Source organism: Lotus japonicus, chromosome 1, assembly GCF_012489685.1.
Source record: "Lotus japonicus ecotype B-129 chromosome 1, LjGifu_v1.2".
NCBI classification, from domain to species: domain Eukaryota; kingdom Viridiplantae; phylum Streptophyta; class Magnoliopsida; order Fabales; family Fabaceae; genus Lotus; species Lotus japonicus.
In genome coordinates this window covers 34730851-34875029 of record NC_080041.1, presented here as the reverse complement: position 1 = coordinate 34875029, position 144179 = coordinate 34730851, and the positions used below count along the sequence as shown (strand labels likewise).

Here is a 144179-nt window from a genome sequence, read left to right as displayed (position 1 = left end):
AGGATGAGCTGCAGTGATTCTGCTCTTCTTCAGAGTTTGTGAGTTAGAGGGACCAGCTTCTTCCTCTGGTTCATCTTCCTCTGGCTCAACTTCCTCTGGAGCTTTGCCTTTGTCAGAAACATTAATGCTTAAATCTGCAAACTTTTCAACTAGCTTTGACTGGTCAGAGTCAAGCTTATCATCAAATCTAACATGAATAGATTCTTCAATAGTCTTAGCATCAGTATTATAAAATCTAAAACCTTTAGATCTATCAGAATAACCAAGTAATAGACACTTAGAAGATTTAGCATCAAATTTATGCAATCTATCCTTAGTATTGAGAACATAACAAACACAGCCAAAAGGATGAAAATAAGAAATGTTGGGTTTTATGTTCTTCCACAATTCATAAGGAGTCTTTTTCAGAATTGGTCTCACAGAGATTCTGTTCTGAATGTAACATGCTGTATTTACTGCCTCTGCCCAAAAGTGCTTAGCCATGCCAGTTTCTTGGAGCATGGTTCTAGCCATCTCCTGAAGAGTTCTATTCTTCCTCTCAACAACACCATTTTGTTGAGGAGTTCTGGGACAAGAGAAATCATGTGTAATTCCATAGGAATCAAACAGACTCTCAAACTTGTCATTCTCAAACTCTCCACCATGGTCACTTCTGACACGCACAATTCTACAAGCCTTCTCGTTTTGCACTTGAGCAATGAAGGTAGAGAACACAGCATGAGACTCATCCTTGCGGGTTAGAAACTTTACCCATGTCCAGCGGCTATAGTCATCAACGATAACCATCCCATATCTCTTGCCACCTATAGACTCAGTTTTCACTGGTCCAAACAGGTCGATATGCAGAAGTTCTAACGGCCTTGAGGTTGAGACAACATTCTTTGCCTTGAAAGGGACTTTTGTGAATTTGCCTTTCTGACATGCTTCACAAAGAGCGTCTGAAGCGAACTTCAGATTGGGTAAGCCCCTGACAAGGTTTAGCTTGCTCAGCTGAGAAATCTTTCTCATACTGGCATGCCCTAACCGTCTATGCCATACCCACTGCTCTTCATTAACAGACAGAAGGCACTTCACATTCTGAGCCTCCAACTCAGATAATCTGATCTTATAAATGTTGTTCTTCCTCTTGCTGTTAAACAGAACAGAGCCATCGATCTGACTTACAGCCCGGCAGGACTTTTGATTGAATATAACATCATAACCCTTGTCAGCTAATTGACTTATAGACAATAAGTTATGTGTTAAGCCGTCTACCAATAAAACATTATCAATGCATGGACTACTATCTACACAAATAGTACCAGTACCAATAATTTTACCCTTTTCATTTCCTCCAAAGCCAACTTCGCCTCCAGGCTTAAGTTTCAGCTCTCGGAACATACGCTTTTCTCCCGTCATGTGACGCGAGCATCCACTGTCCAGATACCATGATTGGTGTTTCAGTGGAGCTATCAAGGATATCTGCAACATAGATAATCTTGTCCTTAGGTACCCACTTTCTGGGTCCTCTTTTGTTAGTTACCCCAAAGGTTCTGATCACCTTGGGTGTCTCAACATGATATTTTAAAGGAATATTTGCATGATATTTAGTCATAGAGAAAGATCCCTTTTTAAGAGGGTTTTTAGCAACTTCAGCAGGTACAGGATCAGGCAATATGGTACCAGAGGGAACAAAGCATTCATACAAGGATTTAGCTTTAGACACAGAAGGCTCATTTCTAATTGGTTTAGAATAGCCAATGCCATGCATTCCATTTCTGCTTACACCATAGATCATTGAAGCCATTAAGCTTCTATCTACGCTTTTAGCCAGGAATCTTTGAAAAGATTTTTCATACTTAGATTCATGCTTACTATCAGAGGCATCGCAGGCAATAACTTCTTCTAACTTAGCAATTTGATTCTTAAGCACAGAGTTAGAATTAACTAAAGCATGGTTATCATTTTTCAAATCAGATATGATTTTCTCATGTTCAGAAGGAGTTTTAGAAACAGCAGATAAGTTCTTTTTCAGCTTCTTATGCTTAGACAACAAGGAGTTATACTTATCCATGATATCAGACAAAGCATGTTTCAGTTCAGAGGTAGAGAAGGAAGCAAATACCTCATTTTCATCGTCAGAGTCTGGATCTCCTTCTGATTCTGAGTCAGAGTCAACAGCTTCCTTTGACTCTGTTCCTTTGTCTTTGACAATAGCCATGAGTCCTTGGACTTCACCATCAGAGTCAACATCCTCTGACTCTGATTCATCGAATGTCACCATCAGACTTTTCTTGGTCTTGAAGTGCTTCTTTGGCTTCTTGTCCTTCTTCAATTTTGGACAGTCACTTTTGTAGTGCCCTGATTCTTTGCACTCAAAGCAAGTGACTTCCTTGATTGATGACTTCTTCTGACCTGAGGATTCAGACTTTCCTCTTGCCTTTCCAGAGCCTTTGAACTTGCTCTGCCTGTGCTTCCAGATGCGGTTGAGTCTCTTGGAGATCAGAGTCAGCTCATCTTCATCAGAATCTTCTGATGCTTCTTCAGATTCTTCTTCTTCAGCTTGAAGAGCCTTTGACTTCTCAACCTTAGCCTTTTCAGATTTGGATTTCAAGGCTATGGACTTTTTCCTCAGATCTTGCATCTCTGAGCGCTTCAGCTCATGGCATTTCAAAATGCTGATGAGTTCTTCTAAACTCATATTCTCAACATCTCTCGTGAGCTCTATTGAAGTCACCAAAGGCATCCAACTTTCAGGAAGACACCTGATGACCCTTATGACGTGATCTTTTGTTGTGTAGCTCTTGTTGAGAGGACGTATGCCAGCTACAAGCAGTTGAAATCTGGAGAACATTTCTTCAATGGACTCATTTGGCTCCATGATGAAGGATTCATACTTTTGGATCAAAGACAATGCCTTTGATTCTTTGACTTTCTTGTTTCCTTCATGAGACATCTTCAGAGAATCAAAAATGCCTTTAGCAAACTCACGATCTGTAATCTTCTGGTACTCCTCATAGGAGATAGCACTTAGAAGAATTGCTCTTGCTTTATGATGTTGTGAGTACAGCTTCTTTTGATCTGCAGACATCTCTGACCTTGGGATCTTTTTGCCATCTGCATCAACTTGACGCTCATAGCCATCCACAATAATATCCCAGAGATCTGCATCGAAACCCAGAAAGAAACTTTCCAGTCTATCTTTCCAATATTCGAACCTTTGACCATCGAACATAGGAGGCTTTGCGTTGTAACCATCTCTTTGAGTTTCACTGGTGGTGGCAGCCATTGTTTTTCACACCGGCCCGGATCACTGAACACTGTTAGGTGTGGTAATCAGAACTTGCGCTCTGATACCAATTGAAGGTATGAAAAACGGTAGAAAGGGGGGGTTTGAATAACGTTTTCAGTACAAAAACTACCACCTTAAAGATTTTAACAAATCTTTTCGAGAACTAAGTGCAAAAGATAGAGATAGAAAAGCACACAAGGATTTTATCCTGGTTCACTTGATAAATCACTCAAGCTACTCCAGTCCACCCGTTAAGGTGATTTCTTCCTTCTTAGAATGAAGGCAATCCACTAATCAGGTAAGAGTTACAACTGCACTTGAAACCTACAAGTGACTAACAATTACACTGACTTAGCTCACACTAAGATTCACTCTCTTAGTCTTCTCTAGGATCCGATCAACCTTGATCTCCTAAAGGAAAATCAAACAACTGTTTGAGGTTGGTGTTTACAAGGGTTTGCTTCTGAATAAGCTGAGTGTAAACTAAAATAAATTACAAGATAAAAGAAAGCTTAGAATATGTCTTGCGCGTGTGTATTGCTTCTTGTATATTTTTTTTCTTCTTCTTTTCTCAAGCCGCTTCTTTCAATCTTCAGCCTCTATATATACTCCAAGGATTAGGGTTGAGCGTTGCATGGAAATGCTACCGTTGGAGGGCAGTTCTGGAAAATCCAGCTTCTGCTGTGGCTGAGAACGTTAGGTAGGTCGTCAGGAAGGTACACTTGCTTTTGTACTTGGATAGCGACTTGACCTTTTAACCTAGGAGACTTCTGATCAGAGGAATGCTTCGTATTGGAACTTGTGAAGCAGGTTGATCAGAGTCAGAGGGAAAGCACAGATCCTCTGACCATTGTATCTTCTGATTCTGAACTCAGAGGGAAGAACATGGCCTTCAGAGTTTCTTGCTTCTGGACTTCAGAGTTTCCACTATTCAGCTTCTGGATCTTCAGAGTCTTCTACACCATCGGAACATCTGAACCTTCAGTGTTTCTTGGTTGTCAGAACTTCTGGATCATCAGAGCTTCTAGCGACTGAGTCCTCATCAGAGTTTGTATACCTTCAGATCTTCTGAAGCTTTTCCACTGTTCATACTGAACATGGTGAATGCGAAAGCGTTGCTTGGGTTACCCTTTATACACAGTGCTTCTGATTTGTGTGAAATTGAGTCAGGGTCAGAGCCTGTAAATAGCACACTCAGAAAAACACGTTAGAGTACCACAATTGTTCATATCAAAAGGTTAACTTGTAATCATCAAAACATAGAGTTGTACTACTAGATCAAAACTTGATCTTACACGAGTCACCGGTTTTTTGACCGAACCGGCCGAGTCTATCCGGTTCAGGCCGAGTGGATTGCATGACCGATCCGTTGCTCGGTTCGAACCGAACACGGTTCAACCGGTCGAACCGGCCGGTTCGAGCCGAGTTTTATAACACTGGGTGAAATCCACATGAACGATAGAATTCCATGTGCCATTCACTCTGTATAAGAACGATGACCTAATGAAACACGATTTGTTTTTCTTTCCTTTTCCCCCTTTTAAATAAAAAATTAATTAACTTTAATAGAGAAAAGCAAATTGACAAAGAATAATGGTGAAAATACTACGCACGATAGTAGGTCATATGAGGCCAACTAAAAAAAGTTCGAGTATTCTGGAGGAAGACCAAAAATCTAAAGGCAAGTTAGCAAAGAGGACCAAATTCAAGGAATTTCATAGAAACTCAAATGCAGATAAAAAATCTAGATCAGGACATTAGCAAATATAATTGTCAAGTGTGCAGGTTTGAAGTTTTGTATTTATTTTTTCTCTTTATAGATATTAAACAGATAAATTCTATCAAAATTTGTCATTATTTTTTAAATAGACAAGCAAACATAAAATTTCAACATAGTAAAGTTATGTCACATTTCAACATGAATATCATTTAGAAAAAACATGAATATCAATTTGTTATGGAAAATAACAACACAATTTTTTTTTATAACGGAAGTAAAATATTACTGCACACGGGAGAGAGATTGGAAAAATTGTTATCAGAGGAAAAAAAAAATAAAGCACTAATATTTCTTTTTTTGATGCATCGGAAAATAAAGCACTAATATTTCTAAAATGAACATTTTTATTTTAGACAAATGCTATATGTTACGATAAATAATTTGACGAAACACAAGAATGCTTACATATCTTCTTACAATTTATTGTTTGACGGAATGCAAAGTCTAAATCGCTAATCATATTCTTTCATTTGGCCAATTATATTCTTTCATTTGGCTTCGTTTTCAATTGTTCTCGTAACAAGTATTTCCATTTTTTTTAAAGTAGGGACGAAAAAATAAACCACTAATTTTTTTGACTTTGAAAAATGTCATTACTTGCTCAAAAAACAGTGCATATCTCTTTCAACAAATATCTTTCTCGGTTTTGACTCTTGTGCATCGAAAAAACCCATATTCATGAAATCAAACTCTAGCACCTAAGGGTCTTCAAATCTAACAATATTGTTTGCCATGAAGATACTTGTACAAGACCAAAAAAGAAATGACCTCTTTCATGAAAAAAAAGAGAATTACAACAAAATTGATATTTACATTAAGGTTAGTAGTACATTGGAGCCTCTCAATGTATCCATGTCTCCATGATAGCCTCTCCTTATTCTTGGAGGACATCATTCCCACTAGCAACCAGAAAGAAAAAGCAATTCTTTCTGCTATGTCACATCAAGAGCTTTGAGTCAATAACATTAATGACCCGCTCTTGTTTTCACTTATAAACTCATGAAGCAAATCACTCTACCTGTGCTAACTGTCTGGTTGTCATTCCTTCACCTTGTATGCAGAGAATTTACAGGGTTTTTTCTGAAAGACAAACAAATTCACCAAGTTAGATTGAATAGACAATTCTAACATGTAGCCAAATGCAGAATGCCCAAAGAAAAGCAAAAGGAAACACATGAATAAAACAGTTGAGAAGGATCATGATCCTGTGAAGCTGTTTTTCAACTGCAAAGGATCCCAACCTTTGAATATTTTGTTTCCATGATTTAACAAATTAAAAACAAACATATCTAAAATCCTTTCATACATAGTTGGGAACTGCACATGGTGCAGTTGGATAATGGATAATCAACTGTAGAGGGTCCGTTTCCAGAAAAAAAAAATTAAGAAAAGAAATGTTTGAAGCAAGAGATTGTTGCTCTTGCTGTTCCGTTAGCCTACTAACATGGGTTGGCATTTCTTAACAGCCACATTCCACACAGTTATTATCAATTATTACTAGACAAAATGATCAACAATATCTAATCTTAAACCTACTATGGTTTTAACTTCATTCAATTTCACTTTTCATTCTAGATTCAAAGCCGATAAGAATAAGTACTAGTTAGATAGGTACCACTGGCATGTGACTACCACCAAATCAATTATCCAGTTTAAAACTAATTCCACAGGTCAAATGCTACTTTCTTTATCCCATAGTCTTCTTTTAACAATAATGTCTAACTCCAACGACTCAAACTAATTCTAACAAAACCTCGGTTTCAATACAATCCAGAAGTATGGAGAATATAGCAGCCAGCAGGGCATTCACACCTATCTTGGACCTGGATCTAACTTATTTCCAGGAGTTCTCTTACTCCTATTTTTATTTTATTTTTTCCAATAACATGATTGGAAACTGATAGACCCCATTACTTAAGAAAAAAAGAAAATATGTATAAAAAATCAGGATCTAGGTTGTAAATCATAGTCAGATAGTGATCAATATCATAGTTTTGGAGGTCAACGAGACCATAATCTGACCGCAATTGTGATTGCTCTAGCTGCTTTATCCAAAATCTTAGACCATACAAGCACAAATTAAAACCTTGATTCAGGTTAGTATTTGTACAATGTAATGTTCAGATATGAAGGATCTCATAAAAAATTGATTAAGGGACTAGAGAGATCCAAGAATATAAGAAAGAACTGCAGTTGTGCTTTATGATATTGGTTCCTCAATGAACAAATTTTTAGTTAGAGCTCATTATAGCTATGTTAATGTACGGGGTCAATAATTTGCATATCCAGTGCTTCTGTTGTCATTTTCTTTTACATTCATTAATGCTTACATTTACAAATAAAACCTTAAACTTGATAGAGATAAAAATCCCAGAGTTCAGATGTATACCTTGGCTCTGTAAGACTTGATGACTGCAGTCAGCAACTTGTCTCCTGCTATTTGTCTCACTTTCTGAATCAGTTCTTGCCGTGAAATCTTCCTTTCCTGTCAGAAACAGAGAAAGCGATCAACAAGGCGAAAAACGAGCAAAAGTCTAGCTCTCAAAACCCATATGCAGGTAATAAACACTTACTTGTTTAGCTTTGTGCAACCTGGATAACAGGGCAATATCAGGTTGAGGCAAAACCTTGGAAAGAGCAGAGATCAGAGTTGGAAACGGCATCCAAGGCGAAGACGGTCTTAAAGGTTCTTCTTCAGTCTTCACAATCTCTACAAAATAAAACAATTTTGTTTAAATTGATAGAACAACATCACAGAACTCTCAAAACATAGAAATATAACATCTTTCCAAAATTCAAACCTTTAACGGAAGGAACTCGAAAGCTTATAACATATGCAGGCAAGACGTGCGTGTTCATCCGGTTACTCCAAATAATGTACTTGTTAGGAGCTGAGAAACTATCCACCCCAGAATCATACTCCTCAGAACTCGGGTAGCATTGCTGACTGCCATCATGCACAAGCTCCGATCTCCCTAGAATAACACGGCACAGTAACATGTGCCTCACACCATCCTTGCCAACTACACAGTTTTTCACACTGCACAAAAAACAAACAACACAATCAATTTTCAAAATTTTCAATCAACAAAAAAATATATCCAATTATAAATTGGATGGTTTAAAGCACTGTCAAATGAAACTTTGTGTGAAACTTTGTTAACACAGACATTCAATTGATTTTTTGCCAAATCAAAAAATGTATAAATTTGCAAACAACCATCCACAATGGTTTCAAAATTGTAGTTGCTGTCTCAATCCGCAATTTGAGATACATAAAGAAATAATAGATAAATTCAGGTCACATAGCAGTAATTTCGAGTTACAACTTACAATTGCAGGTTGCTATCACAAATGTGCAAACTTTCAAGTTTCAAATGTGAATTTTAATTAGTGTTTGGATTATAGGATGTCTCACAATCACTTTATTTTTCACAGTAGTTAGCTTCTCACCAATCATGCTTTTTGCCTCAAATGTATAAAATTTCAAAACAATATTCGAAAAAAATTCTACAATTGATTTTAAATTCAAACTCGCAGAGAAAAACTACTAAAAATTTCAGAATCACTCAAAAAAAATTGATTCTGCAGGTAATGAAAAGTTGATTCAAACAAGCTATTAAAAATCATGATTAAGATCATTTAAGCAATGTGAGCAAACAAACCTTTGAAGAGGAGAATCATCTGGAGAGAGGCAGAGTGAAGGACCATGTTTATGACCAAAACCATGAGAAAGCACATCTCGAATCTCATTCTCGCCACCACGAGCTCCATACCAAGCATACTTCACATTGGCCTCGCCGCCGCGAAGCTCCGCCACCGCCTTAGCATGAACATGGAAGCACTGAAGCCTCGCTTGCGAAACGACGCCGGAGCACGCGTTTCGATGAATCGCAACGACCTCAGTTTTTGCACCGAGCAAACCCAAGCCTCGAACGAACCTTCGCTTTATGAGGTCTTGCACGACGTCGGTCTCTCCGAGTTTAACTAAAAACGACGACTCGGAAGCCTGCGTCGTTTTGGTGGTGCTTGAAACGACGACGCTTTCGCAATCGGAAACGACGGAGTTGTCGTCATCATCATGTTCCCACACCTCAGGGAACGTGTTTTGAGGGAAGGTTATTGGTTTCATAGTGAAGTGTGTGTAATATGAAGGGTTGATAAAACAAATTAGTATGTGAGTTTGTTGTGTTTATAATAGAGATGAAGATTGAGAACTTGGCGTGGAAGAAAAGAAGGTTGCAGAGGGTTAATATGTCACGTTGTCACTACAAGAAATTTGTCATATACCAACGGATATATGTGTTGTTGTGTTTATAGTAATAGATATGAAGATTGTGAACTTGGTGTGGAAGAAAAGAAGGTTGAAGAGGGTTAAATGGAGGGTGAAAACTGGGAACAGAAACAAGGGCCATAGGTGAATGCGATGGGCGGTGAAGAGGGTGGCGCTGCTTGTTTTGAACAAGACAACACTCACCAGCTAGTTGGTTTGCAATTTGGGAGAAAGAAAGAGAGAGAGAAAGGGAGTTTGGTTTGTGATTATTTTATCTTTCTTTATGTCCAAGTTACACACACATCATACATGTGTCCTCATCACGTGTCCTGTTTCCGTTTCCGATATGTATTATAGACCATAGTTATTAGTAGTAATCTACTTACTCTTTATGATGGAGACTGCAAGCACCTTGAAATTTGAATAGATATCTTTAACTAATATTTCGGATTTTGGATTAACCCACCAAATGATTCACACGTTCGGCCGTCCATAACCAATAAATTCTTTTATAATACACTTTCAGAGAGTCTGTTCGGTATATATTGTATAGTATAAAATTTGATAGTATTTAATAGTACTAGGTTTAATAGTATGAGAGTTAGAAAAAATTTAATACTATATAACGTTTGGTCGTGCGCCGTATAACTTATCATTTCATTTAAATTAATATAAACTTAAATTTCGTAAACTATTGAATAATAATCGATATTATATAAAAATGAGGATGGTGTTTGTGGTTGGTAAGGGTGACGGTGGTAGTGATGGAGGGTGGTAGTTGTAGAGGTGGCAAACTGGCAATGGTGATGTTGAAGGGTGACAATGGTGGATGTAAGATCAAGTTTTGATCTGGTAGTACAACTCTATGTTTTGATGATTACAAGTTAACCTTTTGATATGAACAATTGTGGTACTCTAACGTGTTTTTCTGAGTGTGCTATTTACAGACTCTGACCTCTATTCGATCTCACACAAATCAGAAGCACTGTGCATAAAGAGTGACCCAAGCAACGCTTTCGCAACATCTATGTTCACTATGAACAGTAGAAATGCTTCAGAAGATCTGAAGTCATACAAGCTCTGATATGGACTCAGCCACCAGAAGTTCTGAAGATCCAGAAGTTCTGACAACCAAGAAACACTGAAGGTTCAGATGTTCTGATGGTGTAGAAGACTCTGAAGATCCAGAAGCTGAATAGTGGAAACTCTGATGTCCATAAGCAAGAAACTCTGAAGACCATGTACTTCCCTCTGAGTTCAGAATCAGAAGATACAACGGTCAGAGGATCTGTGCTTTCCCTCTGACTCTGATCAACCGGCTTCACAAGTTCCAACATGAAGCATTCCCCTGATCAGAAGTCTCCTAGGTTTAAAAGGTCAAGTCGCTATCCAAGTACAAAAGCATATGTACCTTCCTGACGACCTACCTAACGTTCTCAGCCACAGCAGAAGCTGGAATTTCCAGAACTGCCCTCCAACGGTAGCATTTCCATGCAACGTTCAACCCTAATCCTTGGAGTATAAATTGTGACTAAAGATTGAAAGAAGCGGCTAGAAGCATTCACATACGCGCAAGAAATATTCAAATTTTTCTAAGCTTTCTTTCATCCTGAATTTCATTGTGTTTACTATAAGCTTTTTAGAAGCACTTTCTTTGTAAACAAGAACTTCATATACAGTTGTATAGTTTTCCTTTAGGAGATCAAGGTTGATCGGATCCTAGAGAAGACTAAGAGAGTGAATCTTAGTGTGAGCTAAGTCAGTGTATTGTTAGTCACTTGTAGGTTTCAAGTGCAGTTGTAACACATACCTGATTAGTGGATTGCCTTCATTCTAAGAAGGAAGAAATCACCTTAACGGGTGGACTGGAGTAGCTTGAGTGATTTATCAAGTGAACCAGGATAAAATCCTTGTGTGCTTTTCTATCTCTCATCTTTAGCACTTTGTTCTCGAAAAGATTTGGTAAAATCTTTAAGGTGGAAGTTTTATCTTGAAAACGTTATTCAAACCCCCCCCCCCTTTCTACCGTTTTTCATACCTTCAATTGGTATCAGAGCGCAAGTTCTGATTACCACACCTAACAGTGTTCAGTGATCCGGGCCGGTGTGAAAAACAATGGCTACCACCAGTGAAACACAGAAAGATGGATACAACGCAAAGCCTCCTATGTTCGACGGTCAAAGGTTCGAGTATTGGAAAGATAGACTCGAAAGTTTCTTTCTGGGTTTTGATGCAGATCTCTGGGATATTATTGTGGATGGCTATGAGCGTCCAGTCGATGCAGATGGCAAGAAGATTCCAAGGTCAGAGATGACTGCAGATCAAAAGAAGCTGTACTCACAACATCACAAAGCAAGAGCAATTCTTCTAAGTGCTATTTCTTATGAAGAGTACCAGAAGATTACAGATCGTGAGTTTGCAAAAGGCATTTTTGAATCTCTGAAGATGTCTCATGAAGGAAACAAGAAAGTTAAAGAATCAAATGCATTGTCTTTGATCCAAAAGTATGAATCCTTCATCATGGAGCCAAATGAGACCATTGAAGAAATGTTCTCCAGATTTCAGTTGCTTGTAGTTGGAATACGACCTCTCAACAAGAGCTACACAACAAAAGATCATGTCATAAGGGTCATCAGGTGTCTTCCTGAAAGCTGGATGCCTTTAGTGACATCAATTGAGCTCACAAGAGATGTTGAGCATATGAGTTTAGAAGAACTCATTAGCATTCTGAAATGCCACGAGCTGAAGCGTTCTGAGATGCAAGATCTGAGGAAAAAGTCTATAGCCTTGAAATCCAAATCTGAAAAGGCTAAGGCTGAGAAGTCAAAGGCTCTCCAAGCTGAAGCAGAAGAATCTGAAGAAGCATCAGAAGATTCTGATGAAGATGAGCTGACTCTGATCTCCAAGAGACTCAACCGCATCTGGAAGCACAGGCAGAGCAAGTACAAAGGCTCTGGAAAGGCAAAAGGAAAGTCTGAATCCTCAGGCCAGAAGAAGTCATCAATTAAGGAAGTCACATGCTTTGAGTGCAAAGAATCAGGGCACTGCAAAAGTGACTGTCCAAAGTTGAAGAAGGACAAGAAGCCAAAGAAGCACTTCAAGACAAAGAAGAGTCTGATGGTGACATTTGATGAATCAGAGTCAGAGGATGTTGACTCTGATGGTGAAGTCCAAGGACTCATGGCTATTGTCAAAAACAAAGGAGCAGAGTCAAAGGAAGCTGTTGACTCTGACTCAGAATCAGAAGGAGATCCTAACTCAGACGATGAAAATGAGGTATTCGCTTCTTTCTCTACCTCTGAACTGAAACATGCCTTGTCTGATATCATGGATAAGTATAACTCTTTATTGTCTAAGCATAAGAAGCTGAAAAAGAACTTATCTGCTGTTTCCAAGACTCCTTCTGAACATGAGAAAATTATTTCTGATTTGAAAAATGATAATCATGCTTTGATCAATTCTAACTCTGTGCTTAAGAACCAGATCGCTAAGTTAGAAGAAATAGTTGCTAGTGATGCCTCTGATTGTAGAAATGAATCTAAGTATGAAAAGTCTTTTCAAAGATTCCTGGCTAAAAGCGTAGACAGAAGCTTAATGGCTTCAATGATCTATGGCGTAAGCAGAAATGGAATGCATGGCATTGGGTATTCTAAACCAATTAGAAATGAGCCCTCTGTGTCTAAAGCTAAATCTTTGTATGAATGCTTTGTTCCCTCTGGTACCATATTGCCTGATCCTTTACCTGCTAAAGTTGTTAAAACCCCTCTGAAAAAGGGATCCTTCTCCATGTCTAAATATCATGCAAAAATTCATTTACATTATCATGTTGAGAAACCCAAGGTGACCAGAACCTCTGGGGTAACTAACAAGAGAGGACCTAGAAAATGGGTACCTAAGGACAAGATTATCTATGTTGCAGATATCCTTCATAGCTCCACTGAAACACCAATCATGGTATCTGGACAGTGGATGCTCGCGTCACATGACGGGAGAAAGGCGTATGTTCCAAGAGCTAAAACTTAAGCCTGGAGGCGAAGTTGGCTTTGGAGGAAATGAAAAGGGTAAAATTGTTGGTACTGGTACTATTTGTGTAGATAGTAGTCCATGCATTGATAATGTGTTATTGGTAGACGGCTTAACTCATAACTTATTGTCTATAAGTCAATTAGCTGACAAGGGTTATGATGTTATCTTTAATCAAAAGTCCTGTCGGGCTGTAAGTCAGATCGATGGCTCTGTTCTGTTTAACAGCAAGAGGAAGAACAACATTTATAAGATCAGATTATCTGAGTTGGAGGCTCAGAATGTGAAGTGCCTTCTTTCTGTTAATGAAGAGCAGTGGGTATGGCATAGACGGTTAGGGCATGCCAGTATGAGAAAGATTTCTCAGCTGAGCAAGCTAAACCTTGTCAGGGGCTTACCCAATCTGAAGTTCGCTTCAGACGCTCTTTGTGAAGCATGTCAGAAAGGCAAATTCACAAAAGTCCCTTTCAAGGCAAATAATGTTGTCTCAACCTCAAGGCCGTTGGAACTTCTGCATATCGACCTTTTTGGACCAGTGAAAACTGAGTCTATAGGTGGCAAGAGATATGGGATGGTCATCGTTGACGACTATAGCCGCTGGACATGGGTAAAGTTTCTAACCCGCAAGGATGAGTCTCATGCTGTGTTCTCTACCTTCATTGCCCAAGTGCAAAACGAGAAGGCTTGTAGGATTGTGCGTGTCAGAAGTGACCATGGTGGAGAGTTTGAAAATGACAAGTTTGAGAGTCTGTTTGATTCCTATGGAATTGCACATGATTTCTCTTGTCCCAGAACTCCTCAACAAAATGGTGTTGTTGAGAGGAAGAACAGAACTCTTCAGGAGATGGCTAGAACCATGCTCCAAGAAACTTGCATGGCTAAGCACTTTTGGGCAGAGGCAGTAAATACAGCATGTTACATTCAGAACAGAATCTCTGTGAGACCAATTCTGAATAAGACTCCCTATGAATTGTGGAAGAACATAAAACCCAACATTTCTTACTTTCATCCTTTTGGTTATGTTTGTTATGTTCTTAATACTAAGGATAGATTGCATAAATTTGATGCTAAGTCTTCTAAATGTTTATTACTTGGTTACTCTGATAGATCTAAAGGTTTTAGATTTTACAATACTGATGCTAAGACTATTGAAGAATCTATTCATGTTAGATTTGACGATAAGCTTGACTCTGACCAGTCAAAGCTAGTTGAGAAATTTGCAGATTTAAGTATAAATGTTTCTGACAAAGGCAAAGCTCCAGAGGAAGCTGAGCCAGAGGAAGATGAACCAGAAGAAGAAGCTGGTCCCTCTGATTCACAAACTCTGAAGAAGAGCAGAATCACTGCAGCTCACCCTAAGGAATTGATTCTGGGCAACAAAGACGAACCAGTCAGAACCAGATCAGCCTTCAGACCCTCTGAAGAGACCTTGCTTAGTCTGAAAGGATTGGTGTCCTTAATTGAACCCAAATCCATAGATGAAGCTCTTCAGGACAAGGATTGGATTCTGGCCATGGAAGAAGAATTGAATCAATTCTCCAAGAACGATGTTTGGAGCTTAGTGAAGAAGCCTGAAAGTGTCCATGTAATTGGAACGAAATGGGTGTTCAGAAACAAACTGAATGAGAAAGGAGATGTAGTCAGAAACAAGGCAAGGCTAGTTGCACAAGGCTACAGCCAGCAGGAAGGAATAGACTACACAGAAACGTTTGCTCCAGTAGCAAGACTAGAAGCAATCAGACTGTTGATCTCCTTCTCAGTGAATCACAACATAGTTCTTCATCAGATGGATGTGAAGAGTGCCTTCCTAAATGGTTATATTTCAGAGGAAGTCTACGTTCATCAACCTCCAGGTTTTGAAGATGAAAAGAAACCAGACCATGTGTTCAAATTGAATAAATCACTCTATGGTCTGAAGCAAGCTCCCAGAGCATGGTATGAGAGACTCAGCTCATTCCTCCTGGAGAATGAGTTTGTAAGGGGTAAAGTAGATACAACTCTCTTTTGCAAAACTTATAAAGATTATATTTGGTTCTGCTAATCAATCTCTATGCAAAGAATTTTCTGAGATGATGCAGGCTGAATTTGAGATGAGTATGATGGGAGAACTAAAGTACTTTCTGGGTATACAAGTTGATCAAACACCAGAAGGAACATATATCCATCAGAGCAAGTACACTAAAGAACTTCTGAAGAAGTTCAATATGCTGGAATCTACAGTGGCCAAGACTCCAATGCATCCTACATGCATTCTGGAGAAAGAAGATGCAAGTGGTAAAGTTTGTCAGAAGCTTTATCGTGGTATGATAGGATCTCTTCTATATTTAACTGCATCTAGGCCAGATATATTATTTAGTGTACACTTATGTGCTCGTTTCCAATCAGATCCAAGGGAAACCCACTTAACTGCTGTTAAGAGGATCCTAAGGTATCTGAAAAGCACCACTAACCTTGGCTTGATGTATAAGAAAACATCAGAGTATAAGCTTTCAGGTTATTGTGATGCTGATTATGCTGGAGATAGAACAGAGAGAAAAAGTACTTCTGGGAATTGTCAATTTCTGGGAAGTAATCTAGTCTCATGGGCAAGCAAAAGGCAATCAACCATTGCACTATCCATTGCAGAGGCAGAATATATCTTAGCAGCAATATGCAGCACTCAGATGCTCTGGATGAAACATCAGCTGGAGGACTATCAGATCCTTGAGAGCAATATCTCAATCTATTGTGATAACACTGCTGCAATATCATTGAGTAAGAATCCTATCTTACATTCACGGGCAAAGCACATTGAGGTAAAGTATCACTTTATTAGAGATTATGTACAGAAGGGCGTACTTCTTCTGAAGTTTGTTGATACTGACCATCAATGGGCAGATATCTTTACAAAGCCCTTAGCAGAGGATAGATTTAATTTTATTCTGAAAAATCTGAATATGGACTTTTGTCCAGAATGAAGATGGATCAGAACCTCTGACTATGATACTTCTTGATCAGAAGATGTCTAGTCCATAAGGTAACTCCATCAGAGTGTATGTACCCATTGGTGCGGACTCTGAAGCTGAGACAGTAACACGTGTGTCAGTATCTCTGATGCATAGTTCCTTGTGCCCCTGTGACAGTCTGTCATAATGTGTGTAGATGTGCTTCTCTCCTGTGTGTGATACGTGTATTTACTGTTACTATGATGTCTTTAATTCTTAACCGTTGATTTTAATTTGCTTTTTGAATCAACAACGGTTATTTGTCAAAACCCACTATACACACACGATCTCCTTCACTTTCGGTTTTTACTCTCTCTCTTCTGCATTTTCAAAAACCGCTTACCCACGATCTCTCTCTCGCTCCCTATTCATCTTTCAACTTCATCTTCTACCCCAAAACCTTCAACCGCTCCAACAATGGTGAGACAAACCAGAAACAAAGCTGCCGAAGCAACCAGGTTCCCTCACATGGTAGTGGGTCAAGCTACAGGCCAATTGGGTCCTGAAGCTCCTGCTCAAGGTCAAGGTCAAGAGCAAGTAATTCCGATTGCAGAACGGGGCTGTGCCGTTCATTGTGTGTACGCTCCTGAAGAACTTCAAGTTCTGGCAGAATGGAGATTCGACCTCGACAATCTTGCTGCAAATGGGTATGATCTTCGTCCTGAAGTCCGTGTTCAAGGCTGGGAAAATTACTTCAACAGGCTTCGAGGACCGGTGTACGACAAATTGGTCAAGGAATTCTGGAAGCACGCTGACTGCGATGACACTCAGGTGGTCTCCCACATTGCTGGTAGGAGGATCATAGTTACTGAGAAGTCTTTCGTGAATCTGCTGGGTGCAGAGACTGCACATGGGTATCGATTCCAACTCACTGAGTCGAAGGTGAAACCCAAAACGAAGGATGAGACCAACAAGGCCCTGTACACCACATACAAACCGGGCAAGACTGATTACAAGGTGGTGGATCTTCATCCCAAGCTCAGAATCTGGCACAAGATTCTGCTGCACTGTATCAACCAGAGGCCAAAGGGCAGTTCCCCAGATTACATCAACTTCAGTCAGAAGGCGATGTTGTTTTTCATCCAAGACAAGCAGAAGATCTGCCTTCCCTACTTCCTGTTCTCATACCTGAAGGAATGTATCAGGAAATCAAGAACAACTGCCTCCATCAAGTCTGCCATCAAGTATATCCCTTTTGGGAGATTGCTCTCAGATCTCTTCATTGAGAGCAACCTTGTGCAAGATCTAGTCAATGCTGGATGCGTAGAAGATTTGACCACCATTGTCAGTGATGTCTTCACTGCCAATTCTCTGAAGAAGATGGGTTTGGTCCAGAAGAAGATTGCCCCAGATCATGAAGATACATCTTCTGAAATCAGAAAGAGAAGGGTGCCTCTGAACGACTACCCTTTGTGGACACAGGCAGACAACCCTGAAGCTATTCGATGCTATGTTGAAGATCTAAGAGCTCAAGGCTTTGAAATCGACTTAGATGAATTCTTCAGAAGACTGCCGCCAGCTCCAGAGTTTGACTCTCCTCCCAAGAGGAAAGCCCAGAGGAAGATGGTCTTAGAAGAATCCTCTGAGGAATCTGATGTCCCTCTGACGAAGAAAAAGAAAGCTGACCAGCCAAAGAGGAAACATGATGAAACCAGCAAGCCAGATGATGGTAATGATGGTGATAATGATGGTGGTCCCTCTCCTCCCAAGAAGAAGAAGAAACAAGTCAGACTTGTGGTGAAGCCTACAAGGGTGGAACCAGCTGCTCAAGTGGTCAGAAGGATTGAAACTCCTCCCAGAGTGACTCGGTCATCAGTGCGATCATCAAGTAAGTCTGTTGTTGATTCTGATGCTGATTTGAATTCATTTGATGCACTCCCCATCTCTGCTATGCTCAAACGATCCACAAACCCACTCACTCCCATTCCTGAATCCCAACCAGCTGCACAAACCACCTCTCAACCTAATTCACCCCGGTCTTCATTTTTCCAACCTTCTCCAAACGAAGCACCTCTCTGGAATATGCTTCAGAACCAACCTACCGGACCCTCTGATCCAACCTCACCTATTACCATTCAATACAATCCAGAATCTGAACAACTCACTCTTGAACCTGAACTCACAATTCCTGTTCAACCAGAACCTGAACCCAGAACGTCTGATCACTCTGTTCCCAGAGCATCAGCACGTAAAATTGCCAGAACCACTGATACAGACTCCTCCACAGCCTATACACCTGTATCATTTCCCACCAATGTTGCTGATTCCTCTCCTTCCAATAACTCTAAATTCATTAGAAAATTTATGGAGGTCAGAAAAGAAAAGGTGTCTACCCTAGAAGAGTATTACCTCACTTGTCCAAGCCCTAGGAGATATCCTGGCCCTAGACCTGAACGTCTAGTTGACCCAGATGAACCTATCTTGGCCAATCCCTTACATGAGGCAGACCCTTTGGCTCACCAGGCTCAACCTGACCCTGTCCATCAAGAGCCACTTCAACCAGAACCAGAACAATCTGTGTCTAACCACTCCTCGGTTAGGTCACCACATCCTCTGGTTGAAACCTCTGAACCTCACCTTGGAACCTCTGAACCAAATGCTCAAATGTTTAACATTGGTTCTCCTCAAGGTGTCTCTGAGGCAAACAGCAGCAACCACCCAACCTCTCCTGAAACCAACCTATCCATTATTCCCTACACTCACCTAAGACCAACCTCTCTTTCTGAGTGCATCAGTGTGTTTAATCATGAAGCTTCACTGATGATTCGCAACGTCAAAGGGCATACTGATCTGAGTGAGAGTCCTGACTCTGTTGCTGAGGAATGGGATAATCTGAGTACTTGGTTAGTTGCTCAGGTTCCTGCTATGATGAGTCATCTCGTTGCTGAAAGGGACCAGAGGATCAAGGCTGCTAAGTAGAGGTTTGCAAGACGAGTAGCTCTTCATGAACAACAACAAAGACTCAAGCTCCTTGAAGCTGCTGAAGAGGCCAGAAGAAAGCAAGAGGAAGCTGAAGAAGCTGCACGTCAAGCCGCAGCTCAAGCTGCACAAGCCAGATTAGAGGCAGAACGACTTGAAGCTGAAGCTGAAGCCCGTAGATGCCAAGCACTTGCACCAGTGGTTTTTACCCCTGTTGCTTCTGCTTCCACTCCGGCTCATCAAGCTGCTCAGAATGTTCCTTCCAGTTCTACACCGTCAAGCTCGTCCAGACTCGACATTATGGAACAACGTCTTGATACTCTTGAGTCTATGCCTATTGACTTGAAGCAAATGATGATGGAACTTCTGCGTCGCACTGATAAACCCTAGTCTTAGGATCTCTTCGTTTTTCCCTTTTAACTTTGTTTTATTTTAACTTTTATTTTCTTTTCGCTATCTTAGTTATTCTGTTTTATTCGTTTGTGTTTATCTTTGCATATATTTCTATATATTTGTCACATTGTGTTTGCAAAATTTGTTTTTATTCATAATCATTATGTTTACATCATACATTTTCTTTTTCCTAAAGTCTAGAATGGAGGATCCTTCCTCATTCTTCTGCACTCTTGGCGCTCCTCTGACCTCTCTTTCTCCAGACGCTCCAGTGCATACTGGATGTTGTTGAGATTGACGCTCTGCTCATTCCTCTCCAGAACCTTTTCTGTTGTCTTGAGCTTCTTTTCTATGATTTCCTTCTCTTCCAGCAGCTTCAGTTCAAGCTGGCTGAGTTCTTGCACTTCCTCCACGAAGGCAAGGAATTCTTCTAAGTCACTCTTCAACTCTGGACTCAGGTCCTCTTCCAGTAGTGTCCTTGTCAGCTCGGATAAGGTTTTTGTACCCTCTGGATGCCTTATGTTTAGGAACAAGTCCTCCTCAAAGGCCTTCCTTCTGAGCTCTTCAAGTGCAACCATGTATGAAGCCATTTCTGATTATGAAATTGATCGAGTTGTGAAGCTTACCCATTTCTCCATCGCTTTATATAGGCTTCACTTTCTCTCTGAAAGTTAATGCTCCTACAGTTTCTCGAGGTTAAGTTCTTGGTAACTGACCCTTTCCTTTACTCCCTTGGCCGGTGGTAAACGTTCTTCTTGTGCATTAACTCTTCTCTTTAATTCGCCTAACTCTGATTCATGCATCGTTTTAATTTTCTTAAAACTTAGACCTTCTCTAAGGGGGAGTACCTTGTACTTCAAGCTAAGTTTTTCACACCCCAAGCTTTTTGCTTATGACAAAAAGGGGGAGTACAACCCAGTTTTTTGATGTGTAAGATGTGTTAGTGTGATTTATTTTTATTTTGGAGAATTTAAGAGTTCCACCTTTATGACCATAGATGTGTCACTGGGCAAATACAAGGAATACATTTCACTTCTTCTGAAGTGATTTTAGTTTGACTCTGATACCCAAGACTCTGATACCTTGTCCGTTGACTCTGATTACTTATGCGCTCTGATTATTCTATTTCATCTATGTCATAAGTTTTTCACTCTGAACTCTTATATTATTTAGCTCAGAATCTAGACTTTTCTAACGTTTTCATCAAGTATTAGATTCAGGGGGAGCTAAGCTCAGAATCAAGCTGTAACTTGATTTCAGAATGAGCAAGATAAACTATTCACATCAGGATAAGTCTTTTTCTATATCCCTAAACTCTGAGTGAATTCAGTTTAATGTTTAAGAATTGTTCATCAAAAATCTTAGTTTTGTCATCATCAAAAAGGGGGAGATTGTAAGATCAAGTTTTGATCTGGTAGTACAACTCTATGTTTTGATGATTACAAGTTAACCTTTTGATATGAACAATTGTGGTACTCTAACGTGTTTTTCTGAGTGTGCTATTTACAGGCTCTGACCTCTATTCGATCTCACACAAATCAGAAGCACTGTGCATAAAGAGTGACCCAAGAAACGCTTTCGCAACATCTATGTTCACTATGAACAGTAGAAATGCTTCAGAAGATCTGAAGTCATACAAGCTCTGATATGGACTCAGCCACCAGAAGTTCTGAAGATCCAGAAGTTCTGACAACCAAGAAACACTGAAGGTTTAGATGTTCTGATGGTGTAGAAGACTCTGAAGATCCAGAAGCTGAATAGTGGAAACTCTGATGTCCAGAAGCAAGAAACTCTGAAGACCATGTACTTCCCTCTGAGTTCAGAATCAGAAGATACAACGGTCAGAGGATCTGTGCTTTCCCTCTGACTCTGATCAACCGGCTTCACAAGTTCCAACATGAAGCATTCCCCTGATCAGAAGTCTCCTAGGTTTAAAAGGTCAAGTCGCTATCCAAGTACAAAAGCATATGTACCTTCCTGACGACCTACCTAACGTTCTCAGCCACAGCAGAAGCTGGAATTTCCAGAACTGCCCTCCAACGGTAGCATTTCCATGCAACGTTCAACCCTAATCCTTGGAGTATAAATTGTGACTGAAGATTGAAAGAAGCGGCTAGAAGCATTCACATACGCGCAAGAAATATTCAAATTCTTCTAAGCTTTCTTTCATCCTGAATTTCATTGTGTTTACTATAAGCTTTTTAGAAGCACTTTCTTTGTAAACAAGAACTTCATATACAGTTGTATAGTTTTCCTTTAGGAGATCAAGGTTGATCGGATCCTAGAGAAGACTAAGAGAGTGAATCTTAGTGTGAGCTAAGTCAGTGTATTGTTAGTCACTTGTAGGTTTCAAGTGCAGTTGTAACACATACCTGATTAGTGGATTGCCTTCATTCTAAGAAGGAAGAAATCACCTTAACGGGTGGACTGGAGTAGCTTGAGTGATTTATCAAGTGAACCAGGATAAAATCCTTGTGTGCTTTTCTATCTCTCATCTTTAGCACTTTGTTCTCGAAAAGATTTGGTAAAATCTTTAAGGTGGAAGTTTTATCTTGAAAACGTTATTCAAACCCCCCCCCCCCTTTCTACCGTTTTTCATACCTTCAGTGGAGGGAGGTGGTTGTGGTGGTAGTGGTGGCGGTGGGGATGACAATTGCGGTGGAAGGTGGTGGACGCGGTGGTTGTTGTTGTGGTGGAAAGTGGTGGTGGATGGTGTTGATGGAGAGTATTGTGGTGGTGGAAGTGTTGTAGGCGGTGCCAATGGTGGTGGTGGTGGCGGTCGGGGAGGTGACGGTGGTGGTGGAGATGACGATGGCGGTGGAGCTTGGTGACGGTGGTGGAAGTTGATGGTGATGATGCTGCTGCTGCTGGTTGTTGATGGTGGAGGCGGTGGCAGTGGTAGTGGTAATAGCGATGGCGGCATCAGCGATGGTGGTGGAGGCGATGACGATGGTGGTGGTGATGGTGACGGTGGCGATGACGATGTCGGCAATGGCGGGGGTGGAAGTGGTGGTTGGTGGTGGAGGAGGAGGCAGTGGTAGTAGTGGAGGGTAGTGATCGTGGTGGAGGATGGTGGTGGCGATGGTAGAGGATGGTGGTGGTGGCGGTTGATTAAATATTTTCATGTAGCTTATACATCACACTCTTATCATGTCTTATCCATCATCTATAAGGTGGATTAAATAATCTATCATTTTAATGATCTGATATAATTTAGTGATACCAAAAACCTATTTGTGAATGCAAGCCAAGAAGTTAAGATAGTACTTCATCTATGGAAAAGGTTTCTGATGTTGTGTATCGATAAATCAACAATTATGTACGTATAAGCTTGCATTTGAACCATTTGATAAAATGTTTAGATGAGTATATGCGAAAATACATGGATTATTGTTCAAACAACTTTTAGCTTAAAAATTACATTTAAGATGTAAAAATATGAAAATCGGAGGCCTTTAATATACACAAGTAAAAACTTTTGTAGAGTTGCACAAGCCACTTTTTACCTGTTATAGCAGGTTTCCATTTTTTTTTAATAATTCAAAAACATATTTATTAATGAATTAGTTAATTAAGGATTTAGGTTAATCTCATCATCATCATCAACCTTTTTTCATCATATATCTTCATCATCTAACATCACAAAATCCAGGTCAAATTCATCATTCTTTCATCATCTTTTTTCTCTAACAACAACAAAACCTGAAAATAACAAATTATTAACTATCATCCACATCCACATTATTCCAGATTCAACAACACATTACAATCAATAAAAAAAATACAAGAAGAGAGGAGGATGGAAAGAACCCAGGGAAGATTCACGGTTCACGTACAACCTGGAAAAAGAAAAAAAAAGACAAGAACCTAGGGAAGGTTCACGAACAACTGGAAGAATGGAAAAAAAGACAATATTTCCATTACCCAGCTCTCTCTCTCTCTCTCTCTCTCTCTCTTCAGAAACCTTGTTGGGATGTTTTGGAGTTCAAATAGGACTCCACATTGCTTGCAACAGGCTCGTGAGTTGAACATTGAAACCTAATAAAAAATCAAACCAAAACACACATCAATTTCACACCACCAAACACTAGTTCACACAAGGAGGTGAAATGTAAAAAATGAACCTTCCTTCCTCCTCCATCACCCCACCACCCCCAATCATCACCGAACCCCTACAACCAGAGGCGGAGCCACAGGGGTGACTTCCCCCTGCTTAGTCACCCCTGGCTTTTTGGAATTTCTCAAGGAATTCTTAACATACAGTGGCATAGCTTCTCAAGGATGGGTGGGAGCACCCGTAACACCAGAGACCAGAGTGGTGTGAGAGAGAGAAATGAACAAAGTGGTAAACATTATCATAATACTCTAGATAAACACAAGCCCAGACCCACACACATGTATATTGGGGCCTAACAAAATGAACCTACAATTGAAAGCTAGAATTAAACTTGGGTACTTGTTTTGTAATTTAAATTTGCGTCTACAATATTATTTACCCACATCTTGAGACCAAAAACAAAAGGAAAAGAAATTCCAATAATGTGTTTTGTAGTTCAAGGCAGGTCTCAAGATGCTTAGTTCCTTTGTTTCTCTCTTTTTGTTGGAAGAGTTTTTTTCTTCGTCACCCCCTTATAAAATTCCTGCCTCCGCCCCTGCCTACAACACCTTTTCAACCCACTCCCACCTCCTTGATGAGTTCCCCCTATTCCCGATATAGGTTCTACTTTCTCATCCAACAACATCACAGAGTTCGATCTGGGTTCGTCGCCGTCATCATCAACGGGTTCGTCGTTGTCATCATCAGAATTCGTAAAGGTTGAACCTTTGTGAGGGATACGTTCTTTTGAAGAAAGGGGGTTTCGATGCAGGTTCCTGTGGGGTTGTGTAAGAGGTCTTTCATGGAGGCTTTGGTGGTGGTGGTGTGGTAAAGGAGGAGGCTTTTGAGGAACCAGCGAGGGAGCGAGGTGTTTCTGATGGCGGAGTCTTTGAGGTCGAGACGAGTGGTTGGGGGTGGTGGTTGGCGGTGGTGAAGTCGAAGATTAGAGAGAAAAGATGAACATGAGAGAGAGAGAGAGAGAGAGAGAGAGAGAGAGAGTGTGTGTTTAGAATTTTCTGAAGATAATTGTTTAATTAAGAAAATAAGTTTTTTGAATTATTTTTTTATAAAAAACCGGAAAACCTACACTAACAAGTACTCCCTCCGTTCCTTTTTAAGTGTCGTTTTAGCGTAAAGCTCTCCAACCAAGATAGTGGATTATTAGAGTTTCTTTTCCCATTCTACCCTCTCACATCTCAATCATAAAGTCATAAAGCTCTTCAACCAAGACAATGGATTGTTAGTTTTTTTTTTCCACTCTCTCATATCATTAAACCATTTATCACTCTCTCCCAATCATAAAGTCATAAAGTTCTTCATAGTTATTGAAAAATGAGAATTTTATGGAAAATGTAAAGTAGAGTTATTGAAAAAGTAAGGGTGTAATTGACAAATTGTAACCTTAAAACATCAAAACGACAGTTAAATAGGAAAAAAAAATTCTACTAAAACGACACTTAAAAAGGAACGGAGGGAGTAAAAAGTGGCTTGTGCAACTATAACTAAAAACTTGTGCATATTAAAGATTTCCATGAAAATCACCAAACTAACTTTACATTTATTTTACCTTTATTTTAAAATATCTTATTTGTAACTTTAACTTATTAGTTATTAAGTAAAATAGTTAAAATTTAGTTGCAATAAATTTGTAGTTTTTTAAAAATCTTTCTCATACTACCCTCATCTAGAATTGTTGACCTATCCACTCGGCCACCACCAACCCAAAACCCACGACTACCATAAACCAAAACCTCATCATCGAGCCATTAGTTAGTACTTCCTCCATTCTAAAATGGTTGTGGTTTAATTAAATGTACACAATTTAAGAGGACATAATTGATATAAAATTTGGCTAAAACTCCCCTATTTAAAGCTAAGTTGTATTAAGAGAGAGAGAATAATAATTAATGGTAAAGTGATTGGTGATAATTATTGGTGATGAATGAAAGTGGTAGGTGAGAGATACAATATTGAATGATGGTATATATGGAAGAATATGTGATAAATAGTCTTGAATTCCTAAAACAACAATCATTTTAAAAATATGTTAGAAGCTAAAACAACAACTATTTTGAAACGGATGGAGTAATATATTTACACTAATTGTGTAAATATTATATACCCTATCAACTATGTTTAATTGGATTTACCCTATATTACTATATATGCACCGGGTATTACCAGTTTTATAGAATTTACGTTGTCTCTCCTTCGAATCCGCATCCAAACTTCATATTCCTCATCCACCAAAGTTAACGTCGCCCCCACCACTTCCCCCATCTCCTTCTTCTATCCCCCTTGCCTGCTCAAACCATCCCCACCCTCTTTTTTTACTAGTTGAGGTCCACAATCCTCACTATTATCCTTTGTACCCAGTTCTAAACAATATTGTTCTTCTTCTGGTGATGCATTTTTGCAGCGAATGCTGCTGCATTCTTTATGGTCGCCGCACTCTGCTTCGCCACCACACTCTCCATCTTCTTCATGCTCTGCATCATTATCAAGTTGGACCATTTTCAAATTGGTCCCCATTTTGCGCCACCTATTTTATATGATGTTTTTGTTAGTAATCTTGTAGATAATAGTTGTAGTGAAACAATGATTCCTCAAAAGAAGGACGTTCGTGATTCATGTTTTGAAGTTCTAGAAAACAATAATTATTCTCATTATGATTTGTTGGGAGGGATCTACCCAGTGCAATTCAACTATGGGGATACCTTGAGAAACCAGGAACAATTCAAGAAAACAAAATAAAAGGAATTATGGAATACCTCTTATGTATGAGCGCACAAAGAAGTTGCAACCTCATTTTTATAGAAGTTCATACAAACACTCTCACTTAAAACTCTTAGGGCTCATTATGCTAGCAGAGGCAAGAGTTTTGAGTGAAAATTCAATGTGTATACCAACATTCTCTCACTTGACTCGAGCTTAAGAAAATATATTTAATATTACAAATAGTGAGTTGTATCGAAGCAATCATATCTTATACTATATACTATTTTCGAAACCAAAAAGTGGTTCGACAAATGTCACCCCCTTATTCTATGTCTTTCTTTATAAGCTTGCTCTCATACTATAATTAGTAGGTAGATGATGTCATATTTATAGACACTTTCATTGGTCATCTTGAGATAGACGATGAATGCATTTAGACAATTTAGTCTTCTCTTGGGCAGACAGTCTAGTAGATTTGGCTGTGGTTCTCTTGTGTAGACTGTCTTGCAACTTTGACCTTTCTTCTATTGTGTGGACTTTCTTGTTGCTTCGTCTTGCATTTATCATCAGGCAGTAGAGGATGTGGGCTATAAGTGATATTTCCTGCAATATAGTTCACATGAAATTTTAACCGTTACACTTATATCCTTTGAAATTTTTATCATTTAAAATTTGATAAATGATATAACTAGCGTTTGAAATTAACAAACTCCAACGCCATAACCTCTTGTAACCTGTTTGCCCAAACCTTTGCTATCAATTTATAAATTCCCCTAAACAAGATAATCGACCTAAAATCTGATACAGTCTCCTGGATGTCGTCCTTTGGAATCAAAGCAATGAACGCAAAATTTACCCCCTTCACCAGCTTCCCTGTTCTATAAAAATCATTAAAGAAGCTCATTACATCATGCATAATAACTTACAAAAATTGTTGGAAAAAAGACATGGTAAAGTCGTCTGGACCAGGTAAATATGGCTTTTGTAACCAATTTACTTCCTCCACTCTATATATTCTTTTTTTTTTCGAAAGTAAAAATGTATTTATAAAAAGATGAGGAGATATACACGATATTCACCTTCCTCAAAGGGGATCCAAAAAACAAACTAAACCAGCAAAAAAAAACCTGAGAGCCCAACCAAAAACCAGCCAAAAGAAGCCCCCAAGGCCACCCCACGCCCACCAAAGCTGCAGCTCGCCACACCCACCAAAGCTACAAACAGACGAACAATAAAGCCTAGCCAAACCCGCATAAGACTAAGACTAAGACTAAGAAACCCACCCCAAAACCGCTAAAAACTACAAATCAATACCACAATAAAACCTCGAACCTCCCTATCCAAGGGCTACTAAAGCCTCCTAGCCCTGATTTGAGCCGCAATCTCGCCTTGGGCAATGGCGTTTGGGCAATCGTACGTCAAGCCAAGGCACTTCCCCAACAGGATAACACTCCTCGCACGAGTCATAACGCCGTAAGGATTTGACAGCCATAGAAAGGACCATCAACTCTTTCCCCATTGACACCATCTCTCCATCAAGCAAAGTCGTCAAAGGGACTTTATCGCATCCTTTTCCCCAACCTTCTTAGGTCTGCCTCTTTGTATGAGAAGTTTCATCGCCACTTTGGGAGGGGGGAGCTGAGGGACGGAATAAGACAGAGAAGGTGATCCCATAGCAGACGCGACGCCCAACTCCTCCACCTCAAAGCCGACATCCGCTTCACGCCCTCCAACCTGGTCATTCTCTGCAGTAGGCAAAGAGTGCTAGAGCATGGATGCCTCCCCTATAACAACAGTAGGAACAACAAGAGACTTGTAACACCCCGGTTTCTCAACTGAGGAGTCACATTAGTAACCTAACAAAGTCTAAGGACTAATCTACAATCCCTAAAAACCAAGGGAATTTTTTTATGAAAAACAACTAAACACTTCGGCTAAAAGGTTGGAAACATATCATAACTTTATTTAAATAACCTGTTTCCCGATACACTCTAATAATAGTTTACAACACCAAAAGTAAGGTTTAGGCTTTAATAACAGAGTTCTCATATAGTAAGGGAGACTCAGACATAATCCATAAAGGAGAAACAAAGCTGCTTCTCACACCTCTACTCCACCGCCCACGACCCGATCTCCAACTCGAGCAGCTAAGCTTCGGCGGAAGGATCTCCATTGCCTAATAGCGTTAAGCGCCCAACCAACAAGTAGCAAACAGAAAGGGTTAACTCCATGCAATTACCATGTATAAAAGAGAAAATCATGCTATTCAAATTTAATTACCTAGCATGGTAAATGAACTAGCAACATAACTCAACTCATATATCAACAACTTAACATAGATTAACTCAGATAATAATAACCTCAACAATGTAACATCAAATCAGATATCAATAAACCAATAACTAAAATTCAACAACATAGGGTCAGGTGTTAGTTCCCTATAATGCAACTATATGCTGCTACCAAAATGGATCGATCGGCAACGTCTCTCAAGACGGGACAGACGTGGAACGACAACCACTGAATGCCACTTAATAACGCCTCAAAAGACGGGACAACCATGTGGAACGACAACCACTGGATGCCACTTAATAACGCCTCAAAAGACGGGACAACCATGTGGAACGAAAACCACTGGACGCCACTTAATAACGCCTCGAAAGACGGGACAAACATGTGGAACGACAACCACTGGATGCCACTTAATAACGCCTCGAAAGACGGGACAGGCATGTGGAACGACAACCACTGCACTGCCACTAAGTTCAGCCCTATATGCCAAAACCAATCAACAATAATCACGTCTTATCCACTTGAAAGCAGTAATGACAGAAACCAATAAACGACCGAAGCCTCTCAGAAAACGGAGACACACGTCTCAATAAGTTCACTCGGCCGAAGCCTCCAGAAAACATTTTCCTAGTTCAGCACAATAATCATAATCCAGTGCCAATCAATATAAACATCTTCATCTCAAGCGCAGGCAGTGCGAATAAACATGCAAGACTCAAAGACGCGCTAAAACTGAGTTACCCTTACCTTCGTGAGTAGAAGTTGTGCATGGAAGTTGTGAACCTAGAACAAGGAAACACAATCATCAACACAAGCCTCACTAGGAGCAACACGATCTAATAATACTAATCGAAATCGTAAAGAAGGCTTTTAAAGCTTCAGAGTTCACTTTTTGGCACGAATGGACAACAAGGACTTCGTTCGCTAAAATGAGCATAACTCGAGCTACAGAACTCGGAATGACACGAAACCAAAGCCAAAATTTCGACAATCGAAAGAGTTACGCTATAGCTCAGGTCATAGAGACCCAAAAATTATTTTTGGACACGGTACCCTAACAAATAGGTTTCGGCCACTCTCAAAAATAGGGTTTCCGAACTTTTTCTTCGATCTAATTTAATTCCTAGGTATTTTTAGGCAATATCTAGGCCAGGGAAACTCTCAGAAAAATTATCGGATCGAAAACTAGAACAGGGGTATTTTGGTCAAGATTTTTAGCTCGGAAACTCAAAATCAGAATTTCGAAAAACAAATTAGATGGGGTCGATACCAACGACGATTATAAAGACTAATCCTACTAACGCTAAGCTAAGTCGAGAGTTTTCAGTCCAAAGGATGAAACTTTGGCTAAAAATGGGGTTTTTCAAGCAGAATTGAAACTCGGCGGCATTTCGGCGACATTCGGCAAAATGTAATCCGCTAAACATGCTCTTGGGCATGCAGGGAAGAAGTTTAGATAGAAAGATGAAGTTATTTGGACAGTTTTACAAAAAGCTCAAAACTTTGAGCACAGAAAGACATAGAGAAAAACGACAGAATTGACAATCAGAAGTAAGGAATATCATCAGTACCTTGAGGCCTACGCGTAGCAACGAACTGTGTGACGATCAGGCAAGAATCGGCGAAAATATTTCTCTCCCCCTCCTCCCTTGAAGCTCGCGGGTTGTGTGTGTGTTGGTGGTGATGTTTTTTTGTTTTTTGTTTTCATTTTTCAAGCTATTTATAGAAAATGGAAAACGCGGGAAAAAGAATATTTCGCGATTCTGATTTTTCCTGCACATACCTGCGTGAATTCTAAGATAGGTTCTGGCGACAGAATTCCAGAACTCAAAACAGGTTTCTCAGAATTAAAGCAAACGATCCAAAGTCGGTGTAAATCCATTTTACCCGAAAAACTACTTTTTGCAGTTGATGTCGGATGAGAAAACTTCTTTCTGAAGAAAGATTAGAAACATTGAAGGAAATAGGTGTACGCGTGTGGAATCTTCGTTTGAAGCTCCGAATAGAAAAGTATGCATCAACCGTTTATTCTAGGTTTCTTGAGCTATCAGGGTTTTAGTTTCGGCAAACCTCCGAGAACTAGAATCGGACGTTCGTACATTCCAGGGTTTCGTATCAAAACGCTTGTCATGGAAGGATTAAGAGAAGTTCTAACATTTCTCTGAAGATTTTTGGAATTAGTTTCCATCGTGTCTTTAAGTGCAAATTAGTCGTTTACTGACGCTCTCGTCCTAGGTATAAGCGAATGAAACTCGTGCTATAACCTATAGCGACTATATAACTATTCTTAACCATTTCCTGAACTTTCTTCTTCATAACGCTAATCCAAACATTAAACACGAGTCAAGTTCCTCTCACGCTTACACATAATCCTATGCGTGAGTTGGAAATTAATTATTTATTTAATTCTAAAATCTTGGGTCTTACAAGACTTGAATATATACACAAAAAACATGTATAAATAGTATTATTACACTTCTACAAAACAAAAATAAACATGTTGCTCACGAAAAATAAAATATTAAATTTATTTATTTTAAATAAAAAATTAATTTAGTTCTTATAATTCATTAACATTTTAAAATAAACATAAGAGACTTGAAACTATGATCGCTAACGCAATTTCAGTACCCATCATATAATAAAAGCATTATGTGTCTCGAGTCAAGTCCTGAACAAAACTAACCATGATAACCTCCATTCTATAACTCTATATAAATAGTTCTCCGCACCAATACACCAATAAACCTAAGATGCATAAGGCAATCAATGAGCTACAAATATCAAGTTCAAGGAGTGGATCCGGGAGTATCAGACCTCGATACGGATCTTGAACTTGCACTCCTTGATCGCGAATACTTGCGTTTGGAATAATAACCACCACTCTTTCGAGAGCTTCTTGACTGACTCCTCCTTGGACTGGGAGACACACTTGGTGAGTACCTCCTCCTAACAGGAGAGACACTTCGTGAGTAGCTCCTCCTTGATCTTCTCCTTGGCAAAGGCAACACACTTCGAGAGAGTGACCTGTGACGGTGCCTTCTGTAGGAGCGATTGTCCGCGGAATCATATTTGAAGTCATAAGGAGCTAGAATATGATCTGTCACGAATGCTGGTAGGTAAGCCGTCGTAAGGAGAGCGAGACCGGGAACATGACCGGAGACGCCTGCTGTAGCGTGGAGAGTAAGACCTCCTTCACTAGTATGGAGAGTAGAAACTCCTCCTCGATAGTCAGGGGAGTAAGATCGAGATCGACTCCTGCTACAGTCTGAAGAATAGGGAGAACGACTATAGCTTCTTCTGTAAGGAGAATAAGTTGGAGAGCGGCGGGAGGAGAGTAACTTGGAGAGCGCCGGCGTGCTCGAACAGTCCTCAACCCTAGGTATCTCCCAGGAGTGGGGGTTCGACCACGTCGTCTTCTAGCCCATTTTAAAATAAACATAACAAAAATCACATAGACATAAAAAATTTCATAAGATAAACAAAAATGAATATCCTCATGCATCGCACGGGTCACAATACTAAAGTCAATATATATATAAAATATTATATAGAAAATAACTCATTCCATAAAATATTTAAGTAAGTGTTCATACACACACATATATATATATATAATATGTAGAAAATAAGTTTTTATTTATACATTATGTATGAATAATTTAGATTTAGACTTAATAACTAATATACATAATAATAAAAATATCCAAATTTTCTTGATAATATAAATCATGGATTGTATTTAAACTTTTTGAATGAGTCAATAAATAATATTATTTTCATGAGTAATATAGAATGATTTATAGTTGAAGCAATAACTTTGACCTTAAAAAGTTGCAATAATAATAAGTTATAAATCATTGAATTCTTGACAATCAGTTTTTAAAAATTTATAGTTCTATTAAACTAGTTTATAATTTTCTAATTTTATAATTAATAATAAGAAAATATATGTAGTTTTGATTCAGTAATTAATATCATGAAGAATATAAATATAAGTTTAATATATTTACTAAATTAAATCAAATAAAAAGGTTTTATATTATTATAGAAACTTAATTTGCTATTATATATGCCAAAAAAATTACGACTATATCATTTGAATTATATAAAAGTAGATGATTGATAAATCTGATTAGATAAAATATTAAATTGAAATAAATTTAATCAATTAGAATGTGTAATAATTAATACAGTCAGAATTATTTTATAGGTAAATTTTGTTAATATAATTAAGTGTAGATGATAATTCTCAAATTTTAAAATTTTAAAATTTTAAAATTTTAATCATATTATGATTTAAAAAATTTAAATATATTTCTATATTCTTTAAATATATTTAATAAATAAAATTGACTATAATGGATATAGAAAGATAAATTTTCCCATATATCCATAAGTATTTACCTATATATATGTGTGTGTGTTTTAGTATCACTTCTATCTTGCTAAGAAGGAAATATAAGAAAAATGGCTTTTCGCATCCCTCAATCTTTTGCTTTAGCTTTAGTGGTTTTGTGCATTGCTTTGATTTTAATTTCAGATAAGGAACACTAGACGTGAGCTTTATCTCTCACATTTGTAACATAAAATTTACTAACTCAAAATGAAAACTAATTTCAGTAATTTGGTTTATTCTTTTACTTTTCTTAGTATATTGATCGAAAAGAAACAACAACAAAAACCATGGTTATTAGATTGGTAGAAATTTACAAGTTTGTTTTAAGTGATTTCTTAATATTTATAAATTTTGAATGGTTAATCTGTAGATCCATAGATCAATAATAAAATATTTGATGTGGTTGCGGACAATGCACTGAGAATTGCATTAGTGATCAACAATGCCAAAACTTATGCAAAACAATGGGCTATCCATACGGGGGCTTCTGTAACAAATCATTCAAGCAAAAATGTTGCAGTTGTTTTCTCTAATGAATTGTATTATTCTCTCTTTTTTTTTTTTGCTACATCGGAAAATATTGTATTATTCTCTCTAATGCATGATAATAAATAAAATATGCTTTAAAATTAGTAATAATTTTATGTAGAATCTTTGACTTGAATGTGAATGCTTATAATATTAAAAATGAAATAGTTCAGTCATAGCTAAAAAACACACGTTTGAGTTATTGTACGAGGTATATTAACGTTAATCCTTAATTTTGTAATTAATAATTTAATTTTAATTTTAATTTCAATTTATTAATTATATGCGTGTAATAAAAATATTAGGTTTAATTGCACTTTTCGTCCCTTATGTTAGGCTCTTGTGCAATTTCAATCCCCTTTGTTTAAAACGAGCAATTTTGGTCTACCAAAGATCAATTTGTGCAAATTAAGTCATGCCGTTAGTCTACCGTCAATTGTTAACGGAAATTGCTGAGTTCGCATGCCCATTAATATTTTATTAATATTTTTTTTACTTAAGCATTAAATTTTATTTTTATTATTATTTTTCCATATCACCTTCTTCACCTCCTCTTCTTCAAACACAAATCCAGACAGAACCTTCAACCTTTGGGTTTGAAAAAATCATGAACACCTAGGAAAAAATAACATATCAGCAGATTCAAACTTCTTCAAAAACACATTAAAAAATCATCCGCCAACCACATTCAAACTCAAATTCAACAAAAAATGCTCAGATTCAACATCATCTTCTTCACCCTTTCCTTCTCCTCCCTCGTCTCCAATCACCCAATAACCATAGAGAAGATGAAGATTCAGGATTTTTTTTTTTCGGTGAATATCAATTACTTTTAAAGTTTTGCCTAAAGTTTATTTTGTTGAAACAGAAAGGTATTAAAGTTTTTTTTTTTGAACTTAGAAAGGTATTAAAGTTTGATTTTGATAATTTTTAATTTTTTAAAACAGAAAAAATATTAATAAAATATTAATGGATGTGCCACCTCAGCAATTTCTGTTAACAATTGACAGAAGACTAACTGTAGGACTTAATTTGCACAAATTGATCTTTGGTGGACCAAAATTGCTCGTTTTAAACAAAGAGGATTGAAATTGCACAAGAGCCTAACATACGTAAAACCATGTCAGGGTCACCGCACACTTTAACAAAGTAGCCGGAGCCACCACCTTGGTGAGAACCTAATAGTGAGAGTGCTTTTTAGACTTTAAGCTGGTGATGGATGATTGATAATCAAATTTTGCTCAAAGTTTAAGTACAAAATCATAGTTAACCCTATTATATTTGAATGTTAAATTCATATCAGCAAAGAGAAAAGGCATAAAAAAATCTTGATGTGTTATCTATCATTTTTATAAAAACACAATTATATAATATAATGTGTGCTTAATTTTGTATTGGGTTAAATATGTTTTTGTCCCTGTAAAATATGAGTGAATTAGATTTAGTTCCCAATTTTTTTTTATAGATTTTGGTCCTTGACATTAATAAATTAGGTAAATTTAGTCTTTATTGTGTATTTTGTGGCAATCATATTTGCCACTAAAACATTTTGTGGCGAATAAAAACCGCCACAAAAATGAGTGACATAGACTAACTTTACCTATTTCATGAATGTTGATACTTTTTTTGATGACCAAAATCCAATTCGCCTCTATTTAAATAAAATTAGAGTTAATGGTTCATGGTAGCGATAGCTAAAATGGGTTGAACTAATTCCATCTTTTTCATTGGAAAAAATGTATCCTTGTAGTAGCAAACCATAGATAAGTTTTTTTTTTTTATTTTGGAAATGAAAACCGTAGATAAGTAGTAGACTTGTGTCTTTCTTTTAACCAAAGGGTATTTTTGTAATTTCACTTTTATTAGCAGGTCGCTAAACTTACTATTGTGTGCCATTTTTACTCTTTGCATGGTGCAAGACCTAAGGTGCACTTGCACCCTATAAGCCACCACATTGGACAACCATTTTACCCAATAAAGGTAAATTACAAGCAAAAAATAAAATAAAATAGTGAAAGTGATGAAAACAAAAACCGATGAATAGACAAGCCGCCTATACAGAATCCTAGTGTCAAGCTGTACAACAAATAAGCAAAATCGCGCGGGAACCATTTGCATCTTGCATAGAAAATTTGCATATTTTTTAGGTGTAGATCGATCAAGGGATCTAGCTCATTATAACCAAGCTCCCCAACCCGGAAACATTTGGCACAATCGCTCGGAATCGATTGCATCTTGGATGAGTTGTTGCACCTACAAAATAAAATACCATAATTATATTTTTAGTGGGCATGAACATATAAATTTAATATTTCAATTCTTCGCGCCGGTTCATGTTACCAATGGTATTTAGAAATCAGTGGGGCTTTTTAAGAACTTTATTCTCCTTCTGCTAAATCCTAAAACCTAAACTCCACTCGCATTTTGAAAAGTTTATGTTCCAATTACCCAATTTTACCAGTTGCACGACTAAGAACATAGTATCCTGCCCACGGATGATTCACATTTCAAATTTTATCAGCCAAACGATGATAAAGATAAAACAGGAGAAAAATGCATAGTAAATATACAGTAATTTGGCAGGGATATATCGATAAAGTACCTGCCCATGGATGCTTCGCAGTTCTCCGTCTTCATACCCATCTAGCTTTTGCTTTACTCGCAGAAGTGCACGTGTAGCATCCTTATTTCCTTCGTAATTATTTTGAGGTTCCTCCGAACCAGTATCCAAATCAACATCCATTTCCTGAAGAAAAAGGGGAAAAAGATCACTTCAGATAAATCAAATATGCCCCCAAGCTCCCCATCAGAAATGCTGGACATAGGTTAAACAAAGAATAATATTGAGGGCCTGAAATACCTTTTGACGCTGTAAAGCTTTCAGAGGAGACAAAGCCCATTTATAAAGAGGATCGTGGATGAAAACCTATAAAAGACAGGAGACTCATCTGTTATGAAGAGAATGTAGAAATATGTTTTATTGATACTGTAAAGAACTGAGAAAAGTGTTCTTACTTCCACAATCGTCAGTAATGCCTCTTTATTTGTTCGCATAACAGAGAGCGTCTCCTCACAACATCTTCGGAATACCCCCTCTACTCCAGTCACGCCCATTCCATCAATTAAGTCTCTTGTAAGCCTAAATGGAACCTACCAGCAGTTATAGAAGATATCATCAGTCCAGATAAGGACGTAGATACTTCAATAGGTACATGTTGGATACTTCAGATACTGCTAGATGTTTTACATTTTTATTACTTTTGCATTTTCAATTTTTCTACCAACACAAATAATAAAACAACTGCATTTAATTGTCTCTCTCACTCAAGCAAACTTTTAAAACATAATACTTGAAAGTAGGAGAATTTGTATTATTACTTCTTAATCAGAATACAAAGGGTAATTACATTATATAGAAGAAGACTAATCCTAAATAAGGAAATAACTAATTATGTACACAATCTCCTAATAAGAGAATAAATCTCCTAATACTGAATATAATCTTCTAATAATAATTCTTATATTAATTCCTTATTTACAACACCCCCCCTCAAGCTGGTGAATGAATATCTATCATTCCCAGCTTGCAAGTAAGCTCTCGAAACCGCTCCAAGGGAAGTCCTTTGGTGAGCACATCAGCCAACTGAAGTCCTGAGGGGACATACTGTGTAGATATTAGACCACTATCCAATTTCTCTTTGATGAAGTGCCGGTCTATCTCTATGTGCTTTGTTCTGTCGTGTTGGACTGGATTATGAGCAATACTAATGGCAGATTTATTATCACAGAAGAGTCTCATGGGAGCTTTCATACTTTATTTTCAAACCATCCAGTATGATCTTCATCCACAACAGTTCACAAACTCCTTGAGCCATGGCTCTAAACTCTGCCTCTGCGCTTGATCTGGCAACTACATTCTGCTTCTTGCTCCTCCATGTAACTAAATTTCCACCCAAGAACATACAATATCCTGTAGTGGATCTCCTGTCAACAATTGACCCTGCATAATCTGCATCAGTATAAACCTCCATAGACAACTGCTCACTCTTCTTGAACAGCAGACCTCTCCCTGGACTTGCCTTCAGATACTGCAAGATTCTATCCACAGCCTGTAAGTGTCTCTCCTGTGGGTCATGCATGAATTGACTGACAACACTAACAGGATAAGCTATGTCAGGCCTAGTGTGAGATAGATAAATGAGCTTCCCCACAAGTCTCTGATATTGAGCCTTATCAACCCTAAGGTCCTCCTCACTACTTCCAATCTTGTGGTTTTGCTCTATAGGCACTCCAATGGGCTTACAACCCAATTTACCAGTCTCTTTGAGAAGATCAAGGACATACTTTCTTTGAGATATGAAAATCCCTTGCTTCGAGTATGCCACCTCCATACCTAGGAAATATTTCAGTTTTCCAAGATCCTTCATTTCAAATTGGGCTGCCAACTGTTTCCTCAGATTCTGCTTCTCAAGTTCATCATTACCTGCAATGATCATATCGTCTACATAGACTAACAGAAGAGTGAGTTTACCATTTTGAGTATGTTTGATAAAGAGGGTATGATCACCTTGGCTTTGTTTATAACCCAGAGACACCATAGCATTAGTGAATCTCCCAAACCAAGCTCGGGGTGACTGTTTGAGCCCATATAGGGCCTTCTTCAGTTTGCACACCTTATTTCTTCCTGAAGTAGGGTCATACCCCGGTGGAATCTCCATATACACCTCTTCCTCAAAATCTCCATGCAAGAAAGCATTTTTAACATCAAACTGTTGCAACTCCCAATCAAGTGTTCATTTTTGCTACCGGAGCAAATGTCTCTTCATAATCAATTCCATAGGTCTGGGTGTATCCCTTTGCAACTAGCCTCGCCTTATACCTGTCAAGTGTGCCATCAGATCGGTACTTCACGGTATAAATCCACCTGCAACCTACTGTCCTCTTGTCATTTGGCTTCTCAACAATCTCCCAAGTTCCATTTTTGTCCAGTGCATGCATCTCTTCATTCATGGCTTGAATCCAGTTCTTATCTTTTAATGCTTCTTGTACTGATGTAGGGACTCTAATAGAGTCAATAGCTGAAATAAAACTCTGATGCTGCACAGAAAGATTTTGAGTAGACACAAACTGGGATATAGGGTACTTGGCACAAGAACGTTTTCCTTTTCGTAAGGCAATAGGTAAGTCATCAAGGTTATGCTCATAGGAATTACTAGGCTCAGGGTTCGCAACACTTACCTCAGGATCAGACGATTGGACTTGTTGGATCAGGACGAGTTTTACTTTCCGCTGGTACTTTATCCTGAACCTGTCAACATTATTCTGATCTGGTACTACTTCAGAACCATTGTCATCATTCTCATCTGGTACTAGTTCAGGACCATTGTCATCATTCTGATTTGGTACTAGTTCAGGACCATTGTCATCATCATCACTGTCCTTAGTGATAGGAATAGAGGAAGGCATCAAGGGATCCTGTAGAAGAGGAATAACAGACAATTCTGGAGACTCAACTTCCTGAGTATTCCCCCCCTGAAGCTGAGGATTGGGATAAAAAGACTCTGATTCTTGAAAAGTAACATCCATGGATATATAGACACGACGACTAGGAGGATGATAACACTTGTAGCCCTTTTTATCTGAGGCATATCCTATAAAGATGCACTTAATAGCCCGAGGATCTAACTTACCCCGATGATGACCGTGAACATGGACAAAGGCGGAACAACCAAATACACGACTTTTAAGACCTGACTTAATGGGCACAGACGGAAAGAAGCTAGTCATAACCTGCACAGGACTAACACTAGATAAAACCCTAGAAGGTAACCTATTAATTAAATAAGCAGCAGTCAAGACAGCTTCCCCCCAATAAAACTTAGGAACATTCATTTGAAAGAGTAAAGCTCGAGTGATTTCAAGAAGATGACGATTTTTCCTTTCAGCAACCCCATTTTGTTGTGGGGTGTCAACACAAGTCAACTCATGAACCACACCATTTTTTGTAAGAAATTCAGAAAAATTCTTGTTAACATACTCTTTCCCATTGTCTGACCTTAACCTCTTAATAGGTTTCCCAAACTGTGTTCTAATCATGTGGAAAAAGTTAACAAATAATTGAAACACCTCAGACTTATCTTTCATAAGAAAAACCCATGTAATCCGAGTACAATCATCAATAAAAGTAACAAACCATTTTGCACCAGAAACATTAGAAATGGACGAAGGTCCCCACACATCAGAGTGAACAAGATCAAAAGGTTGAGCACATTTATTATTACTAGGAAGAAAAGTTGAACGATGATGCTTAGAAAACTGACAAACATCACAATGAAAAGATTCGACTGACACTTTTGAAAATAAATGGGGAAACATGGTCCTAAGAATACTAAAAGGAGGATGCCCAAGACGCTTGTGCCGCAACCATATTTGAGAAGTATTCCAGGACTCTGAACTCGTCTGATGACACTTGCTTTCCTCGTGCCGTAGACAGTATAACCCGTCCTGTTCCTTAGCAATCCCAATTATCTGTCCCGTGGCAAGATCCTGAAAAACACCATGTGAGTGGAAAAAGGTTACAGCACAGTTCAAGTCTCGAGTGAGTTTATGGATGGACAAAAGATTGTTAGAAAGCTTTGGGACATGAAGCACATGCTTTAAGGGAAGAGATGGACTAAGGTGAATATTACCACATCCCGTAATCTGGTTTTAGGATCCATTAGCAACAGTGATATAGTGTTTTTCAGGGTAAGTGGAATAAGAAGATAAATGTGAGGGGTGAGGTGTCATATGATCTGTAGCACCAGAGTCAATAATCCAGTCATTTTCAGTACTCAAAGCATTAAGAGATAAGAAGGTAGAACTCTTACCAGTCATTGTGAGAGAACAAGAACCAGAGGGCTTACTCAATGAGTCCATAAAAGCTCTCAGACGCTCCAATTCTGCTTTGCTAAGGCTAGGGACATCTTCTGCTGGTGGTACAGGTGGGACTTCACCATCATTTTCCATGTCAGAAGTTGTGTGATTTGCGCGCCTCTGCGGAGCACCTTTGGACCCCCTCATACGTCTAAGGACGTTTTCCCTTCCATAAAGTTTGAAACAGTACTCTTTGGTGTGACCAGACCTCTTACAATAAGTGCAACGATCATCACGGTTGAAGAGATCATCACGGTTGAAGCGATCATCACGGTTGGGGCGATCATCACGGTTAGGGTGTCCGGAAGAGGTGGATCCTTTTATGGGACCCTTTCCAGAGGCTAAGGCTGAACCATCAACTGATTTGTCTTCCACCATCACTGTCCTCCTAGTTTCTTCACCACGAACTATAAAGAACACCTCTGAGAGAGAAGGGAGTTGCTCTTTACCCAAAACTTGGACCCGAATCGGATCAAATTCAGAGTTAAGCCCAGAGAGAAACTTAAAGATTCGCGCTTTTTCAATAAATTTATTCAATGTTGTGGAGTCAGCATCACACTTCATCTTCAGATTTTGATACTGATCTAATTCAATCCATAGACCATTCAAGGTCCCATAGTAATCTGTCACGGAGAGAGTTCCTTGCTTAGAATTGAAAACTTTATTTTCCAATTCATAACAAGCTGAGAGATCTTGTTTCTTAGAATATGCCTGTGCCAGATTATTCCAAATCTCCTTAGCAGTAGGGAAAAACATATAATTCCGGCTAATTTCCAGAATCATGGAGTACCAAAACCAGGTCATAATAAGAGAATTCTCTTCACGCCATGTGTCATATTGTGGATCAGTTTCAGCAGGGGCTTTTTCTTCAATATAACTGATTTTCTTGCGACTTATGAGAGTGTGACGGATGAGCTCAGACCATTGGAGGTAGTTGCGCCCATCCAAGCGAAAGGAACCTTGTAATACCGGGAGATCTTTGTGGGTCAAAGGTGGAAGAGAGACTTTCACTCCAGAAGTGAGTTTCTCCTTAGGTATGGGAATCTCGTCTCCAGACATACTGAGAGATGTTACTGTAGAAGGGAAACAAGAGGAAAAATAACAGAAACAGAGAAGATTGCACTCTCCTTGAATGGAAGAACCAAAGGCTTCTCAAGAAAAAACACCAACAAAGTGAGGAAACGACCCTCAGAACAAGACCAAAAGGCACGGGGAACCCTCTCTGTGCAATCGGAGTAACGAACAGAGGATGGCAGGCCGGTGATGAAGAGCACAGGCCTCCAAACGGTATAAGCCAACAGTGGCAAAACAGGAAACGTTACCAGATAAAAGGGCCGTAATAAGACGGCTAGGGTTTTTTTCGCAGAAGCAGAACTCCCAAGATCGGGAGCTCTGATACCAACTTGAAAGTAGGAGAAATTGTATTATTACTTCTTAATCAGAATACAAAGGGTAATTACATTATATAGAAGAAGACTAATCCTAAATAAGGAAATAACTAATTATGTACACAATCTCCTAATAAGAGAATAAATCTCCTAATACTGAATATAATCTTCTAATAATAATTCTTATATTAATTCCTTATTTACAACAATAATATTAATTTTATCTTATTTTTGTGTGTTAAATTATACCCATGTTGTGTCTTATAATTTTGAAACTTTGCTGCATTCTTATGTGTGTGTCCTGTCATATCCCTGCTTTTTAAATCATGACTCAATGACTATCAAAGACATACCCGTTCTGGGGTCTTGAGCATCAAACCTTGTTCAAAAGCAACACCAAGATCGATGTGAACAACCTCTGCAGTGGCCTGATCAATTAGAATATTCATCGAATGTCGATCTCCAAGGCCAACGATATAACCAACCTGAATATGATTCAACTAATAAATACACTATAAATTGTAACTGATATATTGATGTACATGAGATATCGCTGACGTTTCATAAAACAATCATATTTCAGATAGATATACCTACACCTAAAAGCTATTTCAAAAGAAAAAAGAATTGATATATAATGTGGTGGCTTTGGATCACAACTCTCAAGGATGGGCAGTATATTAAGGATCAGTTAGAAGTCAAAGCTGTACTCCTTCCAACATGGTTACATCAAAAGGCTAGATGTATGCTTTCAAAATTAGAAAAATGTAAGAACATAAAACCTTCAAGCATGTCCACTGGAAAAGGATTTAATTTGAATTAATTTTTCTTTCATTTGTGCTAGTGTTGAGTTGGACAAAGACCATGGACACGGCATGCCGTAAATAGCCTATTTATTGATAGAGATTTCACCTGGTTATAAGTTCCCAAGGGGAGGAAAGAAGGTAAGCAAAGTCAAGAAGGCTTTGTATAGACTAAAGCAATCTCCTCGTGCATGGTTTGGGAGATTCATAAAAGCAAAGTTATGATTGGGTTACAAGTCAGATGGTGGTTATACACTATTCTCAAAGCAATCTTAAGATGGTAAGCTCACTATTTTACTTGGGTATGTTGATGATATTATTATAACTGGCGATGACCAACAGAGGAAACGAACAACTGAAAGAAAAATTAGCTACTGAATTTGAAGTAAATGAACTTGAAAAGCTAAAATAGTTTGATCATTACGAACTATGTTCCCTGGGGGTATCAATGGGCAGATGTCTTGACAAGAAGACTTCCTAGGGAACAATTTTGAGATCTTACCAGAAAGCTAGGAATAAGCTTTTGGGATAGGTAGGCCTAGGCCGAAGTTTGAAGACTACACTTTGATACCTTTAAGCAATATTAAGAACTTGGTGTTTCCAAATATTGAAAAAATAAGTATGCATGGAAAAGTAAAATACACTTACCATGGAACTAGCAGCAACACTTCGGGTATAAGCAAGTCTCTTTTCAAACCACTCAGCTGGCTGTGAAAACCTCTCCAAGAAAAAGTAATGCATAACAGGCCTGCATGACAATGTGATTAAACGACGGAGGTGACTGTTTGTTATTGCTACTTTTAAAGTGAATTATAGGCAACAAACCTGAAATTTCCGCAAACTTCCTGGAATGCTTTGCGCTTGTCCCTTTCCTATAAACAAACCGTCCGATGTGTTTTTTACTATTCTATTTGACGTATTAGAAAAAAAAGATAAATGTCTCTCATCAAACTTTATCAGTCCTTTCTAAATGTCTCTCATCAAACTTTATCAGTCCTTTCAATATTGCTTTGCTTTCTCTTCCACAGGCATGATTTAGGAGTTGAGTAATGAATCAAGCTTATTTATGGCTGGTCTCAAATAAACGGATCTAGGAGAGGCTTTGATACCAAGTTAAAATTCAGGTTAGACCTAACTCTACCCCAAAAGCTAGCCCATGCATGATGGTTGCTCGACCTTCATAAGAACTATTTTGGTCATATCACTAGTCAAAGTGGGACATCTAACATCATGATTAGTCAATATATTGTAAATTCTTATCGTACATTTATTCATCGATAATTGGCAGCAAATCCTTTGATCAAGTGAATGAAAGTTTTTTCTTTTTCTTTTTCTCTTTCAAAGTTCTTTTTGGAAATAATGGAAAACATCACTTTGGAAAACTATCAAACAAGAAATATACTTGAGAAAAAAACTCAAGAAAAACTCTGATGTTCATGTTTTAAAAAATAAATACTATCAGCTTACATTTGCCATGTGCTCTCGACATTTAAGGAATGACCAATCCCCAACTCCGTAGCGACCATGAGCTCCTCCATTTCTCATGCTGAAGTCCAATGAGAGTTGTTAGATAAAAAATATTTATGTGCTTTCATCCAACAATTTACAATTTTGGAATACATGTGGTCTAGAGTTTGATCTTTTTTCCCCTAATTCTTCTAGATGAAAGTTAAAATACAGCAAAACGTAAGGTGAGCTAGTGCATTGCCCACGCTTTAAGCTCAAAGGGCTTTTGATTTAGGGGGCATGTTAAAAGAGGAAGAGTGATTTTGGTTTTGTTTTCTTTGACTTACCTGCCTATAAGATATTCACCAAGAGGAAGAGTGCCATTAACCCACTCAAGAACACCAGCACTTGGAGTAAAAGGAACTACCTATTTCAAAAAAGAAAATAATACTCAGGGAAAACAACAAACAGGCAAAACAACAAAGACATTTTCCTCCACGAAAAGTACTTTAAGAATAATAGTACAGCGTGCAAGATGTTAAGACAGGAATTCTAGGGCCTAGGAGAAGACAACAAAGAACTCCTCCATGCAATAAGATTACCATGAACAATTTGTAAAATCAGAAAGAAAAATTCTAAGAAGAGAGAAGAGACTATGCATACAAAACTTAAACAATAAGAAATAACACAATCCTTGAGACTCCATTTTATGGAATTGGTTTATAACAACTTACAACCAGCAGAAGTATTAGAGTACAGTGATTGATCATTAATTATTTAGTAGTAGGTAGTTATGGTATGTTGTAATCTGTTTGGACTCTGGCAGAACTAGTTATGTTTTAATTAGTTAGTTACTGTTAGCTTACAAGACAAGCCTATTCAGGCTCTCTAAATGTACTCACTGTATTTACTCTTAACAGAATAACAACATAATTACCTATTCAGTTCTCTTTGTTTCTCTCTCCCTCTATTTTTCTAACAAAAGGAAAAAGGGAAAATGTTCATATGTTATTCTGGTAGAAAGAAACTTAGACCACCATTTCATTTCTCAAATGACCTTCACAAGTATTCTGAAGCACATCATAAACTATTAGGAAGGTACTTTTCTAGTCCAAGGAGAAAGAGTTATAACTTATAATAAAATACCACTCCGTGAACAGGACCCAGTTGCAAAAGGTGTTTTATGGCAGATACACATTTGCTTGAGTAACAAAAAATAGATCAAACTCTCGTCTCAGGTACACTTTCATTTTCCCTTAATTTACAGCACAACATAGCAGGAAATTCCCTAAAACTGTTTATTAATAGCTTTTTCTGAACAAGACAGTGTTACAACTTACAAGCTAATACCAGCACCAGAGACCAAGAACTACACAAAGCAGAATATACCTTGTAGGTCCGTATTCCTAGCCTCCTTCTCCATGTATCTCGGTGGTTCCTCAGGAATGTGTTAACTAAATCAAAGAATTGTTCCATTACCTGTATTATTACAATTGACAGAGAACAGGCTTATAATACATATATTTGTCAAAAAACTTGCTTGGGATGTGAGTCTTTTCTAAACATGGAAAAATAAAAGAATTCTACACAACTACGTGAACAAATGCCAAAAGCATCAGAAAGCATAAGCTGTCTTACAGCATCCTGTCTTAGGTCATCATTTCCAGATTTTGCAAGTTGTCGATATCTACAGCCATCAGAACCCAAGCATTCAACCACTTTCGGAGCATTTATACCATTCATTATCCTGTATATTAAACAACCATAAATTAGATTTAAAAATGAAGAATTGACTTCAATGAAAAAATTGTCTCTTGATTATAAATGATTGAGACATACATCACGGAATCTGCTAATCCTTTGAAGTAAGGAAATGTGCCTTCTTGATATTGACAACTACGATCAATTGAAATGGTTGCTGTCACTACAGGTACCTGAATGTCCAAAGTAAATGCGAAAACAAAAACAGTATCATAAAAATAGCATGAAAAAAGAGATAGTAAGTTTAGCACACCTAATGTTGACAAAACTTTGTAGGAAATGCAGATATTACCAAACAAATCTACCACAGATGAATTTATGAGTTAACACCTACAGTATCAGAACATGAAACCCAAAATTATATATAAAAAGTTGAGAGAAACTTTTTGACAAGCTTTATTAAGAAAATGATGATTGAAGAACAACTAATGAAATTTTAATGCACTGAAGAAAAAGAGAAGATGAAAATGTATGACATAGTCTCAGTTAGAAAGTGATTATTCAAGAAAGATGGATTAAATTTAATGCATTGAAGTAATGATATTATTACATAAACAATAATGATTAATGAAAACATATGTTACAATGAAGCAATTGAGAAAATATATTCATAAGGATTTAATTTTCAATAGTTCACACTTTGAAAAAGCCAGTGATGTTTTATACTCCACAGGGTTTGCCTTTTCCATCTTGAATAATGATGAATATTCATGAAAAATTAAGACCACTGAGACAAACTTTTGAGTGACAAGTATCACATATGGAGAAAGGAAATAATTAAAGGTGGTGGTGACTGAAGAAAGATGAATAGAAGTGTAATTCATTGAAGAAAGATTAATGATAAAAATTCATGACAGTAATTACAATAAATTAAAGTGTCACCTAGAAAGTGGTGATGGAAGCAAAATGAATGGAAGTTAATGACTGAAGAGAATGCGATGAAAATGTTCATATCAATTTCTATAATTAAGGTGAGGAAGCTCTTGTAGATTGAGAAAGACTAATGAAAAATGAAGTTTCAAGTTGGCAATTGTTACTACCATGTCTTATTTTTCAATAATTTAGAAACTATAGTCCCCTCTCCTAAGATCAAATGTGTGCTAATTTCATCCATTTTAATATAATAAATGAACCTCAAGCAGTGGTGAGAAATTACAAAACAAGCCAGTCAAGGACTTTTTTCCTCTTTTCTCTATGTTGAATATCTGTTAAGATTTAGTTTATTATTAGTCTTATCTCATACAGATATAGTTAAGATTTTTTCTCTATTTTAGATTAGGATCTTATTAAATAGAGATAGGTTTAGATATATTAGAAATTGGGAGTCCTATACTCAACCACAAAAGCTAGCTCAAGAGTTGAGGTTTGCACTACCCTTATAAAGGCTATCTATGCTCAATCTCTAGCCACTGTGGGATTTCTAACAAGATAGATTTAGTTTCTTTTATCTCTTTCTTAGTCTATATATATTGTAATCTATAGTCAAGTATTATTAATGAAATATACACGATAATTATTTTATCAGATTCCAGTCTCTACAACCTTCAATGTCACAGAAAATTAATTTTAAACACCCTATTAGTGATTTTAGGACTTAAAAAATCAAATCAATTTCAAATTCTATCTTGGCTTTCAAAAGCCGCCAAAATTGTCCTTTATTTTCTGAAGTTCATACTTCATATTAGTAGGTGTTCCGGGCTAATACCAATGATGCTGAGTATCCTTCTATTGAGAAACTAAGCTAATTGAAGAATCGAAAAACTAGAAATTATTCTGAAATTGACCTCTGATTACACGAATACACTGATCAGTTATTTACAGACTTGTACCAGCTTCTTACAGAAGCTAACAGTCTTGAAACAAACTCTGACTAACTCCTTCTAAGCATTACTGACAGTACTAACTCATTTCAGGCATCACTGACTCTAACCACTGCAACCAAACTAGCGAACACAGCGACCAATAGCGAAATAGGTATTTATACGCCACAGCGGCTTGTGTTACCAACTACTGACAGATGTACAATAATAACAGAGTTAAATATCTCTATATACTCTAATAGAGAGAGAGAGAGAGAGAGAGAGAGAGAGAGAGAGAGGAAGAGAAAGAGAGGAGAGAGGAAATCAGTTAGAACTGAATTACATTTCTGTTTCAGTCAGTTACAACTTACAACAGAGATAGCTAGTGCTATTTATAGAGTGCAAGTCATAGCTTGCTGCTACAAGGACCTAACAACCTAACAGAGTGTATACTCTTAATTCTTAAACCTTAACAAAAGCAATTGTGATTAAGGAGTTGATACCGTATGGTATTATAGTGACAAGTGTGACTCAAAGAAGTCCGACATTGGGTAGATTAGCTAGTGTACAAGTGTATATAAGTTAAAGAACACACACATCCATTGCCTTAAGCTTAGGGTTTTGTGGTTGTGTGTGAATCTAACTTATAATTCTATCATGGCATAGAAAATAATGTAGAAATGCTCGCGATATGGAACTAGATCACCCAACAAAGTCGGAGCGTTGACTATGGCTTTGAAACACTTCAGATAGTCAGTAACAGAAATGATCCTGCGGTGATAAATTTCAGCTGAGTGAAGCATTGTTGAATGAGCAATTGAGCACGTCACTGAGCTTGGAAGAAATTGTGAATTTCTTTGACAACTTGCCACGAGTGGAAGCACTTGATCACAATAGGTAATAACGAATCCAATATAGATGAGAGGAGCCAAGTAAGCATGGAACCCTGTCCCCAATCGGCATAAGGACTGACGATAAGCAGAAATGCAATAATACTGACTTATCTCTTATAGCAGTAAATTTTTTAAATTAGAGGGGAGGAAATTTAACCACCTCTTAAGGGAAAGGGAGGATAACTTACACATTTTATTAAAAAAGAATCCTTCATCAATTTTCAGTTTGACGTTATTTAAGTATTCTTAGATTTTGTCATCTATGTCTACCACAACCAAAACTCTCAGAGCAGATTGTTATGGTCCAACTGCAAGGTATTAAATCCATACTAGAAATTATTACCGGAAAAAGCAAGTACCACCATTTGTGAAAGGAGACAACCTAGATATTGTTTTTTCAATGGCTCCCAATACCATTAGTAGTCTCAAAATCAGCATTCAATCATTGCATCAACCAGACTACTTCATCAGAACATAGAAATTTAGAAATTGACTTACAAGTTCTAGCACAGGGAGATTACGTAAATCCCTTGGCAGTGTCACCCTTCTATTGGTATCCTACATAAATAATTAAATCAAAAGGCTGTGAGAAATAAAGATTTTCAGATAACATTGCAGGCAAATGATAGAAATTTATCTTAAAAAATATTTATCGTTACAAGAAAGAATGGTTATGCAATATAAAAATGTGTTACCTCTCTCTTTGTTTCCATCTCAGCAAGCTTGATATAAATCTCCACCATTTGCTTCATCTACATACATGATAAACACTTTAGAGATAATAGATTGATAATTAGAACTGACAGAGAAGAGAACATAAAATTAAAAAGTGCTGTTACTTGTCCTATGATAGCTCCATGATAAGATGACAACTCATTCAGAAGGTTTTCAGCTGCAAGTTTTTTGTCCATATCAACCACAAATGAACTTCTACTACGCTGTTTATCCTTGATCCGGTCACCATTTGCCAAAGCCAGAAGCTAAGAAAAATATAAAATGAAAATACTTTTTCATCTGACAATTAATGATAGAAGCAATATATAAACCACATCCAAATTTTTTAAAAAAAAGAGAGAAGTAAACGATTTCAAATTGGGAAAAAATGTATGATCCGTCAGACAGCAGGCATACGTTGTCAGAAAATTTCAAATATAAGGATGGTTTACATTTCCCTTAATCATAGATCTCAATAGCAAAGTCGCAAATTCATTTTTCTTTTAAAATTTTAAAAATTGAAATGGCATGCAAAACAATTATAGGACAGGAGATAAAAGATACTTACTTGAAGTATTGTATGATATGGATGATCAATTGCCATTTTCTTCACAAGAGAAACCAAAGCAAACTGTATGGCCCATATATTTATTACATTAGGTAATGGACCAGTGAAAAAATTTGAAGCATACAAAACAGGTAAATACAGAAACCTGGAAATTATGAGGTCCTTGACCATCCTTCGAGCTACCCATTCTGGAAGCAATTTGGTACACTAGAGGTATAAATTTGAAGGATTGAACCTAAGTTGTGTTCAAAACAAAAAGAAAAATCACAAATACAGTTTAATAAATGGGGGAAAACCATATAAATCAGTCAACTTGATTACCAAATCTTCACTACATACCTCATCAATTGCGGTAAGCATGCTACTTACAACATGTTTTCGTGTAGAAAGACTGAACCACAAGGAAACAATTCGAAAAACCTGACACAAACAAACTAGTCAAAGTAAGTCATATTACCCTGCAACATATCGAATGTCAGCAGATCATGTATGTCAAATAGTAGGAAAGGAAACTAAAAGCTACTCCATACCACTCTCACATCATACTTGTCACCGATGACTAAACAACGCTTGTATCCCTCCAATGCCAGACTAAAAAAATTGTCTCGGTCATCCTGAGATGTTGAAAGGCAATAAAAATGATTTATATTTACCCCATATTGTACTTACGGGAGTGAGATAAGAATAAGGATAAAATGGAGTTTACTTATCAGTTTGAATTGTCCATCCAACAGAAACAGTGGGATTGAATAGAATATTTATTAGACCTAGACACCTAGTGAATTAGTTGCGTATAGAAGTACATCAAATAACTGATCAAACAAAATTAATACCTGTAATTTCTCAGCTTCTTCCTTATCCATTGCAACTTGCTTTTGCAGTTCTTGGATTTTCATCGTGTAGTCAGTTTTCTCCCCCTAAGTTATGTACTACATAAGTTAGAGTATCAGAGAAAGCAACCGGGGGTAAAAATAAATCTCTGTAACTACCTTTGTTGAACTCCTTAGCCTTTTAATTAGTGCTTCCAACTCTACTGTCTGCAGAATCAACAATATCATGATCATAAGTGATAGCATTTAATGTCACCTATAAATCTATTATCTTGATCTTAGAATTTGGGTTAGACTAGCTGTACCACAAAAGCTAGCTTAGGTGTGAGGACTGTTCTACCCTTTATAAATACTAACTTGGCCATATCTCTACTCAGTGTGAGACCTTACCACACCCCATCTCGCCCGGGTGATAAAAAAAGAACAAACCCCCTCACGCCCAGGTTGGACATCTGGGCACTGAATTTGCAGGAATCAGACATCTGCAGGTGGCCCATATATGGGTGGTCTCCAAATAAACACATCTAGTGTAGGCTCGGATAACAACTTAGAATTTGAGTTAGGCCTAACTCTACCCCAAAAGCTAGCTTAGGGGTGAGGAATTCTCTACCCTATATAAACACTTAGTCTTGTGATTGTCCTCTGTCTTTTCATTTGAATTAGTCAATTAAGTACCTTATGCTTTCTTAAACGCATTGCTGCTTGCCACTCATTAGAGGTAAGCCTTTCTTCATGGCTCCTAAATAGAGCATCAGAATAGTGCGCCAGATGAAAATGAGTCTGACATTTTCTTTCCATGGTCTTCTTATCTGTAGTGTTCACATCCTCAGCAATAGTGACTGCAGGTTTCAAATACTTTTCCAAAATTGTTCTTGAGCTGCAATTTAACACAAAAACAGGCAAAATATAAGAACTCACTGATTCCAGCATCAAAAGGGAATTTGAAAGTAAAATGTTAGACATAATTAAGTCTTGTCCAATAACTTGCTAGATCTGGTTTCTGCAAGCCACTTTCCAACCAACCGATGTACATCCGAAGCCTCCTTGGTAGACTGATAATTTTGTGATATGTACATTGCAAGGTTGATAGCCATCTCATTTTGACCTTGGGCACGGAAAAGCTTTGCTTCTTCAAGCTGCCAATCAGAAGCAGATTAATTATAATTTCCAAGGAGATAACTACAATACTACTGCAGACTTCTATCAAACATGAAGCAGAATCAAACATGCATAAGTTAATCCCAATTCATATGAAGTTCTTCAAAATACAAATAATCCATTACTTAAATTTGTAGTATTTAGCAATATTGTAATGGACAACTATTCCATTCTCACCAAGCCAATCTGGTCTTACAAAACACATTGCATAAGAATGAGTTTAAATAGAGAATTTTAAGGAGGGAATGAAATATTTTAGGGGATTTAAAATATCTAGCTATAGGTTCCCATTTGCGGATATTTCATCTGAGAATCATAAAATTTAAGCAGCATTTTTATTCGTGTTTTGTAATAAAAAATAAAAAGTTGAAATACTATCAAGAGTTAGAATTGGTGAAATCCACTCAACTCTTCCTAAAATGCTCGTTCACGCCAATCACATGGTTCATCATTCACTATGGTGGTGGGTGGTGTAGTCAACCCCTCATTTTCGACAGCATTCACCACTCTCTATTTCATCATTCATGGAGACAGAAACAGGGTGGAGTCTATCTCTCATTCACTCCCACGCTTGGATAATAACCAAATTCACATATCGTTACACCTAGTGAGCTACTCAATCTTCTTGCCTTTCTTAAGCTTTGGCTTCTCTTTTAAATGCCCAGACACTGAACAAAATTCCACATCCAAATTGTTAATTTGTGCAATTCAATTTCTCTATATTTCAAATTTCCCTATATATTGAATTGCTCAATCCAAACAGTCTAATGGTTTAGGAAAGAGACATTTCCCAGATAAAAGGTAAAACAAGTAAGAAATATGTGCCTTGCTTGTCATGCTTGATATATAATCATATTTCAAATTCATCTTCATTCACACATGAAGTATGGTTCATTGAATTAGTCGTCCAGTGAGCAGACGTTGTTGTCTAATGTCTATACTTGAATCTGATAAAATATTTCGAGTGTATTTCATTGATAATACTTGAATATAGACTACAATATATATAGACTAACAAAGAGATAAAAAGAAACTAAATCTATCTAAACCTATCTCTACTTAAATAGATATCATCTCTATTTAAATAGATACTAATCTAAAATAGAGAAACAAATCTTAACTATATCTCTATGAGATAAGACTACTAATCAATTAAATCTTAACAGATATTCAACATCTATCTACAGACATGAACAAAACACAGTCACAAAAGCCCTTACCCTTCCTAGCCAATATAAAGATGAGCACTGCCCTTTGGTCTCAACAGAAAGGAACTTAAACTCATGCAATGCACCAGCAGCTTGAGAGAACCTAGATCCCTGTAAAATGGAGAACAGGATATAAGAAACATACAGTGGAATTGAATCATGACAATTATCAAGGGCTGATTTTCGTCCCCGAAGGTTACCTCAAGTGGTAAGAGCTAGGGGAAATAAGGGTTGGGGGGAGGGGGGGATGAAGGGTGAAGGGGTCAGGGTTCAAACCCTGGTGAAGGAACTAATTTGCTAACATCACTAACAACTAACATTTGCCAATAAAAAAAAAAAAATCAAGGGCTGGTTTTCATAATAGGTTAAGCTGTTTAGCTAGAGTCCAATAATGATTTCATATAAGTAACATACCGTCTCATGCAAAAGCCATTGTGCTGAAATTTTATTTTATTAGAATGGCAGTAGTAATGATCAAACTCCTCACCGCTTGATCAAAGAGTATTAGCATGTAAGAGACTGATTCTCCTAAAAGCTAAGGTTTTAGTACAAGGCTCAGAAATGTTCCCCCCCCCCCCCCCCATCCCCCAAACAAAGATAGCATGCCCTAGAACATATGTTAGCAGACTGCTCAAAATGTTCAACCTCCAATCTCTATGACTAAAGTTTAAGCTTAACAATGATTTTATACCTTGCGAAGTGTGGAGGCAGACTGCAGAAGGTGTTGCAATACACAATCTCTACAACTTAAAATTTGAAGTAGAACTCGTCGAAATGCTATAAACGGTTCTAACAAATTCATATGTAATTGTGTCCGTTGCAAAATTGAGCACCATTCCATATCCAGCCATGACAGCTAGTTAACAATATAAAAATGGCAAGGCATCAAAGTTTGTGAGAACACATAGTCCAAAGGATTGACCAATCATTGTCTGAATTCTAAAATACATTTTAGAATTCGATCCTGCTATGACGGGCTCAGTCAAAGTAAATACCTGTTCAAAGGAAGGAATCACAGTCTCAAGAGATACATTTCGCTTCTGGAGAGAGAATTTGATGTTCTTATCTTTACCAGTTCTCCAGCGTAAATTCCAAGCCATACCAAGATGATGAAGCATCTGTCGGGTAAAATCAACACTCATATTAGCTATAACGATAAAACATATATCATGTTAAGAATCTACAAATTGGACTAATGGTACCTGGAGCTTGATGATAGTCAAGTAAATGTACTCGGTGCTCTCTTCACTTGCATGAGAAGCTGACCACACAAGCTCCTATAACACAAAACAATTAAAATTGCAAAGGTCCCAAAGCACATCAGCGAAATTGAGGAAGCAAATACTACCTGCTTTGAATCACTCAGTTTTCTTTCAAAATCTCCCAAATCACCTTCCTGGAGTGCCTTTAAGCAACTGAATACAAGAACAACTAGATGAACTTTTCATGAAAAAAATATTATTTTCTAATGTTAGAAATTGACTTACATTCCTTAATAAAATGGAAAGCACATATCTTCAAGTTACCAGATACAAATGCATTCTTTACCAAGGAGAAAAAAGCTACAGAGTACGGGATGATTATTAAAGTTTGTAATATCTTCTACCTAACAATATATGCCTTACATGCTGGGGACAGCAAGAATCAAATACAATCCCAATCAGTGTTGTTAAATAGCAGTTATAGCGCCGCTATGCCGCTATAACGTAGCGGAAATTCGCCGTGCCGCGATCGCGACGCCGCGACGTAGCGGCAAACGCGATAAACGCAATAGCGCCGCAAAACTGAATAGCGCCGCGACGGGCAAAGCGAAAATAGCGGTGGATGTTGAAAACTGTAAATGAGAAAACTGATTAACATTGATTTGTAAAAGCTACAGATTCAAGAGATTACATCAGTATTTATAGAAGAGCACTTAGCTTGTTGATCAAGCTAACAATCCTAACTGATTCTGTTATGACAGCTGTTATGACAGCTCAGCATAACTAACTATGACAGCTAACACTAACTAACCCTATAACTGACTGCATACACAGTCAGCAAGCTAACTAACAGTAGCTTCTCTTACACGTTACATAGTGTACTCTAATAGTGGAAGAGAAGATCACGTGTGATTTTAGGACTTTTTTTCAAAAAGGCACCGCTTGGGAGGTGGGAATCAGCCACCGACTGAATTAATTGTACCCAATTAATGGAAGAAAAGTTTTATAACTTAAAATCTTCACTCTATAAAAGCCTCAAAACCTTTCGAGTTTTCCCTTCTCTCTTCCTCCTTCTACATCAAGCTTCTGACCCTCATCTCCGGCAACCCCAATAGCTTTTCTGATGACTTTTCCGGTGAGTTTCTGGCTCCCATCTCTTCACTCTGCCATGCTCTGTTTTTTTGTTTTTTTTTTAATTTCTTTCTTTTTCTTTTACGTTTGTTTTTAGCCTCTGTTTACTTTTTTCATACCCTGTTTTCTTTACTTTTCTTTTTCCCTTCCTTCTTTCTGCACATTTTCAGACTCTCTTTTTCTTTTTTTTTCACACTCTGTTTTCTGTTTTTTTCCGTCCTGTTTTGTTTCTAATATCTGTTCTTCCTTTTTCTCGTCTCCCATCATGATCTGTTCTGTTTTTCTTCTTCCATTGTGAATGTGAACCTATGTTTCTAATATTTGTTCTTTCTTCACATCATCTTTTGTTTATTTTTGCCATTACATACAATGTTTTTTTATTTTCTGTTTTTTTTTCCCTGTTTTGTTTCTAAAATTTGTTCTATCATGATCATTTTATGCATTTCATTAGATGTCTTAATTTTATTTATTTTTTGCAACTGTTTTTTACTAGCACAAACAGCACAACAAGCTGTTTTTCTATAAAAAATTTTACTTATTTTAACCGCTATGCGGATACCGCTATTTGCCCGCGACGCTATCCGCTAAATGAAATAGCGGATTTTGGCCTCGCCGCGATATTCCGCGATCGCGATTTGACAACACTGATCCCAATGATGAGGAATCACTCACTCCCATTAAAAGTAATCAACCATGGACAGAATATTAGAGATATTGTAGAGCTCGGCTTAATTAGTGTGATAGGAGTTAATTAGTTTGGTTCTCTTGGTAAGTTAAAGTGTTACAGCTGTTATCTAAGTTAGGAAAGCTTCCTACTGAAGCTTCTTAGCTCTATATACCGAGGCTGATGTGACTTCTGTTATTGAGTTAATTACAATATTTCATTCTGAATTTTCTCTGCTTACTCTCTTTTCATAGTTCTCATTCTTTCTAATACAACAAACTAAAAACTAAATACTATTCCAGATGTTAATGTAGAATGAGGCTAAGAGTCTGAAAACTGCATCTGAATATTAGTAATGCACTTTGGATATGAAGTATTACACTCTGCATCTATTATTTATAGTCTATGAGAGTCTAAGAGAAGCTACTAACAGAAGCTTTCTGGCCATAACCGCTTTGAACAGACTATAACAGAAACACAACTATACTGTAACAGAAAGCTACCCCAATCATAGCAGATAGAAACTAATCACATGATGTATAATAACAGAGAAGGCATATATATGCATATATCTCTAGCAATTCCCATGATGTATTTGCAGGGTCTGGGCACAACCATACAAGTCCATTCAAGACCTGCATTTGGCTTCCTGAGGAGCCCACTGCAGCACAATTAACAGCTAACTAATTACATATTACGTTAACTGAATCCTATCTAGCCAATGTGTGAGAATATGTTGTATATTGCCCCTAGTATTATTGCGCTGTGAAAACTGTCACAGAAGCTACTGCAGCAGCTTGTATATAATAAATAAGATTGTCTCAATAATAAAATCATTCAGCAGATCATGATTTCAAAAAATCTATCTCTCTCAAAAAATCTATCTCTCTCAATTCTCTCCTATTCCTCTTTCTATTAATATGAAAGTGGAAATTATTGATACTTTTGTCCATGGTTTTAAAAATAACAAACACAGCATGCCTATTTACCAGTAATCCAGTATCAGTACATGTGGAAAGAAAATACAATTTCACAGCAAAAATGTTTACAGTTAAGGAATAATTAATCACTAGACAGGTTACGGATGTTGAGAGAGTGATTAAATCATTGATTCCTGATCAGACTTATTTTAGACAAGAAAATCTATAAGAGTAACTATATTACTCTAATATGTGATTGAGAAATCTCTTCCTCACCCACCTTGAGTTTGAGGGGGCCTATTCGAGTAATATAGTTACTGCTATATAAGGTAAATGCTGACTGTGTTCTGTTCAGTTAGTTAGTGCCTATGTGATTGCGTTAATCTCTCGTGATAACAACTCCGCAGCGGACGCCATGGCGTGGCAGGCTGTGCGTGACGGATCCGGGCATCGGATTTGGACTCAACCACCTTTGAGTGTTCTGTCAGCATTGTATGCTGCTAGTATAGTGTAGCCTTGCTTTTATCTTTCCTTTGTAACCAAAAAAAGTTAGTGCCTGTTGAAAATCTTCAACTGAATTTCATTGATTGAAAAGATGATGAATACAAGAGAGATTACAGTATTTATACTATGAGATTTGTTAGCTTGCAGAAGAAGCTAACTCTAACTAACCTTGACAGCTAAGCTTTGACAGCTAAGCATGTAACTAACTCTCTAACAAACCTGCCAGCTAGGCATAACTAACTGAACAGAACACAGTCAGCATTTACCTAATAACACTAAACAGTAACACTAACATAGCAGTCAGCATTTACCTAATAACACTAAACAGTAACACTAACATAGCAGTAACTATATTACTCTAATAGGCCCCCTCAAACTCAAGGTGGGGGAGAAAGTGATTTCTCAATCACATTGAGTTTGTCACGAAGAGTTTCAAAACGAAGTGGTGATAGAGCCTTGGTAAACAAATCTGCCAGCTGATCAACAGAAGGAATGTGATGCACAAAAAGAGACTTGTTGAGAACTTTTTCCCTCACAAAGAAGATGTCAAGTTCCATATGTTTAGTGCGAGTGTGAAGAACTGGGTTATGAGTCAAAGCCACTGCACCCATGTTATCACAAAACACCCTAGGAGGAGAAAAAGGAATCTGCAACTCCTGCAAAAGAGACTGAACCCACAACAGTTCAGCAGAGGTATTAGCTAGGCTCCTGTATTCGGCTTCAGTACTCGATCTAGCCACCAGGGTTTGCTTCTTGGAGCTCCAAGAGACAAGGTTTGGACCAAAAAAGACACAAGAGCCTGAGGTGGATCTCCTGTCATCAGGATCTGATCCCCAATCTGCATCACAAAAGGCCACAAGAGGGACTGGAGTGTGCAAACTACAAGGCTTGAGGTGCAGGCCATGAAAGAGAGTACCCTTAAGGTATCTTAGGATTCTTTTAACAGCCTTCCAATGCTCTTCTAGAGGCTGACTTAGAAACTGACAGACCTTGTTAACTGCAAAGCTGATCTCAGGTCTTGTTAAAGTTGCATATTGGAGAGCACCAACTATTGATCTATAGAGAGTTGGGTTAGCAAAGTAATCTGCTCCATATTTGCTGAGTTTTGCTCCACTAACCATGGGAGTAGAGATCCCCTTGGCCTCTCCCATTTCTGCCCTTTCAAGAAGGTCAGTTATATATTTAGTTTGTGTCAAAAGCAAGGACCTGTCCTGAAGATGATGCACCTGAACACCAAGAAAGTAGTCAAGTTGGCCTAATTGCTTCAAGGAAAATTCAGAGTTGAGGTTCTGCACTACTTTCTGAACCAGAGGCAAGGAATTGCCTGTAATGATAATATCATCTACATAGACTAGTATGTAGATGCAGCAAGTTGGAGTGTAGAAAGTGAAGAGAGATGGATCACATCTACTTGGTTTAAAACCATACTTCACAAGGGCTGACTTCAATCTGTCAAACCAAGCTCTTGGGGCCTGTTTAAGGCCATAAAGAGCTTTGTTAAGTCTGCAAACAAGAGATTTGTCTTCATGCTGAAATCCACTTGGTTGCTGCATGTATACCTCCTCTTGAAGAGCTCCATTTAAAAAGGCATTATTCACATCAAGTTGATGAATATGCCACCTCTTAGTAATGGCCAGGGAAAGAATGAGCCTAATAGTTATAGGCTTCACCACAGGGGAAAAGGTTTCTGAATAATCAAACCCCTTGACTTGATGGTAACCTTTGGCCACAAGTCTGGCCTTATACCTATTGATGGTGCCATCTGCATTTTCCTTCACCCTAAAAACCCATTTACAACCAATTGGCTTCCTATCCCTGGGAAGTGGAACCAATGTCCATGTATTGTTAGCAAGCAATGCATCATATTCAGCCTTCATTGCAGCTAACCACTTAGGATCTTTGAGTGCTTGCTTGGTGGTAGCTGGTTCAGCTTGAGTAAGCAGTAAAGTTGGAAATAATCTGGGCATGACTATGCCAGATTTTGCTCTTGTCTGCATAGGGTGAGTATTTCCCACTGGCTGAGGAAGAGGAGCAGAAGACGAAGAACCAGTTGAAGCTACTTCAGTGGCAGTAGCTGCTGGTGTAGGTGGAGATTGTTGCTGAACAGAAGCTTCAGCCTGAGAAGAATTCCCAGAAGAAGAGGCTGCAACCGAGTCTTGACCTTGAAAGGGCTGCTGGTGCTGAACAGGAACTTGAGAAGCTAAAACAGGAATTTCTGAAGTGATTCCATGTGCAGATGAATCAGACCCAGCAGAGGAAAACAGGGTAGGATAGGGGAATTTAACTTCATCAAAAATAACATCCCTTGACACAAAAATCCTACCATCACCATCCATGCATTTGTACCCTTGATGAGATGATGAGTAACCAACAAACACACATTCCTTGGACCTGAGTGACAGCTTAGAGTGTGTATAAGGCCTTAAGTGAGGGTAACAAGCACAACCAAACACCCTAAGTATCTTGTAATCAGGAAGAGTCTTGAACAACTTGAAATAAGGACTCTCATTGGCCAAAACAGTAGTAGGAAGACGATTAATAAGAAAAACTGCAGCCAGGAATGCATGATCCCAATATTGAGAAGGCATTTTAGCAAAGGCAAGTAATGAAAGGCCAGTTTCTATGATATGGCGATGCTTCCTTTCAACACTACCATTTTGATGGTGTGTGTAGGGGCAAGTCAATCTATGCACTATGCCAAGCTTAGCAAAATGAGATTGTAAAGGTTTAAATTCAGTGCCATTATCTGTTTGGACAGCCTTAATTTTCAGATTAAATCTTAACTCTACCATAGCTTGGAACTGAAGAAAAACAGAGGAAGTTTCAGATTTGTGCCTAAGTGGATAAATCCATGTGAAACGAGAGTAAGCATCAACACAAGTTAAAAAGTAAGAGTAACCACAAGAAGACTCAATGGAGGAAGGGCCCCATAAGTCAGCAAAAACAAGCTCTAAAGGTGTAGCATAAACAGTAGTAGAAGAGGAAGAGGGTAACTTGTGAGACTTTGCTACACAACAAGCTGAACATTTAGAAAATTTTGCTTTATTAGACAAGGATATATTACATTTGGACAAAGCAGAATGTAAAGCCTCATGATGAGGATGACCTAGCCTACAATGCCACAAATCATAGGCAGTAGGATCTACATTATTAACAGAAGACACAAGAGAAAATGAACTAGCACTAGGTACACTTGAAGATGAACTAGCACTAGATACATTTGACAAAGGAACTGAAACAGAGAAGACAGATGGAGCAGCTACTGGTGAAACAGATGTAGATGAAACAGATGAAGCTGGAGGAAGGGTTGGAACATGCATCCCTTCAAAATTGTATAAACCATCAGGACCAACAGTTCCTTTGAGCAAAACCCTAGAAGTTTCCTGACATTTGACAACACAGTAGGATGAGTGAAACTCAAAAAAGACATGATTATCTCGAGCAAACTTGCTTACACTAACTAAGTTCTTTGTGATGTTAGGAACTAGAAGCAAATTATTCATAGTGAGTGTGGTGTGTTTATGATAAGGAGATGGAAAAGAGGCATGTCCAACAGAAATAATAGGCAAACCTTGTCCATTTCCCATGTAGATATGATCATTACCATTTAGGGAAACACTGTCAGAAACAACTGAGGCATCATTGGTAACATGATGTGTAGCTCCAGAATCTGGAAACCATGAGCTAAGATTCGCTGCAGCAGGAGTGTGAGAACCAGTAGTAGATGAAGTAGGTCCAGTAAGCATAGCCTGTGGAGCTCTAACTGGAGGATTTCCAGGTCTTGATCCACCAGAAAACTGAGAAGAGTTCCACTGTGAACCTCCAGATGGTTGGAAACCAAACTGCTGAGCAAAATTTCCCATGCCTAAACCTTGAGGAAATTGACCAAACATGTTTGGAAAGCCTCCATACTGTGATGTACCAAACTGAGAAGGTACACCAAACTGTGGAACACCACAAAAGGGAGAGAATCCAAACTGAGGCATCATCTGAGAATGCATAGGTAGTGGCATACCAAAACCAGTTGGCTGCATGCCAAACATGCCAGTAGAACCAGTAGAACCAGATGATGAACCGCGATGATAGCAAACACTAGCATCATGCCCATACTTCTTGCAAATCTGGCATTGAACACTTCGATTTCCTCCTCTTCCACCGCGAGAGTTGTTACTGCCATTGCGACCACCATAACCACCACGAGAACCACCATAACTGCCGCGATTATCATAGGAACGATCATCGTAGGTGTTTTCAGAGGAACCTGAAGCATAGTTAGCCTCAGAGGTCGCCGGCGACGACGTTGATGAAGAAGACGACGACGCCGGTGCAGGTTGCGTCGCCGGTGGCGCAGCTTGAGAAAGGAGCGCTGACGGAGGATTCGCACTCAACTGACGCGTGCGAGAACGCTCAAGACGCGCTTCATGCGCGATAACCATAGCTTCAGCTTGCGAGATCGTGCAAGGGAACTCGCGACTGTAGATGATAGTCATGAGATGACTATATTCATCGGGAAGACCATCAAAAATCGCTTCAAGGTGCTCGCGAAACGATACAGGATCTCCGATCGAGATCAGAGCATTGACGATGGCCTTGATTCGCTTGAGGAACTCAGACGCAGTCTTTGATCCCTTGGTTATGGATCTCAATTCCGATCGCAACTGCGTCGATTGTGCAAGCGATTGTGCTTGAAAGAAATCAAGCACAGCTTCCCAGATCTGCCAGGACTGAGTGCAGTTGACAACAGTTGGAAGCACTGATGAAGACAGAGACGAGAGAAGCCAGGTGAACAAAGCAGAATCCTGTTGATCCCATACCTGATATGCAGGATTCTCTACTGCATTCACGCGATCCTCCTCACTGAGAAATCGAGGAGGAATATCAGGATGAACAAGAAAATTCTGCAATCGATGAGTTCTAACGATGCCTTCAACGTGCTGCTTCCATGAGAGAAAATTGGAATCATCAAGCTTCAGAACAAGCTTGTGAACCAGAGAAGAAGAGGCCAATTGTGGTTGAAGAACCGCAACTGGAACAGGAACTGCAGTTCCTTGTGCATGACCTTCATCAGCCATGGTGATTGAAGAAGAAAGAAGAAAAACGAAAATCTAGAGAGAGAGATCTTCAAGGATCGTACTCAGCTCTTGATACCATGTTGAAAATCTTCAACTGAATTTCATTGATTGAAAAGATGATGAATACAAGAGAGATTACAGTATTTATACTATGAGATTTGTTAGCTTGCAGAAGAAGCTAACTCTAACTAACCTTGACAGCTAAGCTTTGACAGCTAAGCATGTAACTAACTCTCTAACAAACCTGCCAGCTAGGCATAACTAACTGAACAGAACACAGTCAGCATTTACCTAATAACACTAAACAGTAACACTAACATAGCAGTCAGCATTTACCTAATAACACTAAACAGTAACACTAACATAGCAGTAACTATATTACTCTAATAGTGCCTAGCTGGCAGGTTTGTTAGAGAGTTAGTTACATGCTTAGCTGTCAAAGTTAGTTAGAGTTAGCTTCCTCTGCAAGCTAACAAGTCTCTCAATATAAATACTGTAACCTCTCTTGTATTCATTAGTTTTTCAAATCAATGAAATTCAGTTGGAGATTTTCAACAAAATCCTTATTGTATACAATACAGTACAGCCTCACATAGTTGAACAAAAAGTAATCATATTAAAACGCTGACCATATTACCTGTGCAAATTTTCATTGAAATTGAGATATTTGATATTTTGAGTTGAAGGAAAACTAGCCCCTGCGCATGGTAAAGAAAAATCCCAGTTCCCAGCACGCCAGGCAGACTCATATTGCAATTCAGCAAACTCTCTATCATGCCGAAGCTCTTTATTGTTTGATGTCAACCCTTCACAATACATATCGAGCGCATGTGTGCAGCCAATCTGCTGCAATGATCTTATCAGCCCTTTGTAAGGTCTACTCTGTCTTACCCAATCTACCTCTGAGGTGAAAGATGTAGAATTCAGTGGTCTAGTTTGCTCCAATGACAAACTTCTCGAACTGTCAACCTTCCGTAATGAGACACCTGATTGCACTTGCAAGTCATAAAACTCGAGAGCCTTTCCCCAGTTTCCTTCATGCTCAAGCATGGTGATTTGAGAAGTCAACTATTATTTACATCACCCATAAAAAACGAAAATGTGAGGAAGGCAAAGAACCAACACATATAGCAGTAAACTAATAAACCAGCATAAATGCACAAAGAGGCAAGCAAAACTCTTCTTTCATGGGAAGTTTCCTACAGTAATTACTAATCAGTGTGCACAAATTCCTTAAAGGTTTTACATTAAAGATAGAAAGTTTCATCCTTAGTCTAAAGGCAAGCTTTTAAGGCTAATTTACTTCTTGGAAACATATTACTCGATTACTCAGTAATGAGATAAAAAAACTACAAGGAAAGATCATTCTCACTAACCTTATGAGACTGAAGGATTCCGTATAAGCTATCAGGTTCATTGATTCTAGTGACTGCCGAAACTAGTATTTCAATATGATCAGGCAACTGATATGAGGGAAGCCAACAAAGAGAGAAGATGCAAATTAGTTACAGGCAGGTATGTGAATCAAGGCAATGTTCACTAACAGTTTATAAATTTAAATATATGCCAAGGGTCCAGTATATTGGTAAAAAAAACTAAATGACTTAAAATAGTGTAATATGTTAAGATAGGTATTAATTAAATAGTATTACAGTAACAAGTGTGACTAAAAGAAGTCTCACATTGGATAAATAAACAAGTGTACAATAGTATATAAGTTAAGGGACCCACTTACCCATTGCCTTAAGTTCCTTACGGCTTGGTGGTGAAAGTAGATCTAACTAAAACTCTAATATGGTACCAGAGCTGAAAATGTCTAAGGGTTATGATCCCAAAAAAAAACTACAAAAAGTAATCAGCGAAAAACAACAACTCGAGAGAAAACAAAGAAGCAAGTTATAGAGGCCTCTGAGACTCAAGTTAAAGATGAAGGAGCAATAGTCCAACAACCTCTGAGGTTCAGCTTTGGGACAAGCCCAGACAAAAAAACAAGTCGTAAGGCCTCTGAGATGAAGGAGCACAAGTCCAGTGACCTCAGAAGTTCCCATTGAGTACGCCCAGACATAAAGCAGGTCGTAAGGCCTCTGAGACTCAGATGAAGGAGCACAAGTCGAACGGCCACTAGGGTTCCATTTGAGCAAGTCTTCGTAATGCATCTGAGACTCAAATGAAGGAGCACAAGTCCAACGGCCTTGGGGTTCCATTTGAGTACAAGCTCAGGCATAGCATGCCTTAAGGCCTCTAGGACTCAAACAAATGAGTACAAGCCCAAGTAAGAAGGAAAAAAATGCAGTCCCCCTTAAAGGGCTATTAGAATAACAAGTGTGACTAAAAGAAGCCCCACATTGTATAAATAAGCAAGTGTACAATAGTATATAAGTTAAATGACCCACTCATGCATTGCCATAAGTTCCTTAAAGTTTTGTGGCGAAAGTGGTTCTAACTTAAATTCTTATATTTTGTATATTGCATCTTTATTAACTTAATTAGGATAGATAGATTCTTTCCTTCTTTCCATATTTTAGGGGATTGCTATCCCTAAGCTTACGGGACTACTCTTGCATATATATAATACTCTGTTTCATAGTATAATTAATAAGAATATTACATTCAAGTTGGTACCAGAGCATTTTGATTCAATATTACCTCTAGTTTCCTATATTCCTAGTATTCAGTTTAGGGTTTCAGCCGTCGGAGACCAAACCGTCAGTTTTCCGGAAGCAACCACCATCGGTCACCGCAGACACTGCTGACTGCCATCATAATTCGCCACTTCAAGCGCCATATTCTCCTCTCCCTCACCGTTAAAGCGCTACCAGTATGACGGCAACCGGAACCTCCACCTGCTGCAATAAAGTATGGAGACTTATATCTTCTTTGACAGCTCTCGAATTCTACGGTGAGAAAATCCTCATAACGACCACCATTGGGATCGCCTTCTTCCGACGATATTAGAGTACACTATGTAACGTGTAAGAGAAGCTACTGTTAGTTAGCTTGCTGACTGTGTATGCAGTCAGTTATAGGGTTAGTTAGTGTTAGCTGTCATAGTTAGTTATGCTGAGCTGTCATAACAGCTGTCATAACAGAATCAGTTAGGATTGTTAGCTTGATCAACAAGCTAAGTGCTCTTCTATAAATACTGATGTAATCTCTTGAATCTGTAGCTTTTACAAATCAATGTTAATCAGTTTTCTCATTTACAGTTTTCAACATGGTATCAAGAGCAGGGTATGATCCTTGAGGTCTCTCTTCTCAAATTTTTCTTCTTCATTTTCTTCACCATGGCTGAAGAAGCTCCTGAGATTCCGATTCCCGTTCCAGTTGCAGTGGCTCAACCACAGTTGAGTTCCTCAACTCTTGTTCACAAGCTTTCACTGAAGCTTGATGATACGAATTTTCTTTCATGGAAGCAGCATGTGGAAGGGATCGTTCGTACGCATCGATTGCAGAGTTATCTTGCTCGTCCTGAGATTCCACCACGATTTCTCAGTGAAGAAGATCGTGTGAATGCAGTGGAGAATCCTGCATATCAAATCTGGGAGCAGCAAGACTCTGCTCTGTTCACGTGGTTACTCTCGTCTCTTTCGCCATCGGTGCTTCCTACGGTGGTGAACTGTTCTCAGTCGTGGCAAGTGTGGGAGGCAGTGCTCGATTTCTTCCAAGCACACTCTCTCGCACAGTCAACGCAATTGCGATCTGAAATTCGATCCATCTCCAAGGGATCGAAGTCGTGTTCCGAGTATCTCAAACGTATCAAGTCGATTGTTAATGCGTTGATCACTATTGGAGATCCAATCTCCTATCGTGAACAATTGGAAGCAATTTTTGATGGTTTGCCAGAGGATTACAGTCATCTCCAAACGATTGTCTATAATCGTGAAACACCGAGTTCAATCTCGCAGATCGAAGCAATGATTATCGCGCATGAAGCGCGGCTAGATCGCGCTCGATCTCGTCAGGTTACTGCGAATCCTCCATCGGCGCTGCTGACGCAGGCTTCGCTGCCGCCAGCGACGCAACCTCCATCGTCGGCGCCGTCGCCGGTGCCTTCTGAGGCAAATTATGCTTCCAGTTCCGTCGATTCTTCCTATGAGGAGCGCTCCTTTGATGAGCGCGGTGATGAGCGCAGTGGTTTCTCTGATTCGCGTGGTCGTGGTGGTTATAATGGACGTGGCGGAGGCAGAGGCAACAATCGCAGTGTGCAATGTCAGATCTGCAAGAAGTATGGTCATGATGCCAGTATCTGCTATCATCGTGCATCTTCTACTCCTTCTATTGGCATGTCTGGCATGAACTCAGGCTATGGAATGCAATTTCCTAATTTCCCTATGGTTCCTATGCCTCAGTTTGGTTTCTCTCCTTACTGTGGTTCTCCTCAGTTTGGAAATCCAACTCAGTTTGGACAACAACAATACTCTGGACCTGGTTCCTCTTTTCCAGGATTTCCTTTTGGCCCTCAGCAGTTTGGTTTTCATCCTTTTGCTGGTACACCTTGGAATAATTCATCCTCTTCTCAGTTCACAAGTGTAGGGCACAGACCTGGAAATTACAATGCAAGACCACCTCAAGCTATGATCACAGGTTCATCACAAGCAGGAGGCTCTTCTGCCTCAGCAAATCTGAGCACTTGGTTCCCTGATTCTGGTGCAACTCACCATGTGACTAATGATGCATCAGTTGTCTCAGATAGTGTTTCTCTTGCTGGTAATGATCACATCTTCATGGGGAATGGACAAGGTTTGCCAATCCTCTCTATAGGATCTGCTTCCTTTCCCTCTCCCTATCATACTAACACCACACTCACTCTCAAAAATCTGCTTTTAGTTCCTGATATAACCAAAAATCTGGTTAGTGTGAGTAAATTTGCAAGAGATAATAATGTTTACTTTGAGTTTCACTCCTCTTTTTGTGTTGTGAAATGTCAGGTCACCTCTAGGGTTCTTCTTAAAGGTCATGTTGGTCCAGATGGCTTGTATGTCTTTGAAGGCATGCACACTCCTTCTCTTTCCAAGAGATCTTCTGTTCAAGTTCCAAGTTCCTTGCCTCCAGTTGCTGTTTCAGATTCAGTTTCTGCCTTGTCAGCTGTTTTCCCTAGTTCTACTATTCCTAGTTCTAGTAATAAATCATCTACTATTGTATGCCCAACCTCTTATGGTTTATGGCACTCTAGACTAGGACATCCTCATCATGAGGCTTTGCATTCAGCTCTCAATAGTTGTAATATTCCAGTACCTAATAAAGCAAAATTTACAGTTTGTTCAGCTTGTTGTCTCTCTAAATCACATAGACTACCTTCTCATTCTTCTAGTACTGTTTATCATTCTCCTTTGGAACTTGTGTTTGCTGATTTATGGGGACCAGCTTCCATTGAGTCCTCTTGTGGATTTTCATACTTTCTTACTTGTGTTGATGCCTATTCTCGCTTTACTTGGATTTTTCCCATTAAGAAGAAGTCTGATACATGTTCTGTTTTCCTTCAGTTTCAAGCCATGGTTGAGTTAAAATTCAGTTTAAAACTTAAATCAGTTCAAACTGATAATGGAACAGAATTTAAGCCTTTAACACCCTATTTCACTAAGTTAGGGATTGTTCATAGGCTTACTTGTCCCTACACACATCATCAAAATGGTAGTGTAGAGCGCAAGCATCGCCATATAATTGAAACAGGTCTTTCCTTGCTAGCACATGCTCATTTGCCATATCAGTTTTGGGATCATGCTTTCCTTGCAGCTGTGTTTCTCATCAACAGATTGCCTACCTCAGTTTTGGGCAATGTTAGTCCTTACTTTAAGCTCTTCAAGGTGCAACCTGATTATAAGCTTCTCAAGGTCTTTGGCTGTGCTTGTTATCCACATCTCAGACCTTATACTCACTCCAAGTTGTCTTTGAGATCCAAGCTTTGTGTGTTTATTGGATACTCTTCTACACATCAGGGTTACAAGTGCATGGACAATGAAGGCAAGATATACATCTCCAAGGATGTCATTTTTGATGAGTTTACATACCCCTATCATGCACTGTTTAATCCTAATGAGAGTGCAACTTCTGGACAAGGATTGTCTTCTGTTATTTCTCTCATACCTGCTGCTGCACACATTCAGCAACCTAATACTGCTGCTGCTATTTCTGCACCTTCTCCTGAGCACAATGCAGACAGTGTTTCTTCTGTCCAGCAACAGCCCATGCATTCTCCCTTGCCCTCAGCTTCTTCTGGTTCAGCAGCCCAAGGACATCAGTCATCTACATCTTCTTCTGCTGGTTCTGTTCCTCAACCAGTTGGGAATGTTCACCCTATGCAGACAAGGGCCAAGTCTGGCATTGTCATGCCTAGATTGTTCCCCACCTTGCTTCTTACTCAGGCAGAACCAACAACTACCAAACAGGCTCTTAAGGATCCCAAATGGCAAACTGCAATGCAGGCAGAATATGATGCTTTGATGGCTAATGGTACCTGGACTTTGGTCCCTCTTCCTAAGGATAGGAAGCCTATTGGATGCAAATGGGTATTTAGAATTAAAGAGAATGCAGATGGAACCATTAATAGGTATAAAGCTAGGCTTGTTGCCAAAGGATATCATCAAGTTAAAGGCTTTGACTATTCAGAAACATTTTCACCAGTGGTCAAACCTATTACAATCAGACTTATTCTCACTTTGGCCATCACCAAGCAGTGGCATATTCACCAATTAGATGTGAATAATGCCTTTCTTAATGGAGCTCTCCAAGAGGAGGTTTATATGACTCAACCTACTGGTTTTCAGAATTCAGATACTACACTTGTGTGCAAGCTACACAAAGCTCTCTATGGCCTCAAACAGGCCCCTAGAGCATGGTTTGAAAGGTTAAAGTCAGCCTTAGTTAAGTATGGGTTCACACCTAGCAAGTGTGATCCATCCTTGTTTACTTTTTACATAAAAGGTTCAGTCATATACATTCTTGTTTATGTGGATGATATCATCATTACTGGCAATTCTCTGCCTTTGGTACAGCAAGTAGTGCAGAATCTTGACTCTGAATTTTCTCTGAAGCAACTGGGTCAGCTTGATTATTTTCTTGGAGTTCAGGTTCATCACTTGAAAGATAGGTCCTTGCTTTTAACTCAAACCAAGTACATACATGATTTACTTGAAAGAGCTGAAATGGGGGAAGCAAAGGGTATTTCTACTCCTATGATTGGTGGTGCCAAGTTGAGCAAGTATGGGTCTGATTATTTTGCAGATCCAACCTTGTACAGGTCCATTGTTGGTGCCCTGCAGTATGCTACTCTCACAAGGCCAGAAATCAGTTTTGCTGTGAATAAAGTTTGCCAGTTTCTTAGCCAGCCCTTAGAAGATCATTGGAAGGCTGTCAAACGTATTTTAAGGTATCTTAAGGGTACTATTCATCATGGTCTTCACCTCAATCCTTGTTCCTTGTCCTCTACAGTTCCTCTTGTTGCATTTTGTGATGCTGATTGGGGTTCTGACCCTGATGACAGAAGGTCCACCTCAGGATCTTGTGTGTTTTTTGGTCCTAACTTGGTGTCTTGGAGTTCCAAAAAGCAAACCTTAGTTGCTAGGTCCAGTACTGAGGCTGAATACAGGAGCCTTGCCAATACTTCTGCTGAGTTACTTTGGATACAATCTTTGTTGCAAGAGCTCAAGGTCCCCTTTTCTTCTCCTAGAGTTTTCTGTGACAACATGGGGGCTGTGGCTTTAACACACAACCCTGTTCTGCACACCAGAACAAAGCATATGGAGCTTGATATCTTTTTTGTCAGGGAAAAGGTGCTGAATGGCTCTCTCTTTGTTCACCATATTCCTTCTGAATACCAGCTTGCAGATATTTTTACCAAGGCTCTTTCTCCAACCCGGTTTGAGCTTCTTCGTTCCAAACTCCATGTGGCTGAGAAAATCCTTTCCTCACCACCTTGAGTTTGAGGGGGTCTATTAGAGTACACTATGTAACGTGTAAGAGAAGCTACTGTTAGTTAGCTTGCTGACTGTGTATGCAGTCAGTTATAGGGTTAGTTAGTGTTAGCTGTCATAGTTAGTTATGCTGAGCTGTCATAACAGCTGTCATAACAGAATCAGTTAGGATTGTTAGCTTGATCAACAAGCTAAGTGCTCTTCTATAAATACTGATGTAATCTCTTGAATCTGTAGCTTTTACAAATCAATGTTAATCAGTTTTCTCATTTACAGTTTTCAACAGACGACCAAGACCCACCAGTCAGCTGCAACTGTCGCTGCCGGCAATGAGAGGGCTGATTATCAGTTTGTTCTTTATTATATCAGGCGATTGAACCTAGACAGATGGTTCACTTTTGTCCCTATAAGACGTGTTATGATGTGTGGAAAAAGGCTCAGACATCTATGCTAATGGTATCCAGCGTTTGTATGATTCAGTGCTTGGTATCCAACAAATGTTTTTGAATAAGTGAGTCCAACACATATGACTTATTGAATAAATTCTTTCTATTTATTTCCAAAATTTGGTGAGCCAATCCACCAACATGTGGTGGGTCGAGACGGGTTGTACTTTTCCTGGCTCACAAAAAAGTGAGTCGGGTTGGCCCAGCCCACTTTCACATCCAACTCGCAGTTTCAGCATTGTTTCTGTTAGATATCTTGTAGATAAGAATGTTAGCTTATTGTTACATATCTAGTAGATAAGTAGAATATATTATTCTTAATTATAACTAGGGGTAACAATGATATTGTACAGTTATTTTATTCTATTATATGTAATAGAATTCACTGTGTAGTTGAGTTGACACACACGCATTCACCAAATGCCTCGTCTCCTTGTTATTTACCATGGCATTCAATAGTTTCAACATTTTCAGACTAAGGATCTTGGATCTGTGTTACTTTATTGGGATTGAGGTTGCTCAATCAAAGTCTGACATTGCTAAGAAAGTATGCGCTTGATATTTTGGAAGAAATAGGACTTCTTGACAGCAAGCCTGTGGATACTCCCATGGACCCTAATATGAAGCTTCATCCTAACCGGGGGAGTGTTATTCTGATCCAGGAAAAGATCATAGGTTAGTAGGGAAATTGAATTATCTCACAATGACCAGGCCTCATATATCCTTCTTTGCTAGTGTTATCAGTAAGTTTTTAAACTCTCCTTGAGAGAGTCATTGGCCAATTGTGGTTCGTATTCTTCGATACATAAAAGGGTAACCTGGAAAAGGTCTTGTTTATACTTATAGAGGGCATACTAGTATTATTGTACATTCAGATGAAGATTAGGCAGGTGATGAAAGCGATAGGAGATCCGCTTTTGGTTATTGTGTGTTTATATGTGGAAATCTCATCTCTTGGAAGAGTAAGAAGCAAATTGTTGTTGCTAAATCAAGCACTGAAGCTCATGTTATAGATATACTACATGTGAGCTCTTGTGATTGAAGTACTTTCCTGGAGAATTGAAGTTTCGTGAGATTGGGCCTGTGGAGTTAGTATGTGACAATCAGTCAGCTTTGTACCTTTCTTCAAATCCTATTTTCCATGAAAGAATGAAGCAAATAGAATTTGATCGTCACTTTATTAGAGAGAAGATTCTTTGTGGTGCTATCAAGATTTCTTCTGTTTGATCTAAAGATCAGCCGGGTCCGTGGATAAAATATAACACGTGACAAGCTGAATGCATACAATTTATATGCTCTAGCTTGTGGGGGAGTATTGAGATATGTCCTAAATAGAGTAAATAAGGAGTTAATATCTTTTTATAACCTTAAATACGATATATAGATTCTTTCCTACTTTCCTTATTTTGGGTAATTGCTACCCCTAAACTTACGGGACGACACTTGTATATATATATTATATATTTAGTACTATGTATCATAGTATAATTAATCAGAATATTTCATTCAAGTTAATAAATAATACAATCTAAGGCAAAAAGAAAAAGGAGAAAAGGAAAACAAAAACAGATATAAAAATAATGAGTGCAACGTACTATTTCGTTATGGGAGAAATCAGGACCTCCAGTTGTCATAGTTTTAAATTGCTCTTCACACCAATGTTCCACATACATCATTGAAGTAAAATATGATCCACAACTCTAACAGGACAAGGAATACATGTAATAATTTATAAAGGAAATTAAACAAGAAAGGAAAAAGTAAATATAAGAAATTAAACTGAAAAACAAGAGGTCACATGAGTGAGAAAGAGATTCAGCCAATCTGCTACTTACAACTGCTGACTTGGCGACAAGGAGATAATCAATGGAAAGCCAATAAACCTTGGGAAACAAAAGCAAAAATAGATGGTGACCAATTCAACCACAAACAATATATTGCATTCTAAAGGTTAAAGTTCTATAAACAATGAACTTTATGCAGCCAAAAATGAAAGGGAGGTGATACTTTATCCCATGAAGATGGTGACTTTTCCAAGGCACTTGAAACAACTGCAGAATGCCTTGCTTTTGCAGGAGTGGACCGGGTTTTTGTCTTTGAGCTATAACTTGAAGGTCTTGAATTCTGCAAAACCAAACCACAGTTATAATTGTTGTCCCTGCTTCCTCCCCCTTTTCAGCCAATCAATAAAAAAATTGAACACATTTGGCTCAAAAAGGGCCTCTGGTCCTGATGATGGGTGGTCCCTTTTTTGAGCAACAATTTTTATGTAACAGAAACAGAAAACTGAAAGGGAGAGAGAGAAGAGAGAGAGAGAGAGAGAGAGAAACTGTAACTGATTCAGTTATGAGAATAATGGGTGACTACAACTCTGTGTTGGTCACAGTATATATAGTACAAGTATTGTATACTATTACCTATCTACCCTTGCTAACAAACTTGTTATACAAGTATTGTATACTTATATTCTATTATACTCTATCATTATGGGTGGTAAAATCTTGTTCGAAAGGTCCAAACCAAATTATTGCAGAGAGATCCAGCACAAAAGCAGATACTGACGTCTGGCTGCTGCTGCAAGTGAAGTCCTATGGTTCTATACCTCTCTCAATGAACTTCAATTTCTCATTACAATTCCTACTATCTTATGAGATAATTTAAGCATAGTAGCTCTAACTCAAAATCCTTATTAGAAACCCTAATAGGGTGAAAAGAAAAGGAACGAAATTATTTAAGGCAACACAAACTGCATCTTCAGTTTCAAAAAAGGCTCCTTAGGCTTAAGGCAATGGGTGTGTGTGTTCTTTATTATATATGCACTTGTGCACTTGCTAATCTTGGCAATGTGGGACTTCTTTGAGTCACCACTTTATTATCTCTATTACTCCCCCTCAATTGGGACTCCATTTTTTTTTTTGCCTGTGCCTTGCACTCCAGCGGGAACATCAGTGGTCGTCGGACTTGTGCTCCTTCGTCTGAGTCTGCCTTTCGACTTTCTTTGTCTGGGCTAGTACTCTAGCGGGAACATCGGAGTTCCTTGGACTTGTGCTCCTTCGTCTGAGTCTGAGGTCTTGGCTTGCGCAAATGGGACTGCCATTTTTGCTTCTTTTTTTTTCAATATATTGTTTTTTTACTTTTTTTTTCGGATTTTTTTTTTACGTTTTTTTTTTTTTGGAAGCGGAAGTCATGGCTTGGATCAGACCAGCTCTGATACCATATTAGAAACCCTAATAGGGTGAAAAGAAAAGGAACGAAATTATTTTCTATTAATTTAACGTGTCAAATACAGCTGAGAGGTTCTCTTTATATAGAGACCTTGGAGGCTGGAAGGCTTGCACAGCAAGCTTATCTTAACTAACCCTAGCCGTCACAGAGGCTACAAATAACCTAGCTGCCACATAGGCTACAGATATTTATTTTAATATAAAATAACAGTTATACTAATTATCTCTAATAATCCTGTGCTCCATTCTATAAAAAAAAAGTGATAGGATGACAACTGCTAATGTATAGGCTCTGATACCCTCTTGAATATGGACTAGGCCTAACTCTGCCCCAAGAGCTAGCTCATAAGGTGAGAAATTCCATAGCCTATATAAGCTCTACTCAACATGAGATCTCAATATTATTGATAACGTCTTTTAGTTAACATTTATCTGGAACATATTCTTTAGCTTATATGATAATCATGTATTATTTTTTATATTGTGATTGAATTTGGTATAATTTAAGTTAAAATATTCACATGGGCAGTACAGAGTGGGTTTAAATATTTTCATTGTCAGTAAGGTGCAGGTCCCTATAGGTGGGCCCAATGTTGGGTTGAGTGAAGCCAGCCACTTGCCCCATCGCCAAACTTACTGACATGCCTTAAGAACTTCAAAGATTGTGTTGTAGAAGCCATTAATGATTACAAACATTGGTGTCTAACTATAGGTTGGTGAAGGACTAAAAAGTCTTATTAGATTTTGCATATTTACTAGGGTCTGCTTTATCTGTGAATATACTCTTGAAAGGTGCAATCACTAGAAATAGAAGCATATCCTAGGGTCATTAAAAAATAAAAAGGCCAGAGCACTATAAGAATAACTAAAGAAAAGAAAACATTATTTAAAACTAGACTTTGTTTTCAAACTTGACAAACAAAAGGGATAAAGGATAATCAGTGAAATTAGGACATTTGAATTATATTCACCTTGGATATTTCATGCTTTGATGGCACAAGTGAAGATCTTTCTGTGACATGACAAACACGCAGTTCATTAAGGCAATTTAATATCACTTGAATCGATTTGATCAACTTATTCGACTCTGTAAATATATGCTCCTTCAACTGCAACAGTGAACAACAAATGCATCATGTTTATTTGCAGAAAACAAAATGTACTTTATTCTGGAATTAAACATATTTCAGCAGCTTAAACAACAAGCTTATTTACTTAGTACCGTAATTGAGGTAGCAATACGGTCAGAGTTATATGATAGCCATTTTCAATATAATACTTAGACTGAGTAATCAGCTCTCTAAAAACAAATAAAATAAATAAACGGAGGAGGAGCAGAGTTTATATCTCTAGAATATAACCTGCACAGAGATTAATTTGTGAAGATCAATCTCCAGATCCTTCCTTGCGGCGATATTGACAAAAATACTTGGCAAAAGAAGCTCAGCAGCTTCAGCTTTACACAACACCATATCTTGACATAATCTGGAAGTACACATGTGCTAGGAGAATGAGATGCAAAAGAGAAAGAGAGAGCATGATAAAGGCCAGCTAGTTGCCAACAATTAATGACTTTAACCACTTTTTAACTGTCAACATTTCAGTAGTTATGAAGGTCAATGATACCTTAGTATCACATCATTGCAGTAGACAATAAGTGAATACACCAAAGGACAAATCCACGTCTCAAAAGATTTGCTGTCTGTCACCCACACAGCAGATTTCTCTAATGAAATTGCCTCAACTGAAAACAAAAGATAATCACAGCAAAGTTAAAAAAATTAATCGCAGAACAAGCTAAGGAACATGAAAAGAGATGAAAGTCTCTTGTCATACTTTTTGCAAAAGTATCAAAAAGAGAAAACCAGCTGATTAGAAGTAGCTATAAACTTTAGTAATTCCTATGAAGAAGGAAATGTCAATTACCAACAAAAATGTGCACACTGATTTCTGCACTGCCACTCACACAACCTGATTACCAGGTCTACTAGGGTCTAGCTCAAGGGTGTTTTCTGATAGATTAAAAAATTTCAGTATTAGTATTTTTATCATTTTGAAAAGGGTAAAATACTTTTTTAGTCCCCAAAAATGTAGCGAGTATTGATTTTAATCACTCGCCGGAGTAAAAATGCATTTTGATCCCTATAATTAGAGAAATGTTTGATTTTGGTCCTCGCTTGAATCTGAGCTCAGGCAGAATGCTTGTTGTCCAGTGAGCACTTGTATGGCATGCTGACATCATCTGCCGTGTCATGTGGAATATGACGTGTCAGATGAGGAACTTAAACCAAAACTTTTCAATTATAGAGGGACCAAAGCTAATGTAACCTATAAAATTAGATTTTCCCTCCACCCAAACCTTCCCCCTCTTCACACAGGATTCAACCATACCGCCCACATGCAAGCTCCCATTTTGTGGAGGGAGAAACTAGAGTTGAAGCAGTGGATCGTGATTTAGGGACAGAGATGAAGCATTAAAAAAACTCAAGCACTATTTAACAAAGTCCCTAGAGAAAATGAAGCATCATGCTGAGCGCAAGCAAAAGGAGCAACACTTTTCAGTTGGAAAATGGGTTTTCCTCAAATTAAAGCCACTTAGACAGAGCTTGTAGCACAATGTGTTAGAATTATAAGTTAGAACCACACACCATCACAAAACCTTAGGCTTAAGGCAACGGGTGTGTTCTTTATTATATATACACTTGTATACTAGTTAATCTAGCCAATGTGGGACTTCTTTGAGTCTCCACTTGGTATTCTCTAACACTCCCCCTTCAAGTGGGACTCCATTTTTCTTCTACTTCTTGTCTGGGCTTGTACTCGTTTGTTCGTGACAGGATGAACAGTGCGCGTGAACAGTAGCAGCAGTAGCAGTTAGATTGCAGTTAGGAAGTTATTATTTAATTATTATTAGTTGGTTAGTTTTATGATTACAGCAGTTAGGTAACTGCTATGGTTTGAATTTAAATTATATAGGAGTGGTTATAAATAGGAGTTATGTAAGATAGTTGGGATAATTCAGAAGTTCTATGTTTTAGGAGAGGGTCTGGACTCTGGAATTCCAGAATTAGGAGAGACTGGCTCTCGAAAACCAGTGCTTGTATATTTATTCTGTAATACAATTCTGTTCCTATCAATTTGGTATCACAGCACCATCCAGGTGCTGTGGTATTGAAATTGGACGAAATTAACATGGTCAAGAGTCGATCTGAAGTAGGCCAAGACCCGATGGAGAAAATTCTAGGTTTGATGCAGTCTGATCGTCAACAAACCGACTAACGTTTTCAACGAGACTATGATGGCGACTCTAATGCAGCGTTATGCAGAAGGCTCTCAATGGGAAGTCCATGATGGAGGAATTAGGCAACCAAGGCTACAAGAGGAATCAACCAATGATACGAACTGTGCACAGTGGCGGAAATTGGACATTCCACTCTTTGATGGAAATGCAGATGCATATGGTTGGATTCATAAGTTGGAGCGGTTCTTCCAAATTCGAGGTATTCCAGAAGGGGAGAAGTTGTATGCGATTATGGTGGCTCTGGATGATAAAGCTTTATCATGGTTTCAATGGTGGGAAGCATGCAATCCACATTCAGGTTGGGAGGATTTCAAGTTAGCGATTCTGGAAAGATTTCAGGTCTCCCACACTCTCAACCCTTTTGCTTCCTTGTTAGAACTCCAACTAGAAGGAATGGTGGAAGAATTTGTGGAGCAATTTGAGAAGTTTGCTGGCATGTTGAAAGGTGTCGATGAAGCACAATCGATGGACATTTTTGTGCATGGCCTGAAGAAAGACATTGGTGCAGAAGTCAAACTTTTTGAACCACAAACTTTGTCCATTATGGTTAAAAAAGTTTTGATGATTGAGCAGAAAAATCAGGTTATGTGGAAGGTCCACCCACCTTGAGGACAAGGTGGATCTTTTAGTGCAGGGTATTGATAGGATGAACAGTGCGCGTGAACAGTTAGCAGCAGTAGCAGTTAGATTGCAGTTAGGAAGTTATTATTTAATTATTATTAGTTGGGTAGTTTTATGATTACAGCAGTTAGGTAACTGCTATGGTTTGAATTGAAATTATATAGGAGTGGATATAAATAGGAGTGATGTAAGATAGTTGGGACAATTCAGAAGTTCTATGTTTTAGGAGAGGGTCTAGACTCTCGAATTCCAGAATTAGGAGAGACTGGCTCTCGAAAACCAGTGCTTGTATATTTATTCTGTTCCTATCAGTTCGAGTCTCAGAGGCAATGTGGGACTTCATTGAGTCTCCACTTGGTATTCTCTAATACCCCCCCCCCCCCCCTCTTCAAGTGGGACTTCATTTTTCTTCTACTTCTTGTCTGGGCTTGTACTTGTTTGTTCGCGTCTAAGAGGCCTTATGACTAGCTTTGCCTGGGCTTGTACTCCAGTGTGAACATTAGTGGTCGTCGGACTTGTGCTCCTTCTTGTCTGAGTCTCAGAGGCCTTATGACTTTCTTTGTCTGGGCTTGTACTCCAGCGGGGAACATCGGTGGTCGTCAGACTTGTGCTCCTTTGTTTGAGTCTCAGAAGCCCTTATGGCTTGCGTTGTCTTAGGCTTGAGCTCAGCGGAACATCATTAGTTGTTAGACTTCTGTTCTTGAGTCTCAGAAGCCTTATATTGTATATCATCCTCTCTCTTTTTTTCTTTTTTTATTGGTTTTTTTTCATCTTTTTTTATATATATATATATATTTTTCAAGTACTCTTTTTTGGAAGCGGTAGTCATGGCTTGGATCAGACCAGCTTTGATACCATGTTAGAACCACACATCATCGCAAAACCTTAGGCTTAAGGCAATGGGTGTTTGTGTTCTTTATTATATATATACACTTGTATACTAGTTAATCTACCCTAGAGAATACCAAGTGGAGACTCAAAGGAGTCCCACATAGGGTAGATTAACTAGTATACAAGTGTATATATATAATAAAGAACACACACACCCATTGCCTTAAGCCTATGGTTTTGTGGTGGTGTGTTATTCTAACTATTGATTTCTAACACAATGCATTCAAAAAAAACTTGCTGCACGTTATTATAGACCATTTTAGATCTTGGAAAAATAAGTGTAAGTGTCTTAGAAATCGAAGCTACCACATACTTATAGAGTACATCCAGTTTTTTCACATTTCCCATCAGAAGAAAGCAATACCCATATATGAAATAAATTCATATGATGTGCTAGGAAATTCCTTGGAATCAAATAAATTTATCTTCAATTCATATACAGCGTTCTATAACATTCACAGTAATGTTCATGTAACAGATACCTTTTGACTTCCTATCCAGGTCCAAAAGGAAATTTTCCACAAATTCAATATTAAGACCTTTGGAATGCACCTGCATTAGTACACAAAATTATTATTACTATAAAAATGGTAAAAGAAAATAAGTGAGAAGCAGTGAAAGAAAATAAACGAGAAGCAGTGCCCTCCCTGCCCCAGGATAATTAAATTTATCATTCTCCATTCAGTTCACTCTCATGTCTCCCTTCCTGATTCCAGCACGAACCTTCTCAATCTCTTGCTACCTAGTATCCATTCTGTTTGAATCTTGTATAACAGACACATTCACTCTATTTCTCAAATCATTTCCCAGTCTACCCTCATTCCTCTTCTCCTATCAATGTTAGAGAATGATTTTTTGGCCCACACGTCCCCCCCCCCCTCCTCCTTCTGTTTCTCCTGAACATACACATAAATGAGTTGCACCTTGTTCACAAGGTGAAAGAACGGGAACGAGGTCGGAATGAGAAGGAAATGACCTACAGGAAAAGCTTGTATTCCCACTAAATCCAAATCTCAGGTGCATTCCGATATCCTAATGATAGAATCTGGTAATCTGGTATCCTTTTAGAACTAAATAGAGATTAACCTCAGTAACAAAGATAGCACACACTATCAAAGTTGCAGAACTTCAAGGGTCTGCAACTCCGAATGGCTCCAATACTCATAAAATGACAACGATACAGCTCTCTCAACTAACAATTTTGTATCACTAGCATACACTGCAAAGTTGTAAAATATCACCTCACTTGTTAAGACTACTGTCTTTATAAAGGGTAGGGCAATCATAACCTTTGACCTAGATTTTTCGGTAAAGTTAAGTCTAATCTGAATTCTAAGATGGTATCAAATTATCCTAAATCCGTTAATTTGGCCCCCCATTAATGGGTAACCTGCAAATGTCAAGCCCTGGGCGTGAGGGGAGTCTTTATAAAGAGTAAAACAATCCTCACCCTGAGGTAGCTTTTGAGGTAATGTTAGGTCTAGCCCGAATTCTTACAACTTTCAACTCGAGCAAGTCTTGTACATATCAATATGAGAATAATTATACACATTAACAGAAAATAACATTGTTTCTTATGAGTGGATAGAAATAGTGCCTCAATAAGGGACCTCTGATAAGAATCAAATGACAGTAAAGAAGTCTGGCCTCTTTCAGTTGAAAGTAATCCCTGAAAACCCAAACCGCAGATGCAATTAATTATATAAGAAGCAAGCAATGCAGCAAAAGCAATTAATTGATTGCCGGTAACAACTGAACTCCAAAGGAGAGACAAGATCAAACACTTAATACATTTTAATATGTACCATACATGAAGAAATTAATATTTAGTTCCAGACCAATAAAGACAGAATAACTTATACAAGTAAGGCACACCTAGTAAAAGCACTCTACAAACATTTGCCAAAACTCATACAGCTATATATAGAACTAATGTCTAATTTTAGTTTTTCATTCAAGGACAGGAGTAGAATAAAGAAATTTTTTAAACAATATTGATGATTTCATCCAAAGCCAATATTAGCTAAACACACTTACACGAAGAGTTTGTGAGGCCATATCAACAATTTCCACAGAATCATCCATCAGATACTTCATTAGTAATTTCATGAGTACACCCAAAAGCTCTTCAGATAGGTACGAGTCTACGTTGGAACTATTTTCCGCAGCACTGCTGAAATCAATAGTTTTACTTGGACGAATATGACCACTTTTGCCAGGAAGATGGAATACAACATTGTGTGGGTTCCCAACACCAACCTGCAATGTGCAGCAACAATAATAGTTCTTCATCAAAAGGGATATCAACTTAATTAGGTAAAATCAAGACTAGACTTCTGTAAGGTCATGATTTAACATGAAAATTTAATTACTATAATCCATTTGAAGAATGTAGTTTTTATCAGGGTTGTTAATGGCGGATAGCGTAGTGTAGCGGCAAGCCCAAAAAACGCTATGGTGCACGCTAGTGATGGTGTGTTTGTAAATTGTATTTAAATACTTAATTATTTCTCCTTATCTAATAATCATGTAACCAAATATATAACTATAAAAGGTAGAATATAACTTCTTTTCAAACTATTATCTCAATAAATTACAATTATGGTCTGCAAGCTACAAGATAAATAGTCATCTGTCAAATCAAGGACATACATAGCATGTTGAGATGTTTAATGTGTAGTACTACTGCATATTAGTAGGAAAAGAAAGTTAAGATATAAAGACAAAGGTAAAAATTAAAGACAAATATTGGCAATACATATTTTAGGATATTCTTTATTAGGTGAGATATAAGTAGATTCCATCAGTAGGAAGTTGATCCCACAAAATAGATAATGGAATATCATGATTTAGTTGATCGTACATGAATTTCTTCCCGTAGTAAAGAGTGTGTTAAATACTGCATTGCCGGCGTTTCTTAATTCATTTATTGTGACTCATATGGAATCACACAAGTTGTAGCATCTTGGTCTCCCATGGAAAGGTAGTTCAAACCAGGGTAGGGCTTTATGGGATACCAGAGTAGACCTGCCCATCCATGGTGTGTTTGATACCACCACACACACTTTCTTTTGAGAATTTTATATAAAAAAATACTGAGGTGTGCAATGAAGGAGAAATAGTAGAAACATGTTAAAGTGAAATGGGGTGTAAAAACGAAAAGAAAGAGAAAACGGTGAAGCTCCAGGCAATGCCTCACTCTGCCACTGCGAAAGTTGTAACATCGAAAAGAAGAAAAACTAGTACCCGACAAAGGAAATCTGAAACCAATTCTCTAACGCCACTAGCATCATCTGAACCACAAATATGAACAAGTGTCCAGACTGCATGCACAAGTTCATGATCGCCATGCCAATGACTATCTTTAAAATAACTTTCCGCTCTCCCCTCTCTTTGAAATGATTCTCCAATCAGTAACTTCTTGTGCAATGCCTGCAGACTGAAGAAAATTCAGATTCAAAAATCAAGCAGCACAGAAACTTCAACACTAAATATTAAAGTTGCAAGCTGTAATGCTGTTCATCGAATAATTCATCATTTTTAAATACGTGTCCATTAGATGTACTCATGCACATACATTGCACACTAATATTTTAACAAAATTGGTACTTTGAATTTAGTCATATTTAAATAAGATGAAGCAATATGAGAATATCACCTTGACAAAAGCAGTCTTGGCGGAAGATAGCAAGACTTCTTTACAAACTGAAAATAAACAATGTGCCAGATAACAAGAGAAAAGATAATTAGCTTGAAACTAAATAATTTACAGCCATAAATAAGGAATGCGAAATAATTATTATTTACCTTCAATATGTGGTCACGTATAGAGTAAGTGTGGCATAATTCTTCATGGAAATTCCGTATCTCATCAAATATTTGAAATACGGGAAATGGCTCCAATTCCTGCAAAAGATTATTTTCATAGATTCAGAAAGCAAAACAATTAACAAGGACAGATACTAAATATAACAAATAAAAGTTGAACAGAAGAAACTCACTTTGACATAATCATACATAGATGGATCAGAATCCACAGTTAACATATGGAGCACAGCTAAAGATTTTGATGAAGTGCTGTGACATGAACTTTCAGTTTTCAAAGGTATGCAACAAGCCACCAGCTTTGAAACCAGAAACTGGACAGAACAAAAACATGTAAATATAGGACAATAAGAAATCATAGGAGTAAAAAGCATTGAAAAAGTAAACAATATATACCTGGAGCTGTTCCCCAAGCATACTACTGATATCTGCAGATACGTTATTTTTAAACGACAGCAATAACGCAGAAAGTATACGACAGCATTGGTCTTGTAAAGGAAGACATCCAATCAATGGCCCAATTAAGTTGAAAAGATAACTGCATTTATTAAAACATTTAAAAAGTAAATGAGAAGTTAGATGGTGTGGGAAACGGGGGGTAATGACTTGGTATGTTTCTTTTGAACTTCAACTAGCTAATGTTTTGACAAGAGCTTAACAACCAAGCAGTTCAACGTCTTACATGTAACATGGAAATGATAAATATACATTCACCGGCTTGAGGGGGGGGTGGTGTGAATGCTATTATTACTTTCCTAATTTATTTTTGGTGAGGTTTTTTTTGGCTTTGGTCGGGTTAGTGATGGTCTCATTGATTTTTTGTGCCCTTGTGAGGAGGGTTTGTACATCTCTTGACTATTTCCTCATTAATATTATTTTACTTTCGAAAAAATATAAATCATTTGTATTTTGTACTGCTAATATGAGAGATCTATTTCCTTTTCTGTTGCATGTACCTCTACATAAAGTAGTACATGCAAATGAATATAGACAATATAATTCCGTAGACATTTCAGTCCATTCAAGCCTAGTGTTACAATCATATCCAAGAAAGCTTACTGCATACATAAGATAGCACTTCAGAAACTTTAAAACAATATTGGCTCACGAGTTGTGAGTCGAAAATCTTTCATATCAATACCCAACTTACAGCATATTCTATGTAGGCGTATTTTAAGACAATTCAAATGATAATCATCTAATCAAGGATGCACATGAATTACTAGTGTACAATGTCTTTCAAAACTCAGATATGTAATGCATTAAATGTCAGTCTACAAAACTTACTTCGAAGTGCTTAAAAAAGCAACTCTCTGACCAAGAACACTAATAAGCACCTCAATTCCTGCCAATCTATGGCACCTATGCCTGCAATGAGATGCAGCTGCAATTTTATAATGAATTTCTACCAAAAACTGCCAAATTCAAAAAAAAAAGAGTTTGTTAGAAAACTTAAGCCAGGAATATAAAGAAAAAATGAGAAAGAATATCTAAATGGTATCTTCCAGTTTTATAACATAAAAATTTACCATAAAAACTCTGTCAGGGCGAAAAATGTTAATCTTGTCAACAACAGCAGCACTTGTACAATTATCATCCCTAAACTCAGTATAAGTACAAATTACATATCAACATATAAACAACTGGAATATAAGCAACAAGACGGAAGAGATAACTCACAAGTCCATAAATCCGTCAACAATTGTTTGAATTGCAAGTGACACTGCAGTCTTGGAAAAGAAAGGGACAACTGGCTCGGATGAACAAGAGCACAAAGATAAAATATAGCTGACAATAGAGACCTAAAAACACAAGTAGCAGAATAAAATGTCAATAGAATATCTGTAACACAATAACACATTCATTATTCAATCATAAAATATGTTCATCTTGGATTATCTATTAGGATTGGTTTCCATATTTCTTTAGATATCATGATTTATTTCCTCATTAAATTAGTGATTTGCGTCTTTTAACAACACTTAACATAAGATTCAATATAACTTTATTATTTTCAGTATTCCTTTTCCTCCCTCTATACCAAAAAGATTAACCCTATAACTTTAACATGAGAACAAAGTGGTACCATCCTCTGTGTTTGTCTTGTTGCTAACCATTTCCAAGTTCTGTGTTTGTCTTGTTGCTAACCTCTGTGTCTACCTAACTCACACAAGACCAGATATTGAATACTCAGTGAGCATGGTAAGCCGGTTCATGAACAATCCAACTGAAGAGCACATGAGGGCTGTAAACCGAATCCTTCAATACTTAAAAAAGGCGCCAGGAAGAGGTCTTCTCTTCAAAAGAACCCAAACAGAAATGTGAGTGTTCACAGATGCAGATTGAGCTGGTTCACTAAGTGATCGCAAGTCAACAAGTGGATATTGTTCATATGTGTGGGGAAATTTAGTTACTTGGAGAAGTAAAAAGCAATGTGTAGTTGCAAGAAGCAGTGCTGAAGCTGAGTTCAGATCAATGGCTCATGGAATTTGTGAAGGAATCTGGCTACGGAGAATGCTAAAAGAACTAGGAGTTCTAACAGACCACCCCATCTCACTCTTATGTGACAATAAGGCCGCCATCAACGTTGCTAAAAATCCAGTACATCATGATAGAACAAAACATGTGGAGATTGATAGACATTTTACAGGAGAAGATAGATGCTGGAATTATACAACTGGAATACACACCGTCCAGCCATTAAACTGCAGACATCCTAACAAAGGCTCTTCATAAGTCAAATTAATGAAAACATAAGATCCAAGCTAAGCATGGTTGACATCCATTGCCCAGCTTGAGGGGGAGTGTTGGTTGCTAAAATCAAGCCTAAGAATCAGTCACTTACTGACGGGTTGACTGCCAAACTTATTAGGCCAGCTGTACATATTTATATTTGTATAATTCCAGCAGGTTGCTCAATTATAGGGATTAGATTAATTAGTACATAATAGGATTTATTTTCTTTCCCTTCTTATGTCCTTAGTTGTTGTATATACTAGCTATATATATCCCTATTGTACAAAATATATCTCAGTGGAATGAAATAAACTTTCCCTCAACATATTTCACAGATCCTAACATGAACATCCCACCACGCTCCACAACTGCGGTGCCCATGCGAGCTTGTTGAAAATGTTGCATTTCTTGTTTCAAAAAAAAAAAAGAAAATGTTGCATTTCTTAAAAAAATTATATTGTTTGATTTGTCAAGGATTGGACGTCACTTTACACGTATTTAATGCGTTGTAATAAATAACCAAGTAAATTTTACTGTAAGTGCTATCTAAAACATAGAACAATGCCTTCCAGAAACATTATTTTCTTTAAAACAATAAGACCCAAAAGAGCTTAGAAGCAGACCATATGTTTCTTTATGAGTTTGTCCCGTTCATTCTCAGATATCTGACCAAAATGCAGAATGGAACTCTGAAGCACACGTGTTCCCCTCTCCGATCCTGCTTTCTTAGTGCAATGCAAAGCCATAGAAATTGAAAATATTGATGAAAAGTGGTTTTTCATAAGAACTGTCAAAGGTTGACAAGTAACCTGAACAAATAAACTTTATTAGAGGAACAACATAGATACTACTGTTGAAAACTGTAAATGAGAAAACTGAAAACTGTAAATGAGAAAACTGATTAACATTGATTTGTAAAAGCTGCAGATTCAAGAGATTACATCAGTATTTATAGAAGAGCACTTAGCTTGTTGATCAAGCTAACAATCCTAACTGATTCTGTTATGACAGCTGTTATGACAGCTCAGCATAACTAACTATGACAGCTAACACTAACTAACCCTATAACTGACTGCATACACAGTCAGCAAGCTAACTAACAGTAGCTTCTCTTACACGTTACATAGTGTACTCTAATAGACCCCCTCAAACTCAAGGTGGTGAGGAAAGGATTTTCTCAGCCACATGGAGTTTGGAACGAAGAAGCTCAAACCGGGTTGGAGAAAGAGCCTTGGTAAAAATATCTGCAAGCTGGTCTTCAGAAGGAATATGGTGAACAAAGAGAGAGCCATTCAGCACCTTTTCCCTGACAAAAAAGATATCAAGCTCCATATGCTTTGTTCTGGTGTGCAGAACAGGGTTGTGTGTTAAAGCCACAGCCCCCATGTTGTCACAGAAAACTCTAGGAGAAGAAAAGGGGACCTTGAGCTCTTGCAACAAAGATTGTATCCAAAGTAACTCAGCAGAAGTATTGGCAAGGCTCCTGTATTCAGCCTCAGTACTGGACCTAGCAACTAAGGTTTGCTTTTTGGAACTCCAAGACACCAAGTTAGGACCAAAAAACACACAAGATCCTGAGGTGGACCTTCTGTCATCAGGGTCAGAACCCCAATCAGCATCACAAAATGCAACAAGAGGAACTGTAGAGGACAAGGAACAAGGATTGAGGTGAAGACCATGATGAATAGTACCCTTAAGATACCTTAAAATACGTTTGACAGCCTTCCAATGATCTTCTAAGGGCTGGCTAAGAAACTGGCAAACTTTATTCACAGCAAAACTGATTTCTGGCCTTGTGAGAGTAGCATACTGCAGGGCACCAACAATGGACCTGTACAAGGTTGGATCTGCAAAATAATCAGACCCATACTTGCTCAACTTGGCACCACCAATCATAGGAGTAGAAATACCCTTTGCTTCCCCCATTTCAGCTCTTTCAAGTAAATCATGTATGTACTTGGTTTGAGTTAAAAGCAAGGACCTATCTTTCAAGTGATGAACCTGAACTCCAAGAAAATAATCAAGCTGACCCAGTTGCTTCAGAGAAAATTCAGAGTCAAGATTCTGCACTACTTGCTGTACCAAAGGCAGAGAATTGCCAGTAATGATGATATCATCCACATAAACAAGAATGTATATGACTGAACCTTTTATGTAAAAAGTAAACAAGGATGGATCACACTTGCTAGGTGTGAACCCATACTTAACTAAGGCTGACTTTAACCTTTCAAACCATGCTCTAGGGGCCTGTTTGAGGCCATAGAGAGCTTTGTGTAGCTTGCACACAAGTGTAGTATCTGAATTCTGAAAACCAGTAGGTTGAGTCATATAAACCTCCTCTTGGAGAGCTCCATTAAGAAAGGCATTATTCACATCTAATTGGTGAATATGCCACTGCTTGGTGATGGCCAAAGTGAGAATAAGTCTGATTGTAATAGGTTTGACCACTGGTGAAAATGTTTCTGAATAGTCAAAGCCTTTAACTTGATGATATCCTTTGGCAACAAGCCTAGCTTTATACCTATTAATGGTTCCATCTGCATTCTCTTTAATTCTAAATACCCATTTGCATCCAATAGGCTTCCTATCCTTAGGAAGAGGGACCAAAGTCCAGGTACCATTAGCCATCAAAGCATCATATTCTGCCTGCATTGCAGTTTGCCATTTGGGATCCTTAAGAGCCTGTTTGGTAGTTGTTGGTTCTGCCTGAGTAAGAAGCAAGGTGGGGAACAATCTAGGCATGACAATGCCAGACTTGGCCCTTGTCTGCATAGGGTGAACATTCCCAACTGGTTGAGGAACAGAACCAGCAGAAGAAGATGTAGATGACTGATGTCCTTGGGCTGCTGAACCAGAAGAAGCTGAGGGCAAGGGAGAATGCATGGGCTGTTGCTGGACAGAAGAAACACTGTCTGCATTGTGCTCAGGAGAAGGTGCAGAAATAGCAGCAGCAGTATTAGGTTGCTGAATGTGTGCAGCAGCAGGTATGAGAGAAATAACAGAAGACAATCCTTGTCCAGAAGTTGCACTCTCATTAGGATTAAACAGTGCATGATAGGGGTATGTAAACTCATCAAAAATGACATCCTTGGAGATGTATATCTTGCCTTCATTGTCCATGCACTTGTAACCCTGATGTGTAGAAGAGTATCCAATAAACACACAAAGCTTGGATCTCAAAGACAACTTGGAGTGAGTATAAGGTCTGAGATGTGGATAACAAGCACAGCCAAAGACCTTGAGAAGCTTATAATCAGGTTGCACCTTGAAGAGCTTAAAGTAAGGACTAACATTGCCCAAAACTGAGGTAGGCAATCTGTTGATGAGAAACACAGCTGCAAGGAAAGCATGATCCCAAAACTGATATGGCAAATGAGCATGTGCTAGCAAGGAAAGACCTGTTTCAATTATATGGCGATGCTTGCGCTCTACACTACCATTTTGATGATGTGTGTAGGGACAAGTAAGCCTATGAACAATCCCTAACTTAGTGAAATAGGGTGTTAAAGGCTTAAATTCTGTTCCATTATCAGTTTGAACTGATTTAAGTTTTAAACTGAATTTTAACTCAACCATGGCTTGAAACTGAAGGAAAACAGAACATGTATCAGACTTCTTCTTAATGGGAAAAATCCAAGTAAAGCGAGAATAGGCATCAACACAAGTAAGAAAGTATGAAAATCCACAAGAGGACTCAATGGAAGCTGGTCCCCATAAATCAGCAAACACAAGTTCCAAAGGAGAATGATAAACAGTACTAGAAGAATGAGAAGGTAGTCTATGTGATTTAGAGAGACAACAAGCTGAACAAACTGTAAATTTTGCTTTATTAGGTACTGGAATATTACAACTATTGAGAGCTGAATGCAAAGCCTCATGATGAGGATGTCCTAGTCTAGAGTGCCATAAACCATAAGAGGTTGGGCATACAATAGTAGATGATTTATTACTAGAACTAGGAATAGTAGAACTAGGGAAAACAGCTGACAAGGCAGAAACTGAATCTGAAACAGCAACTGGAGGCAAGGAACTTGGAACTTGAACAGAAGATCTCTTGGAAAGAGAAGGAGTGTGCATGCCTTCAAAGACATACAAGCCATCTGGACCAACATGACCTTTAAGAAGAACCCTAGAGGTGACCTGACATTTCACAACACAAAAAGAGGAGTGAAACTCAAAGTAAACATTATTATCTCTTGCAAATTTACTCACACTAACCAGATTTTTGGTTATATCAGGAACTAAAAGCAGATTTTTGAGAGTGAGTGTGGTGTTAGTATGATAGGGAGAGGGAAAGGAAGCAGATCCTATAGAGAGGATTGGCAAACCTTGTCCATTCCCCATGAAGATGTGATCATTACCAGCAAGAGAAACACTATCTGAGACAACTGATGCATCATTAGTCACATGGTGAGTTGCACCAGAATCAGGGAACCAAGTGCTCAGATTTGCTGAGGCAGAAGAGCCTCCTGCTTGTGATGAACCTGTGATCATAGCTTGAGGTGGTCTTGCATTGTAATTTCCAGGTCTGTGCCCTACACTTGTGAACTGAGAAGAGGATGAATTATTCCAAGGTGTACCAGCAAAAGGATGAAAACCAAACTGCTGAGGGCCAAAAGGAAATCCTGGAAAAGAGGAACCAGGTCCAGAGTATTGTTGTTGTCCAAACTGAGTTGGATTTCCAAACTGAGGAGAACCACAGTAAGGAGAGAAACCAAACTGAGGCATAGGAACCATAGGGAAATTAGGAAATTGCATTCCATAGCCTGAGTTCATGCCAGACATGCCAATAGAAGGAGTGGAAGATGCACGATGATAGCAGATACTGGCATCATGACCATACTTCTTGCAGATCTGACATTGCACACTGCGATTGTTGCCTCTGCCTCCGCCACGTCCATTGTAGCCACCGCGAGAGTTGTTGCCTCCGCCACGTCCATTATAACCACCACGACCACGCGAATCAGAGAAACCACTGCGCTCATCACCGCGCTCATCAAAGGAGCGCTCCTCATAGGAAGAATCGACGGAACTGGAAGCATAATTTGCCTCAGAAGGCACCGGCGACGGCGCCGACGATGGAGGTTGCGTCGCTGGCGGCAGCGAAGCCTGCGTCAGCAGCGCCGATGGAGGATTCGCAGTAACCTGACGAGATCGAGCGCGATCTAGCCGCGCTTCATGCGCGATAATCATTGCTTCGATCTGCGAGATTGAACTCGGTGTTTCACGATTATAGACAATCGTTTGGAGATGACTGTAATCCTCTGGCAAACCATCAAAAATTGCTTCCAATTGTTCACGATAGGAGATTGGATCTCCAATAGTGATCAACGCATTAACAATCGACTTGATACGTTTGAGATACTCGGAACACGACTTCGATCCCTTGGAGATGGATCGAATTTCAGATCGCAATTGCGTTGACTGTGCGAGAGAGTGTGCTTGGAAGAAATCGAGCACTGCCTCCCACACTTGCCACGACTGAGAACAGTTCACCACCGTAGGAAGCACCGATGGCGAAAGAGACGAGAGTAACCACGTGAACAGAGCAGAGTCTTGCTGCTCCCAGATTTGATATGCAGGATTCTCCACTGCATTCACACGATCTTCTTCACTGAGAAATCGTGGTGGAATCTCAGGACGAGCAAGATAACTCTGCAATCGATGCGTACGAACGATCCCTTCCACATGCTGCTTCCATGAAAGAAAATTCGTATCATCAAGCTTCAGTGAAAGCTTGTGAACAAGAGTTGAGGAACTCAACTGTGGTTGAGCCACTGCAACTGGAACGGGAATCGGAATCTCAGGAGCTTCTTCAGCCATGGTGAAGAAAATGAAGAAGAAAAATTTGAGAAGAGAGACCTCAAGGATCATACCCTGCTCTTGATACCATGTTGAAAACTGTAAATGAGAAAACTGATTAACATTGATTTGTAAAAGCTGCAGATTCAAGAGATTACATCAGTATTTATAGAAGAGCACTTAGCTTGTTGATCAAGCTAACAATCCTAACTGATTCTGTTATGACAGCTGTTATGACAGCTCAGCATAACTAACTATGACAGCTAACACTAACTAACCCTATAACTGACTGCATACACAGTCAGCAAGCTAACTAACAGTAGCTTCTCTTACACGTTACATAGTGTACTCTAATAACTACACTTATAGTATGAGTCAAAACAAACAAATATATGCAATTATTAGAAAGCCTGCATCCGGATATACAATAAAAGAGACAGCACAAATTTTTAAGCATTTTCCAATGGTAATTCTGAAAGCATCATGAATGTCTAAATGAACCTTGGCAACCCAGTTAAGGTCTGAACTGCTTTCATGAAGAAGTAGAGCAGGAAGAAGCCATGGACAACAATACAGAAGGAATTGACCAGGTTCTGCATCTGGGACAAAAATATGCCTTGTCTGTAGGACAACAAAATAGCTAACTAATTAATTGATCAAGTACATATTTTTTTTTAATGGCAGGAAAAAAGTTCAATAGAATACAGTAAAAGTAAGGCACTGTTCAAATAAAACTTTACCATAGAAAAGTTTTAGATTTCCATAGGAGTTTATCAATAAGATGCATATCTCTACTCAGGGAACGAATAAGGAAATCTTGAAAAAATCATGCTTGGAAGGACATGAATTAGAAGAAGAAATAATAAAAGAAAAATATTAAATCTAGTGCAACAAACATGCAATTAGCATTTTAACATCCTGTTGAGAAGTTAGAGATTTCGAGAGGTTTCTGTGCATGACCATATTCCAGATAAAAATATAATAAATAAGTCATGAGTTTGGAGCAGCATACTTAACCTTAAGTCAGGAACTCAAGCAGCTAATTTACTTTCTAAGATGCAGAGTCTGAATTATTTGAGTATCTTGATTTAATAATGAGCCCCAACTTCACAACTTTTTAATGTATACTATTTTATTATTCACCAAGATGATTTCAAAGCCTACTCAGTACTCAATTAAAATGAACAGTGAAAGGACTTGCTCCACACACTCTTTTTCTCGTATAAAAATTTAGTATCTTGAAACATCAGTAAATATAACTTGAATTAATAGAGAGAAAATCAAGGTTAAGAAAAGGACAAGTCAACTAAAAACAACATAATAAAAAATAGGATGTAAAGAAAGATTTAATCAGAAATCAAATCTTTACCAAGCCCAACTCTCCTAAAATCTCAAGCAGTTACATGAAAGCTCATATACGTAACATTTTGAAAATTGTATTCCAGCATGGACAATGCATAACACCATTTTTACCACATGCTGAACTCTTTAAATCAACAGGACGAAGGCACTAATTCTAGGTGAAGTCTTGCAAGTTTAGAAATCGAATCTAGCGTTTTGGTAGACTCTCAAGTTTGAGAACAATGCATGATATATTGAGAATGGAAAGCCAACAAACACTCTTTTGCTTGCTATTCTCAAATGGAATTTAAAATATCACTTGCACCTTGTTCATGTCTTATATATAGGGAACACAAAATGCCTTTTCAACTAACAGGCTTAGTGGCATTGTACTTGAGGACAACCCAAGCTATTACCATGCAATGAAACTATGCAAGGTTTATTAAAAGTTTCTTTGATTATACCTGTCATTAACCAACTATCCCAAAAGCTTAAGCTGTTGGGCGAAGACACATGAATAATTTATATTATATTTCTAATATGCCCCCTCACGCAAGAGCCCAATGGGCTTGACGCAAGCACAATGCACAGGCCAACCTATTATGTGCTGAAATTCAACTTTTATTAGAATAATTGGGGCAATAAGGATTGAACTCTAGACCACTAGGTCATAAAGGCTTTGATATCATGTCATGAACCAACAAACCCAAAAGCACAAGGTGTTGGGTGAGGACACATGAATGGTTTTATGTTATATTTCTAACAATACCAAAAATAATGAACAAATTACCTCAACAAGTGCAACCAAGCTTACACTACAAGCTACCCAACAAAAGAGAAGTGATCCCAAAAGTTGCTCTAAGTACTGCACAAAAGAATAATGAAGTCAGAAGAAACCATTAAGAATACATAATGAAATTGAATATATGGAAAATATCTCATACTATTTGAGTTGTTTTAGAGTAATTTGAAATATCTAAGATTATCTCCTATTGGATTCCATATTTCTTTATATTTGATGATTTGTTTCCTTACTCTAGTGATTACCATGAGTAGTTTCCTTAAACAATTATGATTAAAAGTCTTTTATTAGTATAAAAAAGGGTCAAAGCTGTCTTTTGTATAATAATCAAATCGAGTCCCAAAGGTCGTTGGACTCCATTTTTTCTTCCTCTTGCCTGGGCTTGTACTCGTTTTTTATCGAGTCCCAGAGGCCTTACGGTATGCTTTTTTCTTCTTTGTTTGGGCTTGTACTCCAGCGGGAACATCAGAGGTCGTTGGACTTGAGCTCCTTCGTCTGAGTCTTAAGAGGCCTTATGGCTTGCTTTGTCTAGGGCATGAGCACAGCAGAACGTCATTAGGTGTAAGTATTCTGTTCTTGAATCTCAGAGCCATGTAGTGCATATACTGATAGAGATAACAAGTGGTTGACTCAAAGAAGTCTCACATTGCCTAGATTATCAAGTCTACAAGTGTATATATAATAAAGAACCACACACACCCATTGCCTTAAGCCTAAGGTTTTTTTCTCTTTTTTTTCGTAATTTTTTTTGGAAGCGGAAGTCATGGCTGGATCAAAACCAGCTCATGATACCATGTTAGAATTAAGTTAGAACCACACACCACCACAAAACCTTAAGCTTAAGGCAATCGATGTGGGTGTTCTTTAACTTATATACACTCTAATCTAGAAAATGTGGGACTTCTTTGAGCCACACTTGTTACTACTCTAATACCCTCCATTAGTAAGGCAGTTGTTCTAACATACAGGATCCTAACTGGAGATTAGTTCCTTTTAGTTATTTAGTTAGCTTCAGATATTCTTAGTTAGATCTAATCATGTGTGTTTTTCAGCTATATATATAAATGTACCCACTCAAGAGTATGTAACCTTCATTCTGAATCATATAAATACAATTCAGCTTTCTTATTTTTTCACTATAATCGTGCTCAACCATAAATGTTTCAAGTGATTGTCCCTTTATGATATGCACAGTGACAACAGAGCCTTTATTTTTCCATCTTTTGTCTTTTTCGATTTTGAAGGAGATAATTATCCTACCCCTAGTCGTGTTACAATTATTTCCTCTAATAAAATCTATCCTTCTATCAAAAAATAACAGCTAGATATCCACAGAACTACACATTTTTCTTTTCTAAAACGGAGAAATTTAAGCTTTTGGATCAAGTATAAACATTTTTCAAGCTAATGTCACAACAGTACATTTAGTAATACCGAACTGTGGAAACAGGAGCCTGGCATTGGCAACACAATAGACTAGAGTCATTGCACATGGTGAGATGAAAAAAGAAAAAATAGATATAAGGCATAAACATCAATTACCTTCGTTCTAGTCATATACTGAAGCTCATTAGAAAGATTGTCAAGTACAGCATGGACCAACTCCCTACAAAACACGGCAGGAAATAAGAAAAAGTGTATGGTTTAAAATGATAAGGAAAATAATTTTTACCTATGACAAGGATCAATGGCAGAAACCACGCATATCATGAAAATAGCCTGCAAAATGAACCAAGAATCACGAAATAAAGAAACCAAAGGGCACTAAACAAAGCACATAAATGTGTATTCATATTGAAGTTTCAGGAGAGAAAAAGACAGTGAATACTCTTAGGACTAGGGTTAGATCTAACTCGACCCCAAAAGCTAGCTTGCGGGGTTAGGCTTACTCTACCCTTTATAATGACTATTTTGGCCATATCTCTAGGAAGACGTCTTATTCAAGATAGAAGGGGGCTTGTCCTTTAAGGTGCATACAGATGCACATTATGCAGGCCTTATTGTTGATAGGAGATCCAGCACATGGTATAGCACGTTTCTAGGTGGAAACTTCGTGACATCGAGAGCATGAAACATAACGTTGTAGCGAGATTGAGAGCGAAGGTAGAGTTTAGGGCAAAAGCGCGTGGGATTTGTGAGTTGTTATTGATTAAAATTATCCAAGGCGACCCTGAAATAGGTATGAAGCTCTATGAGACTGGTGTGTAACAAAAAGTCACCCATTATCATCATGGTAGTCAAAATCCTGATTTTAACCCCTTGATGCACCTGGGAAATTAAAATCGGTCACATAATCCTTTTCTGACTTAATCAGATCATAAACACAATTAAAATTGGATAATCGCGATAATGCGATTAAGCACGGCCCATGTGATCAGGGTTTGACCCGCTTATTGAACGTGACCCATTTCGCAAAACTTCTAATATTTTAAGCAATCGCGCCCCCTACTCTCCCTCACTTACATTCGTGAGCCCCCTTCTCTCCCCCTCGGCGACACCGCTTCAACACCGTCAACGAGGCTCCTTCACCTGCAATGAGGCTAGGCCTGGTAAGTTAACTGGTGGTGCGGGGACTGGGGTTCGTAGCGAGGCTATTTTAGTATGACATTCTTGTGAATTATGAGTTATGGGTCAGCTATTTCTAGTGATTTTAAGTCTTTTTTATTATTTATGCTATTTTATGTGCACATGTATGAATTTTTATGCATATATAGGAATTTTACTGAATCTAACGATTTACAATTAACACCCTCTCCCCGATTGAAGGCATAATCCTTTTTTGACTACCTTTAGCATAGCTCACAACCCAATACAACTCGATAGGACTAAAAATATTGATTTTCAGGAGGAAACCCTGAAGTTTCTGTTTATTATTTGAGCAGAAAGGCTAAGATATAAAGGGGAAAGCATGGCAACAAGTCTGCCATTGAATCCCTAAATTTCAGTAACAGTTATCCTAAATAAGGAAACAATTCTAAAATGAAGAGATATTGAGAAATAGTCTCCCTAACATCTTTATTACAGATCTGACCTACCTAGAAAAGGAACTAACATAACTTGAATAAGAAATTAATTATGCACAAAGCAGAATAATCAATGAAAAAAACAAATCCCTAAGGTTAAAGGATGGAGGTCAGAATTCAATAAAAAAATGTGGAGATGGACCGGCACTTCATTAACGACAAGTTAGATTGTGGGCTGGTAATGACTGAGCATACTTCTGAGCGCCAAACTCCATATATATATTCACAAAGGGCTAAGCAACGGAGCGAGCAACAACTTACTCGCACGCTATGAATGATAAATATCAACTTACTAGCTTGAGGGGGAGTGTTGTGACTTGTGAATACTAATTCCTTGACAGAATATTTGATTTAATATTCTTTCCTTTTTTCTTGATCTTGTATGGCATCAGCATGTTGAAACTTGAAATTGCACTATTATTAGGATAGCTCTATTTCCTTTTTCATTTCTTGTTCCTTTCTATAATAAGTGCTTGTAATTGAGTATTGTAACGCAATTGAGTGATTATTTTTCAAGTCACATAAAAGAGAATAAAAAGGAAATGAAGGGCAACGTTAAATAAAATGAACTCTAGAACATTTTGGTACCATACATCAGAATAACATTAGACTGTGGTACAACAATGGATTGAAAAAAATTAATAGGAACAGAAACAAATGTCAAAAGCAAACGTTACCTGTAGCTCGATCTTTTCACTATGTAATGCAAGATGCATCAGAGTAATCACAACTGTTTCCATTAAAGGTTGAGGCTGAGGACCAGCAGCTAGCACCTCATTTGCATTGACAACTTTTCCTTTGGAATAAACCACCAATGGAACACCAAAATTCAAACTGGAAAAACAACATAAGCCAAAGAATGATAACAAATAACTTCATATGAAAATTTTGTGGTGGGGAGAACTAATTGAAGGTTCAGTGGAGTGACCACAACCTACCCCACATGAAAGTTCAAATGAAATTAAACACAACTGTTAGATAATGGCTACTAGAAAAGGAACTAGGGTCATCTAATATAAGAGACGAGAGAGAGAGAGAGAGAGAGAGAGAGAGAGAGAGAGAGAGAGACAGAAGAGAAGGCTTCTGTAAATTGATCTGAATTTTTCTTTACACACACTGTTTCTGTATTAGAAGTTTGGCCCAGAATTCTGTTGATGTTTTATGGATTCAATGTCTACTTGGTGAGCTGAAGGTTGTCACAACTCCTATCCGTTTTTTCACAGAAAACACGAGCAACGTTTCCTTTGGTCGCAATCCAGTTTTGCATGCTGGAACTAACCACATTGAGCTTGAGATATTCTTTGTTAGAGAAGTTTTTTTTATAAATTTAGTAAATATTTACTATAAATTAAAATATCAAAAAACTTTTTATATAATAATAATCATAAAATAATATATAAGAAAAAAAATTTGTCTAGTTACCCTTTTTATGCTTAATCAAACAGTAACCAAGACAGGGTTATATATGTGATTAACTTGAGGTTTTGTTCAAATGAAGTTGTTTTGTCTAGACTCTAGAGTTACCAAACATAGTCCATAGAAAATTACTGTTCAGTTCAATTCTATTATGTTTTATTTCAATTTGTTTTTTTATTTCCACTCGGTTACCAAACACTACCTAAATAACTCTCTCTCACTCTTTGTATCTGATCAGTTAATCAATACACAGAAACCTTTCTCCTTCAAATCCACTCTATTTGTGATATATAACAATAATTGTTAAAATCAAAAAACCAATTTCATAAAAAATATCACCATGAACAGCATAACTAAACTAATTGAGATCATTTGAAGTGAAACTTACCAAATGTCCTGAAAAAGCTCTTCATGACCATCCCATGTATGGAACAGAACACCAATCCTCCTGGCCAGGAATAACCGAACTCGATAGTCTATATCATTGAGCATCAAAAGTAATCTTTCTATCATTGTCTGCCAAAACCGAGAAGACAAAGAATAAGCATAAAAATTTGAGAGTAATACTAACTAATTTTGAAAAACATTATGAAAAAAAACAAAATGAGAAACATTGAAGTACAAAGAAGCACAGCATTTTACAATGAGCCATCAAAATCATAGGTTTAATTTTACTTAAAAATAAATAAAAATAGAGATTAATTTCTAGGCACAGACAGTGTAAAAAGTTTTACACAGTCATTCAATCACAACCTTTCGTTTCCTATTTTAAATATTATTAAATTCAAAATTAATTATGAGCTACCAAAATCGAGGGATGTGATTGAATGATTGTGTAAAACTTATTTAAACTGTCACTGCATAGAAATTAATCTCATAAAAATAAGCACAGAAGACTATTACAAAGAATTTAGAACATAAGGAAAAACCCCTGAACAAGGGGGGGGGGGGGGGGAGAGAGAATGAGAACATCAAAAGCAACCAATCCCTCAATATCATAGAAAGAGAAGCCCTTTAAAGGATCACAGTACAAAATCACAAAAAATACTCTCTTCATAGCAAGTACCCAGCCTTTCCTATTTAGAACTCATACTAAGTACTTGGATGCGATTGGAAATAACATTCACCTATATCACTTCCATATTTTCTTTTCATTCATTATCCTAACTTTACCTATTATGCCGATAAGATTACATGTGTCTTGAAGGCTCATGGCATTCTAGTCTTGACAAGAATATGAAAATCACCTGACCAATCTGTGGTTGGAGTGAAATAAGATAACAGATGCAATCAATCAGCTTCACTCGTCCAAACCAATCAAAGTCAACATCTGAAAGTTTATGCATAACATTTCCTAGTGACAGAAAACACTGCATGAACAAATCATTAGTTACTAACTTTACTAAAAACACTTCTTAGAATAAATTATGAAAAAAAGACATGTCCGAATCTAATTAAAAACAAATTGAAGGGACCTAAACAGATGAAAAAAGATCACATGGCCCCCTTCATCTGACTAGACCGACTACGTGGGCAGGTGATCATGACAGTGGTGTCATTTAGACTTATATCAAATAAAAAAATTGAAGGGACCAAAAGCATTCAAAAAATTTGGAGGAACCAATTTAGATTTTACCTTATGTTACTGGGAAAGATGTGCTAATATTTAAAACATATTTAACCCAACTTAAAACTGTGCTAATATTAAAAAGTAGACATTGATCTTAATCTTAATAACATGTTATTTTCAAAATTGATTAATTTAGATTATTTATCACCTGCTACTACTGAATTCATTTAGATTAATTCAGCTACTTACATAATTTTAATTAAAAACCAACTAATTTAAAAAAGGTAAAGATATTAATTTTGCTTATATAGAAATAGTAAGACATACAAATTTCTGTTACCACATGCTACTACTTCTTATATAATTTACTAATAATAAAAAAATAAAGTAATTATTTACTAACTGTAAAAATACACTATACTACTCACTTAAAAATGTTGATTTATTAACTGTAAAAATAAACTAATTTTCCCTTACGACCTGCTCTTAAATAGTTAAAATTATTTCTCTAGTGATATAATTTTAAATAAAATAGACTAATTTACACAAAGTAAGAAAAAAATTTAAAGATATTTTTAAATTTAATTAACTTTTCTTATTAATAACCTGCAACTACTAAATTAAATTTTATATATTACCTAATAATTTTGATTTAAAAGTGGACTATTATAAAAAGATGAAAAAATAGCATCCTTTTGAAATTAATTCATTTAAAAAACATTATTTAGAAAAGTTAATTCATTTAAAAAACATTAATTTTTCTGTTTCTTCAACATTCTATCTTAATTTTACTTGTGAGTTAAGAAAATTTTATATAATTGTTCAAAGAAAGTGCGATGAATGATTATCCCCAAGAAGCCAATCTTCGCAAAAAAATCCAAGTATATTGAATTTCAAAGTACCTGTTCTGTTTCCACTTCCCTTATACACAGGTCACGTTTGTCCTTATCAACGACATCCAAGGAAGACAAGTTAGATAGTAAAGCATGGGCAGATGTCAATACACTACCACAAGCTAGCTTAAGTCCAACTTGCTCTATAAGGATATCATTCATTACATTTACCTGCAAAATACCAGGCAATTAGAGATATGTCTTCCCACATGAAATAGATTATTCAAATGTAACCCAGTTTTTTCATACCAAATCTACAAATTTTGCAGAAGAGGACCAATGAGGATGTTGACAGAGATGATATAATATTTTTCCACGCACCTGAATGTCAAAAGGATAAAAATCACAGATAGAAAGAAACCGCTCAATAACAAAATATTGATAGTGAAGTACTAAATAAACGAATATTACACAAATACTACTGCATCAATAGTCTACCTTCGGATCATATTCTTTCTCCATTAGATTGAAGAGGATATCCCACGTGAGAACATGTGAAGCAGAGAAAAAATTGGAAATAAGTGATATCATGCCAATTTTCCAATTCTCGGTAGAAGATGACAAACCGGTACCATTTGTTTTCCCAACTACTAAACTATCCACGTCTCTAGAATCATCATTAACATCCAATTCCATATCCGCAATCCTATCAGAAGAAGTTATATCTCTCAAGATCGTCCCAGACTCCAGGTTCATCACATATTGAGAATAACCTTCATATAGATTAACAAATGCTTTCAAAAGTCTCTCCACAACTTGGATTACCTCACCTAATGGGACAGTGTCCATCAAACTTTGATCAATCCGTTCATTAAATATAGGGGATGAAAGAAAACAATGAACAGAAGAAGCAAGAGACCCCGTATCATTACAAGTAGGATCAAAACTTAAGCTACTAAAAGCCTGGAGATCCCTGTCTGCTTGAATGATTCTGACAGCATTATTAAGCATCACTTGCAAGTATTGGCTTAATTTCGAACAAAATGAAACATTCAATTTCCTGATAAAACACAAGCATGTGTAAAAATCATATACAGAGAGGAAAAAATGGTCATAATCAGGAAAAGGAGTCTCAATACTAAAACCAATTACATTGTTCTCACTCATATTTGTGTCAAATTGTAGTTAAAATGAATGTGATTAGCCGTACTTCTGTTATTGGAAAGTCGTAGTTAGTTACTAAAAGATTTGGGTTAGGGCTAACTCTACCCCAAAAGCTAGCTTTGAGGTGAGGGTTCTTCTACCCTTCAGAGAGACTATTTTGGCCATATCTCTAGTCAATTTGGGACTTCACAACACACCCTCTCACGCAGGGCTGGACATCTGGGGTGTTGAAGTTGCAGTAATGAACATATGTGGGTGGCATATATATGGGTAGTCTCCAATAGCAGATTTAGGGTTAGGGTTGCCTCTTGTTTACGGATTTACGAGTTTCTCAACTATGGTTTTAATTATGGTATCCAGAGCTTGACCTCTACCATAGCATCTGATACCCCCTTATCGCCTTCTTTCACACCTATGCCAATGCAGTTGCTGGTCAAGCCAACTCCAACAATTCGCAGCCTCTGCTGCAATTCGAGATGTCTTCTCTGATACAATATCTAGCTGTGCCTTCAAATTTCAGCACGTGTTCTCACAGTATCTCAAAGAAGCTCGATAATTCAAACTTCATCCTTTGGGAACAAAAAGTTGATCCTGTAATAAGAGGTCATCACCTCCCTTGACAATTTGTGAATCCAACAATTCTGGTGTAGTGTCTCACTGCATGTTAGAAGCCCTCAGTGAACCATTATTAGGGTGTCCAACATATGATGCCATTCATTATACAAGGAATGAGAATTTCAGGCATCAGTAGCTCAATTGACATGATTAGAAAGTGAAGTATGAAGATCAGTAGATGTCATGTGCATTAGTGGAAGAACTTAGAGGAAATGAATTGAAAGCTACAAAGACCATTTTTGCCAATAGTCGCCAGCAGCACTACTTCAGAAGAATCTTCAGATTTGACTATTAGGGAACACTGTATGAGTGTGTATAGAGTTACACGTTAGCATTGCTGACTGTACTATCAGTCAGCACTAGGTTTGTTATGCTGAGTTGGCATTTCAGTTAGGCTAGGCGGTTATGCTTAGCTGGCTAACTGAATCTGTTAGAGTTCTTGTTAAGCTTGTTGAGCAAGCTATAGAGTTCTATATAAGCTGTAATCAAACTCTTGTATTCTCAGCTTTTTCATAATCAATGATAAACACTTTTCACTATTCTGAGTTTCTCTAACATTGACAATGGCAAAAGAACGGATAAAATTCAAAGATAACATAATTATCACGAGCAAATTTAACTAACACTAATGAGATTTTTTGTGATTGTGGGGACTAGGAGAAGGTTTTTGAGTGTGAATGTGATGTGTGCTTTGTGTGGTGCCTGAAAAGAAGGGGAACCAATAGCAATAACAGGAATACATTGCTCACCACAAATAGCAGTAAATGTATCAGTATATTTTTTTAAATAAAAATATGGATGAAAATTATCTAAATTTCACAATATTATTAATTAGAATGTGTGTTATACCTAAATCTACCCCAAAAGCTAGCTTAGGAGTGAGGAATTCTCTTCCCTCTGTCGAGGCTTATTTTGCCATATCTCTAGCAGTGTGGGACTTCTCAAACACAACCCCTCACGTCCAAGGCTGAATATCTGGAGCATGGAACTTGCAAGAATAAACATCTGCCAGTAGGCCATATATGAGTAGTCTCCAATAAACAGATCTAGGATAGGCTCTGATACCATATTAGAATTTCGATAAGGTCTAACTCTCCCCAAAAGCTAGGTTAGGGTTGAGGATTGCTCTACCCTAAGTAAAGTCATATTTGGTCATATCTCTGAGTCAATGTGAGACTTCTCAACATTCACAAATCTCAATTTTTAGAGTTTGATAATTTACAAGTATTGATATACACCGGTTCAACTCACTAACTCAACCAGTGACTTATTAACTCAGTACCGTTACCAAGATAATAACCCTCTCAAGTTTTATAAAATTGCCTCAAACTGCTCATCCACATTCATACCTCCTCCAATACCCAGCACAACTGACTCCATGATATAGCTTTAACTATTACTTCATCATACCCAAAAATACTAATGACAGACAGGCTCGAGGCAATAGCAATGTCACAACAAATACGAAAATGATTAACTATTAAGTCTATTTTGCAACCATATATACCATATAGATAAAGGACGAATTGTGACAAACCTTGTGAAGAAAGAACCATATAATACGTTAGACAAGAGAGAACATGTCAAGAAAATATCAGGTAAATGCCTCTCGATCTTCTCCTTTTCCTCCAAAGCTCCAAGAAAAGAGGTCTCTATTTCACGCAATAGTTGATCACTTACTTCCCGGGGAACGCGTACATGTGGAAGAATTTTCAATTGGGAAACCTGAAAAACCATAATTGCTTTAATGAAATCATTAATGATAATCCATTCAAGCTTCTTTGAGTGCAGGATCAGACCTCATCTTTAGAAACCTTGTCAATTTTTGTGAGAACTTCTAAAGAGCAATCCAAGAATTCATGCAAGCATCGGTGTTTAGGGTCTTCAAACTACAGTTAACATACAACTCAGTTTTCTAGCAACAGTATAACCAAATCTATTCAATCAAAAACTAGTTTCGGGAAGAAGTGACAGGCTTTACTTTATGGCAGTTATCTAGAGACTCTGTGACAAAAGAGCGGTAAAGAAGTGGATGTTCTTCAAAGCATTGAGTAAAAGGAACACATCCTGCACAAAGTGCATATATAGCACTAGGTAGGAAGAAAACCATCCGCTCATTCAATGATGAAAAGCCCTGCATAATAGGAAACAGAAAACTGAAAGTAGAGCAATAGTATATCATGCTTTCATCACATGTTTGACTTGTACCCTTTTACCATTTTTATCACCATATTTTTTCCTTATTATATAAACATAATGAAGGATAAATTACTTAAAGCAGCACACCTTCAAATCAAGATGATTCAAAGCTGCTCTCAAAAGGTTCTTCCTCAGATGTAAAATATCACGGAGATCAGCCTGCACATTAAAACAAAATTGGCTCAGCGCAAGAAATTTTTTTCATTTTACCTAAAACTGAATGAATAAACCCACATATGCACATTTGCATATGAAATATTCACTATGAATTGTTAACCGATACAATGAGGATTGAATCCTTATATAGGATTGAAGAAGCTTGCTCTACAAGCTAAACTAACAGCTAAGCTAACTCTAACTGAATGGTAACAACCTCTAACAGAATTGACAGCTGTTCCTCTAACAGAATTGACAGCTGTTCAAAACAGAATTAACAACTGTGTCCAGCTGGCATTCCAGCTGGCACACACACACTAAGCATAACCAATATTTTCATATCACCTATATACTCTAATAATGTAACTAGAAATAGAAAATGTCAACACAAGAAGAGTACTATAAAAATAAAGTAGAAATGGACCATATTAAGATTAAGGCTAAGAGCTAGCTCCAGTTTTCACCAGAATTTATACCCGTATACTACAAAGATTCGAACTTAGGGTCGAGACAAAATTAGTTCCATTACAGTCCATTCCAACATTGTGTTAATGTATTGAAATCATTGTAATAGGTGTTAGATATAAATATAAGTTTGTGTTGTAAATAAGGAATTAATATAAGAATTATTATTAGAATATTATATTCAGTATTAGGAGATTTATTCTCTTATTAGGAGATTGTGTACATAATTAGTTATTTCCTTATTTAGGATTAGTCTTCTTCTATATAATGTAATTACCCTCTGTATTCTGATTAAGAAATAATAATACAGTTTCTCCTACTTTCAAGTTGGTATCAGAGCTCCCGATCTTGGGAGTTCTGCTTCTGCGAAAAAAAACCCTAGCCGTCTTATTACAGCCCTTTTATCTGGTAACGTTTTCTGTTTTGCCATTGTTGGCTTATACTGTTTGGAGGCCTGTGCTCTTCATCACCGGCCTGCCAACCTCTGTTCCTGACTGCGATTGCACAGAGAGGGTTCCCCGTGCCTTCTGGTCCTGTTTCCGAGGGTCGTTTCCTCACTTTGTTGGTGTTTTTTCTTAAGAAGCCTTTGGTTCTTCCATTCAAGGAGAGTGCAATCTTCTCTGTTTCTGTTATTTTCCTCTTGTTTCCCTTCTACAGTAACATCTCTCAGTATGTCTGGAGACGAGATTCCCATACCTAAGGAGAAACTCACTTCTGGAGTGAAAGGGGTCTCTCTTCCACCTTTGACCCACAAAGATCTCCCGGTATTACAAGGTTCCTTTCGCTTGGATGGGCACAACTACCTCCAATGGTCCGAGCTCGTCCGTCACACTCTCATAAGTCGCAAGAAAATCAGTTATATTGAAGAAATAGCCCCTGCTGAAACTGATCCACAATATGACACATGGCGTGAAGAAAATTCTCTTATTATGACCTGGTTTTGGTACTCCATGATTCCGGAAATTAGCCGGAATTATATGTTTTTCCCTACTGCCAAAGAGATTTGGAATAATCTGGCACAAGCATACTCTAAGAAACAAGATCTCTCAGCTTGTTATGAATTGGAAAATAAAGTTTTCAATTCTAAGCAAGGAACTCTCTCTGTGACAGATTACTATGGGACCTTGAATGGTCTCTGGATTGAATTAGATCAGTATCAAAATCTGAAGATGAAGTGTGATTCTGACTCCACAACATTGAATAAGTTTATTGAAAAAGCGCGAATCCTTAAGTTTCTCTCTGGGCTTAACTCTGAATTTGATCCGATTCGGGTCCAAATTTTGGGTAAAGAGCAACTCCCCTCTCTCTCAGAGGTGTTCTCTATAGTTCGTGGTGAAGAAACTTGGAGGACAGTGATGGTGGAAGACAAATCAGTTGATGGTTCAGCCTTAGCCTCTGGAAAGGGTCCCATAAAAGGATCCACCTCTTTCGGACGCCCTAACCGTGATGATCGCCCCAACCGTGATGATCGCTTTAACGGTGATGATCGCTTCAACCGTGATGATCGTTGCACTTACTGTAAGAGGTCTGGTCACACCAAAGAGTACTTTTTCAAACTTTATGGAAGGGAAAACGTCATTGCACGTATGAGCAAGTCCAAAGGTGCTCCGCAGAGGCGTGCAAATCACACAGCTTCTGACATGGAGAATGATGGTGAAGTCTCACCTGTACCACCAGCCGAAGATGTCCCTAGCCTTAGCAAAGCAGAATTGGAGCGTCTGAGAGCTTTTATGGACTCATTGAGTAAGCCCTCTGGTTCTTGTTCTCTCACAATGACTGGTAAGAGTTCTACCTTCTTATCTCTTAATGCTTTGAGTACTGAAAATGACTGGATTATTGACTCTGGTGCTACAGATCATATGACACCTCACCCCTCACATTTATCTTCTTATTCCACTTACCCTGGAAAACATTATATCACTGTTGCTAATGGATCCCAAAACCAGATTACGGGATGTGGTAACATTCACCTTAGTCCATCTCTTCCCTTAAAGCGCGTGCTTCATGTCCCAAAGCTTTCTAACAATCTTTTGTCCATCCATAAACTCACTCGAGACTTGAACTGTGCAGTAACCTTTTTCCACTCTCATGGTGTTTTTCAGGATCTTGCCACGAGACAGATAATTGGGATTGCTAAGGAACAGGACGGGTTATACTGTCTGCAGCACGAGGAAAGCAAGTGTCATCAGACGAGTTCAGAGTCCTGGAATACTTCTCAAATATGGTTGCGACACAAGCGTCTTGGGCATCCCCCTTTTAGTATTCTTAGGACCATGTTTCCCCATTTATTTTCAAAAGTGTCAGTCGAATCTTTTCATTGTGATGTTTGTCAGTTTTCTAAGCATCATCGTTCAACTTTTCTTCCTAGTAATAATAAATGTGCTCAACCTTTTGATCTTGTTCACTCTGATGTGTGGGGACCTTCGTCCATTTCTAATGTTTCTGGTGCAAAATGGTTTGTTACTTTTATTGATGATTGTACTCGGATTACATGGGTTTTTCTTATGAAAGATAAGTCTGAGGTGTTTCAATTATTTGTTAACTTTTTCCACATGATTAGAACACAGTTTGGGAAACCTATTACGAGGTTAAGGTCAGGCAATGGGAAAGAATATGTTAACAAGAATTTTTCTGAATTTCTTACAAAAAATGGTGTTGTTCATGAGTTGACTTGTGTTGACACCCCTCAACAAAATGGGGTTGCTGAAAGGAAAAATCGTCATCTTCTTGAAATCACTCGAGCTTTACTCTTTCAAATGAATGTTCCTAAGTTTTATTGGGGGGAAGCTGTCTTGACGGCTGCTTATTTAATTAATAGGTTACCTTCTAGGGTTTTATCTAATATTAGTCCTGTGCAGGTTATGACTAGCTTCTTTCCGTCAGTGCCCATTAAGTCAGGGCTTCAAAGTCGTGTATTTGGTTGTTCCGCCTTTGTTCATGTTCATGGTCATCATCGGGGTAAGTTAGATCCTCGGGCTATTAAGTGCATCTTTATAGGATATGCCTCAGATAAAAAGGGATACAAGTGTTATCATCCTCCTAGTCGTCGTGTCTATATATCCATGGATGTTACTTTTCAAGAATTAGAGTCTTTTTATCCCAATCCTCAGCTTCAGGGGGGGAATACTCAGGAAGCTGAGTCTCCAGAATTGTCTGTTATTCCTCTTCTACAGGAGCCCTTGATGCCTTCCTCCATTCCTATCACTGAGGACAGTGATGATGATGACAATGGTCCTGAACAAGTACCAAATCAGAATGATGACAATGGTCCTGAGTTAGTACCAGATCAGAATGATGACAATGGTCCTGAACTAGTACCGGATCAAAATAATGTTGACAGGTTCAGGATAAAGTACCAGCGGAAAGTAAAACCCGTCCTGATCCAACAACAAGACCAACCATCTGATCCTGAGGTAAGTGTTCCGAACCCTGAGCCTAGTAATTCCTATGAGCATAACCTTGATGACTTACCTATTGCCTTACGAAAAGGAAAACGTTCTTGTGCCAAGTACCCTATATCCCAATTTGTGTCTACTCAAAATCTTTCTGTGCAGCATCAGAGTTTTATTTCAGCTATTGACTCTATTAGAGTCCCTACATCAGTACAAGAAGCTTTAAAAGATAAGAACTGGATTCAAGCCATGAATGAAGAGATGCATGCACTGGACAAAAATGGCACTTGGGAGATTGTTGAGAAGCCAAATGACAAGAGGACAGTAGGTTGCAAGTGGATATATACCGTGAAGTACCGATCTGATGGCACACTTGACAGGTATAAGGCGAGGCTAGTTGCAAAGGGATACACCCAGACCTATGGAATTGATTATGATGAGACATTTGCTCCGGTAGCAAAAATGAACACCGTAAGGATCATTCTTTCCTTAGCAGCTCACTTTGATTGGGAGTTGCAACAGTTTGATGTTAAAAATGCTTTCTTGCATGGAGATTTGGAGGAAGAGGTGTATATGGAGATTCCACCAGGGTATGACCCTACTTCAGGAAGAAATAGGGTGTGCAAACTGAAGAAGGCTTTATATGGGCTCAAACAGTCACCCCGAGCTTGGTTTGGGAGATTCACTAATGCTATGGTGTCTCTGGGTTATAAACAAAGCCAAGGTGATCATACCCTCTTTATCAAACATACTCGAAATGGTAAACTCACTCTTTTGTTAGTCTATGTAGACGATATGATCATTGCAGGTAATGATGAACTTGAGAAGCAGAATCTGAGGAAAGAGTTGGCAGCCCTATTTGAAATGAAGGACCTTGGAAAGCTGAAATATTTCCTAGGTATGGAGGTGGCATACTCGAAGCAAGGGATTTTCATATCTCAAAGAAAGTATGTCCTTGATCTTCTCAAAGAGACTGGAAAATTGGGTTGTAAGCCCATGGGAGTGCCGATAGAGCAAAACCACAAGATTGGAAGTAGTGAGGAGGACCTTAGGGTTGATAAGGCTCAATATCAGAGACTTGTGGGGAAGCTCATTTATCTATCTCACACTAGACCTGACATAGCTTATCCTGTTAGTGTTGTCAGTCAATTTATGCATGACCCACAGGAGAGACACTTACAGGCTGTGGATAGAATCTTGCAGTATCTGAAGGCCAGTCCAGGGAGGGGTCTGTTGTTCAAGAAGAGTGAGCAATTGTCTATGGAGGTTTATACTGATGCAGATTATGCAGGGTCAATTGTTGACAGGAGATCCACTACTGGATATTGTATGTTCTTGGGTGGAAATTTAGTTACATGGAGGAGCAAGAAGCAGAATGTAGTTGCCAGATCAAGCGCAGAGGCAGAGTTCAGAGCCATGGCTCAAGGAGTTTGTGAATTGTTGTGGATGAAGATCATACTAGATGATTTGAAAATAAAGCATGAAGCTCCCATGAGACTCTTCTGTGATAATAAGCCTGCCATTAGTATTGCGCACAATCCAGTCCAACACGACAGAACAAAGCACATAGAGATAGACCGGCACTTCATCAAAGAGAAATTGGATAGTGGTCTTATATCTACACAGTACGTCCCCTCAGGACTTCAGTTGGCTGATGTGCTCACCAAAGGACTTCCCTTGGAGCGGTTTAGAGAGCTTACTTGCAAGCTGGGAATGATAGATATCCATTCACCAGCTTGAGGGGGGGTGTTGTAAATAAGGAATTAATATAAGAATTATTATTAGAATATTATATTCAGTATTAGGAGATTTATTCTCTTATTAGGAGATTGTGTACATAATTAGTTATTTCCTTATTTAGGATTAGTCTTCTTCTATATAATGTAATTACCCTCTGTATTCTGATTAAGAAATAATAATACAGTTTCTCCTACTTTCAAGTGTTTGGATAATAGAACTTCAGTTAATGAGCTAATCAGTTAGCTTTCACTGTTGCAACTATAAGTTAGTCAGATCAAATCTCTAATTAGGCAGTAACAACTGCCATAGCTTCTAGAAGCTAGCACATGTTATGACACCAATGTGTAGTTATTGTGTACCATAGTAACCCTAATCATTGTATGTGTCACCCTGATTATAAGCCAAATACTAATTTAACATCAAGCAAATAGATCATGTAGAAAAATATGATGCTCCAGTAGCAACTTACTTGAGAATTTTTCCTTGAAAAGTAACATGAGAAGAAATACAAGATAGGTCTGCATAAATGACAAATCATGAGCTAAATAAGAATGTAGAAACAATATTTAGGCCCCGTTTGGAAGAGCTTATTTGAGCTTATCTGATAGCATAAGCTCTTATGCCAGTGTTGGGAGAGCTTATGCAAACAGCTTATGGTCTGCAATAAGCTGTTTTGAGCTTATTTTCATAAGCTATTCAGGATAGCTAATGAAAAAGAGCTTATGCTTATATATAGCTTATTTTCAATTTATTTCAATAAAACTTTAAAAAAGCTTATGTATAAGTGCTTATGTCATAAGCGCTTATGACCATAAGCGCTTATGACCATAAGCGCTTAATTAAGCTGTGTTTCCAAACGGGGCCTTAGTACAGAACAAATTACATATTCAGCAAGGAAAGGAAATTATGAAAGGAAAAAAGAAAAGGCAATATACTGAATTCAGAATCAATGGTTGATGCCTTTCCTTAGTACTCTGATTTCTCTTTAACAAAAGCTTCATATACACAACTTATTCCACTTCATTAATGTTGAGTATATTCAGTACTCGGTTCTCAACATGTATTGTATGCAGCAAGTGCATTTCAATCTGTTAGATACCTGTTATGTTTCCGTTGTACTAAGTTGAATTAGTAGTAAAAGTTAGGGTTATTTAGATGACAGATGTGTCATCATAACCGCTGCAGCTATGAGCTCCAGCCATTCCTTGTATATAAGCTCTATTGTACGCTTAGACAAAGCAATGAGAATAGAATACATTATTCAGAAACTCTCTCTCACATTTTCTCTCTGTTTCTCTCACTTTCTTTCACCTCATTTCTTAATATGGTACCTTGAGCTTCATTCGATATTTGAACTATGGCTTCGCCTAGCAATCCTTTCAGCTCTAATGGAAATCAATCCTCATCTACTTCCCCAATCACCTTTTAGCACACTATTAAGTATCAAGCTTGATGAAACATATTTTCTCTGTGGAGACAGTATAGGCCTCATTAACTTCACCAAGGTCTCTGTCAGATTCACATAAAAAAGGACTAGAATTGTTCGATTCACAAGGTAATGATGAAAGCAGTGACCTTTGATCACAGGGTCCACTTGAAGCTTGCACAATATAAAAATCTTGACATCAAGTTTCCAGACATTACAGAAGGAGAAATGGTGATAGGTTCAGAGGCTGGCACCAACGAAGTACCAGGAACTGGTGAAGCAATCTGAGGTGGTTACCCCAGAAGCATTGAAGTTTATGAGATCGCAACTAAAGACAAAGGAATGTTGTCGATATGCACCAGAGATTGAGGAATGGTGCTTGAAGAATAGATCTGCATTGAAGCAGGAGGCGCCTGCATTGAAGATATGGCACCAGAGACAGGTGTGAATTGGAACTGAAAAAGGAAGGACTAAAGAATATGGAATCGCATGCAGGGAAGATACTTCACCAGAAATTGAAGCGCTGAGGAGGAAGACGCTTCATACGCCTGCATTGGAACTGGAGGTGAAATTTTTTGAAGCAAAGAAGCGAATGCAGGCGATGAAAGCTTGAGAATTAAAAGTACATAAAGAACCGACACTGGTGAGGTCTTCACCAGCGGTGGCTGGGCTACCGAACCCTGTAACTGCATTTTAACTACCTCACTAATCAAATCATAACAACTTAAGAGATTTGACTAACTAACAATAACAGTATAATCAGTAGCTAAGCTAACCTACTGCAGTAAGCATGGTAGTCAAAAGCGCGCTTTAAAGCACTAAAGCGTGCGCACTTTAGGGGCACCCACGCTTCAAGCAGTGGCTAAAGCGGGATTCAGGCTAGACTCTAGAGCGTTGCAAAAGCGCGGAAGCGTGCTGAAGCGGGCTTTATAAGCTTCTGCCGCTTTCATGGAGATCCAGAATTCCTCGGGTTTTTGAACCGTTTCGCCACCCGGTAAGCCAAAATAGGGTTTTCACCCCAAACAACACTCATTCTCACTCCAAAACCTTCTTCTCTCTCACAACTCTCTCTCCTGCGCAGCCACCGGCTTCGGCCCTTCCCTTCGGTTCTCCTTCACTAGTTCTCGTTCTCCTTGTCCAGTTCTCTCTTTCCGATCTGAATTATCAATTATGAGTTATGGTACTTTATGATTTATGTATGACATTCCTAAGAATTTTTGTTAGTTATACCTGTTAGAAATCCTTAGTTAGAACCACACAACACCACAAAACCTTAGGCTTAAGGCAATGGGTGTGTGTGTTCTTTATTATATATGCACTTGTGCACTTGCTAATCTTGGCAATGTGGGACTTCTTTGAGTTACCACTTCATTATCTCTATTACTCCCCCTCAATTGGGACTCCATTTTTTTTTTTTTTTTGCCTGTGCCTTGCACTCCAGCGGGAACATCAGTGGTCGTCGGACTTGTGCTCCTTCGTCTGAGTCTGCCTTTCGACTTTCTTTGTCTGGGCTAGTACTCTAGTGGGAGCATCGGAGTTCCTTGGACTTGTGCTCCTTCATCTGAGTCTGAGGTCTTGGCTTGCGCAAATGGGACTGCCATTTTTGCTTTTTTTTTTTCAATCTTTTTTTTTTTTTACTTTTTTTTTACGTTTTTTTTTTTTTTTTGAAAGCGGAAGTCATGGCTTGGATCAGACCAGCTCTGATACCATGTTAGAAATCCTTAGTTAGAACCACACAACACCACAAAACCTTAGGCTTAAGGCAATGGGTGTGTGTGTTCTTTATTATATATGCACTTGTGCACTTGCTAATCTTGGCAATGTGGGACTTCTTTGAGTTACCACTTCATTATCTCTATTAATACCATTTATATGCATATAAGTATTATATATATATACATAAATGTTAAAAGCTACTAAAGCGTACACTTTAGGTTACGCTTTAGCGCTTTACGCTTTAGGACCCTCTACGCTTATTGCTAAAGCTAGCTTTTGACTACCTTGGCAGTAAGCAATAGTAAGTAACCAAACACAGAGAATAGAGAGTACAAGCACACAGATCCCTAACAGTATCAAGGTATTCTATACATCCATGAAAGAGTGTGGCAATATATGATTGAATTTATTTACCGACTTAAATGATTTGCTTCCATTTATTTTTCAACAATCTTTGAACCATATTTTCCATGTAATGTAATCAAGAAAAAAGACACTTACATTGAAGTTGGTCTTTTGAAAAACTGAAGATCCCACACATCTTGAGGTATAAGACATGTATTTACTAACTCCTGAATAGAAGCATGTAATGTAAGATATATCATTAGCAGAAGAGTCAAGAGTGTATAATTCTATAACTCACATTTGAGGTTATATTAGCAAGAAGCACCAGTGCAGCATCCACCTGCATTAACATGTCTTTATCAAAATTAAAATCGCAACGTAAGGAGAAGTAACCTACAGAAATTTCAAGTTTATTCCAAAAAATAAAAATAATATAAGCAAACCAAGCAGACTATAGAAACATAAAATTATGAAAACAAATTAGACCTTTTAGCTCCAACTGTGAACTCTGTTCTTAAGCGAATACAACCCATTACTACCCACTGCAAAACATTTAAAGACTTGTGGACTATCTCAAATTCAATCCTAAGAGGTCTGATAATTTGAATTGAATCGTATTTATACGTTAGCACAAAAGATATTTCGCCCGCGGTAAAAATAGAGGAGCTGACTACTCTTATAGCATGCAATTCTATAGAAGAGATGATGACCCAGCAGAAGAAACTTAGCCTTGAGTTGTATACTGAATCTATAGATTCAGTGATGTAATATTCTATTTTTGAGAAATACAATCTCCCTCCCTCATCTTTCTCAAATGGTATCAAGAGCAAATTGATCCTGCCATGACTTCTGTAAAATTATAAGAAACCGAGAGATAATATAAGAATTCAATTCGTGTGTCAAAATTACACAATGGGGAACATTATTTATTATAGGCACCATAAAGGCACAACAAATACAAAATATACTAGAAATATTCTATTCCCCTATTTACATGATTACTTCCCTAATTACATGATTAGGTTACCTAATAACCATAAATAAAAGATATCCAATTATTTACAAGATATCTAACACCCCACCTCAAGCTGAAGCATATATGTCATATGCACAGCTTGAGGAGGAGTGTTAGATATCTTGTAAACAAATTGGATATCTTTTATTTATGGTTATTAGGGAACCTAATCATACAATTGGGGAAGTAATCATGTAAATAGAGAAATAGAAAACTTCTAGGACATTTTGTATTTTATTGTGCCTTTATGGTGCCTATTAAATAATGATCCCCATTGTGTAATTTTGACACACGGATTAAATCTAATATTGTCTCTAGGTTTCTCCTGACTCTACATGGTATCAAAACCTGACGAGAGACAATCCTAATTTTACAACTTCCGAAGCAGCTATTACGCCGCCACCATGACCTCCACTGTTTCAAAGAATGGGATCTTCCTGTCACAAAGGAAGTATGTTCTGGTCTAGTTATCCGATCGGTCTTATGATATCATGTGAGACACCTATATAGCCATCAATGAAACTTGCAGAAGATGGAGTTCCTTTCTCTGACCTATAGAAGTATAGAAGACTAGTGGGTAAGTTGAACTATCTAACTGCTGCCACGCCAGATATTGCTTCTCGACTGACACTCATTGGGAAGCACTATAAGCATTCGATTGGCCATATCTCTAGCCAATGTGCAAATGGATCTAGGATAGGCTCTGATACCATAATAGAACTGAAGCAAAACAGAGAGAGAGAGGAGAGAGAAAGTAGATCGGAGATTGAATATTGTTATTGGTAGTTACAATAGTGATGGCTTACACTATTTATAATATGCAAGTCATAGCTTGCAGAGTAAGCTATTGCTTACTGTAACAGAAACCTAACTGTCTAACTGCCTAACAACCTAACTGCATAACTGTCCTAACTATCTAACTACCTAACAGAGTGTATACTCTATTACTAATGTGCATCATTAAGTATTTGAAGAAAGCTCCGGGAAAAGACATTGCATACAGGGATCATGTGCTGGCAAGATCAAGTGCAAAAGTTAAATACTGGTCTACGGCACAAACTACTTGTGAACTCAAGTGGAAAGACAGATTTTGGGTGACATGGGATTTGATAGCACATTCGTGTAAATCTTTGGTGCAATTATGCATCTCATCAATCATGAAAAAGCTCAACATATTGAAGAGGACTGTAATTTCGTCTGTGATAAGGTTCAACATTACTTTACATCACCCTCCTATGTTAGGACAGGCAACCAACTCGCAGATTAGTTTACAAAGGCCTTCAATGGGGGTATGTAATGATTTCTTTTGTAATAAGGTGGGCATGATCAATATCTATACGTTGACTAAAGATATGGCCAAATACGTTTTTATAAAGGGTTTAGCAATACTCACCTCTAAGCTAGTTTTTATAAAGGGCATAACCCAAATTCTAAGATGGTATCAGAGCCTATCCTAGATCTGTTTATTAAGCCACCCAAAAATGGGTCACCCACTATCCTGAGTTGACAACATTGGTGTTGAGAAATCCCACATTAACTAGAGATATGGCCAAACAAGTCTTTACATAGAGTAGTGCAACCCTCATCTATGAACTAGCTTTTGGGGAAGAGTTGGGTCTAACCCAATACATACGTACGTACATACTTACACGCGAGCGCAGCACATAATCATCCCATTACAGTTTATCCTTCTATCATCCCGTTACAGTTTACCCTTCTATTGGATGGTCTGTTTTTATTCTTTTTGTTTTTTATTCTGTCAGACTGGTTTCTATTTAGGTTCTCTTTTAGTCTCTATCTCTATATTTACCCCAGCACCCTCTATCTCTTTTAATTAACACAACAACCTCTCCTAGTTAGTCCTTTATTTTTTAGTATCTCTTTTATCACAGCAACCTCTCTTTTTTATGTCATGGATTTTGAGTACTTTTTAAGCATTGTTTTTCGTATAAACTATATCACAAAAAGCAGCGTAGCAGCCATCCCGCTATAGCGTTTTTTGGGTTGGCCACTATGCCCTTATCAGGGATTGACAACACTAGTGTGGAGAAGTCTCGCATTGACTAGAGATATGGCCGAATAAGTCTTTATGAAGGGTAGAGAAACCCTCATCTCTGAACTAGCTTTTGGGGAAGAGTTGAGTCTGACCCAATACATACGTACATACTGACACACGTGCGCATACAGAAAGATACCTACATACTTTCTCATCCTTCCTCCTCTCTTTACCACTTATTAAGATAGAAGAATAGCACAAAAGAGATCCCCAAACTTACCTTACCGATTAAGATAACCCCTCAATACGAAGAGAAAAGGGGGAGAAAACAGTAGAGAACAAGAAAAAACATCAATGGAGGAAGGCTATAAAATCCCTAAACATGTCTTTTAAAGAAACTCCCTAATAATGATATAGAGAGTCGGTGTGTTTATAGCTTAGTACAACATATCTTTCTCATCTTAATGCTTCTAGTATATAAATAAACAGAGCTTGTTCTAGATTGTTCAACAGCTCAGGGTTAAATAGGGAGCTAATTCAATTTAAAGGCCACATAACGAAATAATGGAATAGCAGAGCTTGTTGCAATCTATAGTTGTTAATTTTCATTGGAAATTTGAAGTCATGTTGATATCAAATGTTCTTATCATTATCTAGTAGTGGATATTGGAAAATGCTCCTTTGACCAATCTTATCAACACTTTCCTTACACAAATCTTGCTTCATTAGTTTGCATATTTAAGTTTCTTTATAATTTCTGTTAACTCAGCAAGTCATTCCCAAAGCCCCTTATCTGAACTTATATAACCTTCATTAGACAATCTTTGTGCGAATAATCATTGCTCAATACTATATTAGTGATTATATCTGCAAGGAAATGATTCCATACCCATAAAAAACAACACTTAAAATTGGGAGGATGGCTTTGAAAACCAAACTTACAACAGCAGTTATATTGCTGAAAATAGGCAACCCGTGCACAATAGTACTCCAAAGTAGTTGCCAACCATTGATGAACTGCAAAAATTCATTTGATCAAATCAATACATGCTTTAGCAATGAAGTATCATACTGGAGATGAAGAAGTAAGAAGGACGATGACAATTGTCCAGTACAGCTTTAAAAAGAGTAATCAACAACTCGGTGACTGCTAAGGAATACTTTATAGTTACCTTAAAAGATTATTCAAAATTTTTAATCAGCATAAGGGTGACAATTCTTGTCTCTACTTCTTTTTTGTCCCCTTAATAAGTACTACTTTATAACATTCTCATCACATTGCTTTTACAAAAATCTGTACTCAGATCATTAAATAGATACCTAAAATACATATGAATAAGGAGGATAGGATTACTCCTTAACCAAAAAATAAAGGAAAACACAACAACAAATGACGGGGAAAAGCACATCAAATCAAAACAAGCTGCCCAGCATCATTTTCACATGGTGATCCACCATCATCAGACCTAACTATATGTTGAGTGTTAGAATTTGGGTGCATAAGTGTGACATACATCAAGGAAAAAACATGCCAGAAAGACAAAAAGACCTCATTCAAGGTAGAAGATGGCATTGACGATATTTCCATCATTGAATTCGGAAGTAACAGAACAGACGAAAGTTCCTGCAAACTCCTGTAGATGCAAGGGTAACCAGGTTCAGACAATATTAAGATGGTAACCAGGGTCCATATAGTACCAATTCAAATTTCAATATACCAGAATGGCATATGGAATATCGAAAAAAGGAATAAACTCCTAGAACGAATGTGAAAATTGAAATGCATAAGCACTACACTGTCTTGTTTGTGTGCATATAACAAGAGACAATAAAATAGTGTAAAGAGAGCACTTATAGGAATTCACAGCAGCATACCGCAGAGTCCACAACAAACCATCATAGGCCCGATCAACATTTGCAGTATTAAGGACTCTGCAATATTATCCCAACTTGGTTAATAACAGTGGTATTCATGAACATTCTTTATTACAATGTTGTGTCTTGTATGCATAAACAGATATTCAATTTAAACCATGAGAAAAGTAATTGAGTATTCAAAGAAAGTCCACGTTCCAACCAGCAAATTGTCAAACATAAGTTGCCTCCAACAAATGCACAATATTACCGCAGATAATGTTACATAAAAAGAACAAACTTAAATAAAGGAAAAAAGGGGGAAATACTGTAAGAAAAAGAGGGCAAAAGGAGAATAAATAAACTGTAAGAAAAGAAAGGGTTCGAGAGAAAATAAATGTCTTCATAAAAATTGTAAATTACTGTAATCCAGAAAAGTTTAGGTTTTAACACAATAAAAAGAATAAAAAGGTCAAGAGAGTGAGGAATCATAATGTCCGCTGATTCTATAGTCTTTTCTGCAGATAACTACCTATAATTATGAAAGAGATATGAACGGATCCAATGCTGAAACAAATGCCCACAGTAACCATTCCATTGTTTACCCTGCTAATCATAAAGTACCTGTCAAAGCTCATACATATGCCTTCAAACCAGTAGAGACACAGATCTTTGCCAATGCGACTATAGTAGTTCCGAATGAGATAACAAAATGCAGCAATCCTGTAGAATAGATTCTTCATTACTTTGGCATGACGGTGTTTTATTTAAACAAAATCTATATTAATAATGCTAAACACAATAAAACTATTTCAGCATTATAATATCAGAATTTGCAATCAAGGACTTCACTATAGAAGAAAGTATTAGATCAAATACCATAAAGTTAGAAAATATAATGAACTGATCACATAAAACTCAACAACCCCAAAATTATGTCCAGGAAAAATATTGTTTTAAAACCTGATAACTTGGGTACTATAAGAGGGCTATGGAAACAATGAAATCAATTTATATTTTAAGTTCACTTTTTCACTTATCATGTATCCAATGTTGTGTGTAACATACTATACTTTAATTGCTCCTGTGCCCTTAATTTTAACAGCTTGATACTGTTTATCCAAACTGATAGGATTTGAAAGTCATTCAGAACCATGGCTTCTAAGCAAGCTGAGCACAGTATAAAACAGATGTTCAATGCATCAAGTCATTGTAGTGTTGAAGACCTTGGTAAAAAAAAAGGCACTACCCACTTTCTAATTGCAGGAACGTGTGAAAGGTAAAACGTGGTTGCTTGCATCAAAGTACAAAATGATGTGGAGCATGTTATAAAAGGAATAGTATGAATGCATAATATTGTTTCCCAGATGGTCTACCATGATAAAATGCATAGCGTATAATAGGAAGCTGAAGATTCTGTTGAGAGAGACACCAAACAAAAACCGAAGACATCTCAATAGATGGAGAAGACTCAACCCCAAAATAAACCTTTGCAGGTATAACTATTAACTAAAGTAGAAGTTTTTTTTTAGAACAGCTATTTTTATTGTTAGGAGTAAGGACTACAATTATAGGACGGGAACAAAATTACAAAGGATAAGGAAGATTAAACCAAGCACGTCAAAGAGGTACTAAAAAAATAGTTGATGACAGTATGGCATACTAAAGAAAGTGTTTTACAGTGCAACCCTCAAATTAGCTTATAGATTACCATAGCCATTTGCCTTTCATTAGTGCCTCTCTCAGGACCATAGCAGCAGGCTCCCTCTTAACCCGTTTTTCACTTAATGACGCTTTGGTTGTATTAAGGCATGCCTGAGGAACAAATCAGAATAGCCAGCAATATTAAAATTCTTAAAGGAAATAAAATTAACATACACCAAATCCACCCAAAGTAAACCTACAAACATTACTTGGAAATTCTAGACATAAATAAATCAAAAGATAATAGTAGCTGAAATTTTTCAAGAATTTCAGCAAAACCAAATAAATCATCCGAACAAGAAACAGAATTGTTGCTAGAGAAAAAAGAGGGTCGGAAATATTAGAGAATACTGTATATTGCACTGTTAGTTATCATAGTGCCAGCTCTAAAAAGTTAGTTTTCTGTTATTTTCTTTCTGTTATGAATGTTCATCTAGCCAACTTTCAACCTTTGCAGACCAGGGCCATATCTGGCAATGTTAAGCCTAAATATTTCCAACTTTGTTACTTGCTCAAGCTGAACCAACACCAATTAAACAAGTTACTAAGAGCATCTACATCCATCATACTCACTAAAATATCTAAACTTCATATTTTACAATTTCCCATAATGCCACATCATTTACACAACTTTACTAACTTTTTACTCGAACCCAACAACTCTTAAAAATTTCTATAGTGGATCCCACCATCAACATTACATTTGTATATTTTATTATTTATCTCATTTTAATCTAATTATATTAATTGTAAGTGCTTGTAATAAATGCAAGCTCACTTTTCAAGTCTAGTGTAGAGTATCTATTCCCACATACTCATCTTTGCCATGTTGAAATTGAATATTTACTCCAATGGTAATAGATACTCATATGAGTATGTATTTAACATTAGATACTACCATTGAAGATGCTCTAAGGACCCAAAATAGTTTGCTGCTATGGAGGATGAGTTTAATGGTTGGCTTGTTACTAACACATGGACTGTAGTGCAGTTACTTTCTAATATGTAACCTATTGTAAATGGATTTTCAAAATTAAAGAAAACCCGGATGGTTCTGTTCTATTAATAGGTACAAAGCTAGACTTCTGGCAAAGGGTTATAATTATTCTAAAACTTTCTCTTCAGTGGTGAAGCCTATAATTATTCGTGTCATTCTTTCATTGACTGTTTCTAAAGTGTGGCACATTCATCAATTAGATGTGAATAATGCTTTTCAAGGAACATGTGTATATGGTTCAACCTCCTGGTTTTGAAGTAAGTTAAGACTTCGGTATGCAAATTAAACAAAGCTTCGTATGGGCTCAAACAAGCTGCAAGAGCTTGGTTTGAAAGGTTAAACTCAGCTCTTGTGAAGTATGGTTTCAAAACTAGTTGTTATGACCCTTCTTTGTTCATTCTACTTACTGCTACTTTTTGTATATAGATCCTAGTTGTTGAGAAGCCCCACATCGACTAGAGATATGGCCAAATAAGTCCATATATAGGATAGAGCAATCATCACCCCAAAGCTAGCTTTTGTGGAAAAGTTAAACCTAGCCTGAATTTTAAAATGGTATCAAAGACTATCCTGGATCCGTTTATTGGGCTACCCATAAATGGGTCACCTGCAGATGTCCAGTCCTGCAGACTTCACGCCCCAAATGTCCAGCCTTGGGAGGGGGTGTTAGGATTCTGGGTTTAGTTTATTTTAGGAGGTTATATTTGACCTTTTATTTTGATTTGGTTAACTTTTAGATTAAGAGTAGAGTATCTTTTATTTTAGAATTACTTCTTTCATTCTTAGGGGTTAGGTCTATATCTATTAGGATTAGTTTATTATAAATAAGAGGTCTATCATTAGGTTAGGTAGGAATTTGATTATTGAGTTAGAAAGGTTTTTACCTTGTGAAGCGGTTTCTCTTGTAAAAGAAGGATTTCATTCTTTGTGTATTTTTATTTTATTTTAAATCATTTCAGTAAATTCCAAAAATATTACCTTTTGCTCTTGTTTCATTTTGTTTGGCTGTTAGGGGAAAACCAACCCTAACAGGGGGTATGTTGAGAAATCCCACATTGATCATAGATATGGCCAAATAAGTCAATATATAGGGCAGAGCAATCCTCACTCCTAAGCAAGTTTTTGGGGTAGAGTTAGGCTTAACCTGAACTAAGACTAGGTAGATGACATTAGAGCTGGGTAAGCGGGTCAAAGTTCGCGGGCCAACCCGCGTAACTCGCGATCCGCATGGTCAATAGCCCGGTGTATGGTGGTTCGCTTAAATGCGGGCCTATCTGGGCTGGCTCGTTTAGCCCGCGGTTTAAATGGGATGAACCCGCGGTTTTGCGGGCTGGTTCGCGGGCCATATAAGTACATAAAAAAATTATCCTCATAGTCCATGAACTACTTTACTTGATCTTGAATTCTTGATAGAGTGGCCCAAAAAAAAAACCAACTCAAGAGACCCAAGTGAAGTGAGAAACTCATCACTTACCAGACAAGTTACCTTACGTACCCTACTTCTCTTCTCTTACTCTCTTTCTTTTATGGTTTCTGTCTCTCTCAAGTCTCCCACCGCCACCATGAAATCTACTTGCTTTGAATATGTGGAACATTTTAGAGTTTGATTATGTAATGTGGAATTTGGAGAATTGTTTTGGCAATCAGTTTTCTCTATTTTTTTTAGGTTTTTTATGCTAGTTTTATTTTAAAATCTAATAGTGGCCCGCGGGCCAGTTCGTTTATCCACGGTTTAAGCGGAGCGGACGCGGGCTAACTTAAATACATGCTCATTTATTTGCGAGCCTACACGGGCAAGCCCGCTAACGTGCGGGCCTATGCGGGGCGGGCTTATGCGTGGCGGGCTAGACCGCATACCCAGCTCTAGATGACATCATAGTCACTGGAAACTCTCTTTGACTCGTGCAGAAAATTGATCAAAAACTGCACTATGAGTTTGCTTTAAAGCAACTAAGAAAATTGGATTAATTCTTGGGCGCACAAGTTCAGCATTTACAGGATGGGTCCTTTACTATTAAGTCGGTCTAAATATATTGGTGATCTTTTTGATAGAGCTTCTATGAATGAGGCAAAGGGCATCGCTACTCCTTTGTGGGGGCTCTTCAGTATGCCACTTTAAAAAGGCCAGAAATCAGCTTTGCACTCAATAAAGTATGCCGGATTTTGAGTCAGGCACTGGAGGAAAATTGAAAGGCTGTTAAACGAATTCTTAGGTATCTTTAGAGTGCCACTCATCACGGTTTACTTATCAAACCTTGTTCTCTAACTTCTCCTAATTCTCTTGTGGCATTGTGATGTTGATTGAGCTACAGACCCAGATGATAAGAGATCAACTCTGGGATCTTGTTATTTTTGGTCCTAATTTGGTTTCTAGGAGTTCAAAGAAAGATTTTAGTTGCTAGATCCAACACTGAAACCGAAAAAACGAAGTTTATCAAATAGTGCTGCAGAATTTTTGTGGGTGCAGTCTCTTTTGACTGAATTGAAGATTCTTTTTCAGCCACCTGAAATCTACTGTAATAACATGAGTAGAGGGGCTTACTCATAATCCAATCTTTCACACTAGGACTAAGCATATGCAATTGGATATTTTCGTTGTGAGAGAAAGTTCTCAATAAGTTTATTTGTGCGTCGCATTCCTTCCTAGGATCACGAGGATGATACTTTTACATAGGCTCTTTGACCAATTTGGTTTGAATCTTTGAGAGACTAACTCAATGTGGTAGCTCTTTCTCTCCCACCTTGAGCTTGAGGGGGCATATTAGAGGATACTGTATATTGCACAGTTATTATAGTGAGCTGTACAAAGTTAGTTTTCTGTTATGATTAGTTAGGATTAGTACTTAGCTTCCTTTATAAGCTTTGTCTTTAGCTCACTATATAAGAGAAGCCTGCTTGTATCACAATTCATCCATTAAATACAGATTCAATATTGCACATTTCTGTTTTCCCGCAAAACCTAGTCTCTATTCTTTCAATAGGAAAGACTCTAAATCAGAAATATATATACAAAGGGATTTTCATTTCTTATATGCAGAGAAACTGGGCAGTCTCCTTATTATTTTTATCATTTGTATATAAAGGAAACCAAAAGGATAAAAGTAATAAGGAGACTGCCCAGTTTCTCTGCATATAAGAAATGAAAATCCCTATGTAAAACATTGTGCATAGCACCAGAGATATCAATTAAGACAATACTATCGCAATTAAAATCTAAGGGTAAAGAGAAACCTAGGGCCAAATACACAAGAGCACTGTGAAAAACCACACTGCAATAACATTTTTGCTTCAGTCTATTCATTGAAGCCTCAAAACAGACCATGAGAAGCTATACCAGCTAAACAGCAAAGTCATTCTTTAAGAACACCAAACAAAAATAATGAAGGAAAACTGGAAAAGTGAAGCATAACAAAACTACGAAAATTCTAATCTAATTAACTAATTAGATCAGAATCAATCAAAATAATTGCAGAAAAATATCAAAAAATTAACAAGAACTGAACATAGGAATCGGAGGCTAATTTTCTAGTAACTACCTTAAAAAATAGAACGGCTGCAAGTTCCACCAAGCCACATTGTGAGCTGCTCAAAACTCCAAGTTTATCATCTTTTTGCCCATCACCCCTGGAGAGAAAGTTATGAAGTATCAAAAGATCCATAATTAAAAATATGCACAGGATAACATTAGAAACACTCACCGTGTAATTGAAGTACTAGACATGCTACCCTGATCTAGATCCTTATAAATCACATCCAAAAGCTGTTCTACCAATAAACACTTGTCACCAGCACCTCTGACTAAATTTAACTGTATCCTTGCATAGAACATGAGTGAATCCTGCAACAGAAATATTAACATATCAGTTTGAAAAAATTTAAAAACAATTTCTAATTTTAATATGGTATTTTGCTATAAATTGCAATGGTAATAGACCTTGAGAACTCGATCATGTGTCGTCAGCCAACAGCGAAATAGAAACTGCTCAATGGCATTATGAATTTCCAACAGCTGAAAGCCCAAATTTGGACCATCATTCAACAAATATGTGTTAATACACTCAATAAGCTTGCGTGATATCTTTCCGTCTTCCCTGAAGAAAGTAACAAAAACAAAAGATATTTTGTACTCTAGAAGATCATGATAATGGCAATGAAAGAAAAACATTGAATCACATTATGCAATACCTGATGAATGAACAGATCCTAACAAACCCCTGAACAATGTCTTCTCTTAAATTATCAGGGTAGTCTCCAGGAGGATAATCCAAAAGTGAATGAAGTGTCAAGATAAAGCGGAAGACCTCCTCCTTGGAGGTACAATGACTAATATTTTTCCCGTTCAAGCTCGCTTCAACTTTCTCCATGTAAAGAATCACTAGGCCTAACCAAAAGAATTTTATTAGAAGAATGAAAACGAAGGTTAAACAACATGGTATTGATGAGATGTGGGGAAGGTGCGCCCCTCAAGGTTACAGAAACTTACTGCAGTAAATGCGCTTCCTCATCTGGAGACTATAATCCTTAACTGCCAATAGATGCCGGAGAATAATCCCATACTCTGACTGAAAGCTTGGAACATTGCTCAGGACATCCCAAACATGATTAAAAAGTGGTTTAACCACAGATGATAACGGTAACATTTTGCCTAAAAGCAGAGGGAAAACAGGTAACTAAGAGGAGGAGGAAAATTCACAACATAAACTTCATAATAGAATTTCTAAAATTTCTGTTTTCAAAGTATTAAGAAATTAATTTAAAAAATAACAGATTAAAGCCTCAAAAGTATACACACACTTATCCGTTTAGCTCCTCCTAGTTTGGGGTAGAGTTAGGCTTATCCCGAAGTCTGAGAGCTCTCATTTTCTAAGAAAAATCATCAAAAATAGAATCAATTTAATAGCTGTAGACGTTCTTCCTAGTTCCCGTCAAAACTCACCAATCAAAATATTACATTTCAACTAAAAATTAAAATAAAACGATATTTCCCCTCTTTAAACCCTAATATCATGTGTTACAAGACTCTTCAACATTCACCTTCACAAGTTCTTTTAAAGCATGATGACGCAGAGACAGAATTGCTGTATGGCCTAAAGCAATCAGACTAGCTTAGGAAGATTCAGTGATGTAGTTATGGTCTTATGGAGTTTTAGGCTAAGAAGAAGTGAGCGTGATCATGCAGTATTTTTCTAACAAACTATCAATGGTTGCATCTTACCAGTTGTAAATGTTGATAATATTGTGATTATAGGAAGTGATAGAGAAGGAATTGGCAACTTGAAGAATTTCGTTCAAACCAGTAGGTAAGCTGAACTATTTAACCTTCACCAGGCCAAATATCGCTTTCCAAGTGAGTGTTGCAAGTCAATTTATGTCCTCCCAGACTAACACACATTGGGAAGCACTAATCCGCATTGTTAAGTATTTGAAGAAAGCTTCGGGAAGTATTGTATACGAAGATCATAGACACAAGCGAGTAGAAACCTTGTCAAATGCTAACTGGGAGGGATCCCCAATGGCTAGAAAATCAACCGCAAGCTATTGTGTATTTTTTAGAGGTAATTATAATGAATCAATATAGATGCAGATAATGAGCCTGTAACAGCTCAAAGAGCCATTAAAACATCATGAAACTGTTATAATGACACCACGAGAAAACACAAAAATCATTTATTGCATCATTGCAATTTACTTAGAATTGAACTTTATTTTGTTGATAGTTTCTAATCAAAAGGGAAGAAAATAATGAACATGTTACAAACTAAACTACTTCCAACTGACCTGAATACTTAGCATCTTCTGCTCGTTGCACGACAACTCTAAGAGTCTTTGCATATGTCATCTTTGGGTTTCTCCGCTTACTCGAGGATATTTCCGATGACACACATTGAATAAGCAAGGAAATCAGAAAAGGCCATGTTTCAGCTGCCCAACAAAAAAAAAATCAAAAAAAAAACAAATCCATAATAAGTAAAAGTTACACCTTGGCATGGATAACCTTATGAGTATTACATTTCAAAAAGATAATCTTACAGTGAGGAACTTCATTTGCTCTAAGCTTTGCAGTATTCAATCCAATAAACTCGCAAAAGTTATATGATCTTTCCCCTTCTAACCAAGTATTTAACAACTTGATCCCTTCCTGGTAAAGGTGCAACACAATACCACTAATTAGAATCATCAAACAGTCCTCAGACGACGCACACTGAAAAGAAAATCTCAAATATCGAATAACAATCAGCCAGCTAAATCATACCTCAGTATCATATATTAAAAAGAATAAATGAAAATGTATAATCATATTTGTTTCAAAAACAGGCTAAATGTATTCTTGATTCTTGAATTCCCTAATTTCACCAATGGATAAATCTCTCTATAGTAACAATAAATCAAAACAGATATACAAGAAGCTTCCAGAACCATTGAAACCAGATGAAACAGAAAAAACAATTTCAGCATTAAATTGATCGAAGCATGCATTTCCATTAACAGGAACAACGGAAGTTTTCATTTCCATTCAAAATCGCCGATTAGCGATTTCATGCAGCGAGCAACAAAAGGAAAAGCAAGTAATCATGCGATGATGAAGAGAAAATGGAAGTTACTTCTCGAGGTTTAGCTTTATCGGATGAGAGTTTATCTAAGATCTCTTGAACGTCTCTGGAAGTGACCGTCGCCATTGTTATCGCTACGAACTCAGTGGTGAGACATCGAGTGCAGGAACGAGAATGGAGGTAGCACAGGCTTCACGGTGGAAAGGTTAGGGTTTAGGGCGATGAGGAATGTGGCGGGAAATGAAGGGGTTTAGACTCCGGAAAACAGGATTTCATGCCCCAATAGTGTGAGACGATGGGAATGGATCCCTTTAACACCGGAAGAAAATGGCTGTGTTTTGTTTAAACAAGTCAAAATTTGTTCAACTTCAAAGGTGTGAGTGAACATATGTAAACACCATTTCAATCAGGATTATTCACTAACTAGTTAATTTGAGAAAATTAAATTAAAAAAATAATAAAGCATAGGGTTTATTAGAATTTTATATTCTTATAATGGTTAGGATTTCATGTTTTAATTGAATATTTATTTCCAATAATTTAGATTTAGTTTAGTTTTATTAGATAGGTTCTTGGGACTATTTAAGAGTACATAGGGTTTCATGTTTCATAACTATCTTAATCGTGGCAGCCCTCATACTTGAGACATGTTACTTGCCCAGCCAAAGCCTATTAGAGTCGGGTTCAACTCGTCCCGATCTATAAAACATGACTGAAAATGTTGTCCAACTTCAAACTCGGTTTTGCGTAAAGACGAGTACAAGTTGACCCTTAGGTCACTTGGTCCCATACATAATTTTTAGGTGCCTTGTCTAAGCATAGCAAACGTAAATTTTAGCTTTAGTGTTGCACGTATAGAAGTTGTTCTTCCTAAAATGAGATTGTTCGCCTCCCCTTGTGTAACACCCCGGTTTCTCAACTGAGGAGTCACATTAGTAACCTAACAAAGTCTAAGGACTATTTCATAATCCTAAGAAAACACGATATATTTTTTTTTCCTTTTCAAAACAACTAAACACAGTTTAATACATAACATAGTCTTAATTAAACAACTCGTTCCCGACATATAATAATAATGTCTTACAATATCATAAGCAAGTTTCCAAAATAAGTACGCACACTTAAACAGTGGCGAAAACAGGGTTTTAGTAACAGAGTTTTCAGATAAGGAAGAAGACTCAAAGCATAAACCACTAAGAGGAAACTATACAGCTTCTTCCATCCTTGCTCCGCCGGTTACTATCCCTCTTCCATCTCAGCATGGCTAAGCATCGCCAGAAGGCTCTTCATCGCCTAATAGCGTTAAGCGCCCAAACAACAAGTAGCAAATAGAAAGGGTTAACTCCATACAACTATCACATATAAAAGAGAAAGCATGCTAATCAGAATTAATTGCATGTCATGATAGATAAACTAACAACTTAATTCATACCACAAATAGATAAGCTAACAATATAATCCAAGATAAATATCAATAGAAATTAGCAACATGAAATTAAATCAGACATAAACATAATCAACAACATATAATCGAATTATATATAAATAATATCCCATCAAATCAGATATCAACAACCTCGACAATATAACATCAAATCAGATAACAATAAACCAATAACTAAAATCCAACAACATAGGGTCAGGTGTTAGTCCCCTATAATGCAACTATATGCTGCTACCAAAATGGATCGATCAATAGTGTCTCACAAGACTGGACAGAGCGGGAAACGGACTCCCCTGAACTATCACCAAATATCGCCCATGAAAGACGGGACAGACGGAGAACGGACCCCCCTGAATGCCACTTAATAACGCCCATGAAAGACGGGACAGTCCTGTGAAAATATCCACTCCACTGCCACTTAATAACGCCCATGAAAGACGGGACAGTCATGTGGAAAGAAAACCACTACACTGCCACTTAAGTTTCAGCCCTATATGCCAAAATCAATCCACAACTCCCAAATCCAATAACCAAGTCAAGTATCAACAACAACCATGTCATATCCACTAGAAAACAGTAATGACAGAAACCAGTAAACGGCCAAAGCCTCTCAGAAAACGGAGACACACGTCTCAATAAGTTTACTCGGCCGAAGCCTTCAGAAAACATTTGGCACAAGCCTTAGAAACAGTCAACATAAGCAAGCATAATAATCATAATCCAATGCCAATCAATATAAACATCTTCATCTCAAACGCAGGCAGTGCGATAAAAGCAGACAAGACACAAAGACGCGCTAAAACTGAGTTACCCTTACCTTCGTAAGTAGAAGTTGGGCATGGAAGTTGTGAACCTCGTGATCTTTCAGATCTCAAAATTACTCGCTGTAGAAAATGCTAAGCTTCTAGATCCTAGCATCCGCTCCGCAAGACTCAAGAATTTTTTTACCAAAAACTAACTCACTTAAATAGCTAATGCTATATAATGTGGATATGGTGTGAGAATATAATATTATGTGTGTTGCAATTCAACTTCCATTCACGTTAGACCATATTTATAGCCTCCATCTCAAAGCTTAATTGTGAAGGAAGGTAGGCTGCATGTGACACGTGCACCATGCATCAAGGAGGAGCTGGAATGTGATGAGGGATTATAGCATGCAGTCAAGTAGGATGTGGAGATTTTAGAATAAAAGTTTTCCTTGTCATGCTTACCAAGTTGATGATGACTCATGAAGCAAGTAGGAGGTGTGAAACATTTACAAGCATGACGTGGTGGAAGCAGAAAGTAATGGAAGCAACGAAGTGATGAAGTGACGAATAGAATTCATTTAAACATTCACAAAGGGTAGTGTAGAATTTAACTTATAGAGCAATAAAAAAATATTAGGAAGATGAAATATTATCCTAAAAATGATTAGAAACTCTATGATATAATTTAAGATCACTTTGAGCAAGTTTAAATGATCAAGTGTAGAAGTGTCAATGAGTTATATAAAAACTTATATATTAAACTTTCTTGCAAAGTCACTTACGTGACTCTTCTCTTTTTTTTTTTCTATTAACTAAATTTTAAATTTTCTTTTACTTCAATTCAAGTTAAGAAAATAATGATACTTAATTATACAATAATTTTTACATAAACACAGAAGGCACAATAGATACATCAACTTAAACTTAATAGCGCTTATCGCTATTTAACTAATAAATAGCTAGTTAATTAATCGCATAAATTATCCGGGTCTTACATTACTACCCTCCAAAAAGAAAGTTTCGCCCTCGAAACTTAAGCCTCAACGAAGAGTTCTGGATATTGCTCCCTAATCTTTTCTTCTAGCTCCCAAGTGGCATCGCCTGTCACTTGATTCCAAATTACTTTCAACAAAGGGACCTGCTTGTTCCTTAGCTGCTTAATCCTACGTTCTTCAATCCTTATTGGTGTCACTTCAAAAGACAAGTTGTCTCTAAGTTGAATATCGTCTTCCTTGATAATATGAGAGGGATCAGGGATGTACTTCCTCAATTGTGACACGTGTAGCACATCATGAATCTTGGAAAGAAAAGGTGGCAACGCAATCCGATAGGCTACTTTACCGACTCGCTCGATAATCTGATACGGTACAATGAACTTCGGTGTCAGCTTCCTCGACTTTATCGCCCTTCCCACTCCGGTAGTTGGTGTCACGCGAAGAAACACATGATCTCCCGCCTCAAACTCTAACTCTCTCCGTCGTGTGTCAGCATAACTCTTCTGTCGACTCTGCGACGTCCTCATCTTCTCTTGTATTTGCTTTACTTTCTCAGTAGTTTGTTGCACTAATTCAGGTCCAACGAGAAGATGTTCGCCATCTTGAAACCAACATAGAGGAGTTCTACATCTCCTCCCATACAAAGCCTCATAAGGTGCCATTCCAATACTAGCATGGAAACTGTTGTTATAAGTAAACTCGATCAAAGGTAACAGCTCATCCCAACTCTCTTGACTATCTAAAACACAAGCTCGCAACAAGTCTTCCAATGACTGTATCGTTCTTTCTGTCTGCCCATCCATTTGAGGGTGATAAGCAGAGCTCAGCCTCAACTTCGTGCCCAGAGCCTCGTGCAATGCCTTCCAGAAATGCGAAGTAAATTTCGGATCTCTGTCAGAAACAATGCTCGAAGGTACCCCATGAAGTCGTACAATCTCAGCAACATACACCTTTGCAAGGTTCTCCACATTATATGTTGTCTTTACCGGTATGAAATGTGCTGATTTCGTCAAACGATCTACGATGACCCAGATGGAATCAAATCTCTTCCTCGTAGTTGGTAATGCTACCACAAAGTCCATAGAGATACTATCCCACTTCCACTCCGGCACATCAAGTGACTGTAGCATACCCGCAGGTTTTTGGTGTTCCACTTTCGCCTTCTGACACGTCAGACATGCCGCCACATACTCCGCTACATTCCTTTTCATTCCTGACCACCAAAAATTCAACTTCAGATCTTGGTACATCTTCGTCGATCCCGAATGGATACTCAATCTGCTTTTGTGACCTTCGTCAAGAATCATCCTTCTCAGCTCCATGTCCAATGGTACGCAGACACGTCCTTTGCAACGCAGAATATTGTCGGTTCCTACCTCGAAATCCGGTGCTTTTCCCAAAATGATCAAGTTCCGTTTCTCGATCAGCTCCTCATCTAACAGTTGCTTCACCTTGATCTCGTTCAGAAAATCACTAGTGATTGTCACCATCCCAAAGCTCAATTTTCCAGGTGTCACTTGCATACCCAAACTGAGGTCGCGCAAAGTCTCGATAAGTTCTAATTCCTTAATCATCAACGATGAAACATGAATTGTCTGGCGACTCAGTGCGTCTGCTACAACATTTGCTTTTCCTGGGTGGTACAACAAAGTGAAATCATAATCCTTGATAAATTCCATCCAACGCCTTTGTCTCATATTCAGATCCTTCTGATCGAACAGGTACTTCAGGCTCTTATGATCACTGAACACAGTGAAAGTACTCCCATAAAGATAGTGCCTCCAAATCTTGAGCGCAAATACCACAGTCGCTAACTCCAAATCATGCGTAGGATAGTTCCGCTCATGTATCTTCAACTGCCTTGAAGAATAAGCCACGCCCTTTCGGTGTTGCATCAACACACAACCCAAACCTTGGTACGAAGCATCGCAGTAAACCTCATAGGGTTCCTCCTCTTGTGGTAAAGTCAGAACTGGCGCGGTCGTCAAGCGCTCCTTCATATCCTGGAAACTCTGTTCACAATCCTCTGTCCAAGCGAAAGGTTGGTTCTTCCGAGTAAGCTTCGTTAATGGTCCTGCAATCTTAGCGAACCCTTCAATGAATCGTCGGTAATATCCAGCTAAACCGATGAAACTCCTTATATCTGTCACAGTCTTAGGACGCTCCCATGCAGTTACAGCTTCCACTTTACTGGGATCCACAGCAATGCTCTCCTCTGAGATGACATGTCCTAGAAACTTTACTTCTTCCAACCAAAATTCACACTTTGCCGCGTTAGCATACAATACCTTCTCCCGAAGAACTTGCAATACTTGACGTAGATGTTCCTCGTGTTCTTCACGATTCCTCGAGTAGATCAAGATGTCGTCGATGAACACCACTACGAAGTGATCCAAGAATGGACGAAAGATCCTATTCATGTAGTCCATGAATACAGCTGGTGCATTCGTAACTCCAAACGGCATCACCAAGTACTCGTAGTGCCCATAGCGTGTCCTAAACGCAGTCTTTTGGACATCCTCGTCTTTGACTCTAATCTGGTGATATCCCGATCTCAAGTCAATCTTCGAGAAAATAGTAGCACCCTTCAATTGATCCATCAAATCGTCAATCCTCGGCAACGGATAACGGTTCTTTATCGTGATTTTGTTCAACTGTCGATAGTCCACGCAAAGTCGCGATCTTCCGTCTTTCTTCTTCACAAGCAGCACTGGCGCTCCCCACGGAGAAACGCTAGGTCGGATAAACCCCTTTTTGGTTAAATCCTCAAGTTGACTCTTCAGCTCCGTCAGTTCTGCCGGTGCCATACGATAAGGCGCGATCGATATAGGTCTAGTGCCTAGGACTACATCAATGGTGAACTCCATATCTCTGACTGGAGGTATTCCAGGTACGTCTTCGGGGAACACATCCTCGAACTCTTGCACAACAGCTATTCCTTGTATTCCATTCTCCTTAGCTTCCATTACGGTTGTAGACATGAGAGAACTCAAAGCTCCTTTCCTTAAAGAGAGCTTCGAAAAGTACGAGTTCAGAAATTCGGCGAGTCCAGCATCGGGAAAGATAACTACCTTATTGGCGCAATCAAGAAGAACATGATGGTGGGACAACCAATCCATGCCTATGATCACATCCAATCCCTTGAGAGGTAAACAGATCAAGTTTGCTACAAACTTCTTGTCTAGGTACATCCAGGGACATTCCAAACATGCAGTGTTAGTTACTAGACTCTTAGATGCAGGGGTAGACACTGTCAAGTCAAACGATAACTTTGACACTTCTAGCTTTAACCTTGTCGCACAAGCTATGTCTATAAATGAATGCGTAGCACCAGAATCTAATAGCGCGATAAGGGAATTACCCGCAATCTCGCAGGTACTGCGGATTAAACCATCGTCTTCATCAGCTTCAGTTCCAGTAATCGAGTAGACTCTTCCACCAGCAGTAGGCCTCCTCGCCCCAGCAACATTCACAGCAGCCTCAACTTTAGGAGCCTGGCAATCCCTAGAATGATGGCCTAACTTGTTGCAGTTCCAACACACCATCTCATTACAGTTGTTAGCATAATGCCCCTTCTTGTTGCACTTGAAGCAAGTCACACCCTCTAAACTCACTGCTAGAGGTCTTGGTGCAACAGCATTCCCACCCGTAGGATAAAAGGAACCAGAAGTTGTCCCTCTACCCTGGGGACGAACATACGGTTTCTTCTGAAAGTGCTTACCCTTGTCACCTCTTCCTTGGCTAGTCCTAGCCGGACCTCCACTTCCTTGGTAAGGCTTGTTCAGACCTTGGAACCTGCCCCTTGCATTATCAATGGCCTCAATCCCCTTGGTCTTCTCCACCAGCACTTGATAGCGATTCAGTCCTAGCGGTTGCACCGCCCTCTACAGCTCATAACTCAGCCCATCAATGAAGCACTCACACATATAGCCTTCATCTATCTGTCCTCTAAAGTAGCGAAAATGTTTCGCCAACGACTCCAATTTTGCAGCATACTCAGCAACGGTCATGCCCCCCTGACGGAGGCTCAGAAACTGTGCCTCCTTAGCAGCTCTGGCACTAGCAGGAAAGTACTTGTCCAGAAAAGCTCTACGAAAACACTCCCAAGTGATGGCTTGTTGGTCAGCCTCCAACATAGCTCTAGCCCCACGCCACCAATACTCAGCTTCACCCGTTAGCAGGTAGGTTGCATAATCAACTTTCATCTCTGCACTTGTATGCAAGAAGGTAAAGATCTTCTCCAACTCTTGGAGCCATAAGTCTGCCTCTTCCGGGTCGAAGCCCCCAGCGTACTTCGGTGGATCCTGACGCTTGAAATCATTCAGACCCCTGGTCTGAGCAGCAGCTAGTTCACGTTCCTCATGCTGAACACGGCGAGCATTCTCTTCAGCTTGGTTCTGGGCAGCCACCAAAACCGCAGTAGCAGCACGTTGAGCTTCAGCTTCCTCCCGTGCAGCAGTGTTAGTAACTTGTTGTGCCATAAGGGCAGTCAGATTAGCAATAGCTTGCTCCATCGGATTCATGCTGTCTGAACATTGAGTCTCGTTCGGTTGTGGAAATCTCCTGTTCCTGTTTTCATGAACAGTCAAAGACCACAACAGAAACTCAGGTCAGAACAACACAAAGTTCTATAATAACTAACTATGTATATACTTATATCAAATGTATAATTAACAATAACTAGCATAAGGTTATCCATTTACGAACAACCTTCAAAAATAATCTACATAAGCAGTAATCAAGCACACTCTTCCTCCGATTGACACCCCATCAATCGGTCTCAGAGTTCAAACATCTTAAGCAGACACTTTACCCAAAAACTCTGGTTTTCTAGACCAAAGCTCTGATACCACAATTGTAACACTCCGGTTTCTCAACTGAGGAGTCACATTAGTAACCTAACAAAGTCTAAGGACTATTTCATAATCCTAAGAAAACACGATATATTTTTTTTTCCTTTTCAAAACAACTAAACACAGTTTAATACATAACATAGTCTTAATTAAACAACTCGTTCCCGACATATAATAATAATGTCTTACAATATCATAAGCAAGTTTCCAAAATAAGTACGCACACTTAAACAGTGGCGAAAACAGGGTTTTAGTAACAGAGTTTTCAGATAAGGAAGAAGACTCAAAGCATAAACCACTAAGAGGAAACTATACAGCTTCTTCCATCCTTGCTCCGCCGGTTACTATCCCTCTTCCATCTCAGCATGGCTAAGCATCGCCAGAAGGCTCTTCATCGCCTAATAGCGTTAAGCGCCCAAACAACAAGTAGCAAATAGAAAGGGTTAACTCCATACAACTATCACATATAAAAGAGAAAGCATGCTAATCAGAATTAATTGCATGTCATGATAGATAAACTAACAACTTAATTCATACCACAAATAGATAAGCTAACAATATAATCCAAGATAAATATCAATAGAAATTAGCAACATGAAATTAAATCAGACATAAACATAATCAACAACATATAATCGAATTATATATAAATAATATCCCATCAAATCAGATATCAACAACCTCGACAATATAACATCAAATCAGATAACAATAAACCAATAACTAAAATCCAACAACATAGGGTCAGGTGTTAGTCCCCTATAATGCAACTATATGCTGCTACCAAAATGGATCGATCAATAGTGTCTCACAAGACTGGACAGAGCGGGAAACGGACTCCCCTGAACTATCACCAAATATCGCCCATGAAAGACGGGACAGACGGAGAACGGACCCCCCTGAATGCCACTTAATAACGCCCATGAAAGACGGGACAGTCCTGTGAAAATATCCACTCCACTGCCACTTAATAACGCCCATGAAAGACGGGACAGTCATGTGGAAAGAAAACCACTACACTGCCACTTAAGTTTCAGCCCTATATGCCAAAATCAATCCACAACTCCCAAATCCAATAACAAGTCAAGTATCAACAACAACCATGTCATATCCACTAGAAAGCAGTAATGACAGAAACCAGTAAACGGCCAAAGCCTCTCAGAAAACGGAGACACACGTCTCAATAAGTTTACTCGGCCGAAGCCTTCAGAAAACATTTGGCACAAGCCTCAGAAACAGTCAACATAAGCAAGCATAATAATCATAATCCAATGTCAATCAATATAAACATCTTCATCTCAAACGCAGGCAGTGCGATAAAAGCAGACAAGACACAAAGACGCGCTAAAACTGAGTTACCCTTACCTTCGTAAGTAAAAGTTGGGCATGAAAGTTGTGAACCTCGTGATCTTTCAGATCTCAAAATTACTCGCTGTAGAAAATGCTAAGCTTCTAGATCCTAGCATCCGCTCCGCAAGACTCAAGAATTTTTTTACCAAAAACTAACTCACTTAAATAGCTAATGCTATATAATGTGGATATGGTGTGAGAATATAATATTATGTGTGTTGCAATTCAACTTCCATTCACGTTAGACCATATTTATAGCCTCCATCTCAAAGCTTAATTGTGAAGGAAGGTAGGCTGCATGTGACACGTGCACCATGCATCAAGGAGGAGCTGGAATGTGATGAGGGATTATAGCATGCAGTCAAGTAGGATGTGGAGATTTTAGAATAAAAGTTTTCCTTGTCATGCTTACCAAGTTGATGATGACTCATGAAGCAAGTAGGAGGTGTGAAACATTTACAAGCATGACGTGGTGGAAGCAGAAAGTAATGGAAGCAACGAAGTGATGAAGTGACGAATAGAATTCATTTAAACATTCACAAAGGATAGTGTAGAATTTAACTCATAGAGCAATAAAAAAATATTAGGAAGATGAAATATTATCCTAAAAATGATTAGAAACTCTATGATATAATTTAAGATCACTTTGAGCAAGTTTAAATGATCAAGTGTAGAAGTGTCAATGAGTTATATAAAAACTTATATATTAAACTTTCTTGCAAAGTCACTTACGTGACTCTTCTCTTTTTTTTTTCTATTAACTAAATTTTAAATTTTCTTTTACTTCAATTCAAGTAAGAAAATAATGATACTTAATTATACAATAATTTTTACATAAACACAGAAGGCACAATAGATACATCAACTTAAACTTAATAGCGCTTATCGCTATTTAACTAATAAATAACTAGTTAATTAATCGCATAAATTATCCGGGTCTTACACCTTGCCTATGGAAGTGGTGCATGGTCTTGATTGGCTCGGACTGCACAGCAGAGCTGTGTTGACACGGTGAAAATTACCTACATAAGACACTGTGACGCTCAAGTCAGCGTGAGGGGAAAGAGAGAATCTCATAACCTAAGAAGAACTTAGAAGTTTGTATAATGAGCAAAGTGTTATGTAAATGAACAACTAAACTTTTATTTATACGCTCGGGATCTATCATAATTGTCTCTGCAAATCGTTAGGAAGTCGATACCCGAACTAGATATGGATGTATCATAGCCCGGGGAAATTTTATCAATAAATACTATGTCGGGTTAGCTCACATGGCCCGTGTGTACCCATAGGTTGTTGGGAACCGATTATCCTTCACTAGGACGAGATGTTCCTTAACGAAGTCATTTACTCTACATGTACAGTGCTCACTTACTTGTGAGACCTTTGGGCCAACTAAGAAGCTCAAGAAAATAAGAAGCTCAAGGAAAAAATAAATTCACATGAATAACTTTTATCCAAAAAAAATTAAGGGTTATGCATCATATTACTCCCCGACTTTGTATCACCGTCTGACCTAGGTCCCTCGCCGAAAAAATTATTGTAAATGGTCCTCATCTTTGAATTTTTTTGGAGCGGATCCTCGCTGGAGCTCCAAACTCCAGCGAGTGCTTAAATGACATGCTGACTGAGTTAAGAGTGCTGACATGGATTTAAAAATAAAATAAAAAAATAACACATCAGAAATTTTAATTTATTTTAAAAAATATAAAGAATTAACAAAATCAACCCTAATTTAATTAATAAAAACAGTTAACAAACTAACCCTAAAATAAGAAAAAAAAAATCAATCTTATCCTTCATCCCAACACGCCACTCACCACTTCTTCACCCCCACCGCCGCCGCTTCTTCACCCCCACCGCCGCCGCTTCTTCACCCCACCACCGCCGCTTCTTCACCTTTCTTCTCCACCCCACCACCGCAACAAATCCGTCCCTACAACAGCCATAAAACCCAAATCGACAAGAAAGGAAGAAATGAAAAACCCAGATCCGTCCCTACAACAGCCAACAAACCCAAATCGACAAGAAAGGAAGATGGAAACACGTCCACCACGTCAAATCGAACTTTGATTTCAGAGGACGAGCTTCGCCGGCGAGGCATGCCACCGGACGCTTCTGGGTTCGTTATGTTTTGATGCAGATTCACGCTTATGGGTTCGTTCTTTCACCTAGATTCATGCAGATTCACGCTTCACGGTTTTGGTTGCTGGGTATGGGTGGGGTTGCTGGGTTGTTGAGCTTGTTGGAGGTGGGGGTGGGTTTCTCGGTTGTGGTGGCTCGGTGGCTGGCGTTTGGGTGTAGGCGTTGAGAGGCTCTCGGATGAGGAAGAAGAAGCTGAAACAGGGAGATGAATCTCGATGGTTGGTTCTGATTTGGGGATTTTGGGCGTTGATTTTGATTTTGGGGTTTATTTTGATTTGGGGGGTTAATTTCAGATTCAGGAATTTGTTGGGTTTTAATTTGAGTATTGAAATAGGGGATGAAGATGATGAGATGGAGAAGATGAAATGAAACAACTGATAGGAAAGTTACCATAACAGGATCGCAAAGAGCAATTCATACAGCTGAATCCATGATTTTGCAGAAGGTAGCTTATGCTACTGAGAGAGTGATCGAGTAGTTTGTAGATTGTCTTGTCCTACTGTTAGATGCTTGATGAACCTGCTTGCTAATTGCTTATACATTTGCTGAATTTTGGGATTTATTTACGTAAATTTATATTCTTATGATATACTTTTGGAGATCTTTATTGTAGTGGGAGAGAGGTTTTTCTTTTTTCTTTGAATTGAGAACGGTGTTTTGCAGATTTCTTCACGAAGCTATTTGTGAGATGATGAAGATGATTATGAAGGAGATGAAAATGTTTTGATTTTCTGGGTTTAAAAGGGGAAGAAGAACCCTAACTCTTCAGATTGAATTGGGGATTTGGGTTAATTGATGTCGATTGGGTTAAGTTTGGGGGAAAATTAATTTTGGTTAATTAAGTTAGGGTTTAATTAGGAGTAGGTTAATTAGGTTTAAAAATCTGACTTGTAATTTTTTTTAATTTTTAATTTGTTTTTAATTCCACGTCACTTCATTAACCCTAGTCAGCATGCCACTCATGCACTCGTCGGAGCTCCGCCCTCCGGCGAGGTTCTGCCCAAAAAATATTTAAAAAATGAGGACCCAATGCAATAAATTTTCCGGGGAGGGACCTAGATCAGACGACGAGACAAAGACAGGGACTAATATGACGCTTAACCCAAAAATTAATAACTACAATGGGCAGTATTCATTTAATCACAAAAAGGATAAGTTGTATGCTACAAGAGTACAAGAATCCCAAAAGGCCAAATTTATAATAATTAGACGGTTTTACACGTATTTCATCACCTATTACATAGTAGTTCAATCTCATGCACCTAATGTTTATGAAAAGATCATGTTAAACATTTACAATCTTCTAGGACTTAAGAACTCATCGCAAGTAAAGAAGAAATCTTAATAACATAATAAATGGCTTTGCTATTGAGTCTGCAACTTTGAGCCATTACATTGTATACAAATGGCCCTCTTATTGAATCTGGGTGATTCGTAGGATTGAGCATCATCAACCTAAAATTTCACAAAATAAAGATGTAACATCTCAGAAACTTTCTTACAAGTGATTCAAATAAAGTTGTAACATCTTACAATCTCACGCACCTTATTTCTCCTATTGTAAACCTTGCTAATTCCTGGGATCAATTGCTAAGATATTCCTGCATGAATGATTCTAAAGCTAAACAAAGAAAATAAATTATACAATATGTTAGTGCTACATTGTACTACAAAACTACAACAAATAGAGATGCATGGAATTGAATTCAGAACATTCACAATAGGGAAAGAACACTTAAAAACTTTATTATGTCATTAACATCATATAGCATCTCTCACCACTAAGCATTAAGAAACAAGATTCGAAAAAGCGGCATCAATTGTCATTCATTAGCATGAGTTTTTACAGACATATACTTGTACATACTAAAATATATAAAAAGATTAAGTTGCAACAATATATTACAAAATAAATTGCAGCATCACACAATTTTGCATGCTTCTAAGTCTTCTAGCCAGTTTCAAAAAAAAAAGTCTTCTAGCCCTATATAAATCAATTAACGACCATATTATAAAAGATCATTAGTTTTAACACCCCCTCAATTAATCCCCCACCCTCCTTTATGCACAAAAATATCTGAAATACCCTTCAAAATTTAATTTCATTCCAAACATATCCCTTTTCCTATCTTATCACTACCATCGTTTTTGTTTATCACACCACCCTTCACTTTTACTCTCATCTCATAGTTTTCTTTATTGCCACTTTTCACACTTAATATATGTGAAAACATTTCATACATTGTAAGTGTGAACCGATGTATGTTCGTTCTCTCTTCACCTTCTTCCTTTCGTTTTAAGTATTTCACACTTAACAGTTGGTTCCTTCACACTCTTGAGGGTGAAATTTGAAAATATTTCACACTCTTGAGTGTGAAATGAAAATATAAAAAAATCAATTTTTTTTTAAAAATAAAATTATTAACAGTTCAATAACTCACACTCTTGAGTGTGAAATTTGAAAATGTTTCACACATTTGAGTGTGAAATTTAATTATTAAAAACTAAATATTTAAAATTAAAAATAAAATTCTTAACACTTGGTTTTTTCACACTCTTGAGTGTGAAATTTGAAAAGATTTCACACTCTTGAGTGTGAAATGTGTGAAATGAAAATTATAAAAAAACAAAAAAAACATTAAAAAATTATTAACTGTTCAATAACTCACACTCTTGAGTGTGAAATTTGAAAATGTTTCACACATTTGAGTGTGAAATTTAATTATTAAAAACTAAATATTTAAAATTAAAAATAAAATTCTTAACACTTGGTTTTTTCACACTCTTGAGTGTGAAATGTGTGAAATGAAAATTATAAAAAAACAAAAAAAAAATTAAAAAATTATTAACAGTTCAATAACTCACACTCTTGAGTGTGAAATTTGAAAATGTTTCACACATTTGAGTGTGAAATTTAATTATTAAAAACTAAATATTTAAAATTAAAAATAAAATTCTTGACACTTGGTTCTTTCACACTCTTGAGTGTGAAATTTGAAAAGATTTCACACTCTTGAGTGTGAAATGTGTGAAATGAAAATTTTAAAAAAACAAAAAAAAAATTAAAAAATTTCAGTTCAATAACTCACACTCTTGAGTGTGAAATTTGAAAATGTTTCACACACTTGAGTGTGAAATCTAATTCTAAAGAAACGAAAAGTTTAAAATTGAAAATAAAGTCCATTCACACTACTTATCTTGAGTGCGAAACTGAATTGTGTTTCACACCCTTGAGTGTGAAACACAATTGTGCGAATTGAGTATTTTTATTCTCTCTTCACTTTCTTCCTTTCGTTTTAAGCGTTTCACACTTAGTATGCGTGAAAATACTATCACACTTTGACTATCTCTTTATATGAGAGGGTATTAAGGGAATTTAGAAAATAAAAGAGGGTATGAGATTAATAAGGGGGTGTTAAAACTAATGCCCATTATAAAATGCATATGTATACAAAAAGACATGCAATTATATTTGACTTTTATATGCACCATAAAGTTCAAACATGTAGCCAAAACCCAAAAAAAAATTCATTCAATTCTCTTCCATAAAGGTAATCAAGATCAGTTAGCATTCATGGCTTCTTGCTTGTCATTGCCTCCTTGCAACTTAAGAATTTAAGAAGAAGCATCTGCAAAACATATAAAGCACATCAATGTCAAATGTATATTTTAATGGACTAAACCAACAATGAATAAATAACTAAATTTACCATCAATAATCTTTTCAATGTTGCCAAGTTGATCAAAATCCTCATCAGACTTACGACTAGTAGGTTGTAACCAATTTTGAGCAAAAATAAGAGCTTTAGTCATCTTGGAAGATAAAAAACTATGAAATATTTAGCACCCCGATTTTTAATTCTAAGTGATTATAATTAATTATTGTATTTTATTATTTAATTGGAAGTTGAGATGTATTTACAAAATAACTATTTAGTGGGAGAAATAGGGTTAACTTTTAGCTTTAGAAAGTATTGGGAAGGAAATGTAATATAGGAAATTGTAGATGAGGGGTTTATGTGCAATTAAGAGAAGAAGGAAAAATAATATAAAAGGAAGAGAAAGAGAGTGTAGAGAGGTTCAACCACCTCATTTAGGGTTTAGAAGAATAGAAAGAAAGAAGAGCAAAGAGAAAGAAGAAGAGGAGAAGCCATTTTCGGCCATAGACATACCAGCCCCAGTAAATCAGCGTTTCTGGATTCGTTCACTGTTGGATTGAGCTCAAAATTGGACACATATACCTTGATCCTCACAATTCATATCGTCTAGAAAATGTCCAGAACTTTGGATATTCACCTTGCACAGTAGCAGTTTTTTGAAGAAAGAGAAAGGAAGAGGATGAATGAGACCAAGGGAAAAGCTTCTATGGAGGAACTAGATCATGGGGAGCTTGTAACTTGATAAACTCTTTCTCAAGAGGGTTAAGGTGACAATAGAACCCCTGAAACCTCCTTGTGTGTGTGGTTTCTTGATTGAGTAGGTACGAACGTTAAGGTTTTTAGAATGAAAACTAGGCAGAAAATTACGAACTCTTGAACCCTTTTTTCAGCTGTCTTAATGTCTGAATTTGTAGGAGTTGTTTTCATATAAATAGTATCCCTTTCTTTTAGTGAAAGTTTCTCGTTGGTTTCATATCATTTGAACATGTATAGTTCTAATTATGCCCAATTTAGTGACCGAATGTCAAACTGTTAAATGAACTTTGTTTTCCCACAAATATCAGCTCAGTTAGGCCTTAAAAAGTTGGAACGATAAAATATGTATCAGACATGAAATGTTCCCATGGATGTTATGGAACTTTTGGTACTAGTATCATGTTGTTTGGATATATGTTGGTTGAGTTATGACTAATTTACTTAGTATAGGTCAGCATGAGAAATTCAGCAAAATCTGTTTTACATTAGCAAAGAAA

At 37.8% G+C, this 144179-nt stretch overlaps 3 protein-coding genes across 3 annotated transcripts; all 3 read right to left on the bottom strand.

Moving 5' to 3' along the window:
* Positions 1–5800: 5800 nt before the first annotated feature.
* LOC130734520 (probable inactive poly [ADP-ribose] polymerase SRO2) lies at positions 5801–9508 on the bottom strand. The gene is made up of 5 exons (XM_057586967.1): positions 8717–9508; positions 7853–8091; positions 7625–7761; positions 7441–7536; positions 5801–6131 (listed from the first exon to the last, which is right to left on the bottom strand). The coding sequence occupies exons 1-5, from the start codon at positions 9181–9183 to the stop codon at positions 6090–6092; spliced, it is 981 nt and encodes a 326-aa protein (XP_057442950.1). The 5' UTR covers positions 9184–9508; the 3' UTR covers positions 5801–6089.
* A 25983-nt stretch (positions 9509–35491) lies between these two features.
* LOC130734518 (serine/threonine-protein kinase ATM) lies at positions 35492–128089 on the bottom strand. Its single transcript, XM_057586965.1, has 78 exons — positions 127780–128089; positions 127208–127316; positions 126956–127099; positions 125661–125822; positions 125363–125558; positions 125112–125268; positions 124876–125015; positions 124714–124801; positions 120188–120291; positions 119101–119199; positions 118498–118554; positions 118172–118256; positions 117565–117639; positions 113910–113951; positions 113768–113838; positions 110594–110642; positions 104459–104530; positions 104154–104306; positions 103972–104061; positions 103710–103897; positions 100892–101453; positions 100703–100774; positions 100463–100624; positions 99238–99360; positions 98379–98506; positions 97252–97408; positions 95224–95270; positions 95094–95157; positions 93540–93614; positions 91910–92029; positions 86230–86415; positions 84551–84672; positions 84400–84469; positions 84158–84285; positions 83267–83408; positions 83047–83184; positions 82853–82951; positions 82704–82750; positions 82292–82484; positions 81083–81304; positions 80643–80714; positions 79528–79597; positions 75859–75976; positions 75594–75717; positions 75204–75341; positions 73016–73132; positions 72844–72891; positions 72604–72708; positions 64029–64115; positions 63290–63720; positions 54508–54574; positions 54362–54436; positions 54155–54277; positions 53851–54015; positions 53172–53270; positions 51778–51929; positions 51469–51670; positions 50953–51000; positions 50797–50880; positions 50494–50577; positions 50303–50383; positions 50109–50198; positions 49964–50026; positions 49521–49661; positions 49377–49433; positions 49180–49239; positions 46068–46162; positions 45867–45975; positions 45618–45707; positions 44576–44655; positions 44250–44328; positions 43608–43654; positions 43431–43530; positions 42333–42464; positions 36692–36826; positions 36537–36602; positions 36279–36422; positions 35492–35929 (listed from the first exon to the last, which is right to left on the bottom strand). The coding sequence occupies exons 1-78, from the start codon at positions 127852–127854 to the stop codon at positions 35852–35854; spliced, it is 9069 nt and encodes a 3022-aa protein (XP_057442948.1). The 5' UTR covers positions 127855–128089; the 3' UTR covers positions 35492–35851.
* LOC130734519 (uncharacterized) lies at positions 38961–42156 on the bottom strand. The gene is made up of 2 exons (XM_057586966.1): positions 40546–42156; positions 38961–40222 (listed from the first exon to the last, which is right to left on the bottom strand). Exons 1-2 carry the CDS (start codon positions 41648–41650, stop codon positions 40188–40190), a joined length of 1140 nt encoding a protein of 379 aa, XP_057442949.1. The 5' UTR covers positions 41651–42156; the 3' UTR covers positions 38961–40187.
* Positions 128090–144179: the final 16090 nt, after the last annotated feature.

Excerpts from the sequence above, each read along its gene's own strand:
- LOC130734520 (XM_057586967.1), bottom strand. The coding sequence starts at position 9,183 with ATGAAACCAATAACCTTCCCTCAAAACACGTTCCCTGAGGTGTGGGAA. Across the intron at positions 7,762-7,852 it reads TCGAGTTCCTTCCGTTAAAG|AGATTGTGAAGACTGAAGAA; the intron begins GTTTGAATTTTG and ends TTTATTTTGTAG. Across the intron at positions 6,132-7,440 it reads TCAAGTCTTACAGAGCCAAG|AAAAAACCCTGTAAATTCTC; the intron begins GTATACATCTGA and ends TTTGTCTTTCAG.
- LOC130734519 (XM_057586966.1), bottom strand. The coding sequence starts at position 41,650 with ATGTCTGGAGACGAGATTCCCATACCTAAGGAGAAACTCACTTCTGGA. Across the intron at positions 40,223-40,545 it reads TTGTTCTCTCACAATGACTG|GATCTTGCCACGGGACAGAT; the intron begins GTAAGAGTTCTA and ends GGTGTTTTTCAG.
- LOC130734518 (XM_057586965.1), bottom strand. The coding sequence starts at position 127,854 with ATGGCGACGGTCACTTCCAGAGACGTTCAAGAGATCTTAGATAAACTC. Across the intron at positions 113,839-113,909 it reads TTGCTAATATAACCTCAAAT|GAGTTAGTAAATACATGTCT; the intron begins GTGAGTTATAGA and ends GCTTCTATTCAG. Across the intron at positions 42,465-43,430 it reads GTGTTGCTGCTAGTTCCATG|GTTGGTTATATCGTTGGCCT; the intron begins GTAAGTGTATTT and ends AATCATATTCAG.